Raw genomic sequence first — 144,179 nt, 5'->3', positions numbered from 1 at the left:
ATAAATCGACGTCTTGTTAAGCAATCTGCAATTTTGCTGTCATCGGCCTACCAATTATTAGATTGACGCCACTTCGTATGATTGAAAGGTTCGTTCACTGTATACAATTAAGCAATTTGCACATCCTTATATTTTAAATATCGAACATTGACAAAATATTTATAGAACTTGTCCCTCTCACTCATCTGAACCCGATTTCACCCTCAGCCATAGAATGAGTGAGAGTTCCAGTCCCTCTTTCCTATTTTCGAGGATCCATATTTATTAGACTATTTACCTACTTAGATAATATTATATTTGCCTATGGTATATTTTTACATTTTTGCATACGCTCGACGAAACACAAAAGAAGTTTAAAAGTTACAATTGCTAGAGCAATGCGTCCGGGAAAGTGACACTGGAATCTAAATCCTGAGCAAAACGAACGAAAAGAAATGTAAAATAAAAATAATGAACCTTCTCCTCGCAAAGCAATGAGAATTATCACCACATATTACAATTATACAAGTGAGCGGCGATGAAAAACAAATAAGACACGCGACGTCTTGGTATTTTCTCCACGGGCTGTGGCCGTGACGGTGGCGGGGCGTGAGAAAGCTCAGCGATTATGAAGGTAGCTATAAGTTTCTACGACAAGCGTGCGAACTAGTGAAATTCATTTTATCTAATGCTAGAACCTTTCTGGATCTTCTTTCTTGATTGATCGGTATACATTCTGTCAAAAAAATATATTTTTAAAGAATTTCATTTTTTTGCCATTGCAATATCAATTAGAATGGTCAAGATTGGTTGATAAATACTCAGTGTTGCCAGCCAACAGGAGATAGCGACCACAATTATTTTCTTTACTTTCTTGACAGACTGTATCAAATATTTTCTCCTGCTTTATAGACTACTCTGTAACTACCGAAATTATGATTCTACTATCACTCGAAGAATCTTAAAATTCAGTTATAGTACTAAGTAATATTATTCCATTAATATTATGAACTTCATTAAGATTTACAAAGGTAGACTAGATACACGACAATACTTGCGTTCTGATAAATATGGATTGAAGAAAGGTAAGTGCGATTAAAATTTAGTATAATGGTATACATACAATAGTATACATAATACCACAACAGCCATATAACGATGACATTACGTTTGCATCTTACCTAATGCCCAATAAAGTCCCACCCAAAGGCCTTTAGAAACAAACTATAATGGCAACACCCGCTTAAAGCCTAAATATAAACTTCGAAACAATGATAAATCTGTTTGTCGAAATACGTAATCCTTTCTCATGATTACTTGGAATTATTTCCCGAAAGTAAAATTCCATGTTGAACATAGGATTTAGATAATTTATCACACTCGTTCTTCGAATGACAGATTAATCCACATTCTAAATTTTAAAAAATGTTATAGAATTTAAGTTAAGAGCAGTTCAAAGTTCATAACTATTACATAAAATTAGCTTAGCATAAAAGTACCACTAATGTTACATTAGATTAAAAATATAGACTAAAATAAAATGACTATACTTAAGTATATTATGTGTGTCTGTTTTCCTTCGATCGTCCGAGCAATATTCTCAGTTTTCTTCTCCGCTTAGCAAGATCTTCAATGTATATAAAAATACCCTGTAATTCACACAATAATAAACCATACTTTAAGCTAAAGTATATTTTGTCACTATCGCACTTTACAAAATTTGGCATTGACAGATCGAAACAAAACATACTTCAGTGTGCTTTACTTTTTTATGAAAAACAGGGATAGTTTTAAGACCATTGGCCTGACAGACAACAGACAACAAGAATCATGCGTGGGTTTGCCTGTTATTCCAAAGTGATATATCCAGATTTGTCTATTCTAAACCGCTAAGTTTTTTTAGTATAGTTTTCATACCGTATTCCAAATCATCATCAGTAAAACACTCGTTCATTTTATTAACAGAAGTCAATATCAATTTATTTAAAGTCCAGTCAAAAACTCCCAGCGAAGCGTATTCTGAAGTGGACTCAATTTTTTTGAACCTCACTTTATAGAGTCAGTAGAGTCAATTAAAGCCGCAATAGGTACATGTAAAGTGCAATTTGTTCAGTCTTTAATAAAGCTGTAATTTATCCTAAGTTATCCTATCCTAACTTACCTCGTAAATCAATAAATTCTCCTAAAATCCCATCATTTTCACAATAGTCGTGACGCGCTGTAATTGTCATGTAATACACACTTTCAATTTAACTAATAACTGTTTCAATAAATTTATATTCGAAAGAAGGATGTTGCTCTTCGCAGTTGTTGTTTTAAACAATTAAAACCAATTGCCGTGGGAAGGAAGCCGATTTTAGCTGCGATATCGAAGCCAATACGCCACTAAATAACCCATTCACTTCCAATAAAACATCACGATTTGTTGTAAAAAGAAGCGTTACGCAAACGTGAAATATGATTGGACTATATTTTACATTAACCCTACTACTATCTAATCTAAATGAAGACTAATATACCTATTCATTATTGTTGTTTAATTTTAACAATGCAGTTATTATAGAAAGCTTTTAAGTTTGTGGGTTAGGTCACTATAATAATAATGCACTAAGTACTTACCTATCTACTTATTACGGTTTCTACAAGTTAGCACAGGAAATCGCCGCTGTCTTTACGCTGTGGTGAAATTTTATACCGCCCTTTCGTGTTATTCTATAAGAATAATAAAATTATTGTAAGCAATATCTGTTTGTTATTGGTTTCTGTGAAATTTTAGTAGTTACCTAAATATTCATTAGATTTGTTTTCATTCGTTTACTAAGTACCTATTAAAACAATCTAAGTATCCCCGTGATAACCCATATAATATATCTATATAAATTAGGGTTTACTTTAATTATAACATCCAATCGATTGTCCAGGTACTTTGTTACATAAGTCATAATCAATTATGATCACCGCATTCGCACACCTAACTAAAGCTGACGGACAAATTGCATTCATTGCACATGACAAACATAAAAACAGGGTCACGTTGTTAAAAGTCAGCGCTGATCAAATAATTGGGGTCAAGCCAATCAATTGCTCATCTAGAGGGGCACAAACGAGCGATTTTAAGTCTACACAATATTTCATGGAAGTAAGATATTATGTGACAATACAATAGAAGATGGAAAGAGTCCGCGCTACGAACGGACACACTCAAACGGCGGCACTACTATCGGTAACAACAATAACGTATACGACCTATTATTGACAGTTTAAAGTATTCCCGCGGGATTCCTTTCGGGGCTCCAAAGATTCTATCTACTTTGTAGTTGCACATGAGATTCACGTGCAACCACAAAGTAGACTGCTCCATATTCACACTACCAAAGTGGAAGTCTCAAGTACAGTACAAATGTTTTTGATATTATTATGTTTAGTAGAAAAGATGATTTTTAGGTACAAAAGGCTTGTTTCGTAGCCCTTCGGATCAAAGTAGCATAGCTTATTTCATCATATTGCTCCAGAGTGCCATCTGCACTCAGGAGCGTACGTCAATTTATTACGTAAGTCAATTTAACAATGACTTAGCTGACCCATAAAGAGCATGATTATGGTGTTGTAACAAAATACTGTTCTTTTATGTTAATTATATATATTATATATGAAGTAGAATGTAATGATAATGTATATTTTTAGTTTATAACATTTATTACAAAATTTGGTATGTATGTATATATACATACACATACATTTCGAACGAACGAATCTAAGGAAAAGGGGAAATGCTAGTATTTAATCTAATTTAAATACACATATATATTAGATGGAATTAAAATAGTGAAACAAAAATATTTACCTTTTTAAATTAGAACTCTACCCTGTTGAAATGGCCTTTGGAACGAAGCACATCCGTTCACACGTTTGTTGTGGGGTGTTATTGAGCCAGGCGTATGCGCATCTGTTCCTAGCATGTTTGTACTCACCTGCTACTTTTTTAAGAACTTCGTTATGACGTTACATCTATCTAAAAATAAGCGTCCCTATTTAATTGAACTAAGTAATTCTGTAACGATTGAAAATTGATTCAGTTCTTTCTTTTTTCACCCAAAGGTTAAAAAATCCAATGTTATCCAAAGGTCATTCACAAATCATGAAGATTTTTAAATTTTGTTTTTTAATTAATTTGTGTTCGCTCTTAGGTAGGTTGTTCAAATTGTCATATTTAATTTTGCAATGTATAGGTATTGAGATACTATAACAACCAGTTTGGGAACCAAATAAATAAAAAATCAAATCGCTTTTGCGAAAAATCCTCCTTTGCGATCATTTTATGTTTGAATAGTTATAGCTTAACACTATCTTAAATCTTAAAGTAACAATAAATAGTTAGGTTACGTCAGACACTCGAAGAACCACAAAAGAAGTTTTGTTATAACTTCTATAGCAGTTTAAATGTCCTAGGTATTCTTGCTTAAGCTACTTAAGCACTTTTATCCCGAAATTCCCATGAAGCAGAGCCCTGGTAATCAATACAGTATCTACAGTGACGCGTGCAATATTTCGCTTACTTTTCCAGCACATGCATTATGCAAGAGCAAGAGCCGCATCCGGCCATTAGCCGCGACTTTTTGTTTTAGAAACAACCGATACTTGTCTTCTAAAATAAGAAACCGACCCTTCAGATTTTATAATACTACTTTTATCATTGTTACTTTAAAAAAACTCCGTTTTCTCTTAAACAAGTGTTAGTAAACAATATTAGGTAGGTACTTACCATGTCTTTTTATGATGTTACAGCAATATACATCAAAATAGACTTTATTGAAAATTACTTTCGTTTACGTTTTATGTATAGGTTTAAACCAATATTTGATTTATTTTCATCAAAATTCAACTGCCAAGGTTGTTTACTTGTTAGGGTTCGTAAGAAAAAACGGAGTGTACTTACTTAAATATAGGTATGTAAGTGCCAGGTTTAGGACTACAGGAGCTCTAGGAGAATATTTTACTTCAATTCACAAACCTGAGGCGCCTCTTTTGCATTCAGCGCCCGGGCTGGTCGCTCAATCGTGAATCATCATCAAATTTCCATCTCGACCCGACCGGGGATCGAACCCGGGACCTCTCGGTTCAGAGGCAAGCTCAACTTTACCACTGCGCCACAGAGGTCGTCAAAACAAAAATGCTTTGTGTTTATTATTGTTTGTGGGTTTGCGTCACAGAATAAATTTTTACGTCTTACAAGACCGACACGCAGGAAAACGTTTAATGCCGGCTCGACACTATCCGCGAACATTTCGCCAAACTTTGTCGGATTCGGTATACATTGCTTATTTTTCATTGTGGTAAATAAAACTACTCATAGAAACTATACGCAATGTTCATGCATCGCCAGCTCCACACTGTCGCGATCTCAGACAATGCCGACGCGAATGCGTGAACATGACGTAGTATGTATGAGTGTTTTTATTTACCGCAATGAATTATCAGCAATATCAGTATACAGAATCCGTAAAAGTTTTGCGATCTCTTTGGCGTAGTTTGAAGCCGGCATTATATAATCTGTGACGACATTTAGGACCAGCATAAAATATTTTTTATTGTGCTGCCATCTAGCGTGGAGTAGCCAACTCAAGAAACCTATAAGTGCGTCGTGCAAGGGCCGCACCGCGAACGGGCCTCATTGAGCATGCGGGACATAGCGCGAAAGGGCCTAAACCGTCGTCACTCCTCTTTACTACGCCGGTTACACACTATCGACAAACAATTCGCCAACTTGGATCAGCATGGATCTCATATACGTAGCGGAAAAGTTCGATGAACGAAGTTTAGGAGGATTCAATATTTATTGCTGGTTTAAAAAAAAAACTTAGCATTTGTATCGGCATCTGTCTGATTTAGACTATAGTGTGTAACCTGTATCACACGCTTAACGGGTTTAAACCAATCTGTAGTTTACCTATGCATTGTCCTATAACAGAATGTAATGTAATAAAACACGAAATCCATTGTAAAATGTTTATTTCCATAAATGACAGACTAAACAACATTCTCGGCGACAACACTACTGTTGCATTAGATTAGTGATCCTCGCGTATTTATAAAGCTATATTCATATTCACTATGTTCGATACCTTCTAACAGCTGTAAGCTACGTCACGTACATTGCAGTATGGCGTGAAGTGCGAAAATAACAAGACTAAATCAATAGTGCCCTTTGGTGAACATTTTTACAAGTTTCGTGATTGCAATAGAAAATATATCACCGTAAAGAGCCACGCCTCGTTGCTACGTTGCGCTCAATTGCGACAACTCAGAACATTGCAGCTCCGTCGTGCTCCCTTGTTTTCTATAGGTATTGACATTGACTTGTCCTTCAACGGACGTCAACATGACAGAGGACGACGGAGCGAAACGGAGCAATGGGGCACGGCTCAAATATGTAAACATTAGGTAGGCTCTTCCCACACATTTTTCCACAACATTCTCTTAACCACCTTTATGCAAATTTCGTAAAAAAAAACCGCAATCAATACTTATTAAATATGCGGTATTGAATTTGAAATAAAATCACACAAATCACGTATTAGTCTTTTTTTTAATTTACAATAAAAAGAAAGAACTTTAATTCAAAGTTTAATAGAAGAAAATTTTCGCGTATAATTTGATATTGAAAAAATATTTTCATAAGATAGAGATACTTTTAAAATCTCAATATATTAAGTAAAACAACTACTTTAGGAAAGGAAAATAAGCCTGTAAATATTATACTAGAACTTACTTGTATGTCTTCTAACTGAAGTCGAATAAACGGTAATACAAACAAAATACAAATACAGGTTCAAATTACACATACAATGATGCTGAAACAAAAAATTATGACAACTGCACATGAATTTGAAAATCGCTGTGTCGTTAACTTAACTTGGATACCAAAGAACTTGAAATGCTTTAATTGAAACCCTTGTCGTATTGATATGTAACTCAAGTAAACATTAATATCATTTGATTCACAAATCACAATAAATATACATAGACACAAAATGCAAAACGAAACATTTAGAAAGAATATTAGATATGTAAGACTAGGATAGACTAAAATTATGTTAGACGACAAATAATACATATTCCAATCAGATTAAATTATTCATCAGAGCAAAGATGATTATTGTCAATCAAATTATTTAAGCATCTACATAATATCATAAGACAGGTACTAGAAATACTACAATCAAAAGGGCAAATACATACAAAATAATAACGTTTTGAGTTCATGCCACCACATTCTATTCCAATATCGTGAAGTCTTGAATACTTAAAGCGATTCTCACAGCTCACTATGCTCTATGAAAACCGTCCAACCCGTGCACAAGTCAAGAAAGTGAAGAAAATTGATTTTTGACGAACTACATTTTTTGCCATTGCAATACCAAATAGAATGACAAAGATTGTTTGATAAACACTAAGTGTTGCCAGCCAACAGGAGACAGCGCTGTCATTTAATTTTTTCACTTTCTTGACAGATTGTACGTCAATCGATCGCGCGGCAAAATAGTATGGTGCCGCGGCGACACGCGGCGTCGTGTGTGAATAGACCTTTATACATTTTCATCATTATCTTAGACACACAGTCCACGAATATACGGAATGTATTTTATAGAGATTTTAAGAGTAACACTCAATTTTTGGTATAAAATGAAACGAACGGAAGATTGAGGAAAAAGTTTCTTTCAAACTGTTATGAAAAGGCAGTTTGATGATCTTTCATTTTTTTAAAACTAAGACTTTACAAACAAAAAATTACATATTCTGCTCAGGCTTCTCTGTATATCAACATGCATATGCATTACATGAGTTTACAAACATTATGTATAAATATTGTTCTTCAAACAGGATTAGCGACCAATATACAAATAAGCTCTTGTGCACTTAATTAAGAATCATAATCGTATTTCACAGGGCATCGCATCAATTATTTATTATACTATTTAATCATAATCTTCGCACTAAGTAGTGCATCTGCACAATCAAATGCTTATTTGCAATGTAATAATATCAATTCGAGTACCAAATACGTTGTCGCAGTTAAATTAATCCAATAAAAAAACGAATTCATAAAAAATATAATATAACCTAGTAATTAACCAGACTTAATAATATCTTTATTCAAATTATATCTCTCCATCAATTGAATATAAACTAATATAAATAATTGAAACACATTCACAAAACTAATCAAATAAATACTGTGTTATCATAAGATGTGTGTGAATAAAAATGTCACATTATAACCTATAGATTTATCGTATGACTTATTAATTGAATAAAACAATTCTATCTTTTACTATAAGGTATCTCATCATGTATGTATTTATCTGCATTTTAAATACATACCAGCATTTCATAAGACAGTAGAAAATTTCTTCAAATATACAAACCCCATTTTGTGATAGTGATACCATTTCGGCAAATAGCAATCGAATAATTATATCTTCCACTGAATTAACTTCAATGCAGAAGGCACACGATCTATGGCATACTGCGTCTAAACACAGCTCACTATGACAGACAGGACTTAACTAAGTCGATATAATTTATATACATCGATAAATCTTTTTACTATAAAGTATGTTTTGTCACTATCGTACTTTACAATATTTGACATTGACAGAACAAGACAAACATACTTTAGGTAAAAGTGTGCTTCAACTGTTTTGTGAATAAAAAGTCCTGTTCATACTCGCTCGTTCCATAAATAAATTTAAATAAATAATTGCTTGCATAAATACACGCAAAAGAATTACTACTACACTAAAAATACACTAATTATACAATCAATTTCAGTCCTTCAAAATTTTCACGTTCAAAAAATTAAATTATTAAGAAATAAAATAAAGTTCGCATGGTATATTGAAAAATAATTATTAATGAACCTTGTTTATCGGCAATACGATACAATATTTTTTCCAAATTCTGGCCGAATTTAAGGAGAGATCGAGTTTATTTTCCACCATACTTTTAGACATTACTTATTTATATATTAGTAGTACAATTTAATGTATTGTCTGAAATAATAACGACAAAATAAAATTGCATTTCAACATAAGCTGCGGTATAATATACTTTTGTAATATAAGCATGTAATTACAACATTGACTAGTATTATGGTTATGTGCACATATTGTGGACGCGATTCGAACAGATTACATGTTATAAATATACCGTATTGACCGTATATAGTTCAAAGGGTCCGACATCGCTGGGTGTATTTACCATTACGGTATTTACACATTTAATAGATTTTTCTATACACGATATCAACCAGAATGTCATTAAAAAAGCGTCTCTATCACGTCTACTGAATTGGAGAGGAAAGGGCACACAACTCAAATTAACCAAAATTTGAAAATCGAACGTTGCTGTCAACCCATTGTCAGTTTCTTGACAGCGGTGACGTCATGGCTCCGTCGGTTTTCCTTAGGTTCTTTTGCGAGTTTGGACTCGACGAGCATCGAGTGTCGCTTCGCGTTGAGATCCTTCTTCCTCCGGACCACGTCCGGGCTGTACGGCTCCGACACGCGGCGGTCGAGGCTGGTCTGGCTGTGGCTCTTTGTGTTCGAGAACGAGCCTTGTCTCTGCAGTGTTGGCTGCTCCATGTCTGAGTTTGGGAGGATGATGGAACCTAAAATGTCAAAATATTTAAATGACAACTTCATAAGAAGCCATTGAAGCGGCTCAGTTCTGGCAATAAATTATTTAGTATTACTTTTATAGATTTGCCATCGACACGCAAAGAAAAAAAAAGATTTAATTCAATTTTTGTTTTGTTCACATTGCACCAATTTTTTTTTCCTTTCAGATGGTGATGCCACTTAAATAATTTGCTTAGCGCTCTACAATAAGAAATCAATCGTAAATCTGCTGAAAGATATGGATATAATACAAAATAATAACACCACATTACAGAACACCCAACATTAAAAACAAATGCTAGTGATCACACAAGCCATTTAGCTAACAATAACAGAACAGTATTTCGTGTTGATTCGTAAATTACAACGATGAAATGTTAATCATGACGTTGCTTGAAAACCACTAAAGAACAAGTGCGTACACAAAAAGCGAGATGTTAAAAACAAAATGAAATGTGAGAATATTGTGAGAATGCTTGAGTGAGAGTATAGTGAGATATAAGACTACCCTCTTAAATAGTGGTCGTTCCGAAATGCTAGTAGTTTGTAGCTTTGATAACACATAATCGAACTGTTATTTTTTTCATATGAACTTTTTCTGTTGTTCAACTACAAAGTTCATTGAATATTGTTCACATTTTATGACTCGTATTTTACCCGCGCACACAATGCCATCAAGCTATATAACACACAAAAGCAGACGGTACGTACTGCGACATTGCATGGAGTTTACACGCGCACGCGGAGCGGGTTAGTCCGACTCTGATCAGAAAATAACCTCATGCAATGTGATATCGTAAAAAAGTAAGAAAAGGATCCAGACACAAAAATAATTTAATTCAAATACCTATAAATACAGTTCGCACCACGAAAGAAGGCAATACATATTATATATAAGCTATAGGCTAGGCATAGGCTATAGATAATAAAAAAGGTAGCCGATAGTATTGTTTTTGTCAGCGTATTTATTGGGTTTTGATTGGGTGAAACTTTTTTCGTGGCGCAGACTTTAAGCTTAATTTTAAATGTTGATTATTATTTTCAAATAGCGCTAGTATAGAAAGTGTGTTTAATTATTATTGTAAAATTTAATGCTAAGAAATAATTTCTTTTAACATGACAATTACATTATAGTTAATAACTATGAAAACGATACATTTACAATATCAATCGATAATTTAACATCCGAAGTATCTTATTCAATGACAAGAAAAATAATTATTTACGATAACAAAAATAAGTTTTCCATCCTAAGTGTCAAAACAACACTGCACGAGCAGCGTGACGCATTGCGATATGTTTCGATATTACTGTGCCTTATCGCATTAATAACTCATAAAGGTTCAGCGTCTCATCGCGTCTCGCAGTTTTCAATCGCTCAGCTAGGAAGCTGGGTGAGTACTCATTTTAAGTCCCTGAAATATTATACATACTTAGCGTCCTGACGAACCACGGCGTGACCGATTGCCTTTGGCTCATAGCTTGGTGCATTTCGTGCAGTGCAGAGTTCAACTGGTGACTTAGCTCCTGGAATATACAATACAAGATTATTACTAAAAAATCGTAGATTTTCTTTTTTCTTAAATTTAGAGAAAAAAGAAAAATCTACTAATCTGAGCGATATTTCCTTGTTGTCAATATTCATGTGGCCGCCATCGTGATTGTCCTGGCCGCGTCAGTTGGCGTGTGGCATTAGTGTCAAGAATACGTGCGTCAAGCGTCAAGTTTCCAAGTGCATTTTATTTTCGCGCCATTTCATGTTGGATCGTAATATACCTAAGATAGTTCGTAATTTCCCCAATACGAAAAATTATGATTCGACATTTTAAATGCATGATTTGATGAACCTAATTACATGTTTAAAATTACAAATTAGTAATGCATTTGAGTGCAGTAAAACAATAATGGCAGTAAATACAAAATAACTTCGAATAATTAATCGAAACATAGACCTCTAGTCATTTCTTAGACATTTCTGTGAGAATTAACCCAATGCACTATATCACATAAACTGTTTACGCTACTAATTACAGTACAGAATAAACTAGGAAAATATTGGGTATACATTCACATAAGGTACATAGTGTACCTGGTGTCACTAACCTGGTTGCTGCACTGCGCCTGCACATGCGCCAGCTTGACCTGCGCCAGCTCGAGCTCCAAGTCCCTCACCCGCTGCCGCAGCCTCGCTTCCGTGTCGCTCGACCCTTCCTCCTTATCGGACTCATTTTGTTCACACTCTGTCGTTATAAAACAAATATTGTTTAAAAAAATATTAATAATTATTTGTTATATAAATTAATAAAACCGCGACTGTCAATATAATAATTTCGCTACAATTTTTGAACGGCTGAACCGATTTTCATTAAACATGGCTAAGAACACTCGGAATAAAATTATCTATGACACAAAAAAAAACTAAACGAAAATAGGTTTATCCGTTTGGGAGCTATGATGCCATAGACAGATACACAGACATGTTAATCTTACAAGACCCCTAATTTTGCGTCGGGGGTTAAAAAAGCGAAAGTATTTCAGATAATCGTATATATTTTAGCGTAGCTGCCTAAAAACGCAATTGGCTATTTGTTTGCTTGATATAACTTTATTATATAAGAAACAAAAGACACTAAGAACCAAACTTTTATTGTTGAGTTCTTATTGCATTTAATGCGTGACAAAAGCCCTTCGAGGACACTTCACCCGTCGTGAGCCATTCCTGGGTGCACCTATAGGTCATTACTATAATAATATATCTAGGCTTATCATAATAATGCATTATCATTCAAACTAAAAGTGTGTACAAAACATGTTGTATTTGCCGGCATTTCAGCTACTTGTCCAATTTACTTGCATATTTATGTGCACCCTAAGAATTCCATAAGCTTCATACCTTCTTTGTTATCCTTCTGCGCTAATTTGACACTACAATTGACGCAATCTTTGACGTAATCCTGCAGACAAATGAAACAATTGTATAACACCTAGAGATCAGCGGAATAAAAATCATTAAATTTCTAAAACGTAGAACAAATGGACAGAAATATTCAACCCGGTGGGAGAACCGTCGCATACATTAACAAGAAATTGACACTTCAGAATGACCTTTGAATGTTTCCAACTTTGTGTCGAGTAACCTTTTGATGAAGTGGTCATATTCTAGGGCGGAACCACACATAACTGAAAATGTAATACTACCTGCATCTGATGTAGTTGTTTGTCGAGCCTCGCGCATATCTCGCGGTAGTCCCGCGCGACAGCCGCGTAGTGTGACGAGTTCTTCTGTGCCTCCTCCATCGCACTTCGTGCCTATTATAAAATAAATATTTATATTTATCGCAATATAAAACTAGACTTTTTCATATCTAACTTTCATACAAGCGGTCACACGCGAAGTCAGCAATTTATGATGTTAAAGGGGCGGTTAATTATGATTCCGCCCCGGGCTCAATGACCCATTCTACGTCACTGCCTGCCTTCGTGTCCTTCAGGTTGTTTAGTGCCTCATCAACGATTCACAATGGTAAATGATACTTGTATGTTTTGTCACTTTACAATATTTGACATTGACAGAACGTGACAAAATATGCTTTAAGCTTTCACTTTTTGGGTTGAATTGTCTAATTGTATTATATTTTCTAGAAAATAACACAAACTTACATCTATTTATAAATGTTTTGTTTTAAAAAGTACCTCATTGAGTTGTGATTCGAGCGTTTCCTTGTCTTGTTGCAGCTGCGCGTTGATACCCTTCAGTCTTTCCAGCTCCACATTTATTTTCTCCTTTTCCGCGGATTCTGTGACAAAAAATATTTTATAACAATAATAAAGTTTACAAAGCAATATTCTGCGTCTGAAAGGCTCAGGTAGGCTAAACTACCTGTCTGTCTATAAAGAATAAAACAATAATAAGGGCGCTGTGTTCGCTTGGCTGACACCGCTGGGTGTGTATCAACAAATCTTGATAATTTTATATGTTATCGCAATGGCAAAAATATAGATCATTAAACATCCGTCTTGTACTCTTTCTAATAGACCTTTAATCTCTCTCCCACTTGAGCGTTTTCCTGGTTTCTTCCTCAGCCGTTGAGCGTCGGAGCCCAGGCTCCTCCATACTATATAATGTATAAATTATTAAAATACCTTTAATAAACTTCTCATATTCCGCCTGGTACTTCCCCAATCGCTTGACCTTCATGCTGCAAGCCAGTTTCACTATTTGTCGCGACGCCTCTTCAGCTCTGCACTTCTTTGGTAAAGTTACTCTGAAAGGAGACAAGTATTGATTTTTATTTTTACTTTTGTTTATATGACATGTCAACCGCATCGTACCCCTGTATCCTGTACATAAACAATTTTGTAATATATACCCAAATATAAACGTGAGAAATCAAAAAATATTCACGAGTGATTGGACCACCACAGATGTTAGCTTTATAGTTTAGTAATTTATATTTATGTTGTGACTTTGTATTAATATTTCTCTCTCCCATATTTGGAAAAAGACGATAATTAGCTCTGGTGGAAGCTGTGGTGGACGAGTGATTTATTTCTTCTTCAAAGACCAATAAAACTATATAGACGACGGGAGACCGTAACCAAATGACATATAACATTTCTATACAATTCACGATTCAAGATTGGTTGAATGAAGAGATTCTACAGAACTTAAGAGACTTAACGAGATTAGAGTTATAGATTCCACTGTACTATAACTTGAATAGCTTCGTGCTGGGGTTTCGCTCCCGTGGGAATATCGGGAGGTTATATTGTGTTATTACAGATAATATTCTACTCGTGTACTAAAGTTCACAATAATCCGTTCAGTAGATTTTGGGTGAAGGGTAACAAACATACTATATGCACACATCCTCACAAACTTTCGCATTTATGAGTAGGAAGTGTCAAGATCGACGCACCTAAAATATTTGAGTACGCCTTCGAAATCGTGAGTCAACAAATCCTTTCGCGAGCGCGACAGCAGCGCCAGTGCAACTTGGAATAACGTGTCCACTCCTTGCAACAGAAACACGTCCAGAATGTGATACACCTGAAAATAAATAACAGGTACTCGTACATTGCTCCGCTTGCAGTTAAAAGTATTGTATGCGATTTTCATACAAATATAATTTATGAAAACTACATAGGGTATCAATTAAAATTTAATTTTACATAGATAAAGTTTTTCCCCAATATTTTCTTGATTTTTACATTAAAACAAAATCGTAATAAAAAGCCACTGTTTTTTTTTTCGTGGATAAAACTTCTTATCTCTTTCATCTAAACGTTATCCCGGTTGCTTCTACAGACTTAGAGCTTCAGTGCCCAGAGTCCGCTTTCCTACTTTTTCGTCTTCACTTCGCACGGCCGACGGCATCTCTAGTTTCCAGAACATTGGCACGTCAGCACTTCCTGCATTTGTCCCTTCTGGCAGGAAAGACATCGGTTCCGTACGAAATTTGCCAGTGATGGAGTTTTTATATTTGTATGAATATATCAGTAACACAATGCCGCTAGACTGACCAGGGGCAGCGGGAAGCGGGCGGTGAAGACGGTGAGGAACCACTGCGACGCGAACATGTGCGGCTCCACGCCCAGCGCCTGGAAGTGCGCGCGCAGGTCCGGCAGCTGCTCCTGGGATTATATTATTTATTTAATAAAATATTTTTTTTAATTCGTTCGCTACAATGTCAACGCGAAGTTCGGAGTCGGCGTAAAAATAACCTTAATATTTCAAAAATTTGGCGGCAAATTTTAACAACCTTCCGCATGCCTGACGTCAAGGATTGACCTTGTGTAATGTTACTGTTGCCTCTGTCCCTTAATCGTCTCGTACGACATCCACGTGAGGATATGGAATGATCCTATTCTAAAGCTGAAACACACTCCAAAGTGTAATCTCTTTCGAGTGTGTTTCAGCTTTAGAATAGTTCGAGTTCGAATAAACTCTCATTTCGAGATCACTCACTTCCATAAGTCGGTCCAGTTGATGCAGTCGCATGTACAGAGCTTCAAACCCATCTTTGTACAGCTCGCGGAGCCCGTAGCCGTACATGAGGCGGACTAGTAGACAAAATGCTTGTTCTTCTGGCATCTGCCAAAAAAAAAACTTATTATTTCTGCCTGAAAACAGGTTTGATAATTGTATGTATGTTAGTATTATTATCTGACTTATTTTCATTATGAAACTAGCGGAATATGAAAAACGTGATTTTGAATCTGTGTTAATCTATACTATTATTTTGAAGAGGTAAGCGTTTGTAAGTTTGTACGTTTGAGGCGGGTAATCTCTGAAACTACCGATCCGATTTCAAAAATTCTTTTACCATTAGAAAGGTACATTATCCAAGACTGCTATAATATATAGCCTATTTTATTTCAAAATTCCCACGGGGACGAAGATTCGGGCAATATCTAGTTAATTAAATTTTCCAAAAGTTACGGTCCTTGTTTAGCTCCCCCTCTCCCCACACCTCTTTAGCCCCCTCGTAGAGACGTTCTAAATTCGACTGTTAGAATAATGTATTAACGCAACACTCACATGTAACAGTAACGTAGCGGCCAAGAAGCTCAGTCCTTGGCAATAGCCGACTTCGATATCGTAAACGGCGTACGCTCGTGCCAAGCGCAACAATGAGTCCTGCCCCAGACCTCCCGCCTCGCGGAAGAAATCGTGTGCGGGGAACGTACGCGCGATGTCACGCTGAATCACCGCTTCGAATGGACAGTCCTGGAAATAATCTTGTGATTTTAAATATTCTACCGTTATATAAGCTCTAAACAAGGAGTATATGAGATGGAAAATAAATAAATATATTAGGACAAATCACACAGATCGAGCTAGCCCCAAATTAAGTTCGAGACTTGTGTTATGGGATACAAACTCAACGATACTATATTTTATAACAAATACATATATAGATAAACATCCAAGACCCAGGCCAATCAGAAAAAGATCATTTTCCATCATGACCCGACCGGAGATCGAACCCGGGACCTCTCGGTTCAAAGGCAAGAACTTTACCACTGCGCCATCGAGGTCGTCATAAAAATAAAATAGTGCAAAGTCGAGGATCCACCGACAAGAGCTCTTAAATAAGATGAAGTAGACCGCTATATAACAACTAGGCATAAATTGAAAAAAGAAGAGCGAGCTCTTTTCGCGAGCAGTATTTCATTTGACATTCTAACCCGATTAACATGTTCTTTGTTCTATTCAAATAGCTGTTCTATTTCCATATCAACTTTGCCAAGTATATTTTCTATTGGAAGGCAGGAGAAAGTATACAACATCGGAAGATGTCGTATACATTATAGCAAAGATTTTAAAAAAACTTCGTATTCAACATTTCTCATGGTTAAACGGTAAATGAATCTTCTGAATACGAATAGTCAATGAGGATATCAACAATTTTCTGGTAAAAAGTAACGGCAAACTCTAAGTAAATGTTAAAAAGTTGCTATTACTCACTTTGCTAATAAGAGTCCTGTAAGTCTCCATCAGCTTATCATTCTGGTCGATACCGGCCAATCGCAGCCAGACTTCACCGCGCAACGCTTCGGGGACGCCAACTCTGACCAAATGGTTCAACGCTCGTGGTCTAGGCCCGGTCCAACTGTGACCGATAATAACGACACCATATTATTCAGACAAAAGTTATTCAAAATTCTTTATCCAACTTAGGATGATATATAACTTTTTTAGGTCAAAATGTACTTAATTACGAGTAAGTCTACTAAGCCAACACACATATATACATCGAAAGTTAAATAAAAGCGTGTAAAAAAACATAGGTACCTACATTACTTTTAATAAACTGCCAGATTTTTTGACATTTAAAATGAAATTAAAATTATTGTTAACTGAAAAATGTTGTTGTACAAATGACGATAATAATTTGACATAATGACTATTAATTTAATTTTAATTTGCAAAAATATTATTTTAAGACTTCTATTTTAATAACTATTTGTATTACTTTTTTCTCAGTATTCTCAATAATATATAGGTAGGACTGCATGGTAAAATATTGTGCGTTCCGTTAAGAACAGACAGACACATTGTATATAACATGTGCACCACAATAAAGATGTTTGATTTGATTTGAGATATTTTTTATACCGTACCTTCTCAACACTTGAGCCCAGTTGACTAGAACGTCTTCCCCGCAATCTTTGGAGACCTCACCAGTTCCACTTAAAAGAGGCTCGTCGCCATCTGAAAGAAACCATACATTTCGTTCGTTTGAATGACTGACGGACAACACAAACCAATCCATTAACAAGAAATATTTATTTCGTACTGAAAAATATACATTGTTACAAGCAATAGTGTCAAGCAATAGTGTTCGAATGTGGTAAGACTCAGTGAGGAGTGTAAAGGAACACTAAGAGAATAATATTCTTTTCCACAAAAATGTTAAAAGCTATTTTAAGTTACATGTTTTGTCTCATTCTGTCAATGACAAATTTTACCCAGTGCAATAGGGACAGAATAATTTTAATTTCTTTATGGATGACGTATATCTCCAATTGAAACGGAAAACTCGAGATCTTTATGCGTGTACGAAGTTACAGGAAAAAAATAGTACCTACAGATTTAAAGTAGAGGTTCCATTATTATAAGTCAGTGCCTGTTTAAAAAAACACGGGCCAGGGGACGTGTGATACGAACTTTATTTTTTTACAGGTTGTAGCCAGAGCTCCGACAACTTATTTATCAAAAAATGTGAACACTATTTGTTTATATATATATATATATTCTCGTGTACTTGTGGAGCTAAATAAATATATTATATGTTGTTGTCAGTAATTCAATTACAGTTGATCAGTATTAGCAAGTCTCACCTGAATCAGGCTCGTTAGGGGAAGGGGGCGCGGGGGCGCTGGAGAGCGGGGAGGGCAGCAAGCTGGACAGAGACAGCGGCAGGTTCAATCTGGATCGATCCAGTTCCCCGGACGTCTCCACGTTGGCCACCTCGTACTGCAACTGGCCGAGGTCGTCCACACTCTGGAAACGAACAATGGTAAGTAACAGTTTCTTATTAAGATCATGAGATAACTCAGAAATAAATTTTAATAAAACAAAAATCTTTGAATTTAGGCTGTATGTACCAAAAGCCTTCTTTTGTATTAACCCCCCCTGAAACCGTAAATACGTTCAATTTACTTAGATTAACCTTAGACACGAGTGTGAATTGGAAGGTGTTAACTAATAAAGTGAAGCAATAAAGGAATATTCACTTACTCCACACAACCCATCACATGTGTTCGTCATACTCTCTCTGTTTTATTAATTACGTAATTTCTGGAATCATAATTACAACAAAAAAATATTCCATATTACTCACTTTGACTCCAAAAACATGACGTCACTTCACTGCTTGTCAAACAAGCTTCATATATTTTTTTTTGTTTTTGATATTTTGAAAAGTATCTATTTCGATTGGTTGGAAAATTAAGTTTTGTTATACAATTATTACAGTCAGTTTAAAAAGTGTAATATGAACATTTTTATCAAAACATATATATCAATACTAGGAACATTTTTATCAAAACATATATATCACCACATACCTCTTTCAGATTTATGTAAAACTCCTGGACCAGTGGTCGTTTGGAATAATACCAAAACCTCTCTGTTGGGGGGAATATCTTCACTGGCGTTTCTATCACCAATCTGCAAACAAAAAATAATCATCAACGGCTATTTAAACTTCCCCACTGCTGGGGCACATGCCTTCCTTATGGATAAGGAGTTTGGGCCGTGACCCACCAAGCTGGCCCATTGCAGTTTGGCAGGTTTTAACGACTGCAAATTCAACCGGGACAAACGGCTTAAGGGGAAAAATAAATATATACAAAAAATGTATTAACTCCTTAGAAGTTGATATTCTTTGCAAAACTTGGATTTAATTTTTAAAATCGAATATATATATAGACAGACTATAGACAGACACACAACGACTTACTGGACAATATTAATGGAGTGGAATACTCACCTGAGAGGGTCGGGAATGCCCCTGATGACGAGGTCGAGCGCCAGAGACATGTAAGCGGGGGCGCCGTCCCCGCTGGAGGCGTTGAAGGCCGCTAGGGCCGACTCCCCCGCGTTCCACAGAGCGCACACTGAACAACTAGAGCCCCCCGCCGATCCGCTCACCTGTAGTTACGTCATTACATAATATGTATGTATATAATAATACGTATGTACTTTTTCGAACCTCATTTAAATTCCATCAATTGTTTTAATATTTTTAATTAACAAAAACATTTGTAAGTTTGTATTTTGACAAGGTTTTTTTTAATGGTTATATTTCTTGCATTGCCCGCCGCAACAGGGTTGACGGACTGTTGTCATTAGACACACAATAGTCGTATTTTCAAAACCGTGCTAATATGCCAGTTGAAAGAGGAACTTACCATTTCAAGCAGTCTCATATCGGAGTGTTTGACGCTTCGCCCCGGAGCAAGAAGTATTCCGAAACAACGTTCGATGTATAGCCCACCAGTGTATGTTGCCTATAATATGATTAATAACTTTAAAACATACTTACAAAGCAAAGTAACTTAAGTGCAAAAATATACAAATGTATCACAGTGATAGGATCTCAAACTCTAATTGGATCCAGAGAGCTCAATGTCGGAAGGAATGGAAAAGGTTGAAGGAGGTCAACACCAAGATGGTTGAAAAAGGCTGAAGAAGAAGACGAAGAAGATTGAATATAGTCTGCTATTCAGTTCTCGCGGGAAATAGGTGTGTAAAAAATAATAAATACTTATAAATAATTCGATAAAGTAACAAAAGAAAAAAGATCAGTAAAGTGATAATGTTGACTTAACACATTTAAATATTTGTTACGTGCTTATAAAACGTACACAACAACCATAAAATTGGCCTCTACGGCGTAGATCTAGAAAACAATAATATTTACATGTGGATCGTCTGTGTCGATCTGAGCATTCTTGTTGACTTGCTGCACGTTGATCGTCACTTGTTTGTCTATGCCTCCGCGTAGTTTGAACCCGAGCCGCTCCTTCGGCACGTGGCTGAATGTTCCCTGTCAAAAAGTTACATTTCTAGTCATAGTTCATTATAATATGTTCCTGTTATTTCTAGAGTGGGTAATTATGCTCTTCTTTGTAGTCATTGACATTTACTTACTACTTTAAGCACACGACAAGTCTCTGAAGAGATATCGTAGAGACAGGTCGAGATAGACTGCTGAGGACTTAGTGCGGGTTTGCATTTCACTTCTCACCAATCACATTGCACCATTGTGATCAATCATTTTAACATACCTACCAGTCTCAGTCAGCGACCTGGACATAGAGGGCGCTGCGCTCAGAACTACTAGAGACGACGCCGTCTTACCTTCGCGTCAGTCTCCTTGATGTCCACAGTGCACTCCAGCATGTGCATCAGCTGCATCGGAGGAGCGGCCGGCCCCGCGGCCTCAGTCAGCGACCCGGTCATAGAGGGCGCTGCGCTCAGGTCCCCTACTAGAGACGATGCCATCGACCGTGGTATCCGCTCGAACGCTTTCGAGAAACAACCTGTCAACAATTTTTATAATGTTATATTTCGTATAAAGTCTTATAATTTTACCTGTTAGAACACAGCTCAATCAAAGTAAATTAAAAATAGAAAGAACACAGTTTCGGGTTAAATTATAGCATTCAACCTTTGTTAGGTGGTTTCAATGGTTGTTTACTGGCAGAGAATACTTTATGACATTAAGTCCACGTATCGATAGCAATAAAGTTTAAATAAAGAGTATGTATGTTTATCTTGAAATTGCAACGTAAGCGGACGCCAGAGGTGCAGTTAAATTAAGAAAACAAGCTTGTATCAATTTAAGATATTTTAAATACTTTTTTATTGGATTCAAATATTTAATTATACTGACTTTGTATTTTAGTATGACGCATTGTTTGTTAAATACGTTTAATTTTATGCCTGAGTTCATGTTGATTTATTACAATAATTTACTTTGTATGTAATTAATGTTCAATTTTACTATACATCCAAAATCTCTACTTAAATAAGAGCTATTCCAAATTCATTGGAGAGTAGACTGCGGAAATACTGCCACAATGTTATGGAGAGGTAAGTATAAATACATACTTGTAAATTTTGTACATCATTTTTATATCATTCGCATTTAAGATTTGATATATTATTTTTCCATCCAAGCTGCGCGCGCACACACTGCACGGATTGAAAATGAAAAAACAACATTCGTTTCTGTAAATATTTACGTTGTGGTCTCAATGACGTATTCTTTAACCCTTTACAGTTCTTTTATTGGCGATACAAGTGATCATCACGGCCGGTCAAAAGCGTCGCTGGTATAGCAACGATTTTAATCTAAACAACTTATATAATCATAATTTAAATGTGAACAGCGTACTTAATGAATACCTCAATGTTAACGACGTAGTGAACCGAAACTTAAATCAGCAATACTTGAACAACAACAACTATCTTAGTCAGAACTTATATGGGCTCGACAACAGAATTGGAAACAGACTTTACAACAATGAGCAATCGTTGACCGGTGGAAGGATTTGTGGGCAGAAATGGTGCGGTGGAAGAAATGGCTTGCCAAATAACTTAAACTACAAAAATGCGCAGAATTATAATAATGAACCGCGGTCCAAAACTCAACCTCCAAGAGGTCTTGGCGACTGGGGTCAACTAAAAATGATGTTTGTGTAAACAGTTGGCGTAAGAATAGTAGGTTACATCAAGTACATGAATGGCGTCATTTAACCTGAGTTGAAGTGAAGTTGCACACTCTACTTTTCAATTTGACTTGATTGTAACATTACAAATAAATAACTCATATAATCACATTTGCTTGCTTGCTTGTATTAACTATGTCAAAATATTTTTGTAAAAATTTAACTATAATTTGAATGGTTGTATTGTATATGTGAAGACTCGTTTTTTTTAAATATTTAAATTGTAAGAACTTACGTTCGAATTACATCCCCATAAATCGTACATAAGTAAGTTATGGACAATATTTTACTCAGATTTCATATTCAGCTCGTATCAACTTCAGCTCAAAATCAAGCAAAATGTTGTGGAAAGGTAAGTTTAAAATTTGATTAAAATACTCTTTTAACTCTCGCCTACTTCTGTAGTAAGTACGAGGGGAGTTATAAGTTTAACGCTATGTATCTATATGTCTGTCCGTGGCATCGTAGCAGCCAAATCAATGAACGACTTTAATCTAGTTTTTTTTATTTGAAAGAGAATTTAATCGAGTATTCTTAAAAAGTATGTTCAGTCGTTTGGAAACTGTCAGCTCTTTTCTAACTGAAGAAAGGATACCAGCAACTTTTTTAACAAAATAATACTGTTCTCAAAATATTTCACATTACACTACATATTTTTGATGCACATAATTTTTTTGATAATTCTACACGAGTAAATATTTCGATCCATCCGAAAGTAATTTCTAAGTAAATTAAAAAACTAAAAATAATACTGAAAGCTGGCAAAATTCACGTTGAAATAATTTTACTTGTAAATCGACGTACATACAAAACCATGTAGATTCTATGAATTTATTCTATCCGTTCACAGGTGTCGTTATTCTATTGGTGTTACATGTGATCATCACCAGCGGCCAACACCACGCGAGCGACGATGAGAACCACGGGAAGTGGTGTTGCGGCGAAACAAATAATATACACCTACACAACAATAACGTGAGGAGACCAAACAACCCTAATAACCTTCAGCGCAATCTTGGAAGGTGGTCCCGAATTAGTAATCGAGACGATGATTTCGATAACAACAACGTTGAAGTATTATGATACTATAGAAACAGTAGATTTTACATCAAGTGCGTGAATCTCTGTCTTCGCCTCGACGCGTTTAGTTTTAATGGGATTCATTAACGCGATATATACTCTGCTGTTCACATAAATTGTAACGAAATTAAACTGACACATTGCAAATTCATTGAAGCCGTTTCATTAACTTATTTGGATACGATGGGCTAAGCATTATCAATAATACTATCCTAGTCATGAGGCTCTAGAATAGTAGATATGTCGTATGGGACGACAAGCCTTAGGGATGCTACGGCAGCATTCCTATCCGACCGATCATAATCAGATCTTAATTCTTAAAAAATTAAAAGCTATTTTCAAGTGTAATATGTAATTATGATTCAAATTTAAGACAGAAGATAATGTGTTCTCCTTAAAAATTTCCTTTTAAAGAACGAATTGAATTTTGGTAAGACTTACGACTTGTATATATGTAGAGTTAATGCATTATTATATCGATTAATATATTCGATATATCCAATTTTATGCTTATTTGATTTCGGTCGTTATGTTAAATTAGGTTCAATTTAAGCATAAAAATATAAAACATACATAAGCTGTACATAGTCGATATTCTTACCAGTTTTCAAAGAACCGACTTCAGACAATTATGTTATGGAGAGGTTAGTTACTTCGATTATAATTAAATTCTATTTAGTATGTATAGTATTTTAATATTGACATTAGTGACGTTAGGCTCTGAAAGTTGATAATAAATAATCAAATTATTACAAACATATAACTTATTACTTACTAGTGTAATTACAGTTCGCCCGCGTGAACTTGCCACGGGAATAGTACCGTATCCAGATTAATAGGTAGGTTTATGTCCTTCTGATGATAGTAAGTCTTCGCTCAACTCCTAACTGTATGTATGCAAAATTCTAGTAATCAAAGCGTGACAAACAATGGTCTGACAACTAGAGATGGAGACGGAAAAGTGAGATAGCGGAATTAGGCTCTGACGCTTTACGGCTAAGGAAGAACCCGGGGAAAATGCTCAGATGAGAGAGTGAGAGAAACGGATAAATACTCACTTTCGCGTTTATAACATTGCTGGATTGGTTAAATTTGATGACATAACATTTATTACACTGGGAATAAATGAGATCTTCTTTATCTGGAGAGATTTGTTCAAACTGCGATTCGGCGGGCTAGTCATTCGAGATGTAGCACTATAATTAACCCATTAGGAGCATATCATTAATTTCTGTTAATAAAAACATCGTTATATCAGTGACATGCTTATTATTTACAGGTGTGATTTATTTATTGGCCATACAAGTGATTCGCCGTATACAGCGAGAGGCGTATGTTGCCTGACGGGAAAGTATGCGGAACTGATGGCAGGACTTATCCGAGCGAAGCTGCTTTGAAAGCAGCTTAATGGCTGGTACCAGAACTACAAATAATATACTATTCTTCGTGTTTTATTCCAGGGTTGGTTATGCCTGCTGTTTCACGGGAGTATAGCCGCAGTCTCATATAAATTACGTGGATCCGCGTGTGGGTTATCAAAATTCCATAGCCTAACCTTAATGACAGTTTGTAAAAAGTAACCAATATCAATTAATATATAATAAAACAGTAAAAAATGTTGCTTGTTTGTCTATAATAATAATATAATACATATAATACATACATTGAATATATTTACAAAATAATAACACTAGGAGACAAATTTTAATTTTTGTCTTCTAACAATGCTGAAACTAGCAGCTTTCAGTCAATTTAGACACGCTGAAGAAAAATCTCTAAGCAGAATTAGTGTATTGCGTATCGTATAACAGTTATGACAAATATTCTTTTTTAATAAAAAAGGCAGGATATAATAAATAGTACTAAGATTAATTAATGCGCATTATAAATTTAATTTAGAAATATTGATTTTATATCAATACTATATATAAAAACTTAGAAAATAAGTAAATTTGACTATTAAAAAACTCTGTACACCTTTTAAGCACTAATGCTCTTATATGTTCCTCCATACGTCCACTAATATTGGTGTAAAAGCAGCAAAGTGTCTGTTCCTCTTCCTTTGCGAATATGCCTTAGAGTGAGACGATAACAATGCTATTCTTGCAAACTAAATCCTAAAATTTCAGTTTCTTGACAATCAATTGCAAAACTCATCAAATGTGGTAGGTCATCATCTTTATCACTGTAACGTCAGGTTCCTCAGGTGCAGTATTTAATACAAAGGAACTGGGTATTCTGTGAGGAATTGTCTTGGATGCTGATGCAATATTTGGACGTGGCCGCGCTGTCATTACAGTTTTTCAAATTTTAACAAAGACAAGAATTAATTTTACTGACTTTAAAATTATAATAATCTGTACTGTGGTAATGTCAATTTTATGAATGACTTATCTTGGAAATGAATGATTTCTCAAATTTGACCGATCGTAATTTACAGCGCCGCCGCAGCGCTCAAAACTCTGAGAATCACCCATAAACGATTTTAGTCTTGTTTTTTTTCGTAATTCCTCTGGTACAGTTAGGTCAAGCAAAAATAACAATCACCGTGACGATTTGCTTGGTCTCACCAGATCGTAGGTATTTGTATTCCATTCAACCAATCATTTAAGTCACATAAGACGATAGCAAAATAATTTCAGTTTTCATTCCTGGTCTTGCACTACACAATGCCCAAAATTAGCTACTTTAACCTTATCAGTTATCAGTATAGTTCTTCCTTTCCATAAACATAACAAATCTCATGGTGGTTTAAACATTTACGACTGCCACTTTTCTCCAAAATGTTTAAAAAAAATTCCGTTATCATCAAAACAAATAGCTACTGAATTCGTTTAAAAACACAAAACTACAGTTTAGTGTAGTGTGTTTAATTCAATGTATTGAATTATGGCTATTTCATAATGCTCAGTATAGAAACAAAAGAGTAAATATTAAAATATTTCCAAAAGCGGCTTAATTAAAAATAATTTCTGCTCTATAACTTGGAAACGAGACGTAATGGACAATGGACACACATAATACTTTGCTATTTTAATAACAATAGAATAAGTAATTCATAAACAAGAAACAGTCTTCATATTAGAAAAATCGTTTCACACAGTGTAATTTAAGGCGATGAAGAAACAATAAAAGAGTAGTCATTTTTTAAAAAGCACCCGCTGATTTCCGGAAATACTGGATGGATTTTAATGATATTTTTTTTGTAGTATAGCTATGAAGCCGATACAAAATATAGGGTATAAATTTTATTGAAAACTGGAACAACTTATGCCTTACTCGGATGGACGGACGGACGGACTATCTAAACTATAAGAGATATCGAAATGACGCCTTAGCAAAGGTGGTTCAGACTGATAAGCATTTCCTACTGAGGTTAAAAAAATCGAAGATGTTTTAATCATACTCGTATGATGTGGAATTCAATCAGACCAGCTACACTGTAACGGTAAAAGGTGTGCAGCGTTAAAAGTAATTTTACATATTTCATAGTTTAGGATTATGATTTTATGACTCACAATAACATAAGTTGGGAGTAGATACCTCCACGTGGGGAAGGCGGTAACAGTGACGACCGATCCTAATTAATGCAAAAGTAAGTTTGTTTGTTACCTTTTCACGCTTTATTTGTTTAACCAATCTTGGTAAAATTTTGCATACATGTAGTTTGAAGTACGGAGAAAGACATAGAGTACCTTATATCCTGGCAAATAAGTGGAAAATTTAATTCATCCTGGGTAACTAACGCGGGCGAAGCCGCGGGCAAAAGCTAGTCATATATAATTGAAGCTTGCGAATAAGAATTCAAATTCATTTAACTATTTGGCCGCATTAGGCTCAGCAATATCAATCAACACTACTACGCTTTGAACGTGCTAATCTCTAAACTTATTGGACCAATATGATTTTTGTCTCTGTTATAGCTAAAATGAGGAAAGTTATTAGTTCCCAAAGTTCCTACGAGAGCGAAGCTGCATGTACACTATACAGCCATTACAATAAACCAACCTAGATCTATTTGGAAAGGACAGTTTTGACTGAAGACAGAAGACAACGTGGCCCCTTAATAATTTCCTTTTTCAAACGACCATAATCTCCCGTTTTTAAATTTTAGTAAGACGTGAGACTTGTACAAATATGTAGAGTAAATGCATTATAATTTCCATTAATATACCCGACATGTCCAATTTTATGCTTATTTGGTTTCGGTTGATTAATACAATATTCGCTTTGTTAAATTATGTTCAATTTAAACATACATAAAAATAAAACGTACATAAGCTGCATATAGTCAATATTGTTTCCAGTTTGCATAGAACCGACTTCAGACAACTATGTTATGGAGGGGTAAGTTACTTCCATTACAATTGAATTCTATGTTAGTATGTAATAAATATTGACATAGTGACGGCAATCCTATAAAATTAGGCTGCTCTGAAAGTTGATTATAAATAATCATATTATTAAAAACTTAGTATATACTAGTGTCATTACAGTTCGCCCGCGTGAACTTACCACGGGAATAATACTATTCCCTCATCATCTGGATATGGTACCATATCCAGATGAATAGGTAGGTACTCTATGTCCTTCTAATAATAGTAAGTAGGTAGTTTTTCCTATTTGCGTAAATCTAGTAAACAACAATGGTATGACAACTAGGGATGGAGACGAAAAAGTAAAAAAGCATCGGAGCCTAGGGGCCGATGCTTTACGGCTAAGGAAGAATCCGGGGAAAATGCTCAGATAAGAGAGAGAGAAACGGATAAACACTACGACGCTTTACGGTTGAGGAAGAGGTGCCCTCTTAGAATATTTACCCATTAGTAGGGTAGCATAGCCTTGATTCTGTTAAATAAAAACATTATTATATAAGTGACACACTTATTGCAGGTGTAATTTATCTATTGGCGATACAAGTGATCACCGTTTACAGCGAGAGGCGTATAGCGCCCGACGAGAGTGTATGTGGAACTGATGACAGGACTTATCCGAGCGAAGCTGCTCTGAAAGCAGCTCAACGGCTGATGCCAGGACTACGAATACAATACTATTATGCGTGTTTATCTCCAAAATACCCGGTTATTAAGCCTGATGAACCAAAGGAGTATAGCCATTCTCACATACGTTATGTGGAACCGCGTAATGATTATCAAAGTTCTAAAGCCTTACCTTATGACAGATTGAATGCGGCAGGCCCAAAAAGAAGATGTTTGAGTTGCATATCTAAAGTCATTGGCGGTATCGTAAACGGCGTTGATAATATCTTCGATATAAACAACAACCTAAACAACATAAATAATATTAATAACAATCAAAACAATATTATTAATGAAAATATCAATCAGAATAATATAATCAATGAAAACATCAATAACAATAACTTCCATAATCAAAACAACAATAATCATAATTTCTATTATAATAGAAATAAGGGACAAAGACGTAGCGGCCGAGACGGATCTTCTGGTAATAGACGATGTTTAGGTTGCATAACAAATATCATAGACGATATAATTGGAGGCAATGAACAAAAAGTCACTAAGTACGATCCCGATAGCTACCATTTCATTAACAACAACAATAATATGAATAATTTAGTTAATCACAACCAAAATCAAAACAACATACATAATCACAACGTGAATGAAAACAACATTTTCAATCAAAATACTAATCAAAATAACTTCAATAATCAAAACTTAAATAATCAAAACTTAAATAATCAAAACTTCAATAATCAAAACTTCAATAATCAAAACCTCAATAATCAAAACTACAATAATCATAATTTCTATTATAATAGAGATAGACAGAGACGTAGCGGCCGAGACGGATCTTCTGGTAATAGACGATGTTTAGGTTGCATAACAAATATCATAGACGATATAATTGGAGGGAATGAACAAAAAGTCACTAAGTACGATCCCGATAGCTACCATTTCATTAACAACAATAATATGAATAATTTAGTTAATCACAACCAAAATCAAAACAACATCCATAATCACAACGTGAATGAAAACAATATGTTCAATCAAAATATTAATCAGAATAACTTCAATAATCAAAACTTTAATAATCAAATCTTTAATAATCAAAACTTCAATCATCCAAATTTTAACAACGGCAACTACAATGAGCAGAACATTAATGAGCAAAACTATCACGAGCAAAACTCCAATAGTAAAGATTTCCATAGTAAAACGTCCAATCAGAAAGAATTCAATAATAACAACGGTAATCATTGGGGCGGTTGGAACGGTAATAATTGGGGTGGTTGGAATGGTAATGGCGGTGCAGGCGGTGGCGGAGGTGGTGGAAACAGCAATTGGGGAGGAGGCGGAGGTGATGGAAACACAAACATCATCTGGGGAGGAGGGGGCGGCGGAAGTGGTGGAAACACGAATATCAACTGGGGAGGAGGCGGAGGTGGTGGCGGAAACATGGGCCTATTAGTAAACAGCTGGAACGGTAACATGGGCGAGGGCGGTGGTGGGGGAAGCCTAGGCATATTAGTAAATGATTTGAATAGCAACTTGGGAGGGGGCGGAGGTGTAGTAGTGAATAATTTGAACAGCAACATGGGAGGTGGCGGAAGTGTAGGCCTATTAGTAAACGATTTGAACAGCCAATTGGGAGGAGGCGGAAGTAGTGGTGGAAACGTAGTACTAATCAATGGTTTGAACGGCAAATCGGGAGGGGGCGGAAGTTTACTAGTTAATGATTTGATCACCAACTTGGGAGGTGGCAGAGGCCTTCTAGTCAATAATTTGAACGCAAACTCGATCGATGGCGGAAGCGGAGGCCTACTAATCAATGATCTGAACACCAACGCGGGAGGGGGCGGAGGTGGAAACCTACTAGTAAATAATTTGAATGGCAACTTGGGAGGGGGCGGAAACTCAGCTATATTGATCAATGGTTTGAACGACAATAAGGGTGGTGGCGGAAGCGTAGGCCCAATAGTCAATAATTTGAATGGCAACTTCGGAGGAGGCGGCGGAAGTAACCTGAACTTTTACAAGGAGCAGAACTATAACGAGCAAGACTTCCACGAGCAAAACTCCAGTAGTAAAGATTTCCACAGTAAAAACTCCAATCAGAAGCAATTTAACAACAACAACGGTCAAAACTGGGGTGGTTTTACAGGCAGTAAAGACAGCGATGGAGGTGTTGTAAGTGTTGTTGGTGGCGGTAAGAACAGTCGCAAAACTCGCCGAGGATGCAACAATTACACAGTACTGTACAACGATTGCTATGGCAAGTCAAGTGGTAGCTATGGTGGCGGAGTTCTCAGTTACAACAGCGCTTATGACGGCAACAGCGGCGGTCATGGGAATTACGTCAGTTATGGCAGTTACGGTAGCTATGACACTGGCAGGAGATCTCCCAGCCGACCGAAATCTCATCAACATGTGCATGTTTAAATTAAATACGATATTACATGATGTATTTTGCCAAAAGGGCACAATTTTAATAATACCTTATTTATGATATTTTGATCACGCATATCGTGTTTTAAGTATTCATTTTTGGCAAATTAATAATATGCGCATACAAGTAGGATAGGATTAAAGTTTTCTAAATATTATACTTACATTTGTTTTATTATTATGAACCCATATCATGACTGAAATGTTATTATATTACTAACAAACCAAATTTCATCGAAACCCTCTTATCAGTTATGGTGGCAAAATTTTCATATATTTGTTTAAATCATAAATATTAAAATGCTTTTTGTTACATTTGAATGATAAAAAAAAAGATTCAGTTAAAAATAAAATTGAATACAGCAGTATTCTGTGAAAACTCCTTGCGCACTTCGTAAAGTTACACAATCCTAAATAGCCATTACATTACATATAATTACATATAATAACCATTACATTTTATTAACTGCATAAAAGATATTACATATGGATATTTTGCAATTTTACGTACAAATAGATACCAATCTGAGTGGGCTGAATAGGATCGAATGTCATGGGTGGGCGGATCCTCGACAGTCGACTGTTTTCTAGTGTTTAAACACAGATTCATTATTAAGCTAACGTGACCTACATTTGTCTGAAATGAGAAAAAAATGCGATTTCGATGTTGATGACCTAAAAATTAATTGATCATCGCGCTAATACCTGTAATTCAACGATTAATTTTTAACTTAATTCGATATCGCATTTGCAACAATCCGTGTCAAAATTAACATGGAGGTGCCAAATTAATGGAGTACTAATTTGCAAAACAAGCCAATAAGTATATGAGAACCTTCACATATCGATTGTAGATTTAATTTTGTGGGCTGGGCATATTTTTGTAAACCTCAACATTTGTAAAATTCAACTTTCGTGGAAATCAACATTTGATGAATTAAATTTTTTTGGAAATTATAGGTCCAGAAGGTTTTATTATTAAATCGCTTATTCGTTGCGCAAGTATTTTGTGAAGATGCTGTTTATCTTATCTAGATTACCTAGAATAGATATAAACTACGTAGATGCTACAGTGTAACAAAACAGGCAGAGTTAACGAACTTTCACTACCATTTCACTTATCAAGAACCAAGCCCAAGAATGTTACGCTCGCTGCTTATCATCTCGTCTAGTATTGACAGGAGCCGCTTGGTACATTTTTAATTTGTTTTATTATATTGCAACTTATTTAGGCACTTTATAGAGAATATTTTAAAATTACACCTAAAGACTTATACTTAAGATCCGATACTAATGTGAATAAAAAAGAGAACTATGTAACTAAATAAAACAGTATTTTGTTAATTTAAAACAAAATACCTAATCCTTTTGAAATTTAATTAACAAAAGTATTGTAATTGTGATTAATATGTATATTTGACTTAATCGTTAAATAGTAGTAGATAAATAACAGTAACGATTCCTAAAACGAAATGTAAAACTTACCGAAATAATATTGATAGATATATTCCACAGAATCACAAGTAAACAACAAAAGTAAACAAACTCAATGTGCCAGTAAAAAAATATGATTCACATGCATTTCCTTGTTTGTTATTACAATATATTGACAACAATATCACGATAAACCTAGAATTGTTGAACACAATACAGCACACGTTAAAATACAGATTCATGTAAAAAGTGACAAAAACGTAGCGCGCCTATGCCCGTCGCGCGCGGTGTATAAAAATAAACGAATTTATCATGATAAGGTGTACGGCTTTATTCTGAACATTCACTAACACAGCTAAAATACTACGTTCTATGTAGAGTTTAATTAGGATTTCGATCAGATGAAAATGCATTAATTAAACCATCCTGCACTATAAAGAAGTAAACGATGAGTTAATTACTTTTGAAGTTAATTTGTGCTATGATTAAGTAAAACAGAGGTTATTTTCGAACATTAGACAGATTAGGAAATAAATTTATTTAGAGAATAGTCTATATTACTTGCACTAACTGCATCCTGGGGCTTCGCTGCCGTAGGAATAGGTTATATTCTACCCGTGAACAAAATTTCATAACAATCCGTCCGGTAGATTTTGCTTGAAAAAGTAACAAACATACACACACAGTCACACACAAACTTTTGCATTTATAATATTTTTTATTTATGTCGCAAAAAAAAGTTAAACGTAGGAATTTTATCACATACAATATGAATAAAAAGAGCAAATTTTCTTCATAATTTCATTGGCTCACTGCAAATTCTTCCTTACTACATAGTGTTAGTTTAAGTATGTGAGTATTAGGTATATCATGAATAACATACGATTAGACAATAGGTATAACAAAGGCTACGTTATCTGTAGGTGTTCCATTTAGGTCATTGGGATGCTTATCTGGATGATCTATTCTTATCTGTTTACAAACATTGTAGAAAATTTCGCTGCAAATTAAGATAGTGATGAATTAATTATTTATATTAATTTCTTTTTTAAAGAAAATTACTTACCGTTTATCCGTTTTCATTACACCTAGTGCAACAATATAAATATTTATTTTTCACAAATTCAGACTTACAATCTATGCAACGTGTCACTTCACGCGCAATGATCGACCACAAACTATTTGAAATCATTGCGCATGATTACGACGATTGCTCTAATCATGACAACCAGGCTCTCAAACATAAGTACACGCAGCATTGTTTTATGAATCAATTTAAACGTGCCATGTGTTATTACACTTCGAATTTATTTTATCTCGTAATTTTTTTGCTTTAGCATTCTGTTTTTTATTCGGCATTTTAATGTGGCAGAAACATGTAATGGACATAGAGTGGGGTTTAATGTTTGCAAACAGAGGGGTTAGTGCGGGTTTGCATTTCACTTCTTACCGTCGAATCAATTCGAGCTGAGACGCAGCCAATGATATTGCAGTGTGATTGTCGTTGCGTCACAATGGCGCAATATGATTGGTTCGCTGCGTCTCACTTCGAATCGATTCGATGGTGAGAAGTAATATGCAACCCCGCACTATGCCCACAGATGTTAGTTTTTCGGTTAACTGTGTATCAAATACTTTAAAGCAGTGGTGGTGTCATGGTTACGATGCCCGCCTATGGATCGAAGGGTCCCAGGTTCGAATACTACTCGTGCAACATGAGTTTTTATATCAATCTGACTCACGTATAGTAGTCACTGCTAGTGGTGGTCGATAAAAACGGTGAAGAAATTCACTTAAAATGCGTACACACTGCGCACCTCTTTCTTTTTTTTTTCAATGGTTTATGATGGGATGGGTGACCAATTTCTTGACTAGAGCAGGTCAATCCACATTGACATCGTTGGATCATAGTCCATCATACTTATCTATCAAGAAGGCCAGTCTGAGGTCATTAAAATCGCTAAAGTTGAAAAATATGCACTTACTTGACACTTGGTTGACGGCTTCTCCAATATGGCACCGGAAGACATGGCAGCGGTAGACGGCAGACTCCTTGGTCTCCCCGTGAGACCAGGTGAAAGCGAAGCAGGAGGCCACGGGAGAGCCAGCTGCGCCTCGGGCGTAGAACGAAATTCTGTTCACTGCGTATCGAGTCATCACGCTGTTGGAATCCGCTTGGTATAGTCTAGAAATATTTATTTATATTAAAAATATATTTATATCTATACATATAATAAAACTGAAGCGGTGGTGGTGTAATGGTTAAGACGCCCGCCTGTGGATCGAAAGGTCTCAGGTTTGTATCCTACTCGTGCCATATGAATTTATCTGATTCATATGTAGTAGTTTTCATAGACCACCACTTGCTTCCGGTGAAGGAAAACATCTTGAGGAAACCTGCACACTGGTTACAAAAACATAAATAAAATGTGACACCAGTGTTCGCAATAAGATTATTCTTTTACTTCAATTTGTTTCTTTTCAAATACTTTGTGTGTTTAAATACTTTCTTTGTATGTTTTCTTTGTGCATTATAGACCTTACAAACACACACTATAAGAATTAATAGAAACTTACACCACCAGGCCTTGAGAGCACACCGGTATGGATATAGACACGGCAATCCCGTCTCTGCTCTCGGGCAGCGAACTGAGCTCCTTCATGATGCGCTGTATCTCGCTCTCGGACTTCGGGTCCCCAATGTTCTGAGCGCCCAGGTAACTCACGCCGCTGAATACGGTGCACTCTTGGTCCACGTCTGACACTGAAAATTTAAAAATTTCAAGTGTTAGGTATATCTTTAATTCTTTATGCTACTTCCTTGTACTTATAAACTCTCATTTTATTGACTAAAGTCATTACATAATTTTATTGGCCTTTATTTGTATTTTATCATATTAACTAACTAAACCTACAAATGACTAAGATATCAACTTTAGTAATTTGTTATTTATTTCACAGATCGAGTACTACACATATTCCTTTTTCATTTCGAAGCTGTAGTTTGAAGCGGTGGTGGTGTGATGGTTAAGACCTGTAAATCGAAAGGTCTCAGGTTCATATCCTACACGAGCCATATGACTTTATATACCAATCTGACTCATATATAGCAGTTTTCATAGATATTCACTTGCTTCCGGTGAAGGAAAACATCGTGAGGAAACCTGCACACTGGTTGACAGTTTAAGTTCACTAGTGTGTAATGTGTATACGACTACCTGCCACTAGATGGCGGTAAGTAGTCGAAAAAGTCATATCAGATACCTTTAGGCGATTTGAATAAAATCTGACACCAGTGTTAGCAATAACACACTCGATATGACGATTTCAAAGCTACATTTCAAATAACTTTTTTTTTATATAAATATAAAGACAACTGAATCTATATAACAATAAAATCGTCACATAAACCTTCATCGTCACTTTCGATCGGCTTCATGTGGTCATGTTTCTCAGTCGGTGACGGAGTGGTGGTGTCTGCCGACGACCCTTCCATCACTTTGTAGAACTTGGATCCGCCGACCAGACGGCAAGAGTCCTGTGCAAATAAAATATAATAAATAAATACTAAATAAATACTACTACTTTTTCTTGTCTTTTCATGTTTATGGTATGCTGTGGTCACCTCTAATTAATACTCTCGACTGCCTAAGCTGTGATCAGTGCTCTGTTACATGCGACTAATTCAATTTAGAGCTATAAATCTCATGATAATAGGGTTCAAAATACTTTGTCGATACCCACCGATAAATAAACGAACAAAAGAACGATAAAATTTTCCAATGAATCTAATAGAACCGTTTGAATTGGACACAGACATAGAAATAAATATAAATAAATATATTAGGACAAATCCCACAAATTGAGCTAGCCCCAAAGTAAGTTCGAGACCTGTGTTACGGGATACTAACTCAACTATACTATATTTAATAACAAATACATATACCTATAGACAAACATCCAAGATCCAGGCCAATCAGAAAAAGATCATTTTCTATCATGTTCCTCTCGGATCGGAGGCAAGTACTTTACCTGTGCGCCACCGAGGTCGTCAAAGGTCGAAATGATCATGAGAAGGGAGGAGAGATAACGTTGTAAGAAGGGATAACCCTATAAGGCAGGATATGGCTAAAAAATAAGCAACAGATCGGTTAACATCGGATAAAGAAAAGTGGAGGAGACTGACATGCTGCCTTTATGCGCGATTGGTCCAATTCACCTAATTCGCCATTGGTCCAATTCGCGATTGGTCCAAGTCGAGATTGGTCCATTGACCAATGATTCTAATTAATATTATGAATGCGAAGTAAGTTTATTTGTTAACTCTTCACGCTCTAACTTAACCAATCTTCTTGAAATTTTGCATACACGTAGTATGAAGTACGGAGAAGGACATAGGGTACTTTTTGTCCCGAAATTCCCACGGGAGTGAAGCCCCGGGGCGTGGCTAGTATTTTAATAATTTCCAGTTGGTAGGTGTACATAATAACTATTAAATAAAATAAATATGGTTAGATAAGGTATGTAACTTTGAAATTGCAATTGCTATCTTGTTCCCAGTCGAAGAATACACTGAATAAATATTTGGCAAGATATACCGTGGGTAAAAAGTTTATTCGTTGAGTAACTATAAAAACGGGTGCTTTTAACTTTTCGGAAATTCCCGACTTCGACTTATCACTGCTTTACACAAACGGTATATTTAAACCACAAATTAGGTTCACTTAGAACTTTAGTAATATTATAAATGCGAAAGTATGTCTGTCTCTCTGACCGTCTGTTCCGCTTACACGGCTAAACTGCTGAACCGATTTTGATGAAATTTGGTATACATGTAGTTAAAGCCCGTTCAAACATAGGCTACTTTTCTTTCAAAAATCACCTCTCAAATTATTATAATGGGATGGGGGTGATAGTTGTATGAAAAACATGTCTGTTCCGCTTTCGCAGAGGAATTCACGCGGGCAAAGCCGCGGGTTAAAGGTAGCATACCTATACATTTAAATGGATATTGAATCAAGGCTCAGAGATGGCTTATCCAATTAAGATTTCCATTAAGTTACATATGAAATAAAAAAGACAAACTAGATTAAAATCGGTTCATCCGTTGAAAGTTACAATGCCACAAATATACAGATACACAGACACGTCTAACTTATAACACCATTCTTTTTGTCATGGTAAAAAATCATTATCTTGCGACGCTACAGATAACACATGTCCATTCACATCTACAATTGCGAATAATTTGAACCCAAATAAACAATGATTTACACTTGCACCAGTCCTTGACACCATCTAATTGTACTAGCCTTGTATTATACGCTTCTGGCCAAGACCAATTGTTTCTGACTGGCATAGAAATAAGTGAAACAGCCAATGTAGGACGGGTAGGATATTAATGAAATGCCGAACGATAAAGCAAAAGGGCACGGTAAGGGTGCCAAATGTCAAAAACCGATAATCATTTTGCGATTTTCGATTAAAAACCATCTTCACACTATTGATAATACTTCTTTTTTCAAAATATAATTACGAAACGCATCCAGCTACAAAAATGTATTTAATACAATCAGTTGTTCATAAAACTCAGAATCAAGAGGAGCTCAATGGCGTAGTGGTTAGCGCGCTCGGCCTGTGATAGTGGCGGTTAAGACACTCTCACAATGGTCGGTCATTGGATGGGTGACCAAAATTATCTTGAACTCCTCCGTGCTTCGGAAGGCACGTAAAGCCGTTTGTCCCGATTGTATTTGCAGCCGTTAAAACCCGCCAATCCGAAATGGGCCCGCGTGGTGGATCATGGCCCAAACTCCTTATCTATCCATAAGAAAGGCCAGTGCCCCAGCAGTGGGGACGTTTAAATGGCTGTTGATGATGATTGAATGATGAACACTCTACACTACCTTATACAGATTTCCGCGAGTCATTTTCTTATATCATCACTTCACTTAACAATGTTTAATTTAGATAGGTATAGAAAGATATTAGCAAAAAAATTATAAGCTTTAAACTTTACATTCATGTGGCACGTCCTACGCGAGTCATAAGGACACTGATTACATTATAGCCTCTGACTCAGTGACCGGCGCATAGGCATCAAAACAAACTGAATATTGGCAGAACCATGGCCCACTGTTACCCTACATGCATCTCTACGCCGCGGTAATAGAGACACATTTGCAATAAATTTTTATAGCTTGATGTGCTGTTCACTGTAAAGTTGTCGATAACGAAGAAATATTTAAAAAACGTTAAATTTAACGTTGACGCACCGCTATCGTTATGTAGAAGTGTGAAATTATAAATTGTTAAAGGGAAATTCAAAAAATGTCGCATATGTATAATACATATAACAGGTACCTGCAAAATATTTCCTATATTTGTATTATGGACGGAATGTGCTATAAAATTCCAAAGGAAAATAGCAGATTATATACAATTGGTGTCACCATTTAGATAAATTTATCATTGTAAAAAACGTTTATCACAAGTAAAATAACATATAATTAGTTTAAGTAATAGTCAATTAGTAGAAGTTGAACATATTTAAAAAAAATATGTCTTAGGACATCATTTAAATTTGTTCCTTAGAATATGGATATACATGTATGCTTATCGACGCACATCACAGTAAAAGATCACATAAATTAATTATTATAGTTAAAATAAAAAAAATTTAATTTATTACTATTAAAAGCAATTAATTACCTTTATTATCACGCTGGATTTAGTCATATTTGGCTCTCTAAATATATCTACACAAAGCATAAAATTCAAATGACACTTCACAATTTAAACAGCATATGCTGTTTTTTAAACACTACCCCATTTCACAAAACAATCATGATAATTGACATTTGCACACATGAACACATCTTTTAAATCGTTTTACGTATAAAATGTTAATTTAATATGCGTCTAAAAATATTGAAACATGTCTTTAGACATGTCCCTATATTTATGTGACATAAAAAACTTGTCACAGAATATTACACGACGGTCATCGTAGAACCGGATCGACTAACGACTGACCTGTTGTCGTCAAGTACACAATGGACGTACAATGAGCCAAACCAAAACAACTGCCAATTATCTATACTATATGTACGTCTGTATAGATCGAAGAAATACGACAAAGGCTATTTCACAAGTCAAATCAGATACAGACAGTATCACGTCTTCATCCCTCACGGGGCAGACAGAGTCGTTACGAAACTTGAAGGCCACGTTTAGCTGTTTGCTGGGCTAATTGGAAATTGCCCATTTCAAGTTTATATCCCTTTCCCATGATTGCCTTTTACAATCTACGCCGGAGGAGCGCCATCTTTATATACCTATTTTGTCAGTGGGTCAAACTAATTGAATATTCGTAATGTCCTGAATATATCTGTAGAAGCTATTCCAATAGGTGTTCTGAAAGGAATACTTCGCATTCGTCATCATGAAGGAAGGTCAGTGATATAATTTAGTAATAAAGATTTAAATTGAAGATCGCGAACAAAACTTCCATATGGAATTATAGGAACGTGGAGTAGGATTCCTTAGGAACGTGACGAAATCGCACATTCGTAGCAGCTTTCATGTCCATGACAAATTCCAGGAATGCCGGTACGGCCACGTCTTGCGTAAACCGGAAAATTACGTAAAGAACAAATTTTTGACCATGCCGCTTCCGCTTGGCCCCGACATAAGGGGCAAACCCAAGAAATGTTGGCTCGATATCGTCAATGATGATATGCATGCCAATGCTCTGACAACTAAGGATGCCGAAGACCGTGCGTAGTGGAAAAGAAAAGTAAGAAAGCCGACCTTAATGAAAGAGCAGGACATTCGTCAACATTATAAACTTCTTACGCACTCGCCTAACTAGACAGGCGGTATAACCAAGTTAGATATGAGTGTTGATGTCAACGCAAGACAATCAATCCTGACGTAGAATTTGAATTCGTCACACCTTGCTCCACTAGTTTCAGATAAGATTTTAGCACCAGAGCATCAAGTATCATAGATCTCGGTTATATGGCGTAAAAAATTGCGTCCGAAGGTCTAGCTTTGATTTGGCTTAATTTGAAACGACAACACCAGTTAACATTAGCTCACTTAGCACAAATTATTTCCCGACATCAGATTACATATTGTCAGTTTTCTACTTTCAAGGTAGTTTTGAGGAATCGTAAAATGGGGGTTTCAATGAGTCTATACGTGTACTAATTTATTTTTTCATCACAGTCCGGACCGATGCAGTCAGTCTTTTTTTGTTGATTGAGTAATTAAAATTGGTTCAGTAATTTATTTACGTTTGCATTATTTCGCGGTTTAAAAAAAACGAGATTCGATGTTGTTTTTTCATCGTAAAAAAATCGCCAATATTCTTTATTCAACTTAGGATGATATAATCACCTACTGTCGTCAAAAAATTACTTCAAACTACTACGTCTACTGCAGATTTTCACGGTAAAGAAACTTCTTTACCGTGAAAATCTGAAAAATTAATCAATTAATAAAATAATCAATTAGCTACAATCTTATGAAGGTTACCTTCGTGAAGATTGTAGGTAATTGATTGGGCATCTGGATCAAATAGTTTACTACTGGGTACAGTTTGCATTGGAGTAATCAACGTATGGATAACATTCAACATAATACTTTGTTTTGGTTTTGTATTTTATGAGATATTTAGTATTGGTATTTTATGCGGCAATTGCTGTTAATTGACACCTACACATATTGATTACTAGGGTTACTACACTAGGGTACCTCGAAACTACTCCACTCGTATAATTAATCTCCAATCAACCAATTAAACAAAAAAGACAAATATTACTCAAATCTCGACAGTCGGAACCCTAGTTCCGACGATAGATCCTAGATGATACAATAATAATGGAGTTAACATATAAACAGAGAAAGAGCTAGTGTTAACATATAAACAGAGCAGCAACTATTTATAACAATTATTTTTTTATTTCGACCATAAGCGTATATTAGTAACAATTTTCTTTAAACAATGTTAGTAAATTATTAAGTTTTTTATTACAAGTGAAGTGAAAGAATATAGTTATTATTAATAGAATAAAGTATAGAAAAAATAATATATTATTAATCACAAAGATAGCTTACACGATACCTAATCGCAACCAAGACGAAACCGTTGCACACACAATATTCAAATCACAGAATAAATTTGTATTAGTTTAATATAGGAACCAAGAAAATCTTTATCTTTGTACGTATACAAGAGAAAAAAAATCCGCTGTTTTATTTTACTTGTTATTGTTACAGTTCGAGTTCTCATTTCACACGACGATTGACGGCGTCGTACAAATAACAATTGCCTTTCAGCGCACCCATTTGAATGGCACCGAATCGCAGATCGCAGGTAACGATTCCGTTCAAACAAATCACAATTTTTAAAAGAATTTAACATTATTTCAAATCTTTCAAAGAATTACTTACTTAGTTCGAAATACTTAATTAGTTCGAAAATGTGTACCATTGATTATTCATCGATGGAGGGGTAATCGTTAATTACCCGTCCAATGGGAATGATAAACGGAACCATTACTTACCTTTCGACATAGTACCATTAGAATAGGTGCGCTGAGTGTACCTCTTGCTCAGTATTTTACAGTCAATAAAACATTTATCGCATGTAAGTCGATAATTAGCCTGTAGTAACTATGTATATAATGGTTATAAAAATAGCCCATGTTACACTAAACTAAAAAGCCGAAAACAAAAAATAAACGGTATTTCTTGTCGGACTAAAAAGAGTCCTAATTGAAATGCTGTTGTTAAAATGGTAAATTTATTAGGTACCTCAATAAATTTTATATGTAAGGTAAATAATTAATTAATTACTAATTCGTAATTAAAATTCGGAATTCTTAGGTAATTACATAACACTTGTAGAAAATCAACGACAAGGCATTCAAATATTTAATATTTTTGTATTGTAGGTCTGCCTGTATGTATTAGAACATGGATTTTAATTGATGAATTAAATGCTGTACTAAATAAATTAATACACGGGGTTAAATTCTAGAAGTTTTCTCTATATTGTGGTATTCAATTGTAGTTTTCGTAATTATAAAGGGTATAATACATAATACAACATTTTTGAGTGGTTGTGTCGAAATAACTAACAACAGATGGCTCGTGTTAAGCCAATTTAGGCGGGAATTGGTGCCCCAGTTTCGTGGTTTACGGTCAAATAAATTCAAACGACACAGATGACTGCATAGTGGGTAAAGGTAAAGAGCCTGTTTTACTGCATTGTTATCGAATACTAAACATGAAGGAATCTAGTGATTTGTCGGCATTGCTTAAGGCCAGAGTTCACCTTTAATGACTCTAGAATATTTTTATGATTGACGATTTTATGATGACGGTGACCTAGTTCCATTTTTTTTGTATAATTCTGGGGTAAGGATGTCTTATCTGGCCTAACACTTCAGGCTTCTGGCTAGCATTTTTTTATACTACTAAACATGCACACAGATATGCAATGCGCCTGGTGGGAAGTGGTCACCGTGGCCACCTTTGCCAGCCCTGAATAAACTTATCACACTCTTTTATTTTGATTATCATTATTACGGCAGTGAGTGCTGAGGATTTTTGTTAATCTCGCAAAATGTACTGGACGGATTTTAATTTAATTTGGTGCTTGGGTATAATATAATATGGAATAGTACACAATTTTTATCTTGAAACTCCTATAAAGGCAAAGCAAGTTAGGGTTTATTCTATTATATATTATATAAAAAATATAGCCTTCGTAAATATATATAGAAAATTGTCCAAGTGAATAAACATAATTTGAATGGATGACAAATAGATGTTATCATGTCATAACATGCCACATAGCCAAGAATATTATGTCAATACTACAAAATGCACAGAAACCAGAATAATGTTGCAAATATACTATATAATACATACAGTACTACAGTGTCAGTACAATGCAAGAGAATATCAACTATTTAGCATTGCACGGACAAAGGAATAAAGTAATGAATGGTTATTAAGATTATATCTACCTATATAACAAATATTAATTCTTCTTCATGTCAACCATTGTAATTGCAAATAATAATAGAAATTTAATAGGAGTCATTGATTATAGGAGAACCTTTACTTCATTAACATTTTGATATAACTCAGGTGTCACCTTAGAGTTGCTATTTTAATCACTGTTCAAAGTAGAATTTGTCAATATCAAATGTGTTCCAGTTTCAGTTCCTGTGTCCAAATTGAATTGGACACAGCATGAACTAGCACAGGAAAAATCATTATTAATTTTACTTCTACTTCTTTTATACTAACCTCTTCTTTCACAGTGATGTTCTGTACATTAGGTCCGTCCACATCTCCCATCCTTGTATCAGAGTCACTCTCAACCTCAAAGATTACTTTGTAGAGATCCAATCCTTCAGGGACGTTTGACTCTATGTTAGCCTCAGGTCGTATATTAAGTTCTTGATTGATTAACTGGCTCCGACTGACTCTGAGTGAAGTTTGGAGAGATTCTGATATAGCCTGAAAAGGAAATGCTATCTATGATATCAGGGTGGATAGTAAAACTAAATAGTTCCTGTTTTTATTTGAATAAAATACAGGTACAAGCTTCATATTGTACAAAGTACCATATCATCAATCATAGATTACAAGTAAGAATAGACAAAAGGAAATTAATCAAGAAGATATTATGAATGAATGAGTTAATGCTGCACAGAATGGTAATTATTACCGTGACTGCTGCAAGTCCTATCTAAAGCAAAAATATGAATTTTATGATTTTATTGCAAGTACTTACGTCGCTCAAAATGTCTTCCAAATCACAACACACGTTAGATGTTAAAACCGGAGTTGGGCTTGGATTTTGAGATCGCTCTGCATAAAATTCGAAATCTGCTGGGTCTAATACCTCATTTGATTGAATTTCATTGAACTCCATCACTGTTTGCTGTGGGGAAACACCAAATAAAATATTTACTTCACAAACATCACTGCTATCACTATTCACACGGACAAAAAGAATCTTTGGATCAACGAAACACAACGTCTATCTTACCCATTGAATATTAGGTTCTCTCACGAGAACAAAACATTTTATGTTGTTCGCTATTATAAATAAAATGCAATTATAATAAATCGAAGTTTATTTTACCGAGTATCTAGGTACCTACCGACAGACAGTAGCAACAAACGTCAAATCGAATGAGCACTATGTTCTGTTTCACGTGGTGATATTATTCCATGAAACAAAAAAGTTCATAAATGAAAAAACACAATAAACTTCTTAAAATGCAAAAAATGGATAACGGCAACGATTAGAAGGCATCAACAAAATTTGCCTATCATGATCCCGGTCCCGCGTTGCAAAAAAAAACAGCCAGCTGCATGAAAACAGAAAACAATTATCCCCTCTCTAACTAGACAAAAGTTGGTGAGAGTGAGACAGAAACCACCATATGGTGTATTTTTTCAATTTTGAGTTTATTTAATAAAATTATGAAATAGTATATGTACATAAATTCTAATTGCACATTAAAAGGACCGTCATTTTATTTATGTATGAGTTATTACAATGTTTGAAAAAAGGAGTAGTTTTCTTTATCTCGATTCATCGATAAAAGATCATAATCAATACGTCCCTAGAACTCTCCTGGAAAATGTGTGTATCGCAATATCGCATCTCTATTTCTTGTTTATGGTAAAATTGAATGGCGTCCGTTTATCAGTTTGTTTTGAAGTTACAAACTGAATAATTCTGTTTTTATTGCAATAATATTTTGTCACAAGGCACAATAATGGAAAATTCGGCGAATGAGAATGAAGCACAAGAATCTTTTCGATCTCCTCCTCGGCGACGTCGTTCTACTTTCTTTGAAAGAAGGGACTCCATAGGTGTGATAGTGAATACAAACTCCGATCTATATCCGCCTGTCTCAATAATGATTGAATACCTAATAAAGTATAAATTTATTTTTCAGTGCCACAATGTTTGGCAGAAAATGTTGATACCAATGTTTGCAAGAACAATCAATTTGACGAGAAACAAAATGAAGAACTTTCAAGGTAATTTTCATTATTTTATACCAGTTAGTTCAGAAAACTGTACAGTACATAACAATACAGTAATTAAATAACAAATCTACTTAAACATTCAATGGATATTAAAATGAGTAGTAATAATAAATTAATTTATGACCTCTGCACAAGATACAGCAGCCCTATGTTTACAGCAAAATAGGTTGCAAGTGTACTCTAGGCTCTCGGATTTATATACATTTTTGTAAAAGCAGCCAAGAAAACACTCAGATGAGAGAGAGTTATAGAGGTTCAAATTGAGAATTCAATCTGCAGTATATTGCTGATAATGGCTCTTGTTTATTGCAGATATTATGATAAACTTTTATTGGAAAAAGAACAATGGAAAAAAGAAGTAAAGAGCAGACGCCACAAATATGATGACTTGAAAGAGTAAGTATATATTTTGTAAATATTCCAACCTTCCTATAACATGTCATGTTCATCTTCTAGGTTTGATGTAGACTTTTTCGTGTAGTTATTGTTTCTGTAGATTAATATCTATTGTAATTTGAAAATTACAGTTCAAAATAATAATGTTACTGATCTCTGAAATTCTCTACTTTCAGGCAATATGAGATAGCAGCAAAGTCATCGAACAAATCCATATCCATGTCCTTGGCTGCACTCTCAAAAGAAGACATAGAATTTCTCAATGGAAAACCAAACATATCAAAACTGATTGACAGCCAACAAAAACTACATAAGTCTGTTAAGGAAACTCGTGCATTGTACAGGAGAGCTATTGAACTGGATGATGTAATATTGGATTATTGCGAGGAGAAAGTCAATACTGTGATGGAACATATTTTAGAAAACAGTACAATAGAGCCAGTAGAATCAAAATCATCAGATAAATTAGCATCAGAATCTAAATCACCAGAAAAAATATTAGAAAATGAAGCCTAAAAAATATATCATAAAAATTGTCTACTAATTTATCTATGTATGTACCTGGCTATTGATCGTTAGCAGAGACAGATTATACAAAACAATCTTCAACAATGATTGTTGTTGAAAATTGTTTTGTATAATCTGTCTGTATATGTTATGTTAATTGCACTGGTATACTCTTATTTCGAAACAAATTTTTGGCTTGTTTGGCACTATTTAGGGCTATATACCTATGTTTTATTGTAAGAATTACTTATTATTTATTTCATACCATAGTCAGTTATTGTCAGGCTTCGAATTAGCTGTTTTAACTACAGCAAACTTTGGATAAGCTTTGGACAGGATAAATACTGGATGCATTCTAACTTTAATGTAAATATCTACTAAATACTATATTTAAGTAATGTAGTGGCAAAAGAATACATATTCTTGTTTGTGAATGTTCATAATATATATTTTGTAATGTCTTGTTGTTGCCTTTGTCAACTAAGCATTTTTACTGTTGCTTACTCGTATTGGGTGAAATTGTGGTTTGATAACAATATAGCTATAAATTAACATAACTCAGATAAGACTTGACAAACCTGTAAGAATAGATATTGTAGGCACATGCTGTAAAGCGACCTGTTTGTAAAAATAATTATTAATGAATGAATTTATACTTGTTCATTTTTAAGCTGTAAATATAGTATATTGCCATGTACTTTGTACATAGTTAAACTAGTATAGTGTAAATAATAAAATACTAACACTGCATACTGTCTCTTAATTATTGAAAAAATGTATTAAATCTCACTTGTTGTCTACATTGCAATAATTGAGTTTTTACCTATATTCCTACTAATATTAAAACATGAATTTGTGAAACGAAAGGCAATGGGTATGTTGGAGGATGTTGTTCACGTGATGAGTTTGATGAAAATGTAGGTAAGTTTAGCACATGGGGGTAGAATGAATCTTGAAACTTAGAACAAAGCTGCGTCTATCCCACGAGTCACATTGAGTTGTCTCATAATGGGACAACTAAGACGATATCCTCCCAGTGCCATCTGAGTTTAGGACATACCTAGGATACTTTTCGGTTTTTGCCACTGACCCAAGTTAATTTATTTTTATGCTACCTACCTATTACATTTAGCACTTGTAAGAAATCTAGATATATAATGGACAGAAATCGGATGCCCTGCCATTTGCTAAGTTAAAATTGAAATAATAAATAGTAATAGGGAAAAATCATACAGATTGAATTATTTTCAAAGTACATTTGAGACTTGTGTTATGGGATACTGACTCAATATACAAATACCTACATATTAAGTTTGGATTACGTTATCGCATCCTGGGTGGGCTCTAACGCTTTACAGCTGAGGAAGAAATCGGGAAAATTCTGAGTTATGTGATAGATAATCATGGATTTAATACCTACTAATTCCATGTAGATAATAGATATAACATTATTGTATTTTATTTAAAACTAACAATCTGGTAACACAAAACAATTATTCGATTATTTTACACGGGTAACACAAACGATATAACATCACTCAGGTTGACAGCTTTTATTTAGATAAATAGCTGATCTATATAATTATCTATTCATTCAGCATTGCAAAAAACAATAGGTACCTAACAAATTATTTATTTGGTTTTCATTTCAATTATTTTTTTCTTTCATTGAATGTGAAGAGATTCAATAAAATTGGCCTGTTTATTCTACAACAATGAATAATTTATTTGAGGTCGATTCACATGATCAATTTAAAAATGTGAGTATAATAATATTAAAAAAACTCGTTCCTAACTATAAATGTATTTTATTAATGTTAGTTTATTAAATCTCGATGTAATTTCTGAATAAAATTAGTACTGGATGAATATAATCTTAGCTATATCTCAACCAAACAATTTCTTATTAAAATTAAATTGTACAAGAGTTTTACACTTTTCAGGTTTCAGAAGAAGTTCTAAAGGAGTTACACAGTGGTCAATCAGCTATGAGTTTAGACAACAATATGATTCCACTGGCCAAAGAGGAGTTGAAGCAAATATTGTTAAAAAATGATTATGATTTCAGTAAAGTACGGAACAATTTACAGAATAGGGGATTGAATAATGACAGAATTGATTTATTTATGTCTCTTTTGGAGGAAAAAAGTTCAGAATTATTATATGGTGCCCTCTTACACCACAATAGTATGTTTGGTGATGCTGTTGTAAATTTTGATTGGAGATTGAAACTTGTTTTGGGAACTAGTGAATTAAAAACATTAACATACCCCTTGTTACAACTTATGTTAATGACAAATTCAGCTAATAATCAAAAAAAGAAAATGTATGAAATGAATAAAGAGATATTAAAAAGGTTCATAGACATCCTTGAAGGCATTATAAGTTAAGATTTGTAGTGGATTTATTTTGATAAGTGATAATCTTTAAAAGTATTATGGTAATTGATTGTAATAAGTAATATTAATGATTGTAGCGAGTTGGATACACCCAGAGATTTATGTTTGAGGACACCAGTGCAAGCACCAAATGGGTGATCGGTCAGTTCATTCTGGTATCATTTCAGTCAGACATATTTACTGATTTACATTCTGTACTACATTAAAATAATGAATGAGACCCGTAAATGTAGACATTTTTCACTTATTATGCTGAGCCAATTTTGTTCTGGATAGCTCTGGATAACCAAATTTGTAATGTACATACAATAACTAAATAGATTTTCTTTTTACTTATTCAATGGTATGGCTAGACAGCTTTGAGTATCGGTCTCCCATCATATATTGTATGATGTCGTATATTTGCAAACACAGATAAATCAATCACCATACTATCCATTTAGTGAAGAGTTTTTATTGGCATGAACATTTTGACAGCTGTGGTGAGGAACAAAAAGTTCAATTTAAGTAGTAAAATAATAAAAAAAAGTAATGATATAATAAAAAAAAAAGTAATGATATAATAAAAAAAAAAGTAATGATATAATAAAAAAAAAGTAATGATAACATTTTTATTTCAATAATTCATTTCCAGATTACAAATAAATTACATTTCATTAATATCAAATAAATTTCATTCATACATTTGTAATTAAATAATTTCATTATACTCACACTTATAAATAGAACATAAAAATTGAGCTATTAAAAATGGCAGTTAAAATTACCACTGAGGTAATAATGTTCAAAATTTTATTCTTAATTAGCATTATAGATGTTGGAAAAGTATGTACATTTAAAAGTAATTATAAGTCATGATCAATTTCCTTTCAATGGAATACATGACAACACTTATTGATTATAATTAAATTAAATTAGGCATATAAAATAAAATCAATGAGTACTGAGTAAGTACAGACACACACAAACACAGGTAATGGTGAATAAATATCTAAAATTATTTATCAGAAAAATTGAAAAATATCCTTTGAACATAACCGGTAATTATATACCTTACATTAATTTTCACATATTTACACTTATTAGTTTGATCAGATCTAGGGTACATTTCTGCTAATGTTTAGTCATATTTTATTCATATATGTTTTGCTCAAAAATATTTCTATATATTGATAGGTGGAATATCCCCTTTTCTATTGTAGTTTTTATTCATACACAAAAATAAGTAGTTTTGGAAATTCCGTATTGACATAACATTACTAGAATTTTGTATTAATTATACATGAAAAGAAATAATACTTGAATTGACTGGCTGGTATGGTTATAATACATACATATACCATTTATTGAAAGTTTGATAAAATATTCTGATTTTAAAAGCATTTTAGGTCAATATGTTTCCAATAAATAGGTGGTAACATACATCCTTTTTACGACCATAGAATTCTGATATAAAGGAAATTACATGTTAACATTTTTAAAATAACGCTTATTTATCCATGTAGACACTTCAACTCATATGCCTTGTATGGAAGCTCCTTCGTGTCTGCAATTTCTTCTCTTTGGCAGTCTTATATTCGCGTCGGCAAGGACTGTTCCTACGGTCTAGAATTATATTTATCTTGTCTACGATCTCTTTGGCTATGTCATGGTCGCATTCAAACTCGTGAACTTTATATGCTGTCGTTGGATGAAAGAAACTAGCACCGCCTAAGAATGAAGATTGAACATTTTAAAATGCTATCAGTAAAGTACAATATGCAGTCAATTTGCATGCAGAAAATATCATGACAATTTGAGAACTCCTTTTTTCGAGCTGGTTAAAAGATTCTAAAATATTTGTTTTTCATGAGTACCATACTTGGTGAAGCCTTGCTGCAGTTCTGAAGTCCTACACTAGCATGTGCAGGTTGATAGACCTTACCCTTTAGTTACTTGTTATATTTGATTTGCCCAGCAGTGGGACGAAATACGATATTTAAAAAAATAACTAATATTATTTCTTACCTGAAGTGTTACTGTCATGAAAACTAACATTATGTATGGGTGAGTATACTATTCTGAAGGTCATCTTATTTGCCCTGGCTTCGAGTATTTGGCACCACGCTATTGAATCTATGCTGTGGAGGAAATACTTCGATTTCGACTGTAAAACAAAAAAAAAATATTTAATAAATTAATTGGAAATAATTCATATCAAAATATATAAAACGTACGAGGCGAAGATTACGATTCCCTAGATATATGTATAATATTATAGTTGGTAGGTAGCTGACAGTGTAGATTCATAAAATTGTTCAAAGGCCTTGCTATTTGAGTAACAGACAGTCAGGGTTGCCATAAAAATATGGAAGATGTGACACTATATGTATTGATTAATTTTATTCTCCAAAAGTTGCGGGCCCATTTCTGAACCAGGCTAGCCAAGATCGCAGCTTTGAAGTTGATCTACTGGCGAGCTTTGTCGACTAGCCACAAAACTGAGCCTGTCGACTACGGCCTTTATGATCATCTTACCCAAAACACATGTTTCTGTTGCACTAAGGGTTCAACTTCAATCTTGTCAAGTGATATGACGAGCTGCACGGGTATGTTGGTGCGGACCTTCCGTAGCAGATTCACTCTGTATGTCTTGTACTGCGGCGGCTCTGCAGCCATCAGCTGCGATTGTATTTTGTCTTGTTCACTCTCGGCTGCTGCTTTTTTCTCTGAAACATGTATTTTGGTGAAGTTTATATGGTAAATATATTTCTATATATTTATTTTATTTTAAGTCAAACAGGTAAATTTGTGAATAGGGTGAATATTTATAAACTACAATAGACTATCAGATGTAGGTACATCTTATAGTCTATGAAAAATATTAACAGTGGAATAAAAATATCAAAACAAACCATCTTTTAATGCTCTCAAGGCATTTATGACTGTATCAGAAATTGTGCTTTCCCCTGTATAATGCCTCATTGAGTTTTGATGACTATGACCAGAGTCTGAGGCTTTCGGGAACACATCTAATGCTTTGCTTATAAGTCCATCATCAGGTATAGATATTGGGGCATGCGCTAGTGCATTCTTGTTTTTCAAGTCTACAAGGCCCAGACAGGTGAAGCCGAATTTTGAGCAGGGCTCATTAGCATCTAGACAAGGAAAGGCCCAATCCACTTCGCCATCTTCATCTGCTATACAAAGTCCATAATTCTGCACAGACCCAAGGGCTATATCTGGATGTTCAATGCTGGAAAATATGGTTATGTCAATAAATTAACATCTAAGTACAGTTAACTTGTACAAGTTAAAATTTGTTGCAACATTTACAACCAGCAATACCCATACAAGAATAATGTTGATCAAGATTTTTAATTATTTATACTTTCTGGAGAGGATTGATGATGCAAAGGCAGACATAATATCAAATAAAATGGAATTTCGCTATGAGGCTGGCATAGTCCACCAAGCAACTGAAGCCTCAACAAAAAATAGATTAAAAAAAAACATTTTAAATATAAATATTTAAAATTAACTAATATAAATTTTTGTAGTGATTTTTAAATACCTGTATTTGTAGCATGTGAATCCAATAAGATCCTTTATTTTAGCATTTGATATTATGCACACATACAATGGATAGATCTGATGTTTCTCTGGCAGTATTGTCATGTAGATCTTGAAAGACTTAGTGGGCAGCCCCATCTGTGCCGTGCCATCAAATTTGGCGTACTCCAAATATTGGTGGTGCGGCAGATCTGGGCACTTTTCTATTTGCTCAGTCAGTAAAGATTTTTGTTTTTCAATCTTTCTTACTTCCTCCCTTGTAAATACTTCGGCCATTTGCTCAGTGGTCATTGTGTAATTGTCCTCCCATTTTACAACTTTAATTTTAGCGGCCTTCTTTAAAGCTTGCTCTTTTTTGTCCAACAATGCCGCTGTATTGGATCTTTGTCTGGAATAAACTCTTAAAATTTGTTCCCGATTATGATTTTGCAAGTCAAAAATTTGATATGATTTGTCTGATTCATGGATGATGAGAATATGTTTGATAATTTAAATTGAAAATATTGAAATATGATTAATGAGGAATTCAATGTTATGAACCAGAAGTACAAATGATACCACAAGTGCATTGACTTTAACTGTTAATTGATGCTTTGTTTGAACAAGAAATTGCAATTTTATGTTTCAAGCACATTGTTTATCCATATAGGTTACTAAATTGTAAAGGGCTTTACACACAGTGTAAATTGTCACAGTTGCAATCAATAAGAATGGCCACATGTAATAGTAGGCCTACTGCTTCAGTGACAAGTTGCACCATATGTATGAACTCTTTAAACAGAGAAACTAGACTTTTCATTGACAGACCCTATAGATAGGATTATTTTCAAATTAAATTTAAGATGTACCAATGTGTGTGTGAAGATGCATGATTCTGATGAATGATAGTATTCTTTGCAAAGTTACCTGTGTCCTCCGAACTCTTCATAGCGGATGTAGCTGCCACACATTAGGTCATCATCCTCACTGTCCTCCATATCCGGGTATGGATCAAATTGAGTAACTATTTCTCTCTCATCTTCATCTTCAGATATATCTTCCATTCCTTCTTTACCTTTAATGCAAATAAGAATTTAAAAAATTTGGTTGGTGAACCCCAGGATATCATACATAAACTTAATGCTAAAAAAATTATGATATGAAGCCTTCAAAAAATCTTATGAACTGTATGAAAAGGGACTAGAGACCTCAAAACAACAGTTTCATAAAATGCATGGTTGGTATGGTTTGGAATAATGAAGTAAACTGTCTGCTAATGATTGATTGTTAATTATGAATAACTCAATCTCAAGTATCAAGATGTAATGCAAAACCAATTGTTATCTGGTAGTCAGTTAGTATGTGACGGGTTAAACCTAAATATTATATTTTATTGTCATATCTCTTAGATATTTTTATATGCTTTATTTTTAAATGAAGTTCAAGAATTGTTTAATACTAGCAAATAGAATAAAAGTAAGTATAATTGCTGTTATGTTTATAGTGCCATCAACCACATCATGGCTTCATGAAAACCAGCGCCATGACCTTGTGTCTGTAGTGACACAAGCTGAGGACCTATTGGTTTGCGTTGTATGCATGTTGGTATTTTGTTTTACCATGTTCTATGCTCCAAATAAATTGTGATTATTGTCATTGAGATGGTGTCTCTAAATGATCATTGTATTTAATTAGATACAACTAGTTTACCTTTATTTAATATAGACTGATTAAATCTTCCTTCTTTGATGTTTTTCTTGTCTTCGATTGACTTATTTTGAAATATTTTAGATAAATCTTCGCCTGCCATAACAATCTCACATAAGCCCGTATCATCAGTGGCAATGAATGCATCCCGTATATTTTTCAAAAGCCAGATTTTGTTATCGTATGTAGCCATATTTGTTGGGATTCCAGTTATGCATAGAATATAATTAGATTTTATTTAAAATATTATATTTACTTTGCGCTTTCATTGAACAGGGAAGGGAAGACAAGCAAACGCAAACAAAACATGACATTTCTAATGTCATAACAAAAGACATCAAAATTGACAATGATAATGGGACGTCACTCTGTTTTTTTAAAATAGTTCTTAACAAACATTTTAGTTGACATACACGACTTAGACACAACATTCATCATATAACCAATCCAGTAAATCGTGTTATCGCATTGACAGAAAAAGTTATAGACCTCACCCGTCACATTGCTGACATATTCACGGCCCAACCTGATCTGCCACTTGAATATACTCGCTGCACAGTTTACGGGATAAGATTTGTTAGCCAGATTGGGCCGCGAAGTTCTATGGAAATCACACTTTTATATACCTAGTTCTTCATTTCAATCGGGGTACTTGACATCACTAGTTGACATTTTAGTCAAAGTCAATAGAAAAAAATGTAATGTCAGTGTCAGACTGTTGAAAGTAGAAAGTTTGTTGTCATGGAAATTTTAACAAAACAAAAGTGTTTAAAATTAAAATATAAGAAGCAATTTCTTTTGCCATAAGTTATAAATAAGTGTGTTTTATTTTGCGACAATACTGTGGTAACTTTAATATTTTTTACTTTTTTGTTTTAGGTTATAACAACTACATAAAACTTTTTAAATCCTCGAACGCACTGTTAATTAATACTATAACCGGTAACAGTTTTGTTTTATGAGAATTCAAACTGAGCATAATATAATGTAATAAAACAATAATGTATAAAAAATAAAGCAATTTATTGTGAACTCAAAATCAAAATCAAATCATTTATTCAGAAATTAGGCCTTCACAGGCACTTTTTCACGACATATTTTAAATTGAATGATGTTTACCAAAGCTACAAACTACTAGCATTTCGGAACGACCACCGCTGAGAAGAAATGCCGAAAGAAACACATTCAAACAGTGTTGGTCCCTATTATGCCAGAAGCTTACCATTTTTTAAATATAAATTTATGTATAATTTTTTATCAGTAATACTCTATTCGGATCGAGCTGACCAGTTCCCCCCGGCAGCACCCGTTCACGAGTTGACGTGTGAGTCAACCATCTCAACTCTACAAACACATATATGTAAACAAATTGATTAATACTAATCAAATGATGGTTAAACAATACTGTAATTGCCCGTAGCCAGCATACAGCGCCTTAGATCTTGAACACAATCATAATAAGAACGATATGGTGGTGCTAAGGTAGCATCATAAAGTTTCAGTACTTCTATTAGCTTCTTCATTGCTTCTCCATATTTTCCCTCTTCCATAGACACACGACCAATGCGATACATCAACTCCGTGTCCTGTAAATAAATGCATAAATAATAAAGATAAATATTTTTTTTACAGATCACATAGGAATCTTAAGATTTTTATTTCATCATGGCTGATGAAGAAGGTATGTAATAAAAACAACATCTCAAAAATTAATTGCATTAATTATAACTCATAAGCTGTGAGTTTTGTTCTTTTACAGTGTTATATGTTCTGTTAGGATCCTCTATTTCAATCCCCCAGGTAGTCAAAAACCACTTGCTATTCCACCATGATCGGCCAAGGTTTTCTTGAAAGAACTTTCATATTTTTTCTACTTTTGCTTAAAATATTACATGAAAAAGTGCCTGTCAAGGCCTAATTTGTTATTAAATGCTTTGATTTTGACATATATACATAGGATAATTATTGATTAATTCACAGTTGCGGAAGAAGAGGAAGTGGCTCCCATTATTGACGACACAGAGATCTTGATTGGCACTACCACTGAGAAACCTCTTGCACCTCCGAAATACGAAGTTCGACCTGGCCTTGGTGAAAAGTAGTTATGAATTTTTTTATGCATATATTGATTATCTAAAATATGATAAACAAATAGTAAAAGACATATTTAGAAACATAGGCTAACTTTTTAAAAATTCACTACAAAGTCTACACGCTAAGAAGAAGAACCCAATTGAATCCAATACATTTTCCCAGATTGCTGCAGGCACCAACTAGTACGGGAGTAATGTACAAAAACATTATTCATGTGCGTGTGTTATTTTTTGGTTGGGTATGCCAGTGCAAGCCACAAACATCAGAGCAGATTATGGATTCTCTGCACCATTCTACACATGCACAGATTTTATTTTTATATGTATATAACGCACAAAAACAATAAGTATGTTTAAATACAGATTTCAGTCCCAAAATGTCCGGGAAATCATCCTGGAGGCGATGCAGTCGCAGCTGACGGGGCGGCAGTACCGCGCGGACCAGGCCGCGCACTGGTCCAAGGTCATCGCCAACGCGGTCCGACAGAAAGTGTGCGAGCTTGACATGAAACGGTCAGTGAAGGGAAATTTAGACATAATAACAAAATGTCCGGGAGATTATTTTGGAGGCGATGCAGTCACAGCTGATGAGGACAACTTAGGATACCGAAGACCATGCAAAATGAAGGAGGAAAAGCAGGGCAGCGGAACCTGGGCTCTGATGCTCTAAGGGTGGAAGGTACCGGGAAAGCAATCAGATGAGAGACTAAAGCAAAAAACTTTTCTTTCTTGATAAATTTACCGTAAGCCTCTACACATACTTTAGTCTATATGTGTGTAATGGATTGCTGAACATAGTGTTGAGCAGTCCATTATCACAGGGGCTAAATCCATTTATATCTTGTGGACAACCATTATGAAAGCTAGATAAGTTGACATAGTCACACAAAGTGGCCTTTACACGCCACGCTAAGCTCTATCGATCGCTTGATTAAACTAATTACTGAAATTTATTTTCAGGTACAAAATAATGGCTCAGTCGACGATAATAGAGATGAAAGGTGCCGGTGTGAAGTGCGCACAGCGATGCATATGGGACCCTGAGACTGACACGTATGTCGACGATATATTTAAGAACGAAAGTCTCTTTTGTTATACTATAGTCTATGGGGTGTACATGTATTGATTAACATGGAAAATATGCTTTATTACCCGGCCTTAATATTCACGAGATAGCCGCCAGTGCCTAGGCCAAGGACCAAATATAAAAGGACCAAAGCGTTATTTTTGAAATTGAATGAAAACACGTATTTTTGACTAATTCTATGTTAAATTTGATAGGCGATTGTTAGCTATAAAGTCACAAGCGTCCAGCGGTTTTATATGTGGAATAAGATGATAAATGTGTCCTAATAGTCTATTTGTTTTCTTCTCATGTCACATCATCAAATCAAAAATAACGCTCGTGGTGGAAGATGGTTTGCACGGTAATCACTTTTGCACATACATCGTACATTGGGCTAGTAGATTAGTAGTTAATAGCGGTGAAATTATAACGATTTTGCGTAGGATGATGTGCTGTTGTCTGTACACAACTACAGTTGTACACATTGCCAACTATTTTAATCATGAATGCTGCCATCTAGCGTTGATAGTAAACCTGGTTTTTATTGCTTATTAAATTAATTATAGATTAGTATGTGTGTGTATGAAGTAAAGCCTCGTTTCATTGTTCATTGTTTTATGTTGTAAGTTTTTAGTCTTTAACTAATGTACCTGAATCGAATCAGCGAACTAAGATATTGTCATTGGATCGGACTGAATAAAATTACTTTTAATTTTACATTTGTTTATATCTATCTCTCACCTAGGCCTATTTCCGGATACATTTTTGGTTGTGACGCCTCAAAGCCCGATGCGCGTAAAGTAAACGATTGGATTTTGAAGAGACCAAATTTGGTTGGTAGAAATATGACAGGCAAACAGATTTCGCATTTATAATATTAGTATAGTTTTATGTATTTGTGTTTTCAAAAACGACTCTAACAATCACTTGAGAAATATAAGTGCTTACGGAGCCAAAAGATCAATCTAGCTAGGTCCCATGTCTGTGGAAATGATGGTGCACCTAGAATCGGCTCCAGACGAGGGTCATGATTTTTTTGTTTGAATTCAACAAGATCTCTGACGACAATAAAAGCTTGTGGCAAAAATGACATTTTTGTAAAAACTTTAACATTTGAATAAAGTTGCTATATTTGACACCAAAGTAACTTAGCCATTTTTTTTACCAAGGTACTTAAGGTCGTAAAGTATTTGCGCAAGTCACAAATATAAAAACATTACATGTGGGCAAGTGCGATTATGGCTAAATCACGGAAAATTCGCACCATCAAAGTGATTTATTCAAGGAATTGTCGCCCAATTCGAATATGTGTTCTAATATTACTACATAATTTATTAGCGTGTCGCTACCGTATTCTTTTAAATAATTTACAAGTGTCCGATGATGTTGTACCTACACATATACGGATGCTGCCAGGCGCTAATTTTACTAAGTGTATCAACTCATAGAATTTTTGAGAGATTACGTGATGTTAAATTAAGATAAACTATGAAAATTATCAGAATATTTTACTTTTGACTTTATAGGTGTTTAGAGTGTTGCTTGTACTTTTTTGTATTTGTTATCATCTCCTTTCACTTGGATCCACTTTTGGATACTAAGATATATTTTCTTCTGTTTTTAATCCACTGTTATAGAATAAAAAATTATATGCTTAAAATTTTTACATTTTTAAATAAAGTACCTTTTGGATGACTCAAAGAGCTAAAATATCCCTTATCATTTTATATAGAGAATGTCGTCCTTGATAGCCTACCATATGCCGACACATTCCTCGTGAATTTTCTTTCAATGGCGATATTTATGATAACCAACATATTGTTATGAAAATGGTTCGCTTATTTCGATAGCATTCCGTAAAACATATGATTCAGATTGTGATCCGGCGAACCGACTACCTTCCATGTTACTGTCAATGTTCAAATAACTAAACTGATGGATGGATTCGGTAGTTTCGGTGATTACCTGCCTCAAACACACAAACTCGCAAACGCTTACCTCTTTAGAATAATAGAATAGATTTGATTGCGTTTGATCATCTAGCCTGATATTGATACCTGAAGAGATTTGAGTCCTTTCAGAATGTTGGTGTACTGCTGGCACAGGCCGCACTGCACCATGAACTCCTTGCAGTCATAAGGCACTGGTACCACATTGGGGCATGGGCGATCAGAGTCACACCTTGAAAAAAAAAGTTTAGTTAATAGTTAGGTACCTACCGGTGGAGCTGGCGCTGTGATGGTGAGCAAAGATGGGTTTACTTCCAGTATCTGCTCAAAAGTCGCAAACCCAAACTGATGGGTAAAAATAAATAAATACTGAAGTTAAAGAAGAAAATCATACTTAAATCTCATGTAGTCCTCATTCATGTCGTCATAGAGAGGCCAGTTCTGTTCGCACGGCACGCAATGGCAGTCGAACCAGTACTGCTCCTTCATGTCAGCCTTCCTCTTCTCCTTTGGCACCGTCGTGAAGATGGGCCCGTAGTTCTCCGCTACTTCCTCGCCTTTCTTAATGTTTTTTACTGCGCGAACGACTATTCTCTCGCCACAGAAATATCTGTAAAAGAAAATTATTTAGACACAAGATGAATCGTTTCTTTTTGTAATATTTATTAAGAAACTTAAAATGCTGCTCTTCTTATCGAATATGATTTGTGACCACCAAAAAAATGCCACCGTTCCTGCATTACTTGTGGCGTCGTTACACCTACAAATCCGTCAGAATGCAAGTGGTGGACCCGCTCGCATACAAGTGTCAAATTAAATAGTTACTTCCTAACTAAAATCGAAATGGTTCTATAACATTTTGCAAATTTTATCAGTAGGATGTGAGTAAAAAGATCGTTTGTGAGGAACAAATACACACAAAATGTTTTCATGTACAGGTAGGTATAATAAAAATGTTATTTATACCTCACTACACTTGGATCACAAGAGTGATTAAACAGAGCCAGCGTCGGAAAAACGGCTCCAGCGATGAAGACTGATTTCCCGTCGTGTTTGATTACGTTTTTCCCGACTTTCGGCTTTGGACACTGCAGCTCGAATACTTCGTGGGCATTGAATTGCAAAACTTCCAGATTCTTCAATATCAGTCCACCAAAAAGAGACACGTCTTCTTTATATTCATCATCTACTCCCATAGATTTCAATTTATCCATGGTCACTGGTTTATCCCTTGGTTTTCCATTAAAGTATCCACTAATTTCCAACAGCTTTACTAAGAATGCAGTCATTTGGGCTCTGTGTAAGAAGTCTTGCTTACTTCTCTTATCTTCGTGTGCTACAAGGTTGTAAATGTTTCTGTAATCTTCTGTCTTGTATGGACCAGTAGATTTACTTTCCAATTCATTATTTATATTTATAAAGTAGTCCTTTTTGTTTTGCATGATCATCCTGAGAGCTATGTGGCAGGTGATCGAACATCCAGATTTCCATAAAATTGGGAGGATGGGACATTCGAAGCCATGGTATGTTTTTTGTGCAGTTTCTAAACATTTCTCCCCGCAGAATATTACATTTGGACATTTAGGGCAGGGCAACGGGATTGGACACCTGGAAAAATCACAGTTTGGTTGACACTTCAGAGACAAGTAATAATACTATAAGGTACGTTATGTACCTATGTATTTAGGTATATTCTTTGACAATATTTTTTCTAAGCAATGCAAACAAGCTATGGATTAATTTAGCCTTATATAAAGTGTGAACACTTACTTGACAAAACAGTTTTGGCAATGGGTCTTCGAAAATTCTCCCAACAAAACTGCACTATAAGGCCGCTCTACCAGCAAAATCTCCCCAGCTTGAACATCTCTAGTAGCCGTAGCAAATCGCCCTCGTGCCTCATCTTTGTCTATCTGAATAGCTTCCGAAGCTGCAGGGTATAGCTTATTATGTCTCCCAGGTAGTTTTGCCTTTGGTGGGATAGATTTCAAGGGTTCTGGATCCTTCGGGTTTCCAGCCAGGACGAGACCTTTGTTCAGTATTTCCAACATTAGTTTCGCATCGGTGCGCATTTTTTGACGTTTCTCTTTATCCAATTTTGTTGCTTCATCTAGCGCGCTTATTGTATCTCTGAAATAATGGGTTTTTATATAAGTATTTTACACAACATAGTATTATTTCTGTTCACACCGACCTCAGTTTTACCGAAGTTTTTGTCCAAAATTTCTTGGACGATTTGTTTTCAACAAAAAAATGTACGCTATAATGAGTCTTTGGAATTTAGTGCTCAATAAATACAATAGATCGTAAAATTGTTAAATGTATCGTGCGTTTTCTAGTCTAAAAATAAAATAATATTTGTGATACATTATTGTCGCCAGGCGAAGCACTTAATGCACCCATCAATTGTTTTCCGTACATACAGCTAAGGAGTACCCTCATTGGAAGCTGATTCTGATTAGAATCTAGTGATGCTTTACATCAGATCTGATGTCACGTGTAAAATTTGCACGTTGTAAGACAAGCGGGTATAATTCTAATATTATTGTGAAAATCTCTAATCTTTACTCACTGGAAAGCAATGATGGCTTCCTGGTTTCTCTTCAGCACCAGCAGTGTCCTGGCGCGTCGCTCCAGCACCTTGTACCGGAGATGCCGGGGGTAGCCCAGGGCCAGGCAGCGTTTTATGTCGTCCAGCGCATCTTCATACTGCTCCAAATGGTTCAATGCTGCTGATCGGTTCGCGTATACTATGGATAGCTCTTCAGCTAGAAATGAATTTTTGTGCTCAAACAAGTTATTTCTTATATATTTCTAGAAGAGGTGCTCGCTCGCCTGTGATCCGAAAGTTCCTGTAGTTCGAATCCTACTTGTGCCATGTGGGTTTGTATATCAACCTGACTTATGTATAGTAGGTGTTCATCGACTATCATTTACTTCAGGTGAAGGATAAAATCGTAAGGAAATCTGCACTTTAGTCATCTAGTCCACGAAATGGAGAAGGCAATGGCAAATCACACGAGGACTACACTTGTAAGGAGATATTTATACGTTGCTCTGTACTTCTGTAGTGTGTTGTCAAAAGCGGATATTTTATCGAGTGTTTTGTTAGATATTTAACAACACTCACGGACGCGACCTACCACTACAAAAGTTTTCATTGACGTCAACTTAATGCATTTGACTTGACTTTCACGACTTTTACAACGGGCTATGACTTGAATGCTTGTAGGTACTGAAAGATTTGCCTTGAAACAGTACAGTACCTACCCACAGCGAAAATCGAGTCATTTAAAGTTCACTTCTAATAGTAATTTACAGTTAATATTCAATTAATATATTATTCACAACAAATTCACGGAATAAAGAGAGGCGGCAGGGAAAACGCAGTCATAAGGTACCTATTTGTGTGTAGATAAGTGTAGTACCTAGATTCACAACTCGTTATATAAGATGTATTTATGTACTGAGTACATTTAAGTCTGTAATATTATACGACTATCCAATAATTATGACTAGACTCCAATCCAAGGAGAATGAGATTCAATAACAAATTGTTACTAATGAGAGTCTACCTATCGCGCTACACAGTATATAAACGTAAATTAACGATACCTATATAGAAGTATATATATTGAATAAATAAATATATTAGGACAAATCACACAAATTGAGCTAGACCCAAAGTAAGTTCGAGACTTGTATTTTGGGATACTAACTCAACGATACTATATTTTATAACAAATACATATATAGATAAACATCCAAGACCCGGGCCAATCAGAAAAAGAGCATTGTCCATCATGACCCGACCGTGGCTCGAACCCGGGACCTCTCGGTTCAGAGGCAAGCACTTTATCACTGCGCCACCGAGGTCGTAAAAAAATATATGAATGATATATAGGACTTAATTATATTTCTTAGATATTATTTTGTTATCGGAAATATTTAATCTTAGTAGACATAGGTAAAAAAATAAAGTAAAAGTACTGACTCAATTTGAAGAAAGTAACTTACCTATGTGAAGGGCTTTAATAATCACCTATTGCGGTACACCGAGACCGCTCTACTAATGCAATCTACAAATTGCTCAGAAAACTTACTTTCTTTAGCTGGCATTTGCAGCAAACTTTGGCTGTACATAACCAAAGCCATGGCCCAGTCGCCTTTCTGCACCGCTTTGTTCCCTTCATCCTTCAGTGACTTCGCCTTCTCAAAATCCTTTTCCACTGGAAACCGGCCACCAGTCTGGCATTTCTCGACGTCGGCACTCAAGTCATAACTTTTTATAATCGGCAGACTGCACAAATAGGACGCACGTTTAGAATTGCATTCTAAATTGGTGAAGTTATTTCGCGCGACGTCGTCTATGTTTTGATTTACTTTTTCGTGGAACTTTCTGAAAAATCCGTCGACCTCGGTCATTTTTAACGCTGTTTATGGTCGTTTATTGAAGTTGCTGTGTAGAATTTTAGGTTAAACAAGTACACGTGAAAGCCGGCAGTGTACGTGTGACTCCGGATGTTCTATTTTTGTAATTAGGACGTGGATCTGTGCATCACTTCAGTCTGCTTTCGAACTTTCGTGTATCGTATACATTTCAATATTTTCATAGCCATGCTTACAACTTTAATGAAAATCCGTTTTGACCACATCTTTTCCTGTAAACATCAAGTGTTTACGCTTAGGTATGTTTACAAGAGTCGATTTTAATTATGGTACGAAAGAAAGATCTAGAATAACTAATTTAGGACAAAAAAGACTAACAAGAGGGCAGTGTCTCAGTCGACATAGGTCATTCATTTTTTGTTGCCTAAAAATAAATTTAGCTCAGGGTGATTGTCATGCTTTGTTGGTAAATCCCAGATGTTATAACAGAGTAAAAAAAGGAAGACTTTGAATTTCATGATGTTGATTTTTGATTTTGATCAGTAAACCATAGTGGTTCCGCTTAAATCAAAATAAGAATAAGTATATTTTGAATGATTTATCCTGTTGTACAATTAAAATACCTAAATTATACCACTAAATTAAACCACTATCCTTGACAAATTTAGTTTATAGACTTATATTTGAAATAACTACAGAAAATGTTTTTTTATGATATTTTTTTCAACATTTGCTGAGAAATGTCTTGTTCATTAAAAATATGTTTAAATAATCCAGTTTGTAATAAAAATTATACAGCTTTTGATTCAAATATGGCCAATATTACAGCAGGTCTATGAATAGAACGGATGTGTTTATTCATCATGGTGTCCCTAAGTCTAGAAACTGTGATGTCAAGATTCATGGACGAGTGGTTTCGACCTTGCCATTGCTTAATAAAAACAACAATACCTATTAAATATTTTTAACTACTATTGTATAAGACTTTGTGGTAGGGATGCAAGATATCATCTCGCAAACAAAAAATTCCTTCGTCCAGATAATAAATGGAGTTAAGTACAATCTAATGTAATCCTTGTATGATATAAAAAGAAGTCGCTAGTCGCGTAAGTCTGTCTGTATGAACCCGTTAAAGTCAAAACCACCGAACGAATTTGTCTTACGGTTTTTACTAATAGATAGTGTGATTCCTGATTAAGTTTTAGGTATTAAATAGTCGTCGTGACCTCAACCCTCTTTGGGAATGCTGTTGTTGCTCTCTCAACAACTTTCAAGCAATTTTATTCCTTATTCGCCTTGTACCACATCTAAGGGAATATATGAAATTGTTCTATTCCATCCGCCATAAAGCACAACTGACGATAAGTCAGTTGTGCTCTGACGTCAAACAGCTGTGACGTCAAACAGCTGGAAGACTATATTCTTAGTATAATAGCTTACTAAGAATCAAGATTTATTAGATTACAGGAAAATAATTAAAAATGTGTGAGTTAAAAACTTGTGCACGTTCCGGAGACTTTTTGATGGTCTACATTATTCTACATTATTGCATGCAAAGGGTAGTTTAAACACATCCTAATATTAAAAATGCGAAAGTAAGTTTGTTCGTCACGTCTTCACGCTATATCTGCTCAATCTTGAAATCTTTCGTACTCTTCTTTGCGTACATGTAGTTTGGAATACTGAGAATGACATAGGGTACACATTTCATCCCGGAAAAATAAATGCTCCCGAGGGACATTCACGCGGGCGAATCCGCAGACTAATGTTAGTATATCAATAATAATACTATTAATGGAAAATCTTGTTGGTAATTATTATTAAGTTAGCGTTTAAGTCAGGAGCGGGCTACTAATTACAATTAATTAGCAATATTTTAAAATTCCTTGATGCTTTGTTATGTAGAACAACCTATTTAATAAACCTAAGCATGAATTCGCAATAGCATTCTGCGCAACATTGTTTTGGTGGAGTATACTTAGTTATAGTTTATTAATGTCTTTTTTTTTAATTTGGTTAATCCACAGATATAAAAACATTAGGTTTATCAAAAAATGTTACCTGAAATATTTTAAAAAACAATGACTTCTCACTGATATAATCCACGCATGCACATTACATAAAAACATTTGTTTTTAATTAGTTTTAAAAAAATTAAAATAATTTAACAAGATATCCCTTGTTGAATTCAATACGTGACAAAAAATCATGTCGGTTCAGTGAACCGTTGTGAGGTCCCCTCGCTGGGAGCCGATCTTGGGTGCACCATCAGACCATCCTTATCATAATAATAATGGAATTTTAAGTGAGGTTGAACATTTCTACTCGAATCTACCGCATTCGCCTGAAAAGCCACTTAGGTTTTACACGTATCTCGTTGACTTTTCGTATCACGTCGGTTCGTGTTGTTTTGTCTCAATAATCACGAGTAAATAGGTAAATAATAAAGAACGTTTTTATATAAAACTAGAGACGGAAAAGAATATCGCAACGAACGTATGCGCAAATTTTGTCCAAGAAATCGTGACGTTAATGCTAACGTAGACTTTATAATAAAAAGCCAACATACCTACACATTTAGATAATAAGTCACGTACTTGATACACGTAGTAGAACAAAAAACAGTTAAACTACATCTCCGGATCCGTTTGGCTAGGTAGTACAAGACGATTTTCATTGTTTTATCAAGATTGCAGACAAAAATAACGCCTATGTATTTAACTTTGTTATAGTAAAAATAATAAGCATATAATTCCTAGAAGCGCAGACATACAGACAAATATCCGTAGAAATATCTGTGAGAAAATTGATTTAAAATTATTGTCTTCATTCCTAATCGAACTCGGGACATCCGGAATGGTAGATCATCCATGCTAAACACTCTTGCTTGATAATTTTTAGTGCGTTGCACCAGTCAACTTTGTCGTTAACTATAATCTGCGCAGAAAAACAGAACGCATTTTTTTATCTACGTCAAATTGACTGGTGCAACTCATTTTAGAGCGCTATAACTTACGCGCCGCTTTCGATTACACAAACTGGCGTACGTTACGTTTTTCCGCGCAGGTTCAAGTTAATGTCAAAAATGATTGGTGTAACCCACTCTTTTACCTAAAGGATAAAACAGTTCATGTGAAAAAATATCGCGCTGAATCACCAGTGTCATCCTTATGCAGTCATCCTTATGATTCAATTCGCGTAGCACTAATGATTGTCCCCTGACGTCGCCTGCATACGGCCCTCCGAGCGAGGGAACTGAGGTCAATGGTACTGACCCATATCCTTCCCCGTGCTGTTGCCAAAACATTTAATGAAATATGTTTTATTTCCTGGATTTGGCGTAGTTCGCAATAATTGAAATTTTACAGATCATATTTTACAGCTTATATTTGCTGTTGTTGGTAGTTCTACCGGCTGAGGCAGCTAGTAACACGGTTGTAAATGAATTTCCCAACCTACTACTAGTAGTGCTTAGACTTGGTAGTGATACCCCTAAAATAAAAAAATAGGTAATTTGTAGAATCCCCCCTATTCTATCTCTGAAATGCCTATTTTTACTTTTGAAATAGGAAAGTAGGTACAGAGAAGGTTTTCTTCATTTTAAAGTAAGATACAAAAAATTAAAATACGAATAAAATGCCTGCAAATTATATAAAAATCTTCTGTTTTTTTAACGAGCGATTTAACACGTTAACATTAGATTCATAAATTCACATAAGTATTTTAAATACATAAACCTGTGTAAATAAAATTACTGATAATAGTATAAGTACCTACCTACGCTTATTTTGAAGCAGATAAGGCTTATCCTCGAAAAGAAATCGGAAGTCATATGTACAACCAATAGGTGCATGGTGTCTAATAAGACATAGGTCACATACTGATTAGAATGATGTGTGTGCCAAATATCCATTGCAAGTACAGTGGTTCCTAAACTATTTATAACAATATATATTATATATATAACTATTTTAAACATTTCACGGAGCCTTAAATGAAAACTTGTTAAATAAAAACTTATTTTATGTGTACTGTTATTTACTTTCAATAAAGTTTATCCTTAGTTTTATGATGCCTATGAATTAAATGAAATCATATTTAAAAAAATTACAAACACGTTTTTCAATCTAACAAGCCTACTAGCAGTAGTAGGTATTTTATTTTTCAATATTACCAATATTTTCTTAGAGCCCCACAGATCCGGAGGGCTCCGAAATGCATCTGTGATTTACGGAGCCCTTGGGATCCGCGAGTATATCTATAGTATACCTAGTACCTAACCTGTTATAGTTAGTATAGGCTAGTATATCGGTAGTCATCATTCATTCTTCCCGCTGTAGTTAACACTAATTATACTTTTCCTTATAGCGTGATCGGCTTATCAATGATGTACTTAACGCATATGCATTTGACTATATTGTGCCAGTACCTAGTCGATAAAATACAAAACTATGTTATCAAAGCCGTTAAACTCACTCGCCGAGATTGAATTCTATTCGGAATCCGTGCAGATAAAGAATGAGGTTTTTAGGTAGGCAACTAGGATATTTATATTAAATAAACTCGGCAATATATTTATTTCATTTAAAATTAACTGAATAATCAATATCTATACATATTAAAACGTAATGTGTCAAATCATTTATTGTGCATGACATGTGTAGGAACACTATTAAAATTTTAAATTCGATTTAATTTGTTTTCAATTGCGATCCAGCCGAAGACATTGTAGTGTTTTGTAGTTTTCCTGGCAGCACCCGTTCACGAGTTGACTTATGGGTCAGCCATCGCGAAGCTCTCTCAAACCAAAGCGCAGGGCAGGTGAATGAGCTATGTTTATCTCTAATGAATTTTCAGAATCACCATGGGATTTATGTATTATTTGTAATTAAATTATACTTATGACGTAAAGGGTATGAAGTAAAATGCGTATCATGTTGGATCCCAATGGAACGGTGACGTAATTGTATGTAGGTATGACTGCTATTTTTCATCGTGATAACAATACACGTCGGTAGTTATAGTCTAACTAAATGACTGGTTCAACGGGAGACACGTGGCATCCACATAATGGATTAGTTCGTTATGTTCCATACTTTATACGCAGTTATATCTGCGCCTTTTCCCCCCCGATATTTTTGATTCGATGAATCGACGAGTTATTTTTTGTATGAAAGTAACACGAATTATTTTTGTATTAAAATATTTTTTTTCAATTCATTTCAGATCAGATTATAATATAAAAAAAAATCACTTTAATTATTTTACTTTCATACAATAATAAATATTAATTGTATTTTCCGTTTCAAAATTTGTGTAGTACAAAACACACGGGGCTAATTTGCGATCGTCTATTGCTAGACCTACTCGCAGATAATTAAAATCACCACTTGAACGAAAAAAACCGTACGTAGTCGCGGGCTAAAGTTAGTCTCATTATGAGGAATTTATTAGTAGGCTACTATTCTATTCCATGCAGCAACCTTCAACCAGCAGCGTGGTTATCATCATGTTGACCAAGCTAACAGCACCAATGGCGCCGCTCTGTTATCTCAGCATACATCGTCAATTATTAAACAAACGTCACTGCCAGCCTCCCTTATCACTTTCACTATGATATGGTTGTCACTAATCGCTACTCGCCCGTTCCACGATTCTATCTCAAATATTTGATTTAGAATCGCGCTTATATTTCCTTGCATATTATAAAGCCAAGCCCTCTCTCTTTCGCGTCGGTCTGTTTGTTCGCGATACACTCAAAAACTACTGCACGGATTTTCATGCGGTTTTCACCAATACACATTATGATTCCTGAGTGAAGCCGGGACGAGCCGCAAGTATACATATAAATAATATGAGAAACAGTGAACAATAAAAACGAGTTTACGGGTACTACATTTCTCCGATCTCCACAAATTTCCTGTTGAGTTCGGGTCTGTGACGTCGTGAAGCCCAGGATCAGCGTAAAAATACATGGTTCCCGGCGTAAACCTACTTCAACAAATTAATTATGTCAAGGATCCAATTTTTTTCTGTGAATTTTCCGTCGACACAACCCTAACTGTTATATAGCTATAAACTATCTAAACGCTGTTTATTTTAGACGATGATCTGTTCCAAGATCTCAATTATCTGTGCTGTGATTATATTTTCTTAGTGATAAAACTGCATCCACGCAGTAAATCTATATGTTCAAAGGAATCCGACTATAGCGTAGTCGGATTCCTTTGAACATATAATTAGTTATATATAATTAGTACTGAAAAATAATTAGTTTGTCGTACTAGTTCTAGTACCATGGTTTGTCTAGCGCTTTCCACGCTTTCGGCAATGCACTGGTGACCCCACGGTGACCCATATCTAGTTACCGGTGGCCATAGGGAGCGGCGTTTGTTTACCATCAGGCAATCTGCATGCCCGCGTTTGCCCACTATACCAGAAATAAATAAATAACCTACTTATAGTTATTATACAATTTCTTTGAACTCCGTATTTCCTTTATTTCCATAGGTATAATAATATAAAATACTAGATTTTGCCCGGGGCGGCTTCGTTCCCGTGGGAATTTTGAGATAAATATATCATATAGCAATCTTCAATAATGTACCTTTCTAATGGTGAAAGAATTTTACAAATCGGTTCGGTAGTTTCGGAGTTTACCCGCCTCAAACATACAAACTCACAAACGCTTACCTCTTTATAATAATAGTATAGATAGGTAGGATTTGTCATAACAATTCCAAGTAAGCAGCTTCTTAACATCACGGTTGATGCAAAGGGTCGTATCTATTACAATTATAATGCATTTCCGCCGTATGAATTGTTTTATAATTGCGATGACTACTGTGTAGCTTCCATAAAATGATTTACATGTTATTACCTAGGTACTATAAAATAATGGAAACATTTATGTTTAGAAGAGTGACATATAAATATATTATTTTTTATTACATAAATATTATCTACTTAATCTAAATATATAAAAGAACAAACTGAATGAGTGACTTACTGACATATCAACGTACAGCCTAAACCGCTGGGTCTAGAAACTTCAAATTTGGCACGTACGTTCCTTATGTGGCCTAGGGGTGCACTAAGAAAGCATTTTTCAAAATTCACCCTCTAAGGGAGTGAAAGGGGTTAAGGGGGCAAAGTTCGTATGGGGAAACCAGATTAGTTAATTTGTTTTGTTTGAAACTTTACAGGATTACTTCTATCAATAAATGAGTAAATACGGGTCTCCGGACTAAATGGGGGAAAAGGGGCTAATAAAGTCAAATATCAACATGGGTATTGTTTGTACGGTTTTTCGGGTCGCTGATTACGAATAACACAAGGTATTTGAAATCTAACATGGTGGAAGAGAAATACCATCATCCCTATTAGGGTGGAATGGGGTTGTTATGATTATATCAAAGTCTGGGTGTTCGTCAGTGCAAACGTTGGACAAGTTTGCGGGACGAGACACACAGCGGGAAACGGGAAATTGAACTAAAGATAAGAAAAAATGCGAATTTGAATCATATATGTTTACCAGTCTTACAGAGTACGCGATAAAATTACTGAGATTTTGCTATGAAATACACGCGAGCGAAGCCGCGGGTAAATGCTAGTAAAATATAAACGTTAATAAAGGTAGGTATCTGTATCTTTTTGCTTAGTGCATCGGGTACTAGAATCAGCAGGCCTACCATCCACTTTTACAGAACTATTCCAATTTAACTCAGTTCAATTTAGAAACCTAAAATGAATCGCATTCATACTAAAAATTAAGTCGATGGTACGAATTTGCGATGTAGATAAGTTTAGGTCCTGAACTGGATCGCAATAAGAGATGATGGTAAGCCCGCAGGTCATCATGCCAAATAGGTAAAAATAAAAAGAAGAATAGATTAATACATGGCTGAAAAATGAAATCAAATCATTTATTGCGGTCCTTAATAGGTAATAAAAATTCCGAGGAATGCTTAGTAATTTTAGAAAAAAAGTTCAAAGTAAGTAGTAGTCGTGAGTGAACGACGAACGTGGTACATATTAATTCCTAAGTTATGAATATCAAGATTGCTCGGCGGCTCAAAAACATCAGAGAGTGGACGGGAGTCAAAACAGTCGAACAACGATAAGACAAAATTGAAGAAGGATCTTACGGCCAACATTCATTAATTAATAGGCACATGAAGAAGGTGAATATCAAGTTTTCCCGAACTCAGGTTTTCAGTGAAGGTTTTATCTAGACGATCTTTTATGACTAAAATTATATTACCATGCTGTCAGTGAACTTGTTAGGTCGTTTGTCCGCGAGTGTCCGTCTCAGCAAATCCATTATCAGAGAAAAAATCGGACCTAAGACGCAGGGTATACTACGAAACACAAACAAACGAGAACGCCTCATTTTCTAACTTCCGTAACAAAAGTTCAGTACGATACGCGGGGCTGAGTCAGACAAGTGGGGAAGAGATTCTTGCTCTTGGAGGTTGCGACAATCGTTCATAGTAAATGTATAGGCGAGTCTTCTGTCCGATTTTTTATCGGATCCGGCAAGAAGGATGCTGCTGCCGTGGATAGCTTTATTGCCATAAATTTAGCTAGGTTAGGTACTGGATATAAACAGATGTTCCAAGAACAGTATTCATGACATAAAAATTTGAATATATTTTTTGTACACACTGACGTTAGTAATTAATTTAGTAATGCTTCTGCCTATTTTTTTCAAGGCGGGTCGCTTGTTAATTATATGTGCTGTTTAATTGGAAACGTCGCGCCTTGCCTCCAGCTGACTAATAGGAACATAGGTACGTAACCAACTACAAGTGCCATAAGTATACAATTTACATTCACAGTTGCGTTTTATTATTGTAATGGGGTGAAAAATATAATTGAAAATTAACTTCATATGCATATCGAGTTGAAATTTGCCACGCCGCTTCAGTTTCTATGATAATGCATTATTATGTTAAGCATAACCTGGTGGTGCAGCCCGGATCGGCTCCAAACGAGGGAACTCCCCACCCTAACCGTTTACAGCACGGACATAGGTTTTTTGTCAGTCGAGGTAGTAGGAAATTGTTAACTATAGACTATTAAGTAAGTAAAGTTGCATGCACGCGTGACGAAAAGAACACGTCCTTGAGGAGTAACTCGTTGAGGGGTGTCTCGTTAGGAGCCGATCCAGACTGCACCAGGTCATGCTTAACATAATAAATCATTGTCATGGAAACTGAAGCGACGTGTGAAATTTCAACTTTGTATTTATATGAAGTTAATTTTCAACTATATTTATCATCATTACAACAATAAAACGCAAAGAACTTGTAAATTGTATACTTCGCAATATAATAATGAATTATTTATTAAGAACTGGAGCGATAAGGAAAATTTCATTCCTGTAGAACCAGTGAAAGTAGATGAAATTTTACTAAGTACAGACAGACGGGACAGGCCGCAGGTGAATTTAAATAAAAGCTTGTAATAAAAAACTAATCTTATGTAATATTAGCATAGCCAAATATAAATTTCGGATCTGAATTACTCAATCATACCACAACCGCTGAGCGGATATTGATGAAATTCGGTACACACATAGGATATGACCTGGATTATCTATATTAATATATTTCATTTTCAAATTCCTCCGGGAGCGCATTAGTTTAACAAGTAAATAAATCAAGATACCTACATATCTGGTTATAACTACAATCGAATCGAAATAAATATGATGGTGTATAATTTGCGTATAATTTAATAATACTGCCATTGCCTAGATTTATAGCAAAAGAACAAAAAAACCGGCAAAAAAAAAACATCGTTTTGAACATCATCGTGATGCGAACTGGCTTGTTAATGAAAAATTTAATACTTTTATGGATAATAAAGACACAATTATGTGGTTCGGCGCCTGCTATAACCGATACGAACGTTTTTTTTTTTTTCAACATTATTTGTGTAGTAGGATAGGGATTAAGATTTTTACTAGTGTTTAAATGCCAGTGATGTTTTAAATATTCATATATGTTTATATGCTTCTTGGGAGCAAATATTTATGAAATGAACGAACGTAGGAGTACCTAAATGCCGCATGATGAGGATATGGGATGTTAGCACCCACATCTTTTCTTCATAATTTAGTGTCTTCTGTCGTACATCTCATAACTATAGCTCAGCGTATGAAGTGTAGGTACATTCTTATCAAAAGAAGAAGTGAAATTGAAACCATCAAATATATATTTTTTTATATTAGTGGTTGTTCACCGGAAGCAAATGGTAATATATGAAAATAACTATACATATAAGCGTCATTTTTATAGTTACACAAAAACATGTAGAACGAATTGGACTTGAACCTGGTCTTTTGATCACAGGCGAACCACCTCAGCTTCCTTTATTCTGTAAGTACAGTCGACAGCAACAAACCCATTGGAACTTTACGCGGCGGTAATAAAAGCGAATTTGCAATAAAATATCGATATGTTGCTGACCGTACACATTTATTTACTCAGTAGAATATTTTCCTGTACTTTGGTTTTTTGCAAATAAACAAAGACTTTTCCAAGAAAGCATTTATTAAATAAGTACCTATTACTAACGGAAACTGCGTTATTCTATACAACTTGCTCCAGTTATTCTAAGAATTAACCACATATAGGATATGAAGCTATTTATTGGTGTGAATAATTTAAATTTATTATACTTATCTTTACCTCATAATTTTCAGTATTGTATTTGAGTTCCCTCCTGAGTTCTTGAGGTTCCTTATTTTATGGTTGAGCTTCGCGATTGCTGACTCATGCGTCAACTTGTGAACGATCTACCTACCCGGGGAACTGGTCAGCTCAATTCTCATATAAATTTATCTAACAGTAAAAGTGTTTAATGTTAAAATGCGTTGTCTGTTTTAAGAACATGTTTCTTAAATACCGATCGAATGCACATAATTCAACAATTGCAAATTATTGTGCGATTTTGAACTTTGTGGCGTTGAGTTTAAAGACGAAAACGTGTTTCAGCTATAGCTATAACACAGGATAATTACTGCTTCCGTTCCTATTGTTGTTGAGATCTCACCTTCAGTGGACAAGTAGTTTTTGCCACAGAAATAAGCAAAAAAAATGCAACGTAATTACAATTTTGGGGGAGTCACTACCACGGGTGCCAACTCACTTCCTTTTCGTTTGCAACTCATAAAAACGTAGTTATCCAGAATATTTTCTTATCTGTGGCTGTCTTAAAATCATTTGCTAAGGTCACTGATTATATAATGAGCTTATATCTAACCTAAGTACATTGTATAACAACAACATGATATAATAATTTAAGTCACACTTTTTGGTCATTTACTTAGCTTAAACAAATGCAACAACAAAACAAATGTTTATTACTTCAATTTCAATTTTTATGCAGTTTTATTTTTTGGTACGAAGTTTTTTTTCACTCATCCATCAATAGGTATTGTATACGTCAGACTATACTATTGTCAATTTTCACAATGTTATTACAGATAACTCCTCGACTGAAAAAATGTAGGTTTGCGTACTTTTATTTATTAAGTGAAGTAAGTAACATTTTATTTATATTCTCTATATGCATTAAATGAGTATAGGTAGTTATTACAAAGAACTTTGTTGAGGATTTCCAAATTGAATGGGAAATCCAAAAACAAAGTCCATTTTTTCTGGTAGGAGCAATTTTGAATCCAAGTTTTTGTCAGCATATTAGACATACTTAGCATTAAACTTCTTTGTTTTGACATTGTCGCTTCTAGAACTTTCTGGTATCGTATAAGTAGGTATGTTACTTTAATGACAACGGAGCTATGACAGCATCCCAGCGGCATCGTCAGACCAGCTCCAAGTGATAATCTTACAAGATTTGACACGAACCATAAATACATACATCGATTGCAAGTTAAATAAAAAGTTAGGGATAATAGTGGTGTGTGCAATCTCTGTAAGTTCGCGAGGTCTACATTTCATTTGTGTTTAAAACTTTTTTTTCAAACATTTTTGTTTGAAAGAAAAAGTCTATGTCTAAAATTATCTAATTAAGACTAAGAGACAACAAGTTGTGTGGACACGGGTGTGGATATAAGCGCCGTCGCCGCAGTCTGCACGTTCGGTAGCGATAAGCAATCTCCGCAGAGGTCGGTTACGGAATGGGTGACCAAAAATAGAAAAATATCACCTCAAACTTCTTCGTAACAGTGCATGTTGAGAACCTTAGAATAAACGATCTTAGAATCAAAGAATTCTCATTAAAATTCGATTCGAAATCTGCAAACGCAGATGTTTATAAAATATATAACGTATTTTGCAATTTTTTTATTAGATTTTTTATTATACCTGTGTACAGACAGTGTATTTTACATATTTCTCAATTTTTTGTCCGATTTTTGATATCAGACGTAAATACAACAACGCTATAACATTGTTAACAATTAGATTAAAATGAATTGATTTCCTTAATTGCCATGAAGTTTTTAATTAATTAAACTAGCGATTAGTTACGATATGTAAGTTACCACGAAGGAATGTTGGCATAACTACTAATTGATCTACGGACATAATGATGTTATTATTTATTTAAGATTAGTTCTTATATTGTTTATTATTCTTTAACGTATATAGCTCAATATTCTGAAATACAAGACAAGTAACTGTCTCATAAAAACCCAATTGAACATGTTCTATAAGGAATGATATACTGCTAGAATTCACTGAGAATCTCGTGGACAATGGTTGTTCATATGGATTTTATCTATGATATATTATTATAGGTGCTAGCATCGCTTCCTGCTGTACTTACAAGGGCAACAATAACACCGAAACTGCATGACTGCCATTTAATGTCTAATTGCTCATCTATTGTTTACATACTCATATAGGCATATAACATCTATGTGTATATATTTATGTGTGTGTGACAGTCCACTTCGTATAGGTGTGACATACTCCACAATTTACCTTCTTCCTACCTTCTTTAATATGGACAAAGCAATGTAAGAAATTAACAACTCTTTTTAGAACACTCAACAGAGAAGTAATTTATGACTGTTTTTTGGTTTCAATGATTTTTTTAATAAATCCATATAGGGTTTGTTAAAAAAAATCATTGAAACCAAAAAACAGCTATAAATTACTAACTAAACAAACAAAAATTACTGGTAAATAGGATTATTTTCATCTAATGCGTAATTGTCTTCTACTCAATCAATAAGTTTTTTTTATAAATGCGTGTTAAAAGAAATCATTTCCGTGTAGTAAATCGTTGAGCAGTACACCCATCGGGAGCCGTTCCTGGGTACACCATCAGCTTGCTTATTATAATAATGCTTTATCATCCAAAACAAACGTGTGTACAAAATTTGAACTCAATCTGCTTCAAAATTGTCTCACAAGATACCACCAAAACATACATACATTGCAAGTTAAATAAAAGCATAATTAAGTAACTTATCGCGGCTAGAATTAGAAGAATTGTTGGTCGCGATATTTATTTTATCTTACAGTTATCATCTTTACAGTCATTCCAAATCGACAGTGATATTGTCGAGATAATAAAGAAAATAATGCCATATATAAGTTCTTATCCACACATCGCGGCCGATAAAAAAATAAAAGAATTAAGATCTCAATTCAACAATAAACGATGAAATCAACGTCTCGTTCGTTATAATTTTAAATTACGAAACACTGCGTCTCCACGCATAACACAACCCTATAGGCTAACCTAACCTCAGCTAATCAGTCCGCGAACTTGATTAAAATGACGAAGGCGTCGGCGCCTGTCGTCACTAACATTGCTTCTCGTCCATCCATCATTGTTATATGCAAGCTAGCAGTTGATAACACACCCTGCGAAAACCAACGGGAAACACACAGCATTCTCAAATTGCTCTCGGAACGCGTCGGTCGCGCGGTTCCCGACTGTATTTCAGTGCTTGTAATTCTAAAATATAGGTTATAAATAAGTAAATAAAACCCGGCTCTCGCAGCACTCATCGTATAGAGCCTACGAGAGGTCCAGTGTGTTTTGTTTGCAACAGTTGTTATATATTTTAGTTGAAAATGGCAACGAAAAATACCGGTAAGTTTGAGTTTTATAATTTTAATGTTTAGTTTTATGATAAGTATTCATATCGAGTTGCTGGTGTCCAGGGCCAGTATGCTAAAAAAAGGTATTTTGATTCTAGGGTTGATAAGTCTGAAAAATTGCTCATCCGTTCGATTCATATACCGATGAAACCGGTACAGAGTACTGCTATTAGGAGGCTATGATTGTAAAAGAAAAATGTTTTACACATTGTATTTTTCAAATAAACCATAGGTAGGTATTTTTCAAAACAGCAGTAAAAAATGTGCGACATTTTTGTGTGAAAAATATTCAATGAAATTATGATGCGCTGATACAGTTTCAATATCATTCTATAATTTCTTTGGATAAAATATCAATGGTAAAGTGAATTATAAGTATAATTCAAACTGTATAGTGCATATCAGTGCATTTTATACAGTTTTGTAGTTGATATGTTATTTTATATAGCAGGTATATAGATATTTAATTATCTGTACGGATTATCTATCGTTATAGTACGGATAAAACGCGAATAAGTTATCTAAAGCGGATTCTCAAAAGTTATACTCGTAAATGAGTAAAAAATGTCATTGATTTTAAAAATAAAGAACCTAATTGGATCCAATCTATTGACAAGGTGCCCAAAACGGCGACATGCGACACGTTATGTATTAATGAAATATATGTACTTACATATATTATACCTTCTTGCATGCCATTCAATAGGCTGATATTTTTACCCAAAATAAGTATGTTAAAGCAATTAACTGATTCGAAACTATGTAATTATTTGATTAGAACGGAAAAGATTAAGTAATTTGTCTTTACAATTTATCAGTAATGATGCAGTTTCAAACACAGTTATCTTTATTTAGTGTGCATCTTTCAGTAATTTAAAAATACCAATAAGATATTTATAGAACCTCGGGGTTTACTTTACGAGGTCCCGATGTTAGGAGCGACGCAGTCGAAAATGTAACAACATTTTAAGAGATAATTCGAAAATATCATTGTCAACGTTATCTGCACATCTACGATATGGTGGCTGGAGGGAGGTACGCCTAAAAAATCACGATTTTGATTATTTTTAAATTTGCCTTATCTATCCTCATTAACCGATTGATGTGACAGATCCTGGTGAACACTGATCAATCAAGTTGCTAATCTCACGTTTCTAATCCCTGTTTATGGATAATAATGATATTTGTAGAATTACACCATGTAATCTAACTAATTGCCCCCTGAACCTCTCTTCCCGCGCATATTGTTAAAATCAATCAAGGGACATCATTTTAAAATTGAGTTTCATTTCATATTCGATATTCTAGCCACTTGTAATTACTAATAAGCCCTACATACAGTCATACTACGAGTTTCGCAATTTTTGGCTCTGTCCACCCCGCAAGAGATAACAATGTAATATTGTATCTCTATTTGTCTTCCAGTCATGTGATTCAGTCTAACCCAAGATATTGTATACCTAACAAGATATACACAATAGTTCTTACGGGACACAGTTCATGTTGTTATCATATATATTTACTTACTATCTGTGCCCACGGTTTCGCCCGCATATATTATCCACGGGAATAGTATTTTTTCAGGGATTAAAAGTACCCCATGTCCTTCTCCATACTTCCAACTACATGTAGGAATGCAAAATTTCAAGAAGATTAGTTGAATAGATAGAGCGTGAAGAGGTAACAAACTATTACTTTCGCGTTTATAATATTAGTTAGGATGTTGGAACATGATAAACTGTACAATTATTTTATTTTAATTGTTGCTTTGTGATGTTAAATATCTCAAAACTCTTCGTTGTATATATTCGATTAGGTACTTGTTATTATATTAAACTATTATTGCCTAATAATCGCCGGCCCGATCTGACATGATCCACATGTTGTTCAATTGTTTTATCATCTCTTGGATCGAAGGGTAATAGTAATGAGTCCTTATTTATAACCGTTTTTAAAAATATACATTGAATTACTAACACTTACTACTACTCACATTAAAATAAGGAATATCTTTAGGTAACCTAATTTATTATGTCGCAAAACAGGCATTCAAATTAATTTTTAATGTATGCTAATTAATGTTTGTAGCTGTATCAAGTAATTAATTTTGATTTAAATCAAAATCATAATTAAAGCTCACGCTATCAAATTAATCACCAGTTATTTTTTACTAAAAATTGCTAAAATCGTGCATGCGTGTGTGGCTTTACGTTGTTAGATTGTAAAAAAATAAATTAGATCTAATATGGCTGTGTAAAATCTACATAAATAGCTACTATGGCTCGACATTCGATAAGAACATCATTTCGTAGAATAAAGACAAATTTCCATTTCTCTAACAGAATTTCTGATTATTACCATTATTCTAATTGAACATAGTCGAGACCATGGCAAATTCTTGTGCGCTTGCGCCTTCATATTGCGGTAATCCGACACATTTTGTTTTTTTTCGATGGGCATAATAGTGCAAAAAGATTCATTAATAGATCTTTATAATTAATTATAGTAGGGATAGGGAAACTAGAAAAAATAAATGTTTTCTATACATTTCTTATGCTTAAACTTGTGATTGTATAAATGAAGACATGCAAATAAAAGGGTATTCACCAGTAGCAAGTAATCACTTTAATCTAGTTTAATTGAATACTAATCCCACATTTATCGGATAATTATCGGATTTAATGCAATTTATCGGTTTAAATTATAAACGTAGGTAGGTAATAATAAAGAAGATACGCAGCGGACATTAGTATCGAAATATCTTTTTGAATATCGGCTAATCGGTTTTGCTGTCAAATTGAACATTATTTTAAGTTTTTTTGAGGTAAACGTCAGTCATAATGAAAGAAATCAGAATATTACCTTGGAAATCTAATATTATAATTACAATTAGCAAATAATAGGTAAGTACATGTTTTTTTCTTACGGTAATAAATTTAGGTAGCTTGAATGTGTAACTTTAGGTTAATTCATTTTGTAACCGAGTCAGGGGGTAAAAGACGTCACGACGTCTCTAGCATAGTGATCATCATGCAAACTTACTTTGGGGTTTACATACCTGGGTGATTTGCGACCATATATATAGTTTATATATTTTTACTCTTTCTTACACCCTTTTTTACATTTGATCCTTAATAACTGAAAATATGTGTTCTTTAAATATGGGGAAATTTTCGAGGGATTCAATAAAAATATAATGTTGGTTTCGACTTTCCCGCCCATATAATCCCAATGTAATTGACAGTTTTTTCTATTTGACAAATAAAAAGGCGGCATTTTGTTGACATTGACAGCTCTGTCGTTAGACAATAACCTTTTAAAACCCAAAGGAAATATTACAGAATATACTGATCGGATATTGCCATTTTTTTTACATAACTGTAAATCATCCACAGTTCCTTCGTCGTCACGTCTCGTACGGGACATTCCTCTAGGAACGAGCGCAAGGGTTATGGCTGAAGTGCACATTGAGGAATACCTTCAGAATTCTCTGCCTTTTGTCCCCGGTAAGACATGCTAATACGGGTTATATAAACTGCATATAACACCATTGAACATGTAAAAAGCATGCCTTGTGGGATAATTATTCTAATGATATGATACCTATCGGTTAAAGCTGTAGGTACTGCATACAAATTGATATTGATCGATAACAAAATTAGAGTTGGTTTAATCAGTCAACTTTAACCAGCGCTCTGCCTTCGTTTAGATAATATTGCGTACTTTGTGTTTTTCTGTGCAGGTTTAAGTGCGTAGTTTATGTCATAGCAACCTTTGACATGATTAAACGTCGTTAGACTTTAATTTTTTTTAAATTTATTTTGATACGAGTCAAAAATAACGTTTGCGCACTAAATATAAAAACAGGATTTTTATTGATTCAATTAATCTGATTGGATTTTGCATTGTCCTCAGTAAGGTGAGGGAGAATAAGTAGGTATATCGATGACGAATCGACATCTGTATGCGATTTTATTGTTGTTTATCAGATAACTATTGGAAATAAATGCATCTGGTTTATGAACAAGAACAATTAGTATCAATACACGTGTAAAGTGGAAATGATATTATATAACAACTAGCTTTTGCCCGCGGCTTCGGCCGCGCATATTTCCCACGGAAACAGTTATTTTTCCTATGGACCTAATAAAAAGTAACTGTTGAGTAGTAAAATTCTAATCGGTTGCTATAATTTTTAAAGGACACTAGCAAATTTAAAATACAAATTCAGTGACATAAGATAGATATTTCAATTGACCTAAATCACTATTAGCAAACAGTTTTGCCAATCGAAGACGTCAGCCGTAGCCAACTGCAGCGGCAGTGTGTTCCGATGCAATGAATTTTCATTTGAGATGACCGACTATGTATATGATCAATGAATCAATATGTATATGATCTAGTGAAAAAAATTGAGTTGGTAATTATTGTTTAAAATCAACTCAAAAAACTCAAAAACTACTGGGCCGATTTTGATGAAACTTGATACAGATACGAAACCTTTTTTTAAAATAACTAAAGTTATACGCGAACGAAGCCGAGACGGGCCTCTAGTGTTGGATAAAATAAGATAATATTTTTTCTCAGCCCTACGAAATTGTATTTAAAAATATAAAAAAAAAACAAAATAGTAAATCCTCGCTAAAGTCTTATTTATGTTAGTAAATTTGAATACATTGTATTAAGATTGTGAGATAATAGCCTGCTATTTCGGTTCGGAATGTGATAATGTTAACACAAGAAATATTCTAAAATAAACATTTTAGAAATCTTCAAGGGACTCGGTAGAAAAATTAACAAACATACATGCTTTCTTTTTAATAACAATACAAGCGGCCCGCGTCTTCATCCACATTATTGAGGCACTTATTTGGTCGATAAAAGGTGTTTAGTTTTTGAGTTTATCGGGAACAGACAGACAGACCCTGCAGAGGACGGTGTTTTATAATATGATACGGTTGAGTTGCACCGTCAACTTTGACGTTGACTTTGTCCTGCACGCCGATGCCATTACATGCCATGCCATTGCAAAACAGCGTACTTAAAGGTTAAGGTTAAAGTTAACGTCAAAGTTGACGGTGCAACCCACTCTATGGATGTAAGGATGGATGTTTACTTTTACATGATAAGTTTTTTCCATATCGATCGTTGTATTTTTCATTATAGTTTAGAGAGGTCCATGTTTTTTTACCTTTTACTATAATAGTGATTTATTAGCTACGCTATAAAAACTAAAGTTTTTTTACAAACTTATGTAGTTAATCGGTGATGTTTTAAGATTATTACTAATATTGCGGGTATAGTACAATGTATGCTAATCACTACATAGTATAAAACAAAGTCGCTTCACGCTGTCTGTCCCTATTTATGCTTAGATCTTTAAAACTACGCAACGGATTTCATTCGGGTTTTTTCAATAGATAGTGTGATGAAGGTATAAATATAGAAGATATAAATTATGGTTTTACCCGAGCTAAGCCAGGACGGGTAACTAGTTACAATAGTATAGCCGTAGCATATAGCTGTGTTATATTAGCTATATATTTTAGGAATGTTTCTCCAATAGATTTTCAGCAATCCATGCCCTTTAGCTAACACAAACTTTTGTTGTTTTTGTTCCCAGAAATAGTTTATTTTCATTTATTTATTTTTGTTTACTGCTGGCTCCAACCGCAGAGAAAGAAACCGAAAAGGCGTTCGGAATAGACAACGATACATACAAAGAAAGCTCAATCAAGCGGTCCTAGGAGGGACGACGACGATTGTAAAATGACAGTTGATTCATACAAATTTTAAGGTTCTTCAAAGTTCTTGACCTCGGGCTACGCGGCGTCACCGCCCCGAATGCAGCTGGCAATTTGCGGAGATGAGAGGGACAATCAGGCACTATGAACGAGACAGTCTTAGGTATATCGAAAACAAATAATCGTAACACAATTATAATTACATCATAAAAACGTCGGAATATAATGACCGATAATGATGGCCAATGCCGAAATAGAACTCTTTGAACTTTTTGCCAAGCAATTTGTTATAAATATAGAAAATAATTACATTTTAACCAATGTTCTTACGTTATTTGTGGTTTGTACGATAATATATGATGTTTTTTTTAATATATAAAAAAATGTTATGAGGAGAAACAGAACTGAACATAAATATTTGTTTGAAAACAATATTCATAATGATTAATATCAATCGATTATTGTAACTTGTAAGTATCTACGTTTTTAATACTAAGTACTAAGCAAGCAAACAGCGGCCCACCTGATGGAAAGTGGTCGCCGCAGCCTATGGACGCCAACACCAGGGGTGTCACGTGCGCGTCGCCGGCCTTGAATGAATTAAAAACATAGCCTATATTTTTTTACAAAAATCAAGCCCCATGGATGAAAGTCGCGGGTAAACAGCAAATTCTTTATAATTTACCCTCAGAGGGTAACCTTTACAGAGGGTAACCTTTACAGAGGGTAACCCTCTGTTGCGTAAGGAACAAATGATAGATAAAACCATAAATCCCTTTAAATATTTTCCGTGTCCCAAAACTATATTAACTATTTTAGAATTATCATTTAAGTATTTCATTGGATTGTCTGTGTTTCACTTTGGATGTATTGAAAAATATACTCAATATTTTTTTACTCAACATTTAATTTTAAAGAAGGATAATTAAAATTTAATCAAAAAAGATGTTTGTCCAAAAGACAAGGCCACCTTTGCCCTTCTATAATGAGCTAGTGTAAGGTGCGTAATTATAGTATAAGGAAGTATTGAACTGCAATCTTAATTGTAGTTAAATAGTTCCATTTTGCATAACACAATAACATTGAGAAATTATGTAATTTTACTGTTTAGTATTATCGTATTCCGCCCCGAAAATAGGAGCACTCGATGTCTTCCTGGATAAAACAATCAAAATCAATGTTAAAATGAACGTAGCATGACAAATGTCAGTAGCTGTCACAACAAATGACAGCCGTCCACGGCAACTAGCTATTTTATAAATACAGACAGAAATGTAAATATTGTTCGTATTCGTGACTACGATACTTTGTTCTGGTCCTTCGATTAGCGAGACTAACTCGGTTATTGTGTAATAAACCTTCAGAGTATCCACCTTTTCATGTGGAACTCGTCTTATCACTAACCTCGGTATTTAAGAACTTATAGTATGTTTTATCATTATGTCTCTTTATAATATTTGACATGGACAGAAATAGACAAAACATACGTAACTTAGGGTGGGTCGCACTCGCATCGGCAACTTTGACGTTAACTTTAACGTGTGCAGAAAAACGCAAAGTACGCCATTTTGTCGAAACGTCAGCGGCGCGCCGGTTAAAATTCACGTCAAATTTGACGGTGCAACTACAAAAATTTATGCTTTAACTTTTTTATGAATAATAGTGTAAATGTGGAGCTGCTTCGTGTATAATAAACTAGTTGATTACAGTGTCGTTTTGATTTATATATTTATTTGAAGGAATGAAGAATAAAAAGCGATTTACCTAATACATTCTTACATATTTTCGTTTTTAGTTCAACACGCTAAAATACTTACCTAGTTGATTTTGTTTTCTATAAAAAAACAATACAATTAATAATAAAATATAAATAAATAAATATATTATCATATCAATATCAATCACACAGATTGAGTTAGCCCCAAAGTAAGTTCGAGACTTGTGTTATGGGATACTAACTCAACGATACTATATTTTATAACAAATACATATACTTATAGATAAACATCCAAGACCCGGGCCAATCAGAAAAAAATCATTTTCCATCATGACCCGACCGGGGATTGAACCCGGGACCTCTCGGTTCAGAGGCAAGTACTTTACCACTGAGCCTGCCCTCTGCGCCACTGAGATCGTCAATGCCTTAGTTATATGATAAAATATTCATTGAATGTAGATTTGATTCATCGATGTTGTTAAACACGTTTAGGTATCATTTTCTCATTACTTCAACAGGTTACCGTAACCACTCTAATTAAAATTTGCTTATGATAAAAATAAGTTTGTTATATGTTTTTTTGTTCTTTTCTTTTTATATTATAAAATCCAATCACACACTTCACTTATTCGTTAAATTGGCGAAGAATTGTATAAGAAATATACCTGAAACATATTTTTTATATCGTGTTACTATTGAGCCCAATATGAGTTGCCTTTTTTATGAATAAATAACGCTTAAAAACAATGTTTAATTAAAAATTGTATATATCTAAACTTCGCATCACGTCTATATTATTTACGTGGTAGACAGAGTCAAGACATGTCAGTGACAGGTTGTTAACTTATTGTCAATGAAAAAGCCCCAACTTACCTTTTTCAGAAGTGATGCAGTTGGTACAATTTAGGATCTAGATTCTAGGTTTTTCTTTTACACTCTAGCTAGATTTGCACGGAAGCAATTCCATTTTGTTTTATTAAAATCCGTTATTTGCGACTTTATGAAACGATAGTTCAGTGGTTCAAAGCAATGTTCCATATAGGCGTTCAATTCCCGCTCGATTACAAAATTCTTATTATTATTTTCAAAATTCATGAAACGAATCTATGACTTTTCGGAAGGCTGGCACCGCTCCTGTGTTGCCCCTTGTACTGCATTTGTTTTTAATCACTTACCATTAGGAGATCCGCTCGTTCGTTTGCCGTAAAAATGTATATAGGTAGTTATTTATTTCAAAATACGAAAGTAAAACTAACAAAGTCTGAATTCCAACGTGTCTTCGTAATGACAGACTGCGGCGAAGGAATATTTGCACACAATCAGGTGGATACCTTACGAACAGTAATTTGCGTGGGTTAAATTACTTTTACTCCGGCCTAGGTATTATTATAATAAGAATGCTTTATTTATGGTATGGCAGTTCGTGGCTATGTTCATTCTGTATTTGTTTTTATAACTTCTCTACGAGATTCAGAATGTTCATGGAAAGTCTTTTTAACGAAACCCAAACTGCCGTATTGTTTACCGTTTGACTGATGGTTTTTTTTTACCTATGGGACACTTTGCCGAAAAGCCAAATGTACGCAATTCCATATCGGTGACATTACATTTCCTTGAACCCGTGCTTTGAACGCCTTATATTCTAAAGGCAAATAAAATCACATCTCGCAGTCTCGCGATCGATTTCATTTCGATGAGTTTGAAGTAACATTTGAATTGAACGACAATTATTTTTAAAATAGGTCACTTGGAATTTGTTTGTTTATTTTCTAGATTTCATGAATTCTCATAATTTTTCACAGTAAAACGTCTCTCTTGAAACTAAATCGTAAACTTAATAATATTACTTCGGTTTTGTAGTGATAAAAATAGCTCTAAATCATATAAATAGACTTCTAAGAATCATGAGACCACCAGACAGTTATATGATGTCAAAATTAATGTTGCCAACATAGAGGCGATTGCATTTTGTTTTTCTGTTGGCTCGACTCTGCGACAATGATGTTTATTGTTGGAATCATTTAGAAACAGTGTTTTGGCACAATTTGTGGAGTTATTTCAGCTGAATATGTGTAAATTTGTGGAGTTATTTCAGCTGAATATGAGTAAAGAAAGATCTTCGTATCACTTATTATTATGTTTCTGTCTCGAACGAAGCCATGCATGATACTAGTTGAGGAATTTGAAGACTGACATAAGTGTGGTCAATTTCTTTGTGCACGTCGTTTTACGTGAAAAATTGTGTACATGCATAGATAAAATATTTCTTTTATCTATGGGTGCATGTATACCTACGATTTAAACCGAGTGGTACACTGTAAACATTTTCCTGTTTTATACGCCACAAGCCACAATGTAAAAATTTTCTTATAGTATGACTTGGTAGATATGATCTAGGGTGTGAAACATGTATTTGACAGCTAAACGAGGAGGTCCTATGATTACAGATGCGAATGTGGAAGAGGGACAAGCTCCGGAGCCCCGCGCGAGCAAGCGAGGGTTCCTGGCGGGTAAGACGCACCTGCATGGGTCGGCACAGATTGTTAAACTAAACTAATCAAGATAAGATACTGCTTTACGCCCCGTGTACCCTCAATTTCTTCCCAAAAAGTCCGACGTAGTACAACTGGTTACTCGGCTATACATTGCTTTTGCGGTTTCGACATACATTGTTCTTTTTTCCTGGCGGTAAATAAAAGCTCTCATACAAACTGCGCAATGTGTGTTCATTTTCATCGGCATTCGGTGATAGTGTGTAGCCATCATGAGTATCACTCCATTGGATCTCCGTCGGACGTTTTGGGAAGAAATTGGGATATTACTGGGCGTGTCTACCTACATCTGTGATGATACATGTCTTACACGATTGCCTGCACATATTTTTATTATATATTACATCACAATACATATGCTACTTACCATGCGCACGATATAGTCATTTTTTATTTAAGTAGCTCAATTTGTATCTATTGGAGATTTGTTTTTGGCAATAAATATGTTTTTTTAACTTCCATTTTTAAAATGTCTAAGTTCCTTGCTTCCATTTAAATACTTGTCTAATAATAATTTTGATACTAGTACGATTAATATTTTATGCTTAGCGGTCTGTTTTTTTTATATAAGGCAGAATTTATTTTATAGCTTCTTATAATTTCCAGCTTTTTAAAATCACCTACATTCTGAAAAATTTTTTTGGGTGTAATTTGAATCAAATTTTAATCTCTGGTTTGTGCTTACACTTTATTATCTTTATTTTAAAATTCGAAACAAATAACTTATATAGTGTGGTACTAATAGAGTGGTATATATATATAAATTTTCTTTGTGTAAGGTTTATTTTACCGTTCCGTTTCAACTATTGGTTATTTCATAAAATTAGTTTTATAGTATATAGAAGTACTTGCTCGTGCCAGCATCCACAAATAACTTTTGCGATAACAATGTAAATGCAATAGAACCAGATGCATTGCAATTCATGTAACGCTATTGTAACTTTGTGAGCGATCTGATAAAGGCTAGTTACAACAAGACTTATTTTTTGGCATTACGGTAATAAAATGATCTATCGTTATTACTAACAAATTATGAGTCTATGTTACTATTGTTATAAATATATTCATTCATTCGTTCATTCATTCATTAATAAATGGTAAGCGTGTGTATTTCTTTTTTTTAAAATTTTCAATGCTTTAAAAGATATTGTATGAAAACTAAGTTATTACGGAACTTTAATCATATTAGATGGCTACCTGTTCTTGAAATAATATAAGAGTATTATTGTAATAGTAAATAATTACAATAATTAATACTGATTCTTACTTCATATTTCTTAGATAAATACATTACATAGGTACCTATATATGTGTAGAAAAAAAACATGCGATAGATAGCATCAGTATTTAAATTTATGTCTCTTCGCAGCTACAAATGTAATTTAATACGGATAGATTTAAAGTACACTCGCGAACAAAATATTTTCACAATTTTTCACATAGGTTTTGAATACACTTTTAGGTGACTTGAATAAAATCTGACACCAATAACACACTTGATAAGATGTTCTAAAATAACAAAACTCAATCTGTCGTCTTCTTTACAATCTTGGAATTAATATTCTTCTAAATCCACGGAATAATAAACTTTTCACGTTTATTTCTCCATGTCTAAAGCGATATTAATTAACAGTCACGAACAAACTAAAATTATCTACTTATTATATCGCTAACTTCCAAAGGAAAAGTTTATTTTACAAAGCAAGAGCTGGTACTTGTAGGAAAACAAAATGTAGGATAAGAAAATGTTAATGTAACTTTTAGATTGCACCAGTCAACTTTGAATTGCGCGGAAGAACGCAATGGGGGGGATTTTGTCAAAACGACAACGGCACGCAATTTAATGTCAATGTCAAAGTTGACTGCTGGTGCAACTAGCTCTTAGTATGCATTAAAATCGGAGAATGTAAGGTATAACATGGTAGCTAAACTTGTTGCCATAAATAGTAATTTTTTAAACTGCGACTGTACCTAAAATGCATAAATATAAAGATTTTTATTGTTATTGCTTTTATGAATGAATTTGAATTTTCCTAAGTTACGCTTTGACGTGCATTGCATTTAAAACTGATGTACAATGATCAAATGATGCAATTTTTTCATAAATTATACTGCAAAATATTACCGTGAAGACATTATTTTCTATAGGAAAAATTATGTAACTATTTTTATATTGAGTTTAGTAAGTAAATAAGCTATACAAAAATCTTCAGCTATTTGCACAGCATGTTAACAAGTTAAAGATAGTGGAGTATTTGTACTGTAGATTAAAAACACACGATTTTACATATATAGTGAAATAATATAGTATTTAAATAAACATCGATTGATAATGAGATTGTAATTGATATTCTTTCTACCTAGTCACATTCTTATAAATATCAGTAAGAATTTTCTTTATAAATTTTTAGACATAAAAATTCTGAAGATAGACATTTTAAAATATAATCCAACAAATTGTATGAACTTTATTTTTAACGCTAGAAGTGCCAATTTTGTGTAGAAAATTATAATGAGCGAAAGGATTCTGAGAGCATTGATTCCCTATAAGTTTTTGAGTTTATCGCGAATAGACAGACAAATGCGGCAGAAGACTTAGGTTTTAAAACAATAGTATAGATAATGACATTATAAACTAAATATATGAGCATTCTATAACATTTAAAATTGCGTTGAAATTGGTTGTTGATTAAAAATTCATCATATATTTTGAGAACACACTCGGTTGGAATAGGACAATGTCGTGTTGAGTTGTTTTATTTTAAACATTTTTTTATAGTCATGCAGTGGTTGTCATGACTGAGATAATGATATTTAAACACTAACCTTTCCGCAGCAGGTTTGATGATAAACTAGAGCAGACAGAGATATCTATAAGAATCTTAACAAAATAAATTCATTATTTTTTACTCAAAAATAAAATTATCGATCGTCTGATTAGATAATTTTATTTTAGATGAAAAGTCGAAAAGGTTTGTTCTTAATTCACATATTTTTCTCAAAATTTGAAAATAATCATTACATTGGAAAATACTTAAGAAGAACAACAAAGTTTATAGATTTTATTAAGTTGTTTGTTTGAGAGGTTTATAAAAAAAGCCATGTCCTTAAGAAACCCTAAATCGCTTTCAGTTTGTCAATTACGAGGTCTCAATACTTTTACTTATTGGTAATTGTATAATGGTGTTATGTCATTGTTACGATAGTAATATTGACCATAATGTTATACGAAACTAGCTGATGCCCGCAGGTCATAAACTTTTTTTATAGATATACTATTAAAAAAAAAAACAAAATATGCACCGTTAAAGCAAGACATACAGATAGACTTTTGCATTTATAATATTAGTACAGATGTATATAGGTTCATTTCGATTATTATGCACATGTTTTTTTGTCTGTGACCTAATGAAGAGGAAGTTACTAACAGGTAGCCTATCGGTTTAGAATCTATAAAAATGCGATACACGATAATAGATAATGTACCTACACGTAAATGTATTTATATCACTTAGTATGGCGTGGAAATATCCAACGAAAGAGTCACAATTATGAAAACCATAGTTTACATGCATGAAGTTGCAAAATAGAAACAGACAGAGTAAATATAATTGCTTTCATTTGTTGTTCTACGTATAGAGAACACATACTTCCATAATAGGTATTACCTATTATAAATGTGAAACTCTGTCAAACTTTTTGAAAGTTTCATCTTCAGTCTTATCATATTTTTAGGGTTCTGAACTCTATTACTGAGACGCTGTCCGTCTGTCTGTCTATCGGTCACCAAACTGTATCTCATGAACCGCGATAGTGAGACAGTTGAAATTTCACAGATGATGTATTTCTGTTGCCGCTATAATAACAAATATTAAAAACAGAATAGAATAAATATTTCATGGCATTCCACACAACAATCGTGATTTTGTTGCCTTTCATGTGCGATTCCTACTTGTACTTTATCTGTTTTATTTAGTTTTCTTAATTTGTTAGAACGTCACTTCTTTTGATTCTCTCAGTAACAGTAAAACGTATCGAATAAACTGTGTCGTGCCGGCATAGTCTATAAATAAGTAGTCGCAGGAAACAGTGGGATCACGAAATTTGTTCTTGTCTCCCACGCTCCAGACAATTCTGCCAATTGGTGGTCACTTACGGGTACGATTTATATAGCACTGACAACACAATGTTAAAAGTTAAATCAACTAATTCTTAGGTTTTATTTGACCTTCCTTGAAAAATAAAACATCAAAGATTATATCAAATTGCAAAGCTGAAGGGGATCGAAATATTTCATGAAAAATACCCGACTTTCCCTTTAGGTACCTACCTAGCTATAATTATAATTATTCAAATAAATAAATAATATAAATTACAGCCCATAGCACATAATATATAAATTAAATTGGAGGTCAAGGTAACTTGACATGCTGGTGACTCTTTCTCTCATCTTCGCTTGTTCCCGGTTGTGTGTCTGTGACGCCACGAAGCGAGGGGCAGGCGTAAAAAACTAACCTTAAAATTAAGGGTTAAGATTCAGCTATGAAAGCAAAGGTGTAAGATTCGACAGTGAGTTTAAAACCGGTATAACCCTCCTTGGGAATATATATAATTGACTGTACATCTATAACATGAATTTACATTTAGAATTGGTTACAACGTACAACACGATTCCTCAAATCATTCAGTTGAACGGAATGTGCTGCAAAAACTAGATTTTACACAAAAGTGATGCGTGACTGAGTTCATACAAGTATCATACAGGTGGCGTGGCGTGTCACAGAGTTTGTTGGCTGTTGTTAGACATGTATTTGTCTTACATACCCTTATATAATATTATAAGTACATTATTAGTAAATAATAATGAAACACATATCGACCAAACCACGTTTTATCAATGCAGATAATACTTTATTTGACACAAATTAAATCGTAAAACGAAATTTTTTCTAGTTGTCTTTTATGTCAAGAAAGATTTACTGACTATAAAATAAAATTTTTATAAGGATTATTAATTATTAAAGTACCTAATATTTAAAAGATTACATGAAAATGACTGGTTGATAACAATCAATAAACTAATATTCTACGAATAATAATACTATTGTTCGTAGCTAATATTATATAGAGGAAATACATATTTGTAACAAATAACAACAAAACTAGTGGGTCGACATTGATGAAATTTTGCATAGAAACCTCTTGTCGCGATAAAACGAAGGATGAAGCCGCGGGTTGCCATTTATAAGCTAACTTTATATGGTTTATGTACTGGTATAATGACTCTGATCGAAAAACTAGGCCGAAGCCTATATATATATGTTTGTTTATGCCTATGTTACTGCTGCGTTGGAGTATATTTTAGAGACACTTAGCCCAATTCACTTTATAGCTGGGTGGTTCGCAGAGCGTTTCGATCGCTGCGGCTGCGCGGTCTTTACAATCCGTCAATTTTCTTGAGGAAGGAATCTTTTCCAAAATCAATCATTCATAAAATCGACATTAATACAGTACATAGTAATTAATGTAAAGTCATATAGTAACACTCATTCTTGTCTTTGTTATCATTTGAAAAATTGTAATGACAGCGCGACCGCAGCGGTCGAAACGCTCTGCGAACCACCCAGCTGTCGGAATTACCGCCAATTGGTAATGCACTTGACGATGATCAGATTAAAAGCTAGGTACTGATGGGAACCATCTGGCAGGACTCCAAATTGCGTGGTAATGTCTATACTGTAACGTGAATCATAATTATCTTATGAAGATAGAAGCACTGTAAAAAGGTTAATGCACGTCGACTATTATATTTCTTGTGTTAATTACTCAAAAAGTCACAAACTACTTAATGAAATTTCGGAACGACCATTGCTGAGAAGATATGCCGAACAAAACAGTGTTGGTTATAAATAAAATTATATTGTGAGCCAGAAATAATATTAATTAATGCATCGCATATCTACAAAAAATGAGTTGGCTATAGTTTTAATTAACTTTGAAAGCGATATATGTTAATGAATAGCCGGAAAAGAAAGTCAGTATTAATCAGTTTGTTTATTTAGAGCGAAGGTCAGGCGTTTCGATGTATTAATTTGGTTTAAAAAATCAATAAAATACTTATGCAGGTAAAAATTCAGATACTATAAATGACAGCTTTCTACTTCATTCCGAAAAAAAAACGGTCGTGAATTTGATTTCTAGTCAAATTAGAGGACAAAGATTTAAAAAAAGGTTCTATTATGTAAAATAGGTTGGGAACCCTAAAATATTAAATCAATAAAAAAAAAATATGAAATATTATTCTTCTATTTTCCTGCTGCAAGCCCGCGGCCTTGGTGACACACGCGGTCAAATAGAATTCTCGCAACTCAGAAATGGCGTTGTAGTCGTGCCAAATTTAATCTGTTGTAAGATCAACTTGTACGGTCAACAGCACATTAGACTACCACAAATGTATTGTAAATTCGCCTCTATTATAGCGGTATAATGATCCACTTACAAAATTTCAAAGGTAACTTGTCACGCTGTTGACTGTACACGTAAAAGTAAGTAATATAAAAATGTTTTAGTGATTCCAATTTTGGCTTTGTTTATTTTTTAATACATGGAAGGGGTTTACTTTTTTATACATGCCTGAATTTCTAGTTATGCTATGCAAATATGATCTTTACGAAAACTAAATACAATCCCAACGTCATTTGACATATTAGAACTTGTTTCTTTTGAAATAATAAGCTAATAATTGCTATAGTGTCTTTAATATTGACAATTTGAAGGACACTAAAGAGAAATTCGAATTTGAATATATATTGCGGAATTATAATTTAAAATTAGCTTAGAAACAAGTGACAAGACCTGCCAGCCAAACGTGTATTGACAACTTTGCTCATAATTTTAAAAATAAATGTGTAACGGAAGTGTTAAGAGTTCGGGTTATCAGATCACACAGCTCAGTTTATTACATTACCACTAATAAAAACAGTAAAGGTGAAACTTTGGCGAAAAACAGTGCGAGACTACAGCGTATAAAATATAGTAAAGTTTAAAAACAGTTTAGATAGTTTAAGTTTTTCAGAAATATATAATACGACAGACCCTAATGTTGTAGACCCTTTTAGTAATTTCTCTGAACAATTTCAATTAGTTTGACTTATGTTTTCCAAAACAGCAAATTGTTATTCATACAAATCGTAAACCAAAATGGATCTCTAAAGGGTTAAAAAAGAAAATTGTTATGGAAATTTAGGTTTGAACCAGGGAACGGACCGCTATCCCTTTCACGGGTTTTGAAGGGGTTTTTGGAATGGGTTTGCTTTCGAAAGCCGTTCGTGTAACCCGTTCATATGTAACGCGCTATATCAACGACTACAAAACCCGTTCTATGAGGTAAGTCATACGAAGGGGTTACCCCTTCAGATAGCAGGCTAATTTATGCTTTAAGCTCAGGCCATACGGTCTTAATTTGAATAAATTACAATGCACAACAAATACCTACTAAGCGCGTGCCGTAAAGCGGTGCGTTATTAGTTACACAATTAATTGTGTCGTTTCGTGTCTTTTAGGCTCTTCACACACGGAGCTACGCAAAATTGCACAGGAGCAAGGTGTGATGAAAACTACACCCCTTTCCCTCCGCAGGCATTTAAGGGGAAAGCCAAACAGGATAAGCGCTAACCCGTAAACAATAACCCGTATTAAAGTAGACGATGATTTTATAACGGATCCGAAGGAAACAGCTAATGCGTTTAATAATTGTTTTATTGATAAAATACAACCGGAAAACAGCAGTCGCTCTAATAAAAACGCATCTAATATTGCTTGTAGGCAGCATTCTATTTTCATGGCATCTTGTTTACCAGAAGATGTCTATAAAATTATAAAAGGTCTTAAAAATACTGAAAGTGTTGTTTATGACGGAATTTCAACTAAAATCCTCAAAGCTGTAAATGAACAATTTTGTCATCATCTTAGTCATTTAATTGATCTTAGTATTCAATATGGAGTATTTCCACACGATCTTAAAATTACCATAATTAAACCTTTATTTAAGAAAATAAACAAGGAACTTATGCAATATTAGAGACCGATAGCTTTAAATTATTTTTTTTCTAAAGTTTGTGAGAAGCATTTTTCAAATGAATTGAATTCTTATTTTGAAGCTAAAAATATTTTATGTAGCGAACAAAAGGGATTTCGTCGTAATAAGAATATAAATATGGCTTATATATTTGACTTTTGAAAAAATGTGCCCTACTGAAGTTGATAACGATGGAGGGAGATAAACAAATAGGTACAGTCAACAGCACATCAACCTACACAAATTCATTGCAAACTGGCCTCTATTATCGTCCCATAGAGATGATTTATTAAGTGATCTTTTAATAACCTATGAAAGATTTTATTATTTAATTCAGATTTATGGATATGCCACGTGTATTTTCACACCCCCATTATAGCAACTTGGGGTTGATTTTTGAAAAAAAAATAGCCTATGTTTGAACGAGGGTCTTTAACTACATGCATACAAAATTTTATCAAAATCGGACCAACGGTTTAGCCGTGAAAGAGGACACAGATAGACTTTCGCTTTTATAATATTAGAATAGTGTAGAAGTGTGTGAAAATATTGATTTATTAATAAATGTAGTTAGAAATTTAAATCTACGAATGATATTCAATCAAATATCAAAACATTACATTTCTTGTGGATGTCCGAATCAAAAACGTTGACAGTTCATGGAACTCATGGAGGCTGCGTGTTAGCTACGGTCAATGACCGTGTGACAGTATTTTTTTTTCACCCAAATATTTATATTTTAGTATTAGCTGCTGTCCACAGCTGCGCTTATGCGACTTCGAGTCATCAACTATATTTATTTCAAACATCAAAATTGGTCTAGCAGTTAGCTGTGAAAGCGCGACAGAGATTAGACATTCGCATTTTTAAATATATTTAGTAGTATGGTTTCATCAACATTATTGGATCTCTGTATTTTGTCTGCAGGTCGATGGTCAAGCTTTCTTTTGTAAGAGAAATTCGCAGAGTAAAATGTTATAGCCATCTGTTATCAAGTCTCATTTCTGATCATGAGTCGAGATTACGATTGGAGTGTAGTTTTGAAGCCATATTTGGAGGCTGTTTTTTGTTGGAATTCAAATCTAGGCTCTAAAAATAGCCATGGGATTAAAATTTACTGGAACTTATTTTTATTTACACAAACTTTGTAAACGAAGCTTGACATTCTCTTAACCTGACTCTACTATAATAGTGAACTCCTACTAATATTATAAATGCTAACTTTTGTGAAGACGAATGTGTGTATGTTTGTTACTCTTTCACGCAAAATCTACTGGACGGAACGTTATGAAATTTAGTACAGACAACAGCACATCAAGTTACCCAGCATGAACCTCTATGGCGAGATAGTAGCGGCGAGTTTGCAATAAATTTGGGTAGGTTCATGTGCTATTGACTGTACACAGGTAGAATATAACCTGGAATATATAGTGGCGATTTACATTTCGTTACATGTCAAATATAGCTATAGAAAATTTCAAATAAGTAATCAAAAGCACTATTAAACAAATAGGATCGCCAAAGTTTGTCGGATTCGACATACATTGCCACTTGCGGTACATAAAAACTTTCATAGAAACTACGTAACGATCGTTCATTCGCGTCCGCACCTGTCTGAGTTAGTAAGTGTATAGCCAGCATTAGAATAGACAAGAGCTGGAGACCTATAAAAGCAAACCCAATATACAACAACAGCGATGCTTCTCAAAACAATAAGATATTAATATTATGATAATAAATCAGTATTACGTCGGTAGAGCGGTGGGAAGTCTGTGGACAATGGTACAATTTTCTATGCATTCTAGAATAGAACAAACGTAAAGAAACATCGCGCCAGTAACGCGATTCTGCACGCATATCGCGCGTCCACGCTACACATGGCCGGCTACGAACTTTGTGAATATTATGTGTGGTCTAAAATACAAATGTGTGGCGGTTACAGTCTAATACCAGGTCCCCACTGAGCTAACAATGGTATTTAGCATTGAGCTAACATTGGTTATGTCTGTTTCTTTCTATTGTAGTTTATAGCAGCCTTTCTGAAACTGCACTTGCTAATAAAACGTGATGAGTAAATAAAGGAAATATAAGTACATAAATCATCAATAATATTCTGTCAATTTAGCACAGTTCTACGGCTTTGTTAAAGTATAATAGTACCTACGAAGTAGTGCTTTTCTCCATATTAATGAAGCAAGTAATGAGAACATTGCATATCCTTAGGTACATATTATAAAACAAAGTCCAATAACTGTCTGTTTGCGATAAACTCAAAAACTACTGCACGGATTTTTCACCAATAGATAGTGTGGTTCCTGAGGAAGGTTTAGGTGTATAATTAATTATGTTCTTACCTAAGCGAAGCAACTACGGACCGGTAGTTAAAAATAAACTTTAAGAAATCTTTCATGATATGGGACACGCGTTATAATGTCCAAGCATCATCGGCGCCAATTTTTGTCCCGTAGCAGTGCAGACCGAATGCATGCGTGTATTTATCGCATGGAATTGTGGTTGGCTGGTTATGTTACCATACAATATTATAATACAATATAAATATTATGTTACAATACAATACGTGTACGAATACATACTTAATTACGCAGTCGGTCTGTACTGATGGACTCCAGAAATGCAGGCCTGTCCAGATTATGTTCTTAACAACTGCACTTAATACTCGTACTTATACAAGATGCGAATCGGGCTTATCTTAATAGTTCTCCATCAAACTCTTACAACTTGCACCAATCAGCTCCCGCGCAAGGTCGCTCAATGTCATATTTGATTGATACGCATCGCGCAGTCCACTGTCAACCGTGAAGGTTTGGACTGGGTGTTTGTATACGTATTTATAATCATAATGCGCTTTTACATAATTACATAATAATTTCATATCGTTTTCTTCCTAATTCGTTCTAGTTTTCTTTCAACATTAAACTTTACCTAATGCTATTCACCTATTTCATCACTGATCTGTCTTATCAAACCTTTGATTTATTTTATTTGCATACCACTTTTCCAAATATTATTTTAGGCAATAATTCATGGCCATCTCTATGATAATACGCTAAAAAAATCAGGAATAAAACTGATATATTCAATACATTAATATTCAACAATTATACATTATATTCAAATGCTATTATTATTCCTGTTGATTTTTTTTATTTGCCTTCTTTGACTATTGACGCTTCGTCCTATAACTTGCGTCCATAGTTCAAGGTTGAACATTGTCATCATGATAGATCGATTTATAAATCATGCTAAAACTCTTTTGTATAATTCTTTTTACTACAACGTTATCAATGACTGTTAAATGGTTTGTATAGGACATCATTTACGTCACTCCCAAGGCCGTAATATCTTCTATACCAACGAGCATGATTGATAGGCATCGTCGTGTGGATCTTATTATTATAATTTAAATATCAAATATCTGAGTCGTGGTCGATCGGTTGTCGATCTATTTTTTACTTCATCGTCCATGACAGTAAAAAATTGAATACCCATTAATTCAGCAGTTACTAAGATGAGCATGGTTTTAACCTTTATGCATGGTTTACGTTCGCATATGTACAAGTAACCTATAATATTTATAAATATTGATAAGTAGCTTACAATTTGAGTGAAATAGAATTGAATTTAATTACTTTGCCTCCGTGGGAAATTTGGAATCAAGACTTTCGTGCATTCGCCCATGTGTCATTAAAAAATTGAAGCATAAAAGTAAGAGAGAATAGTTAGATAGATAGATGAATCATTATTGCACCATTAACAGAATAAATATAAGTTGTAACTAGGTATTCAAACACATGTGAGCGCTAATTTCAAAAGCATTTTTTCCAAGCAAACTCTTGGAATATCATGCAGGAAAAAATATAGGTACTTATCAATTGTAATTCTCGATGCCAAGGTGACTATTTATCAAAATACTCCCACCCGCATGTATAATTAAGGTAAAGGGAATATCCCTATCTTTCATTCGTACTTCCGCAAGCAAAACATATTTTTATTCTGGCAAGGAAACAATGCTCACGTTTTACGTACAGGAAATTCGTTTTCAACTCTCAATAAATTTATCAAAAACATTGGCGAATTTATGAGCTGTCAGCATTTTTATAAGTTTTCATAAAAACGACGAACGTTTTAAGTTGTCCGGTAGATTTATTGCACAGCGAATTTCTATTGTAAATCAGCGCGGGATTGCTGCCTGCAAGATGGCCAACTTGCCTAGGACCTTAGAGAAATTTTTAATTTATAAGTAGATTAAATATTTATCTACTCGTAAGGCCCGTTGTCGCGGAGAATCGAGATACAATAGATAAACAATTTTTTGATCGGCGCATTTGCACCGGTTAGTAAGGTAGACGTTAACATTAAATAATACTTAATTAAAATTGTGAATTAATGCGCTATTACCATAGATAATAAAATATAAAAGTACAGAAACTTTTTCGGTTTCTTTCCGAAACATAGTGCTCAAAGCCCAGGGCCCCTTCCCACTCAACGTATCATATTCAACTGACAACTAGACATTGGATATTACATAACATAACAAGAGTAGACAATCATCTAAATATATATTAATTGTGTACATTTCATATCTCGTGCGTTGCGTGTCTGTGCTAAGTGAATTTAGATGATTAGAGCCGTCAACGACGACCAGGTGATCACTGTCATGGCCGAGACGGACAAATTATATGGAATTAAGGATGAGAATATCTATACTATACACACTAAATATTATAAATTAGAAAGTGTGTTTGTTTGTCCTTCTTTCACGTAATGGAATGGAGCGTTGGATTGAAACGTTTGTTTCTGCGGAGTCCGGAGACCTAGAAAGTTAAGAATAAAATAAAACAGATAAGTAGTTATGGGAATAAAGTTGTAAACTACTTAGGATTTCAAGAATTCATAAAGGCATAGTATCCATGGTTGACAATAATATTTTTTGTTATAACAACCATTCTTGCGATTTGTACCTATAAAGAAAATTCCGTGATTTATATTTTTTTCAATCTCAATGATCGTAAACGTACGGTAAATATATATAACCATTTACTAAAATTAGCGGCGACTCGCGAAGCCAGTTGTTACCATTGTCACGGACGGACATTTTTCCATTTCTTATTTATATTTCATGTTATGACCCTTGTGATGTCACTAATTTATTTTAGGTACCAACAAACAGCACGTAATGTTACCATGCATGCAACTTTCTGCATCGGTAATATAAGGGTGAATTTGCAATGATTTTTGTACCTTGATGTGCTGTTGACTATTTGAATTTTATTTATATTTTATTCATTGCTAGTGCGGGGCCTAAGCACACCTCTCTCTGCTCACTACATTTATATAATCTTGACTTTTTACGATCCAATCTGTATTGTATATTCAGTATTTCTTAGTTGTCTTACCATCTTCGCCGGAGCCTTCTAGGATGTCGCTTTCGAATAGAATAAAAATATATAAATATATAAAAATAAAACACGGAATCTAAAGGGATGAAACTTGAAAGAAAAATAGAAACTGGTGTCAGATTTTTTCAAGTCGTAAGGCATCTGCCATGACTTATAACTAATTATAATAGAATGACTTATTGATAATAAATAGAAAATGAATCAAATGAATGGGTCGAACTCAAACCTCATACCTATTGAAAATGTTTAGTTGCATGAAAATAAAACAAGGAAACAATAGAAAATAGATGCAAATAAACAATATAAAACTTGTAAAAAGATATACAATACCCACTTAAAGTTATTCGTATTCAAGACGTGACATATGGTTATAATAATATCTCACATTTTATTTCTCGAAGTCATTGTCAGGGCCACGCACGCATCTCTTGCACTTTATTGCTGGTCTTCCATGTCATTCTGGGTGGATTATTATCTTCACGCGAAATTCGCGAATATCTGTAAAGTATTGCATTATGAGGATTCATAATGCAATACTTTACAAATATTGGATGGAAGGAAACAACGCATGTGAGAAGTAACGCATGTGTATGTGTGTATGTTTGTTACGCTTACACGCAAAATATAACTTGGTAAAAGCACATAGGGTACTTTTTAACCGGAAATTCCCACGTGAGCGAAGCCCCAGGGCGCAGCTAGTCTATGATAATTAGCGTTTTCCACAATTCTTTGCATTATAATGATTAGGAATAGGCAATCTTGCATTGTCCTACAAATAATTCGTTTCATGTGTTTCGTTATATGTATTTATGTAAATACCATTGTATATTATTAAATCTAATTTACATGTACGCAATGTTATATTGTTTTTCATAATTCTCTTGTGTCTGCTGAATAAAATGCACGTTTTTTTATATGTATACCTAAGTTAATTGCCGTCATAAAAAACATATTTAAAAAAAAAATGTAAATCAAACGTTTTATAATATGTAAGGATAATTATTTACAAGAGAAGGATAGGATTAGATAGGATGTAGAAGCCTAAAAATTCTTTCCTCTGGGTTTGTACTATCCACAAATCTGTTCAGCTTATCAGCAGAGCGTAAAAGGCTGATAACTGATAAGGCGAGCCCAATTTGCATCTATAACCATTAGCTGGCCACTTTTGATGGATGGGTGACAGAGTGCCAAGAAGGTCATTTACTACTCTGGTAGCTAATAAAAGTAATGAAGCATTATTATTTTTTAATTTTAATTTTTAGACATATTATTTTTAACTAATTAGCAGAGCTGTGCCCGCAAATTCGTTTGGTTTAATGTTTAGATGATAATATTACAAAAGTACTTATGTCATTGTTATTAATATTGAAGAAACGTAGATATCGTCAAACTAATTAAAGCAGTGTGTCTCAGCAGTGGTCATTCCGAAATGCTAGTAGTTTGTAGCTTTGGTAAATATAATTTAATTTAGAATATGACGAAAATGAAAAAGTGCCTGTGTAGGCCTAATTTCTGAATAAATGATTTGATTTTGATTTTAAAGATGGAAGTAAAGGGTTCCAGGAATAGAGGAAGACCTAAGAAGAAAAGGATAGAGTGTGTCAAGGATAGTATGGACAGGAAAGGAGTATCAATGGATATGGCAAATGACAGGACGAAATGGAAGGACCTTACATACTGTGCCGTGAGTGGGATTAGGTCAAGAAGTAGATATCATCAAACTCTTAGACAATATCGAAATGAGAAAAGTATGTGAATATCGTGAGTATCGTAAGTATGTGAGTATGTGAGTCCCGCTATGTGAATATCGTGGGTCTCCCACGATATTCACATAGCGGGACTCTACGAAATTTATTTATTTATTCTTTGACTACTACTTGATATACTAGCACTAAATTCTATCCGAGTCTATCATTAAAGAAATCATTTAAAGTATAATAACATTTATCAGTTAATAAAGACTTGAGGTGCTTTTTAAATAGATTTAAATTTAAGCTTTTATATTGATTTGGAATTTTGTTGTAAATTTTCGGTGCCATATGCTATTACCGAGTAAAGCAGTTTTTGATGGGTGCATGCATAATCGATAGATATCTCGATGATTCCTCAATACAACATCAGCTAGATGAGGGAATAAATGAGCATTGGTTTTCACAAATGTTGCTACCTCAAGTATGTAAAGTGACGGTAGTGTAAGAATTTTGTGTTCTTTAAAAAACGGCTGACAACTATCAGTGCTTTGGAGTCTAAACATTGCGCGAATACAGCATTTTTGCATTTTAAAAGCTATATCCTTATCCGTCGAATTGCCCCAAAAAATTATTCCATATCTAAGTATTGATTCCACTAAACCATGATAAGCTGTAAGAAGCGCTTTTATGTTTAATTCATTTGAGAGTTTAAATAGTACAAACGCCGAACTACTAAGTCTTTTACTAATACCATCTATATGGGTTTTCCAGTTTAATTTATAATCTATAGTTAGCCCTAGAAATTTTGTTGAGTCAACTTCTTTCAACACATGGCCTTGATATTGTATTTTATAATTTTCCGTATCAAGCGTTCTTTGACTAAAATGCATTATATTGGTTTTGTCAAGATTTATTTTTAAGTTATTACTATCAAGCTATTCAATTGTGGATGTTAAAGTTCAAATAAGGTTTAGACAAAACTTTACAGTTTTATATGACAAAAGCATCCGAAAAATTTTGCTGCGAGCGGAGCTATGCGATACGACTAGTATTTTACAAATTAACATAGAAAGTAAACGAATAGAAAAATCTTATGAAAATCCATATGAATTTTGTAGTTATTTGCTCTTAGACTATAAAGACACAGGACACAATAAGGATCGATTACAGCAGTCAATTTACAATAACGTACACAATAACGCAAAGTACGCCATTAGTCCGGCGCCCAGGTTAAAGTTAACGTCAAATTAACTGGTGCAAACCACCCTTATTATACTTCTTTGTTCTCAGCCTGTTATGGACACAGAACAATTAAGACTTTGAGATTATAGCCGGCATTTACGTCAAAATAAACTATTGTTTCCCACAGTCCTGCGCTATGTCCACGGGTGGGCGTGGACGTGGACAAACAAGCTGTAATGCCGTATCTTCAGAAGTGAGCCGAGCAAACACTTCTCTTAACACAATGACAACAGCCACTTATCTATCGCACACATTGCAGCCACTGAATTTTTATTACCTTTGATAAAACGTACATTTGTCCGCGCGAGTGTTGCAGTCAAACTATGAAAAAATAATGAATCAAATCTTGAGACTTTTGGACAATCGTTTTGTTTAATTTCATAATTGATGGACAGCTCTTTGTAAGATATTACTATAGTCAGGTTTTTTGAAATGTTCCTTTTATAGTTAAAGATTAAATGAAGATTTTTATTTTATTTATATTACGTTCAACAATATACTTGTTTACCAAAACGATCATATTCAAAAAAACATACCGGAAAAGATTTCTGTAAATATACCATTATCTATATATTTTTTTTCATCTGAGAACCAAGATTTCCACACATCATTATGGTTATGAACAAATACACAGAAGTAGGAAGTTGTGTTTCCGTCTTCAAACACATTTAGCCACAATAACGAATATGTCGAATCTGAAAATTTAATTGAAATAAAAAAGTTAATTACCAGGGTTTTATAAGATTTTTGTTAAAACTAAAATTATCTAGATTATAACTTTTGTTTGTGATAGTATGTTATTAATAAAATACGCAATTTATATGACCTTTTCGACAAGTTAGCCAATAGACAGTTAGAAGCTCGACGTGTCTGTATATGTCTGAATCTGATATATAGTTCTGATATATAGAATCTGGTAGATATATAGTTTTCGTTTAACTATCGAGGCCCCTTATCAAAAGCGAGGGATTTTTAATTTTCAATGTATAAAATTAAATCAACATTATTTATTTAACTTAGGAGGATATACATCAATTAATGACGTCAACAAGTTACTTAAAACTAATTCTACTGCAGACTTTCAAAGCGCAGGTGAAGAAGAAGCGTCACAAGAAACCTCACTGCAGCCTTTTCTTCAAAGACGTCAATTAACAAATGTGAATCTTATATTCATAACATAACATTAACATTATTAATAATGTCATAATTAAATATCAAAAATCTGCTTATTAAATTGATATTGGAATTGAAAATTGTCAAAAAAAATATATAATAAACAGGATTATTTAAGTTACATCACATCGAATTCACAAGATGTTATTTCCAGGTTGTCACTTTCATTCTCAACAAAGGTGTGAACTCGCACAGAAGTAGATTATCTTATTATTATGATTGTTACTGATCTAAGAAATAATAATCTATAGAATTATAAATGATCCAATTTCATGTTTAAAAAAAAATAACAATAAAAATATTAAAGTACCTAGTAAAATTATATCGAAATAAATATTTACTCATATAATATGGCATACAGAGCGAAAAATAAACAACTTTTCAACCATCGCAAATTATATTACTTATTCATACCAGAATCGAATCCGTGTCAAATAGCGCCAATGTCGCCAATGTCGCCGACGTCGGCTTTTCATTAATAATTTCACGCATCTCAATACTCCTACACAGCTACCGGCGATCGAAGCGATCTTCAAACCAGCCGAAAATTAAAAAGCAAGTTACCTGTCATCCCTAGTTGCGCTCGCGCACATTCAAGTGTATGTAGCGACACAGCGAGGTGGTCCCACGCGAAACAGCTCTCGAATTTCATCTCACGCATTCGGAATTTTAAATCAGAAAATTGTAACAATTCCTCATCTCGTCTGCTGACGTTGCGCCCGCGCCGGTTTCATCTCTTATATTTTATTGATTTCGAGTGATTTTCAGTGAATTTCAAAATGAAAACGGATTACGCTATGGATGAAATGCAAAAACGTAAGTTTTATAGTGCATTTAATTTAAGTTATCAAGTAGGAAGTAACTAATTTACCTTCATTTTTGACATATGAAACAATGCAGAAGAAATCTGACTATTATATGAGAATAGAAAATTTACAAATTATTTTCATTTTTTTTTCTTTTCATCAAATCTGTCATTATATTTTCCCTATGATAAATATTTTTCAAATTTCTACTACTCTTATATTCTATTATTCTTCATTTATTTTATTTATTTGGAATTTAGAAAGGAAACTTGGCTACAATACAAATATCTTCTTTATAAATTCCAATTACAGAACTGATGCAAAAAAGACGCATTCTTCACATTAATTAATTAACTATCGAGATATTCATGATACACAAGATTAAATTCATCTCAATATCGTAACACGTAAGTTTGCGACCATTTTCACTAATCGAGAAATTTCTATTTCCACTGTGTCTATTTCCACCAATTACTGGTCCAGTTTTGATACATATTTGGACATTAATATCTTCCCTATAAACTATCGTATTCCTTATATAAGACATTTCATCTAACGTTTTAAACGCATTAGTTATATCCCAAGCTTACTAAATAACTATATCCCACTTGTTACTAAATAATTATAGTAAACATTATATATCGCTTAGAAATCATGACTGAATTGCAAACGTTTTCAGAGGTCCGTACCCAACTGGAAAAATGGGAAAATTTGTTATTTTTTACTCTTCCATTTTACATCTTGGTTAAGGTTATCTTCAAAAATTTCTAAGAATCGATCAACAGTTGATAGCAGAAAAAATATGATTTTAGGATATTCCGTTAGTTAATTATCTTGACGACGAATTTTTCTACAAAGACAACTACAAAGTTAAAAATCCTCAAAATCGATCACAAGTAACTACGTAATTCTTATTATCTTTATTTCACATAAGTTTGATCTTGAAACCTTACCTACGTATTTTTAAATATTTATTCAGTTTTGTTTACACTCTTATCGTTGGAATGGGAGCAGACATACATACATACCTAGTTGTCATTGAAAACATCCTAGAATTGAAAACATAAGTTGTTATTGACCACCTTTCTTGTACACATCATAATTGTCGTTCTGTTTGTAATTATTGTTTACGTACATGTTTCTACATAGAGTATTTTCGTTTATTCTATCCTCCTAAAACTTGAAATGCGATTATATTTATTATTTTTCATAATTATTCATTTATATATAATAAAGATTTTGATTAAATTTGATTTAGTACAGGGTACTTTTGTTCACGAAATTAAACGAAGGGGAACCCGGCTGAGATGTATCTAGTAAATTTATATAATTTTTCTTTTCTAAAAGTCTAAATTTAAATTTAGATTAAACTTATCTGATGATCATATCTGATGGTTAGATGAATTGGCTTATATTTAATTTATTTTATTTATTACAATAAAAAAAGTCGCTGGGCAGAGCGCTGCAGGATATAATCATAAATAATCTGCAATTTAACTGTGTATGATAAATCCCTAGATTAGATAAATTTTCTATATTCTGAGGATAAATCGAACTAATCTACGATGCTGCTTATGGTGGTATATTAGATTTAAAGCAAGAAAAAACGTTTCGTTAATCTATAACCTTTATCAATAATACGCCCAAAATACATCTATACCTACAGCACTGTACAATATAGATAAATGATGTAACAAAACGGTATCACCTCAGAGAAATACTACGTACATAAGAAAATACAAAAAAAACAAATCTATATTTTTTAAGAACTATATACTCAAAAATGTCGATGCATGTATATAACACTAAAGCTGAACAATACTTTAATTGGCAGGATGTTTATAATTTGAGAAAATGTTATCCGAAGATATTGTAAATCTAGACATGAATACCGTCACAGGGGGCCGATGTTTTTGTTCTTATTGTAATAATATTTTCATTAACTAGAGATGTTTGATCAACGACATGTTTCTGCGACATCTCTTGTTTATACAAAAGATTCATGATTCAGCGCAATGTAATGTTAAACTATGAATGTTTTATTTATATTTAATGTCTTGTCTGTCGATACAAGGAAATCTTTTAATTCTCTAAATTACATACTTTTATATTTCCACTTCCATTTCACACTCACACTACACTTATTTAATTACGAAGATTTTCAAGCGAAAATTTTCCACTAAAATTATTTTGAAGCAAACTTCAAGCGTGCTACAAGATGCGTGTAAAATTAAAAAATATAAAAGATCGCTAATTTATTTAAACATCAAACAGCAAAAACGTGGCTTATGAATAGCGACTATAATAATCATAAGGAAGTGGTGATTACTTAGCAAAAATAGCTAACGTTTGGGCAGGTCAGAATAACGATTAGAACTCACTATAAACCATCTATAAATCTGTTAATTTGCAGATATTTGTGAATAAATTAAACATGGTTATTTGGCTAACACATTAATGATACCTACATGAGTACGCTATTAATGAATTAATAAAATACCTACGGAGAAGTTGTGTTGATTGAATAGAACAATTTATTAAGAAAATAACGACCTCCGTGGCTAATTTGAAGCACCTATATATTCAACCTAGTTTGGATGACAACGCATTATATTGTGATAAGCATAATCTAATGATGCATTACACCCAGACCTCAACCGGCACGATTTTTTGTCACACATTGAATACAAAAAGATCTCTGACAACAATAAAACTTTGTGTTAAAAATGAAATTTTTGTGAAAATCTTATTTCAGAATGTCGACATAGAAAGACAGTTTTTTTTTTTCGAGTTAACGAGACCATGTTGTGTGGTTTTGATGTAAGAATCGTTTAGTTCCGCCGAGTGTAATGCAATAGTTACAGTATTCCTATCTTTAGTGACTCAACTGAATTTATTACTTGTAATATCACTTGTGCCGTCATCGTTTCCGATTTGCATAATTTTGTTATAATGTCTTATAATATTTATGCGGACAGATTTACATTAAATTTAAGGTATTGCGTAAGATATATTATTGATATATGATAGAGAGATATATGATATACTCATTAATCCTTTTTATTTGAATTCGACCGCGCAGAATCGAGGCACCATAAATAAACAATTGTTTGACTGGCGCATTTGCAAAGGTTCGTTAGGCAGACGTTTAAAGAGTATTAGGAAAATCCGAATTTTCCCCAACTTTCTAGTAAGTAATCAACAAATAGTCTCTAATTTGACATAAATGTGATCATACTCAGTAAATTATTTAATTGTATTATTTGCATACTTCTTTGCTTATTTCTTATTTAATCAATAATTACAGGGAAATCTGTAGTGTAATCTAGTCTAAGAGAATAACATGTATTATTTGCATACTTCGTAGTTATCACAAAGAATTGTGAATACATTTTTTTATGTAAGGCATAAATTAAGCATACGCAAGTCAAGATTACCGTAATTTTCACGTCAGTACATATATCGGCAAATCTCTGCGGAAAAATTCTAATCATGTGATTGATGCTCGATACATGTAAGAACAAAATGATAAGACTTGTTCTGATGTTTAAGATTTTTTAAATACTATTTTTATTTCTTTTTCACACACTCACACTCACACTGATAATTGTGTTCAATTGAGCGCTTCTACATTTTTGATTTTGAAAAGGATCGGCATAACAATCGAATCGAATATTTTTTTCGTATTCGTAAAAAATAATGCTATACTTACTTATGTTCTTAACTATAAATTCATTCATTCATATTAAATGAATTTGGTAGTCCGCAGTAAACTTAGTTTTGAGTTGAATAAAGAACATGAAACAATTTAGATTTTTTTTTGTATTGTCCAGGAACCAGTTCGATTGTGGGCCTGTCAGACGTAACAGACAACAAGCTGATCTGGCGGCAGCTGGTGGCAGAGCTCCTGGGCACATTCCTGCTGACGTCCATCGGAGTGGCCGCCTGCATCACCATCTCCGCCTCGTCTGCGCCGCACACAACCAGCATAGCGCTCTGTTTCGGTCTCCTAGTCGGCACCATTGTTCAGGTTAGTACCATTTTTTTAATAGTACCAAGCGGAAGCGAAAGGTCTCGGGTTCATATAGACCACCACTTGCTTCCGGTGGTTCACTATCGGAAAAATCTATAAATAAAAGATTTTTTGAACATTGATGGTTCTTCTTACTGAAATCAGTGACGCCATTCTTCTCTAAATAGAAAACCATTAGTTTCCGTACAAAAACGGAAATATAGAAACTAAACGATTATTTTTATTACCTACTCGTAAAAATAACGATGCGAGAAAATGGTAGGCTTCGCTTTTATATAATAGTTCAAAATCTGTAAAGATTCCGTTTTCGGCGTGATGCAACACTGCTATTAAATGATTTTGTCTCAAACGCGTAATGTGCACCAATCTTATTGTTTTGGAGATATCGTTCGTCTCTTTCATGACAACAATAGCATCGTCCTCATTTCGCACGGTGGCAAAATATTGACCGGTCTTTACACAGAATGTTACTTTCATAAAATGCATCGGAAAGTAAGTAAACCCTTACGACCCGTTCATAGCGTAAATGTATTCATGAAAAATTTTGGTCCGTTTCAATATCGTGATTCCTCAAAATTTAATTTTAGAAGAACGTCACTTCCGCATAGCATAATTTTCGCATAAGCAGAATGACACGTTGAAAAATACCAATTTTTTTAAAGATGACATTTCGCCAAATTCTGCGTAAAGACTGATTTAATTTTGAATAAATGGTATTTCTGATATTTTCCAATTTACTTTTATTATTATTACCCTGTTGGTGTGTCCCATTGCTGGGCAAAGGCCTCCCCTTCCCACAAATTGTTTGAATTGTTAAACTATTTAAATTTTCTAATTCACTTAGCTAAATATTGTTTTATATAATTATAAAGCAAATAGACAAAATGTGGACAATATTTATCCTTAACTAATTCTTAAGTAAGTATCTAAATTTTTCATAACTTTTCTCTGAAAACCGATAACCGAGGCATATTAAATGACTCCTTTTGTCACAATTATCTTACTTCAAGATCTACATAGAGATATATATCTAGAGATATCTATTGAATCTCTGAAGCGCAAACTATCTTTATTATCGTAGTAAAGCTGATACCGTAGCTAATCTGCTTATGCACACATTTAAGAACAACCAAAGATAAGGAAATACTCCTTTTACGTACGTAATACCACCTGCACCATGTAGGTCAAACAGGGTACAGATAAGGCTAATTTAAAAGCGGCATTTTTATTAATAAACTTTATTTACCAATTGACACGCAATTACGTATTTTCTTTTTGTGGTACAGAAGGGAGAAATAAGTAAAATTATTTATTGCTTTTAATTGAAATCAAAATTTTCCAATTATCAGGCAGGCAACGATTTCGAAGTAGACTATGATACTAAGGGGAATCCTCCCATAGTTCCGCAGACTGCCAAGTCTAATAAATATTACGCATTTTCTAGTAATTTCCACTAATAATAAACTATAAGAATTAATAAGTAATTTCGACATGAGAAGTGTAGAAGAAAAAGTAGGAAAGCAGACCCTTATCGAATGATATTATTAATAACAATTTACATCTGAGGAAGTAACCGGGAAAATTTTCATATGAGTAAGGGAGGTATCTAATTCCGACATTAAGAGGTAACATTTCAGATTTTTTCGACGGGATTAGACGAACGAAGACATCATTGGAGTATCCATAAAGATGTTGGTATAATTTATTGAAAGTAATTTTGTATACTTACGACTAGATAAAATTGTCACACACCTGTCGTTATAAAACACGATAGGCGAGATGTTAATTATAACTAATTTAGTTTATTTGCTTCTTAATGAGTACACAGATGTTGATTAAGCTGATTATCTCCCTAATTTGAATAAACCGGTATAATTTTACCTATATTTTATAATGTCAACGGTAACTAGATGAAATATCGTCATTTTCGTCTTTAGACCTTATTTATATATGTAATTATTGTCTTAATTAATTCTACTGTTATTAATAAATGCCATTCTGTCCTAAGACTTTCTCTAGCTCTCTAATTAATAGTTCCTTTAAGATGCTCTCACTTGATACGATAGTATATTTGCAACGACAATAAGAACAGGTATGCAAACATGCAAACACAAGACTGTATTAAAAACCGATTAAAGTAGTAAATGTAAAGAAAACTTTTATTACACTACACGTGAATACATACAAGGTACTGATATATATATAGCCTATTCGTTTCTACCTGGGATAAAGTACGGACTAGAATCGTTTAATCGGCAAAACATGTAGGACATAATAGGGTAGTTCGCAGAGCGTTTCGACCACTGCGGCCGCGTTATCATTACGATCCGTCAGTTTTCTTGAGCAAGAGCATTTCCAAAATCAATAATTTCTTAAATGGTTCTACAGTACGAATGGCTCAATCTGTGTGATTTGACCTGATATATTTATTTATTTATTATAATGACAGAACGATCGCAGCGGTTGAAACGCTCTGAGAAACATCAATAAGGCAATGAATAATTTTTGACCTAATTGACAGTGCACTCCTTTTTAGGTAGTATTTTATGTAGCTTTCTAGATTTTTAGCTAACGGCTATACGCGGCTATAATGATCAGGTCAAGCCGGAGAGTATATCAAAGTAGCAGACAGTAGTAGAAATCTGACATCCGTCCATTTGTCCGTTCCCACGCGGTCGCGACCCGTGGCCACTCACGTGTTACATGTAACACATGTCGCGGGCAATATCGTCAAAATGCCAATATGCTAATGTACGAATTCATTAAGTTTGACTTACGATCAAGCGTATTAAGCATCGAATATATTAATATTCGATGCTTAATACGCTTTCGTATCTAGAATAAGGTGCATGTAATACTTAGATACACGAATTGTAGTTGTAAAAAAGGAAATACTTAATTCAAAAATGTTAATGCTATAAGAAGTTGTATGAGCAATGCACCGTAAATTTATGTTAAGTCAGCTAATTTTAGTAAATGCGGTGGATAAATGCAATTTATGACTAGGCGTAACTAAAGGTGCATTGCTAGCACAGAAGTTACTAGTGCATTATTGAAATATCTCCAAATGTTTTATTTATTAAAATTTGATGCTAAAAAAAGGAATTGTACAAGTTGAAGACTTTTATGAAGTTCTATGCTTATGTGGGAGTCAGTGCTAGTGTATTAATACTTGAGAATGGCGTATAGAAAATAAAAGATTAATTTTCACATGTGCTATAAACCGATTAGCGTGGATCAATGACTTTACGGAGGAGGTTCAATTGTGCAAATGCCCACTTAAACACAAGAGCTTGCACTGTGGTGGGTGTACGAACGTTATAATAACACGTCAAATTCTACAAAGAGACTTCGTGACCTATTTTGTGGATATCTTATATTGACATAGTAATAAAGTCACTCGAAGAGTCACGATTTTCGGCTATATGCGTATATCACGCATGCACAAGTGTAGATGTGGTCGTTGCGCAAATTGATCGGTTTTGTGATATAACTGTAACATGCGCACAATGCGTTGTAAAAGCGATTTTCAAGAGGATTGGTTTTATGCTTCATTAACAGCATATTTTACGTCTCATATTTTCACTTTTTTTTATTTCAGATTTATTGTTAAATGGTCCAAGTTTCTGAATCAGTATTATCATTATAAATTTATTTCCATTTATCTACTTATATAAATGAAATGCCAAACAGCAATGTTAGTAATGCACTTAAATTGTTTTTGAATTGTGCTTAAAGCCGACCAGATTTCAACTTACAGACCTTCGGCCCTGAACACGTGCGAACTAACGCACATGCATATGCAAAATAAATATTTATCGGCGTTCGTTTGTGTTAATATTATATTGGCAACCATACGGAACGCTTTTTATTTTGCTATTACACAAAGGTCAGGGTCCTAGGAGTTTTGATAAGTGATAGATCTTTTAATGTTGACGTGTTTGTTGCGATGCATGTCAATGTCAAACTTGATGTTCATTGCGTTTGACATTTTCACAATGGCTTAGGATTCTCGCGTGGCCTCATGCTTCGCTTTAGAAAAATATTTTGGAAAATATATAATAAGAATATTTAAATATAACTACTACGCCTGAAAAATCGTGATATGGCGGACAAAACAATACTGTCGGTTTGCTTTGGAAATCTGGCATTCGCTAATAGTGTACGATACCTCCTGGATCTGGCTATTTATAAATGAAATTGTAGAATACAAATGTGTTGATATTTTACATCTTTCTAAATTCTTTAACATTACATTGTTTTACGTTAAAATCCTATTAGAATTAACATACAATACCTTTATCAATCACGCGATTAAGATTGAATGAACTAGTTCAGTAATGGCGGGCTGTCACTCAGTCACTGCGCATTAGATATCTTTCTGAATCAATCGTCGATACGCGTAATTATTGATATTTCATCAATACACAACTGAGGTAACTCGAACTATTTATCATTATTCTGTATAGTCCATTTACCGACAAGTAATGACTCCTTAGTCATGCTTAGGATTATATGTTTAACTCGTTTCAGATGAATTATTTATATAATTGCAATGATTTATGATATACGAGAGACATGCCCTATCACAGTCATTTACGGTATAAAATAAGTACCAAAAACTTTATTTACAAAAAGCCAAGTTGCCAATGTTCTGCGAATGATATCATTGAGAGATGCATGACGAGGAATTCGCCCTGTACTTCTCACACAAGATAGGCCATGATGGCCGAAACTGTTAACGGCCACACCACATTGACAAATGTGGGGTTGATTTATTTTCGCACTCAAGCGAAGTCCCATAGCCAAGATAAAAGTGGTTTTGTCTAAAAGAGTGCCTACATGTTAAAATAAGTTGACAAGTCGTATTTTTGGAATATCTGCGCTGGATTGTGATACTAGAAGTTTAAAAATATGTTGAAGTACCTATACTTATTGTTATGTTGTGGAGTACGGTTTTAGAAGCTATTATCGAAACGATGATTACTAACTAGATCTTTGCTCTCAATGGAACAGGGGGGGGAGGGCTGTTCCACAGGGAAGAACATATAAATCTCCATTGAATTCGGTATCAATCTTGCTGGTGACCTTTACAGCTTGTTGTCAGTATTCAGCTCGAACTGGTTCTTCGTGGTCTCGTGGACCCAATCAAATTGCGTTGTATCTTGCGCAACTACACATCTGTCAATCGAGGATTACCATCACAATGGGACAATACTCTGCTCCAATAGTGCCGGGACGCTTAGATCGATGCATATCGATGTTAGTGCCGCTTATTGTCGATAGCCATTGTCATTGCCAATGCTATTGTCTACAAATACAGATCTCAATCAGTTTATGTTTTCCTTTTTTAAAATATAGGTACGTAGAGTGGAAAGTTGGTACTAAAAATCCCTTCTAACAAAATAATAAGGGACCAATCGTTTATTTTTACTGTTAAAGAAAAGTTTATTAATACTAGTACACTAATTTAGTAAATTAATTACACACGAGACGGGATTTCCCATTTACGACGTTACAGATTAAGTAGTAAAAAAATAATTGATTTTCTAAAATTATGGAGGGACATGGAATAAATATAGTAGAATTATAAAGATAGGGAGAAAATTGCGCGTCAATTATAGAAATACCAAGACTGTTAACTGTAAATAGGTCAGAGAAAGCTAATACGAGCTTGCACTTAATGGCCAAGGTCTTGAAAAGTATTCATTTTAGAACTTGCTCAGTGTCGATTTTGTACTGAATGCTAGTACTTGTTTGTTGGAATCCTACTACTTAATATTACAAATGCGAAAATTTGTTAGGATGTATGTACGTTACTCTTTCACGCAAAATCTACTGAACCGATTGATATGCAATTTGGTACACGGGTAGTATATAACCTAGAATACTTTAGAATAGGGTACTTTTTATTCTGAAATTCCCACGGGAGCGAAGCCCCGGGGCACAGCAATACTTCATATCAATCTGAATTTGCAAAGTTGTCAGGAAAGCATTTTTTATTGTGTACAATCAAAACATGTTTCCCACTAACGGAGTGTAATAGGGGCGTAGTATTTGCAATGATTTTAGACAACGCATGAACAACACATTTATCATCAAACTTTTTGTAAAACAAAGATTAAATAGTGAGCCTTGCCACTACTTCTTAATCGATTAAGATTACGCAAAACAACTTTGTTAAAGTTAAAACTAGCAAACAGTCGGATGCCAGTAAAAAGATGTTTATTCGACAACAACATTTTAAGATGTTAACCAATAGACATAAAACAGTTTACATTGCAAATGTTACAAAATATCCCACACCATAGGTCGTTATATTGTCGACTGTGTGACAAGTAAATCTAAAATTCTACATTGACCTCTATGTCGCGATAACAACGCCGGTTTTGCAATGATTATGCAAAGGTTGATGTGCTGTTGACTGTACATTTTCCTCGGATCCTCACCCATTGTATCGACATGCCATAGGCTTTTACGATTTACTACAATATAATGCTTTACCACCCACTAATACAGAGTAGATTTGTGTATTTCCAAATTCTAATGTAATTTGCTAATTTGGACTAGATTAATATTTGCAATTGTTACTTTATTTTGTAAACCTAAGGGTCTAAAAGCGTGTTTAATGTTTAAAATAATTGTTATTTTATTGCATATAAGTATTCACCATCGCTTTGTAGATAAAAATACTGCACCATTGTGTCTGGGCGAAATTACAAAGGAAAATAATTTTGTCGAATCTTTTCTTTCTACAAACGAAAATTTCTATGATATGGTTGCTCTTTTCTGTCACTTTTTTGTTATAGCTGTACTCGTAGAATATTCAAGATTTCCAATTAGTTTCAAAGGCGATAACTATTATAAGTATTTTAAACTGTTTCGGAAAGGGATAACATTAGATTCTAATCTGTACAATGTAAATAATTAATACTTATCTCATAGGACGTAGAATATGCACACTTTATTATAAATTCACTAAGATACTGTCGACACCTATCGTGTTAATATTCATTCATTATAGTTAAATACCAAAATACGAATGCGATTCATTCGGCATAGATATGCTAATGGATGCGTGTAATTAATTGCTAAAACAACCATTACGAAGTCTTAATTTGACACTCAGATACATCAGTATGTATCGCGGAGTGTCAAATTAAGACTAACCTACAACTAATTAAGCAGAGTGCATCAGTATGCACTCTACTTAATTAGTTGTAGGAGAGACCAGTGGCGTAACTATTAGGTAGCAAATTGCCAGGGGCAATTAGGCTCAATCAATAGCTGGTTGCATGACTTTTTTTATTGGCATCGGTGTTCTGGTGAAATGAAAAATACGATTTGACTTGTTTTCGTTGTCAAACGTCATTGACACGCAAAGAAGAAGAAACAAACAAAAAAATATAAATGACAGCTACTAATTCTTACGCACAGATTATAAAACTCAACTGTGAGAAATATTCCATCAATAAAGTGTTCTAAGTAAAATGTTGGTATCTGGCACTAGAACTGGGAGAAAGACTGTATTTAGATGGCTATGGCTCGATCAGAGAGCGAACCGCAAGTAGTATTATAATTTGAATATTTTCCCTCATCAGGAATTTGTCAAGGGCCTAAGGGTATATTTACAATACTGGCTAAGATTATAGCCATAGACCACCAAAAAATAATATCTCCATTCCATATAAAAACTTAACAAAATTCGAATGAATTAATAAAAAGCTCTCTGCTACCAGTATCAAACGAAATCCATGTAATATCAAGTGAGTAGTTTTTATAAACACTTCTAAATCAAAAATATCACTTACTGGTCAACCGATATACTAAACAATCAACGCGAATGACATTAGCGATATCACTAACCACCGTTACACCATTTGATGTGTGTTTAAACGAGTGTGTTTAACCGTATATCTATTTACTTTTGCTCGCCCACGCGAAGTCTCTTCTAAAATAGTGTAAAATAGGTAAAATACAGAGGAAGTCTACTGACAGAATATCCTAACTCTATTACTTCTACACGGTCGTTTGAATAGATACTCAAACAATCTTCTTGAAATGAAAATTTTGCATAAATGTAGTTTGAAGTATGGAGAAGGACAAAGGCTACCTTTCATCTTGGAAAAATAATTGTTCCCGTGGATAATTTACGCGGGGGAAGCCGCGGACAACAGCTTGTAGTAATACCTATATGTATGTATATGAAGAAATATTTATTAGAAACGAAATGAATGAAGGTTTTTACCTTCATTCATTTCGTTTGGTTAAACTTATCGTGAAATTGCATATTTAATTTTGAGCAATATTTATATAACATTTATTTTTTATAATTTAGTAATCATATGAGTATCACAAGAAGAACCATATATTCATTGAAATAATACTTGGCGAACGAAAAGGATAATCGACGAAAAAAATTACGGCCACAATTGGATTCGAAAGTCATATTATTTTTGTCAAGTTTATTCAACAGCATAGCGACACCCTCACTTTTCTATATTAGGACGTAGAATATTCTTTCCGCAAGGAGCACCTATATCTCTGTTACATGTGTTTTCTTCGAATTGTTTTTTATTTTGTCTTAACGGTGGCTGTCAAATGTGCTTGATATGGCGCAAAAAATGATTAACTTTAGTACTGTTGTAAAAACTTTTATTGTGAAGAGTTAACGGTTATAAGACGTACATTGTACAATGCAATACATATTAGAAGTAATTGAATTGGACATACATGTATACGTCCTGAATTCTGCCTCGTTAAAGTCCGGAAGTTCATACTAACAGTTTATTCTAATTTATCCCATAGCTACTTAACTACTAATATTATAAAGAGAAAAGATTTGTATTTTTGTTTTTAATGAATAAACTCAAAAACTACTAGGCCGATTTTGATGAAATTTGGCTGGCAGATAGGCGAAACAGAAGTGACATAGGCTACTTTTTATTACGGTTTTACCCAAACGAAGCCGAACTTTTTCTTTTTCAAAACAACTTTTCGAAACATACATTTTCCACAAGTTTTTAATTTTGGATGATTTTTTTTTTCGCGATATCGTAGTTACCCCCGTACTAAAAGTTGTTCAGAATCATGGACTGAGCATGTAGACAAAATATTGCCAATGTATTAAAAGCCACCCTCTATATAGGCGAATTTTTACCATCAAATTTATATATAGGTACATCTATAGAACAGAGGTCACGCCAGTTCCCATATCAGCTTTGATCGATGGGTTGTCGCCTTGAACGGGGTCTACTATTACATAGCTATTATTTTTTAAGCGAACATCACAGTTCAGGTCACGGTCTGAATCAACACATTTAAAAAATTTCATGTTTTGTCGTATTAGAGACCTTACATAACAATATTTAAAAAAATCCATACTACCCATTAATATTATATAGAGAAAAGATTTGTATTTTTATTTGTAACGAATAGAACTTAAAACTACTGGACCGATTTAGGCACTGAGACAGACCAAACAAACCTTCAGGAGTAGCCTAGACTACTTTTGTATTATGGTTTTACCCGAACGACTGACCGCCAGTTTTTAGTAAATGACTAATGGAATGACAAATCAATTTCAATTAACATAAAAATTAACACTGATAACGACTAAAAATGGCGTAATTAATAAATTTGTCTCACATAATAGGAATAACAATTAATAAAATATTAAGATTCTGAGGTGAACGTTCGTTACATTTTTTTTGGTAACCTGTAAATGTTTTGTCTCACTGTTGGTCACAAAAGCCTTTTTTATCCACTCGTCTCAATCACGGCAAAGTGTGGTAAATTTTTTGCAAAATTCGTTTCAAATTCTAATATACATACTAAAAGATATTCATAAAATACCTAATATCATAAATCCAATACGATACAGCATTAAGTCCCGTTATGTCACCACAGAACATTATAATTACTTAATTACGGTAATTAGGCGTAGAATAGGGTATACGACTTTCTAATTATTATTAAAAATCATAAATGTGAGAAGTAAGTCTCTGAATATAAATTTACGTAATGCAGACGCATCGTAATCTCATATTATTTTATCCTTTGCGTGCCATTCACATACAACTTTTATTGCGATAGGTGATCGGACTAGACTTTCTGGAATGGACTTTCTAAAACGTGTTCTTTATGTATATTCGAAAATTGTATACTCAATTTTTATAATCCCACGTGCAACATTGATTTATATTTACAGTGTATACAACAGATATATATGCACATGTTTGTTCGCGTTGTCATCTTAGAAAAAATCTCCACAAACTTCAAACTTACTTTCCGTTAATAAACACTGTGTTTACAGCAGTTGATGCCGGGTCCGGTTAAAGAGAAAACTTAAAAATTTCAAATATAGAAGAAATCAAGTTTGAGCAGTCATTTTACGCTGCCTATACCTGATGCCAACCTTCTTTGGGAATGCTGTTGAAGTCAACTATCCTTAGTCGCTTAGATGTCATCTATCAATGGCCCTAGAAATACACGCCAGCTGGCTGTGGGCACGGGGGGACGGAACACTTCACCCGCCTTACACCCCAACTTTTAGCTACTTTCACTGCTTTTTCCTCGAGGTTCTCGAGCGAGCCTTGATAGATCATTGATCGATCTCGAGCACGGCGACCTTGACTCGCTGCGGCCGACCGGTCTGCCCGCGATTCGTGACCCGTCGCGTCGTGACCGTTTTGCTTACAATTTTAACAAATTATGCACCAAATATTCGCTTTTGTAAGGTTCTCCAATTTTTTTTACAATTTGTGTTTTTATTTTTTATGTTTGCACGATTTTTGATGTTTTGTTTTATTGTTATTATATGTGGATTTTTATAATAACTAACTGCGTAGTAGCTGCACGCAAACTTTTTTATTTCTTTTAGTCATTTCATTTCAAGTTTCATCAATTCATTTAAAGTTTCAGTTAAAATTATATTAAAATCAACTCTGATTTTTTAACTTCCATAGATGTACTTACAAAACATAGATTAATAGATCAACAGAATGTAGACAATAACAATCAAATCACAAATAGGTGCCGTTCCAGAATAAATAAATTAAAAATAAAATAAAAATAATATCCAGCACTGATTTTTTAGATGTCACCTTCTATACTACATAATTACACTCGTTACACACAATTAAAAGCCGGCAGATTAACGGAGGCAGTTTCATAACGAATATTATGCATTTGCCACATAATTTTACATAATATAATCCCCTAGACTTGAGCAAGAGCTTAGACGCGACAGACCGAGTGGTGCCTCGTCAGCTTGGGCAATACTCTGCATTTGTCATGTAAATTATGATGAATAGTCACGCGATGCTATGCACGCCAATTTCAATTTATCTTCCTTGACATATGTCAAAAATATTATTTTTTTTTACATGTTTTTGACATTACGTACCTATGTCAAAAATATTACATTTTTGACATACGTACCGTTCTTGAAAGGAAATATTAGATAATACCGATTTACTTACCTATGGAAAATTTTCTAATAATTTATAACAAGTGAAGAATTAAAACTAAGTATGTAGATACTTATGTGTGACTAGATGTCTCTCATCTGAGCGTATTTTCATTCTTAAGCAAGTGACTGCCTTCAAGGCCAGGTCCGCTAAAAATTTATAAGTAAGTAGATAGGTTTGGTTGCAGTTTTCGACCGACAAACTGGCTAGTAGCCCCTGTATTTGGAAATATTCTTGTTGCTTCTCAGTTTAAGCGGCTTTTTATTCCTTAGGTAGTTATCGTAGTCTATAGCGGGAACCTCACGCCATTATTGTGTGACAAGGTAATCTCTGCCGTAGTTTTTACATCTCTAATCTTTAAACAAAATATCACACAACATATTTAAATATAAATTACTAGAGCTATTAAATATTGTATATTAAAAAAGAAAGACAGACTGAATTACTTTGATTTATTGTCCGTGACATTACCCTCACATTTCGCAAGTTCGCTCAAAAAGCCTGTGAATATTGTTATTTTGGAACTCTGATTTCACCACCTCTCAAAAAAAAATTACCTTAAGTGCCCTCTTTTGTACCAACATGTCCTTTTATCAATGCGTAAATTAAATAATGATTACTTAACGACTAAGTTATTTATTATGAAAATGATAACGTAACATTTAAAACCAATTTTGTAGTGATTTAGTTACCGTTTAGTAACACTTGTATCAAAATCAAATAATTTATAATAATCTAAATCTATAATAGATTATAATACATACCTAAACTTTCCTCTGGAATAACTTTATCTATTGGTTAAAACCGTACAAAATTCCGTCCGGTAGTTTTTGACTTCATAGCACTCATTAATGGAGAGGGACTTCTTTTTACGATATGTAAAAAAAATAGAGATTGTGATGGTTGGAATATTTTGAACAGCTTTGTACAGATTCTATTCGTGCTTTAATTTTTACTATGTGTGAATTTAATTATAGTTTTCTTGCTAGAATTATTTTAGCATTTCCAATGAGATTACAAAATAATCGCAAACAGATACCTATACTTTAGTGTAAAACATAATTTCTTCTAAAGTTCCTAATGTAATACAGCGCAAAGCGTTCAAATACCTGACACCTGTCATTGTCTAGCTTCTCGTCGTTTCGCCACCGCTTGCAGAGATTCATTCGCCATTATATTGTAATGGTTTCCGTGTAATTTATTTCTCATATTTTTGTAGAAATTTTATTTTAAACGTTTGCGTGTCTATAATTATTATATCGTCCGTTGAAATTCATGTACAAGAAAATAAACGGTAATAGTAACGATTCTTTCTTTTCGAGTGTTCTAGTGTTATACTGGTGTTAGATTTTATTATAAAAGGTACCTAATTGAACATGATGCACTACTTTTCCCTTACCTATACCCAGTACCTACTACAGATATTAATGCGATATAATAATGATATCGAAAATTGAATGGCTAACGATAGAATAAGAAGAAGTCAGAAGCATAAAACATGTATTAAATATACACATATAAATCGCTTGAATAGTAAAAGTATTTCATGTACACATTTATATCCACAAATATCTCAATCAGACTACGTGTATTTTCTTATTTATGTGGGAAGTATTAACACATAGAAACGTTTAACAATAGGTACTTAAAGAAGGAAGGTATTGTGCAAAAACGCACCTGCGATAAAATCACATACAACCCTATTCAATTAGGTATTTATTCCAATAAATATAATATTATCTACTCTCTCGATGTCTCTCTCGTTTGCGCATTTTCCTGATTCCTTCCGCCCTTTGATCGTCGTGCCCAGGGTCCGGGTCCTACTTTTTTTCTCGCACGGTCGTGAGCTCATAAAATATAATTTTACTTTATTCTCAACAATCTTTTATACCCAGTTAATGACGACACCCAGTTGAGTTAGTATCTCATAACACAAGTCACGAACTTGGTCATTCATTACCACAATATAATCAAGAATACTACACTTTAAAACAATCAGTAAAACTTTTTTTAACCAATGCTAAATTCAATCAAACAAACAGAGTTTTTTGTACAATAACAGCGTTATTAATGTAGATATTACAACAACCCTATGCCCATCCTTATGTCCTAAGTACGTCGAAACCGCCAAAGTTTGGCGAACTGTTTACCGATAATGTATTAACATTTTCCTTATAAATAGAGAATTTAAAAAACTGCATGTAAGTAAAGTAAATTCTTGATAAAAGAGCAAATATTGGTATTTATAGCTAACGTGGTAAATGTATTAGAAAAACAGCACTCCAATAAAAATCATGTCACGAATATTATATAAACATATGTATTTATTATAAAACATACGTGTATTAGCAGCAGAGCCCGAGGGGCCAATTGACAATGGATTTGCTAAATCATGACTCGCGAAATAGCTCTCAAACGTTTCACTATTTAATTTACCCACGGTTGCACCATAATATAATATTAATTGGCCATAAACTATCGAATAAGATATTTAATTTAATGTTTTTATATTTTTAATTAAATTGAAGTATTTTTATAAGAGGACATTTTAATATAGATTTAAATATAAATTGAATATACTCATTATATTGAACGACGTTTAAGAAAAGGCCTACTTACTTATTTGTGACACGTGACCTCCAGAATGGAGGCTTCAGATTATCTCTAATGAGGTTTATGAAAGGCTAATTCATAGAACGGTACTAATCTATCACTCAATGCTAAATAAATATCAGTAGCACACATTTAATTTAACTTTTAATTAGTTGATGTTATGCATAAGTCGTGTATTAAGAATTGGAGTCGAAAAAGTTACTAATTAGAGCTCCGTCGCCCAACGCCTGGGAAGTAACCGAGATGATAGCTAGATGTACTTAAGCATTGGTTTGCCATTTAGGTACTTGTTAATTAGTAAATTCGTGACATAGGGAATACCAACATTGATAAACGATCTAGCTTGCCTATAGTTTATTGCAAACGTTAATTCTGGATTGATGATCCAGAATTACCGTTTGCAAATACAGAGAAGAAGATGCCCTATTACCATATTTCGAACATGTGTACGCGGGACATGGGGTCCCCTGCGTCTATTCGATCTTACAATAATTGATGTATAACATTCATATTCATCCAACTAATCATGGACAACCCAGCCCAACAATTAAGCTGAGCTGCTGCCTTTAGCATGTGTCCGTTTCCTGTGGCACGCATGCTTAGATTTGAGATTCGTTTTAAGTTTTCAGTCTTTTATTATCATTTTTGTATATTTTGTAAAAGTATATCTATCCTACCTTTCCTTTCTTGAGAGCTTCATCGTTGCGTGATCGAGTCGTCGTTGCTTTCCAAACCAGGTCTTCTCTATATTTGTTATAGTGTGATATTTATTGCAAATCACTCAGGCTATGAAAAATATTACCAAGCAATAGTACCTATCTATCTTTTAAGGTAAAGTCCAATATCTTTAAATAGGAAATTATTAAATAATAAATATATGTTTTTTTCATTAGGATAATAAATTCTTAATTATTTTATCACTTCCTCTCAAAAACACTACCTTTTCGCCGTGTGAAAAGTATTTCGTAGTAAATAAACGAATTTACACTATTATCGATATAATTATTATGTCAACTTCATACTCTTCCCTATATTTAAAATTGGGTCCGCTTCGAAGAACGAAATTTGAATATTTTTTCTATTCCTCGAAGCGCACTTTTTTGGCCCAATTCGAAGAATAATTTTGGTGCGCTTCGACGGGTGCGTTCAAAACAAGTGCGCTTCGAGGAATACCTCTTTTTGAGACGATGATATGAAAACTTTACTTCATAAATATATTTTATAAATATCACCTACCTACTTGTTTATTAAGTCTATTTATAAACAGTAGATAAGGTGAGAGCTAGTGAGAGTGACGTAACGAGTGCGCGGACCACCGCGTGCGTGCACTTGACCCACATGCGACCGGTCCGGCCCGGTCCCACCGGACGGAACTGTTCCGGCAGTCCGACCAGGAAATTGCCGTATCGTCCTTTAAATAGATTTGTCGAATTGCGATGATATAATGCCGATTTAGTAGGTCATTGAAGTTATTAATTACGAAAAAATATCCTTTTGATATTTTGTAAAGAGCATCTACGTCGTAATAATTCATTCAGTGATACACGCTTTATATTAGATATAATCTTCATATACTAAATTAGGAGATGTTTATGTCAAGTGTTTGTATAAAGAATTATGAATAATGAACTTGTTGATAGCTACATTTTTGAGGTTCATTCAAAGTACAGCTATAATGTACATGTAAATAGTTAATATTGAAAGTATTAATAACGTCGTCAAGTCGTAACAGACAGACAAATCAACGACCAGCGCCTCGAGCTACAAGATGAAAGTTAATTTGTTACAAAAAAACTGCACAAATCGTTTTTAAATGCAGTGAAAGTAATAGTAATAAGAATTGTGACACTTTCTCCATGTCCAAACTTCTAGTTAGTCTGGCAAACCTGTCGGTTGATACATTTCGCGCCATCAGCGCTATATATATATATATATATATATATATATATATATATATATATATATATATATATAGCGCTGCTATATATATATATATATATATATTTCTAAGTAATAAATAACTAACTAACAAACGTATTATGAGTATATTGAGATCGTGACAATGGTTTAACTTCAGCTTTTTGTGAAACAATCTTCAATCAAACTGGAAGTTAAAAGAATTATCCAAGATTTCTGTCAGTATTATGTGGACAATCAGAAAACACAGTAAAAAATAATTCCTAATTTATTTAAATTAAAGTATTTAGGTTTCATCCAAAAACTATAGTTGCATATTTTCTGTAAAATTCGATTCAAAAGTGAACGTACATTTCGTTCCTTTTTCAAAATACAAGGGCATATAAATCCGTATCAATCGATTGCCCTAATGCAGTTGTCTGATCAGTTTAATCGAACATCGAATGACTACCAGCCAGTATTGTTTGAAATACAGTATACGACCCCATGCGAAAACAATCCAAGGTTAATAACTGTCCACATTAATAAGCAATCTATACTTTACACAGATTGATTGTGAAGATCAGGTATCGATAAATTATTGCATAAATCGATACTGAACTTGCCAGCTGTTGCACTTGATTAACATATAAATTATTTATATTGATCTCTATTCCCTATTGTTCTTTTCATTTGGTATCTATTGTTTGTTTACATTCTGATGTGCTGAATGGATTGGTGTGAAGGATTGATATCTCCGTTTATTATAGAGCTATTTTTCGATTAATGTAGGCTCCACACAGTCGCCGAACTCAGATAGATATCGAGCATTGCGTAGTTTGTATGAGTGCTTTTATTTACCGCAATGAAATATCAGCAATGTATACCGAATCGACCACAGTTTGGCGAACTGTTCGCGGATAGTGTGGATTAAAGAAATCTCAACACGCAAACTCAAATATCATTTCCGAAAATTAATCTGTTCCCCAAAAGTCCAAATAACAAAGCCACGATGCAACCGTGATTTTTATAAAATACATTTTAAAAAGTTATTGAAATTATTAATGCTAGTTATTGTTTTGGTTCCAAAAAAATGTTTACAAAATATTTGGCCTACAAAACCAGAAATAGCATGTTTCAAAAGCATCCTCTTTAATTGAAGTGGGTTAAAAATAATAAAACCAAACCTTCTTGGTCACAAACTAGATTTTTAACTGACCATGACTGCCCTATCTTTGCCCTCAAGACCATGGGAACTAAAGTACACTAAGTACTTACATAACTACATATCATTAATTCACTTGACAGAGAGTACCGACAATTGGTTGTGAAGTGTTTGGATTGAGGCCGTTAGGAATATTGATTATGTTTGATGAAATTCTGACCTGCAATTGTGCATTGAGAATGTACTGTAATTTATGATCACTAAATGTAGGCATGAGCGGTAATTTATACATTATTTATTTGTATATTTCTTTGTGTTTATTTGTATATTTAATTACTTCTAATATGTTTTTAGTAATATGTCAACTGCACCTCAAGTTACCTTACATGGATCCTCTATGCAACGGTATTAAGGTCGAAATTGCCATGCATATATAGATTTATGTTTACAGTACTTGATTACTCGATTTAAATGCTAAAGCGGTCACAGGTGATTGATATATGGCGGTCTCAGGTGCAAGTGTTCAGTGGAAGAATTTAACAGATTAGGTCAAATCCGTGAGTTATAATTAAATATAATTACAGCGATAAGGCTTAATATTATGATTATGTTATCATGTTCATAATATTCTAGAAAGAAATTTTACATGTGCATTAATTTTAAAATGCACTAGCTTTTGCCCGCGACTTTGCCCGAGTGAACTTTCCATTTACTTACATATATTATTCTTCGAACTATGTAAGTATGCAAAATTTTCAGCTTAATGTCTATATAAAGCGTAAAATTACTTTCGCATTGATTATTTGTTTGCAAATACTTGTAGTAAATTAATATTCTTCATAGAAGTCACAATTTCAAAAGATAATTTTTTATAACGATTTTCAAACATTTACGAGCCAACAAACTAATATTTTGATGCATTAAAATGTTTGTTAAAGTAATGTCAAATCGATTGAATTAATTTCCGATTAGATAGATAGTTATATCAATTATTATGAAAGTGTGTGTGTATGTGTGTGTGTTTACGACATCAGTCGGCGTCATGCAGACTAGCTTCATATGGTTATGAATAGTTTTGCATAGTAATAACTTTTGAAATTGATATGACACAAAGGTTGCAAGCGTACGATAAGCTTGTACCGTAGGGCATGTTGCATCAGATACAGCCTCTCGTCCATGTCCCCTACGGGATAGACAGAGCCCAGAGTCGCGGAAATCGAAGACCTTTTTATAACTGGACTTGGCCGCGCTCGGGTAATATCATAATAAATTATATGGCTAAATCTTCCTTAGGATTCACACTATCTATTAAAATAAAACCGCATCAAAATTCGTTGCGTAATTTTAAAGATCTAAGCATACATAGAGACAGACAGAAGGAAGTTATTTTGTTTAAATGTAATAAAAACTTTGGTTGAGTCAATTTTTGAGCATTTCACCGACATTACCCTCTTTCAAATTTTAACAAAGACAAGAATATATTTACTATTTTAATTTATGAATAATATTATAATTTGTGTAGTGTAGAGTTTTAGCGATATATATTTTTTAAGATTTTAGAAAGGTTCTTAATTTTGTAGAACGGTATTGACGAAAATTCAACGTGGTACTTAATTCTGAAATAGCGATGTCTCGCTCATGACATATACGTAGAATTCAAGTGTAATAAAAGTTGTTTCCAACCACGTAGAATATGTATGATGTAATAAATTAAACCTTCCGTTATTCCTATCCAATTTCCATATAAGTGAGGAAATAATTCAGTCAAAGCGTCAGTCGCCGAGACTACTCCCTGTCACTGATTTACATCAGTTATTTAATGTCACTAAAATTAGAAGTGAGCGCAGTGTAATCGGAAATTTATGGTAAGTACCTAAGCATAGGGCCTACGCGTTTTAGTGTGTTTTAAGAATAAGAATATTTATTTGTGAGACATAGGTAGGTGCATTAAAAATACAGTTGAAATAAATTAGTAGGTAGCATCACTATGCTCTGTCTTTAAAGACTTACAAATATTGTTAATTATCATTTAACGTGCATCAGTAAAATTTACACATTTAACCGATACTATTTAATTTCTTTTTAACTAGATAACATATGCATTGTGATAATATATTGAGAGACATAAAATCGTGGGGTATTGGGAAGTGTCACCATGCGATATGAAACAAACGGGTTTCTTAGATGGTATATCTATAGCATTTATTAGATGTATTTTTAGATGTGAAAGTGTGTATGTGATTTCTTTCACGTCGAAATAAATTTCAAGTTACAGGAAAATTAACTACTTTGTGTATTTTTTCAATAATAAAACAGTATGCAAAAATACCCGGAAAATTCTTATTTCGAAAGTAATAAATAATTAAATTAATAATTAATTTTGAAACCCGAGGCTGTAAAAAGATAGCATACATTTTTAATGTATACTACTATTATAAAGAGGTAAGCGTTTGTGTATGTTTGTATGTTTGAGGCTGGTAATATCCGAAACTACCGAACCGATTTTAAAAATTCTTTCACCATTAAAAAGATTTATTATCCTAGATTACTATAGGCTATATTTAATTTCAAAAATCCTACTGGAGCGAAACCCCGGGCAACGTATAGTATAGGATAAATTTGACACATTTTTTTTATAATCCAAATGGCAATCCCCTGCGTCATGCGGCGACCTGCGCGTGCGCTTCCATAGATCATGTTAAGAAATGACCATTCAATGAAAACGCAGTCAAAAGTCAAGGTCTCCGGCACACATAGTGCACGTTAGTGACTGACAGGACATGTACTTGTTTATCTGTCTGTAATTGTTATTAATTACCCGTGTAATGTGTATTGACGTTTGAGATAGGTCACCGATCTAAAATATTACGCTTTGCATTCAAATAGACAAAAAGCAACGTTGTTAAATTTGATTTATGTATAACCTATAGCTTTTTTGTATTAATATTTATAGTAATTATTGCGAAGAAGTTTACGAGCAACTCTTTGGCAAATAAAAGACATCAACGCGCTACTCGCTCGCTCATGATCACATTACATAAGCTGGCTCGCCATCATAATAGACAAATATATATAGATTATTATAATCAGTATAGAACTCCCTTGTCTCCTTTCTTAATACACAGACTAATTACAGATAGATTACAGCAATAATAACAACATTATTTTATTCTTTATTAATACAAAATGTTTCTTTTTTTAAACATTGAATTACTTGTTTGTGATTGTGGATTGAATTCTTAACTCTGCATCGTAATATATAGTACAGTATGTTCTGAATTCTGTGAGTACAGTTAAACAGTAACATTACGAGTGGTCGATATAACGGTGCTATCTGGTGTGGGTGACCCCTGCTCGCGTTGGATCCGACGGCTCGGGGCTCTCAGATCTCAGTTTCCAAATCTAGATTTGATGAGTTACATGGGTGTGGGTAAGATGCTGAAAAGTAAGTACCTACTTTGACAATGTCGTTTGCGTCTGTCGATAACGTCATTTGTGTATATAAAATGTTAGGCATGTGTATACTTTTTCACGGGCTTTCTATGTTAAACTCTGTTTAATAATAATTAAGACTAAGAATTTAGTGCATAGCTACTTACATGAGGAAACTCGCACGTTACCAACATCGTAGATACTTAAGCTTTATTTTTTATGTTTATTTTTCTTATAAGATACATAACTATTGTTAGTGCTATTATTAAAATGCCTACTTATTGTTAAGGTGTAATAGTTTTTATATGTCAATATTACAGTTTCTATTTATGTCACTTCTTTACAACAAATATCTTCCTTCCTTCAACAAATATCTTTCTTTGTTATAAACAGGGAAGGGGAAATGTGTATGTTATGTTATTGGGGGAGATGTTATGTGGGTGTACTTTTATAATAAGTAATTATTTAGATAGATTATGTTAATTGAATGAAGCAGTCGTCATCTATACATTGTTTTGTTAAGACGCTCTGCTATAATGAGATAAAATTTCTTGTGTCTTTCAATTTTAATTTTCATAATTATCTACATTTTACTAAAGCTACTTTCATAAAGCGTGTAATTCATTTTTGTAATTAATTCTAACAAGAGAGAAATGTATTTTCCAGTGCTGATAATCAACGTGGATAATGCGGCATTCATAGCGACGAATTGTAACGAATGTTGTTAGTATATGATTAGTAAATAATAACAGAAAATACCAAAATTATTTTGCTTTACTTTTTTAATATCGTACGTCACTAATACTTATTTAGTAAACACGTGAGTTGCAAACCAGTATTCATGTTTATGTGCGTAGTGTTCGTTTTCAAAACATAATTTTGGAAATGTACTAAGACCTTTTAAAAACAAAAATGTGAACGTTATTTATTTGGAATCAAACGATTTTATTGTGCGCATTTTTAATTTTGTTTTGTTAAAAAAACTAACGTGTTGTTTACTAGATCCACATGAGTGGATCTAATAGCGATTAACTACGTAAGTACGTTGAAACAGTGTGGGGCCCACCCCAAACTGAGTACATCCTTTCCTATTTTGTATTATCTGGGTAAAATTTCCCGTGCGGAATATTAATATTAATTGATATGTACTTAATTATGTATTCCATGTTATAAAATCTTTATACAAATTGTTCCCAAACACCACAGAATAATTTATATGAAGTAAACGACTAGAACGTGAGTTATAGAAAAAAAGGTTAATATTATTAAAGGTTAGCAATATTTCAATAATATTAAACTTTTTTTTGTTTTATTTATTTATTTCAAAAAAAAATATTAATCTCTCTAATTGTGTTACAATAATACAATTAAATTTCCGCAGTGCAAAAACCACGAAGGTTTGTCCGGAGAGACTATGAATCTATGTTAAATCTTATGTTGCTTACTTAAACTACGTTACTGCTTACTGTTGGAATAAACAAAAATAAATGTGTCTCTCCCTCTAACTGCCGGAGTCTATCCCTTTCATACAGTTTGTTTATGTATAAAACTATAAGTCTTTATTATCGAAGTCCGAGTTATATAAGCACTTACATCTACTAGGCTCTCTCAGAATTTAGTGTATTCCCGGCCCTTGGCTTAACGAAGCGTCATACACACACCTTTCAACGTGAAATAAATAATTAATACTTTTAATTTCGTCTTTCATTGGCTTCCATAATCCAATATGTACTTATACTTCATCTTCTATAGGAGTGTTAGCAGCATTAAAATAACATAATACAATGTTTTGTCTCAATAAAACTAGCGCTGGCGGGTGTTTACGTACCGCAACTTAACGATGTAGTGTACCTAAATATATAAAATCTTGCTATGACTATTTCAATGTTTCACGTTTTCATTATTTTATATACTAAGTATAATACATATATAAATATAATAATGTACAGCAGGCCTACCATCGACTTTTACAGAACGATTCCAATGCAACTCAGTTCAATTTAGGCACCTAAAATGAATGATCAGTTTAGGTCGTAAAGTGGATCGCGTTAAGAGATGATGGTAAGCCCCCAGGTATCAAACGCGCATGCACCTTTTTTGTACATCACTATAATAAATAATAAGGGCGCGCCGCTGACGTTTCGACAAAATGGCGTAGTTTACGTTTTTCTGCGCATGTAAAGTTAACATCAAAATTGACAGTGCAACCCACCCTAAGTATAATATATTATATCTTACCGTTAAGAGTTTGCCACATAGCTTTGTTTATTATTGAAGTCGACCAATTACTGACGGGAGTGGCGCGGCCTGGTTCGATAAATTTAGCGCTAATCTCACACGACACATGAATATAAATGTCTGTTGGTGTGTCTGTTGGTGTTTCCAATGATACACGATAGTGTTCAAAATATATTTACTTTTAGAACTCGGTACTACTTGCAAATTATCATAAACCTTTTCAAATTCGATCTTTATTACGATCTGACTAACAAAGAAGACCAAATATCTTTTTATTTATTTATTAAATATATTCGTTTTTAACATAGAGTATATTGATATTTATTATATGCTCAATTACTTATTTACAATTCATATCATATGAGTAGTTATTCGCCGCGAAGCTAGCGAACACAATATTTTTTTACAAAATTGTGAATATTTCAATATCGGCTTAACCGATTTTGTTGTCCCACGAAATTAAAAATTCCATAGATAAATTCTTTATACCTTTTAAATTTCATTAAAATTAGACCAACGGTTCGAAAGTTATCGCGTTACAAACATACATGCAAAATATGTATTTTTGCGCCAAATTGATTGAAGTATATTTTTGCCACTTTTTGCGTATTAAAGGGTAAACTCATTAAACTATCGATACATTAAACCATAATGTCATAACAAAATATTATCACAAGTAATTAATGAGTTTGTCAGCCATTTTGTAAGTTTATTGATGTGCACATCCGGTGCGTGCGCGCCGTGGAATAGGGTTAGACGCGTGTGTTACCGTTAGCTATTGGTGCAAGTCACAGGCGATTAGGTACAATTATACTGTAAAAGTTATTTTATTGGAAGCTAATTACAGTAATAATTGGAAAACTATATACAGTAATGTCGAGCGCGTGGGAATATTGATGATTTAGATTTGATACTGTAGGTATTGCAAGTTATATCGACAGATATGTGATAATTATTGTTGAAAACTGTCATTAATATTCAAACTACAAATACATAATTGTTTTTTGATTAATGATGTATTTTACTTTAAACTTTTACACAGTCTGACCTTACCTAAAATTAATTAGAAAATTAGTTATTTTCTTGTTTGTACATATTTTTACGCTTCATCTACACAACAATTCTCATATACATATTTTTCGTCCCGAAAAGAGTACTGTTCCTGTAGGATATGATCAAACGGCGAAACCGTTGACAGCTTATAATGAATAAAGCTTGGAGTGATATGTGAAAATAATTTCGTAATAATTAAAAGGCTTGTCCATTCTTTCTGTTTTCTTGTTAGAATACGTCCAGTAACTTGAGAACTACAAACTAGTTAAATATATTTTTATTTGCCAAAACGATTAGCAATTCGCATGGTTTTGATAACGAATATCGATAAGTTTCCCACATGCTCGCATGCGTTAGGGATTGTAGACGCCCTTGGTTGTGACCGCACATGCATGGCTGTGATCTACGAGTGTACGGTCAACTGCAAGACAACCCTGCTTTGCCCTTTACGCCGCGGTAATAGAGTTGAATTTGCGAATTTTGAATTGAGTAGGTTGGTGTGCATACTGCCCGTGCCGGCCCACTAATGTCTGTTATAGTTTGTGTCTCAATCACATACGACTTATGACCGAGTTAGCGCGTTTGATTTGTTCTTTGTAGATATTAGGCTTTAAGAAATTGAGGGAACCGGATGTGCATATATTATTTTATTTCAATATTTATTTATTTATCAAAATTAAACTTTTGTCTTTACCTTTTAATCATCTTTCACGAAAAAATATTTTGCCACGATAACTCTCGATTCAATCCAGTTCCCGAAGACAACAATTAAAAAAAAAAAACAAATGCATATTTACAACAGGTATACTAGTCCGCTGATTCATATAATATTATGAGGGCATCATTAACTTTTCTCCTTTAAGTAATATAATAAGTGACAATAGAAGAAGTAAAGAAGGATCATGTGTTTTTGGAGAGAACACCAGCGTACCGACAACGTCAAGAATATGGAAAATGGCTGAACGCGGCCTCTTTCGTTTCTATGTAAATTTTGACGTTTTCTATGTACATGATATTAATTTCTCGTTGAATCTCATACAAACCACACCGTAACATACTATCATATTAGTATATACAAAGTCATTATCTTACAGTTTTGACGATAATTTGAAATGGGTGCAGTTTCCTTTTACTTTCGTATTATATCAATTTCGATTCAAACACGCCTCAGAACTAGGTTGAACAAGTTTTTGTTTCATTCCGAAACAGTTCATAAAACTCCAATTGCTGATATAGAAACAAGTGCTGTAAGTTGCGCTACTTATTTCAAATTATATTTATTGAGTTATTTATCACAAACATATTTTAATACTGACATGTCTCCGTTTAATTATAGACATCTAATTAACATATAAATAAGTTTATAACAATTTAAAAAGGAAATTGTACATTTAAATCTAAATAACCAAGGTTTACATGAGTCAGCATGTCATCAATTCATACAAAACATAATCATGAGATTCTTGTATTCATTGCCACGGCCACCATCGTTACCTTACAAATTATGTCATAAGCTATCAATTTAATTCCCGTGTTAGGTCATGTTTTAATGAAGCAATAAATTGTTACTTTGCCATTTAAAATTATAAGTTTACACATAAATCTTACTCATCTATTATAATATGCTCATGAGTGAGAAGTGATACATTAAATACATACCTACTTAATTATTTATGTGCAATTTTAATTTGGCTAATATTATTACATCCGATAGCCATTTCACTGACAGATTTATTGGTAGGTATATGCGAAATTAATAATTTAATTAATGCAATTTTCAATGCAACGATTTGAAATAAAAATAACAACAATTTAGTGTATCCGTATCGGAATGCCGGGGTCCATGGGCTGGGTGTTTGCTTATCATTAGACAACCCGCATGCTTATGCATACCGTAAAATAGTTATAGAGTATCCTATAACCGCCATTGATTAATTATTTGTGACTGAAAAACAATCACACAATGTTTCCTTAGATACCTAATTTCCTTTTAAATCCTAAGAAAATTATGTGGTTTCTAATGTAGATTTTTTATGTTGATAGATAGATAAGCCTTACTTATCTATCTATCAATATGTGAATGGAAATGACTTGCACATACTAAGCAGAAAATACTAACCTTAACACTGGAGTACTTATTGGAGTTAAGGTTAAGACATTTAGAGCAGTTTTTAAATCGGGAGACTTGACCTATGCCATCGCGGATGAGTCAGGTCGCCACACCCACCTCACGCGGAGTAGTCACGATGGCAGTATAATTATCGGTTAAATTCGCTTCTTGATCGCCAGATATTCGCAATCAATTACAGAATAACCCTGCTGGCGTGGTCTGATTGAGATTTATAAGCGGCGGCGATATCGAGGATCGCAAGCGATTAATTGATTAGTACATGAGTTTCAATGTTACCGATTTGTATCTGAACCCAATTATCAGTACCTACCTATACTTATTAAAAATATAAAAAAGATTACGAAATTACACTATACTGTGGCAAAAGACTCTAGGCCACAAAGTCACCACATGTGATACCATGGTGTTGCAGGCGTCCATAGGATGTGGTGACCACTTACCATTAGGTGGGCCGCATTCCTGTTTGCCTTGTTAGTATAAAAAACAATAGATATCAGTCAATGTCTCCGTGCATAATGTAAGTCTCTCACACAGAATATGTGAGCACTGGTAAAAACATAAGATGTTTTGATTGATACGTTGTAATTACAAAAATGAATTCTGTAAATAATTAAATGTACTTAAAGATACTTGAAAATGATAATAATTGTAATAATGATTTATAGAATATTATACGCTTAGGTATTTAACCAACTGAATAAATAAGATACGAAGAATTCAAAGGGTAAAACATTTTCGAACAAGTGATGTTTTACATTTGACGACGTCGCCGTACCGTCCAATGCCAAAAAGCGATAAAAAATATTCGCGATAAAGAACGTCCAAGCGAACGTGGGCTTTAAAAATCTCCTATTGTGAATTTAACTATGATCGAAAAAAGAACATATAGAATCGTTGCTCCTCTCCTATATTACCGAGATTAATATATATTTATAATTGTTTGCAGGCGATCGGGCATGTGTCGGGTGGACACATCAACCCAGCCGTCACGTGCGGGCTGTTTGTGGCCGGAGACGTCAAGCTGCTCAAGGCGTTGTTCTACATCGTGGTGCAGGCACTGGGGGCCGTCGCAGGCGCCGCTTTCATCAGGGTAAGATGATTACCAGATTAGTTTCAGACGCTGTTGACGGGGCATTTATAGGCGACGACTCTGTTATGTCAAAATACTGCCCTAAAGGTACCTATATCAATAGCAATGGTAATTGTAGAAGAAAATCTATGATAGCGGACCTTGGGCTCCGATGTTCAACGGCTGAGGAATAAACTAGGAAAACGCTCAGATGGGAGTCTTCGTTGTATATTAATAACATTGTGGTCTTCTTACGGCCGCATTTACCTACTATAAATACAGTAATTTCCCACTATGAATGTTATTTATTTGTTCATAAAGTGAGGCAGTAGAATTTTCTAGTTCACATTCAGCACCTTATCGAGAACATGTATGTACGCCTCGCTCGCCGTGACACTGATGGTGTGGAGACCGAATAGGAGCACACGGCCTTCGCTGCGGTCTTATGAGATTAATTAATTCCACTTAAAGGATGTGTGTTCTGTTTATTTAGACTTGCATCGGATTTTTTTACGGTACAAAGTTGAGAAGAAAAAGTAAATGCAGTGACATTTTGTAGACGTGGATACAACCGGGAACGAAACAAATTCTAATAAATATTGCTAAAATATTTTGTTCGTGTATAAGTAGGTACTTCACAATCGATCACTTTATTCAATTCCTTCCATATTGTATAACAGTTTCTAGGTTAATTAAGGTAAACAGAAAAATGGTTTATACGAGTATATGAGAACATTGATAGTTTATTACATTTATAGTCAATCAAATAGAAAAACAGAATCTGAAAATTACGTTATTTTGCTGATGATACTACTTACATTAAAAAGTTCTGCTAATAGAGGTTATTCCATCACAACTACGTATATTCAGATAACGGGCAAGGCATGAACCGAGTAAAAGCGATGATTTACGAAAGTAAAACCGCGAGAATAAAGCTTGTATACAATATAAATCTCAAGATTTTGCAATACTGCTTCCAGTTAGACGTCCACTTTCTAACATTTGCATTGAAAATATTTCGCAGTGTGAATGAACAATCAGCTAGGACGCGCCGTTTCCCACGATCGCGGTCCATTGCAACGAAATCATGTGTAGATCAGATGTGAAGGGAGATCGGCAGGTTATTAGATAAACTATCAGGGGAAAACATCTGATTGTCGAGGGCGAGTGAGGGCTTTCGTGTGACTGGGGCTCGATTCTCACGCAATCGAAGTTCACTTCATCAGTTTTCTCCATTGTTTCCTGAAGGTCTCTACATTTACAAAAATTCGAGCGAACGCATCGATCGATCGAAGATTTTCATTTGTAAATATATGCTTAAAACCATAAAAAAAGATGGAGAAAATTGATGAAGTGAACTTCTGAATCAGGCCTCTAGTATTCTTTGCATTAAAAGGTTTAATTCAGCTATAGTAGGTACACGAAAATTTATATGACATTATAAATTTTCGTGTATCTACTATAGCTGAATATATGGAAGGAATTGAATAAAGTCTACATTGTAGACTTGGCCGAGGTCCTAGCATTTGGACAACTAGATTGAGGCGAAAAGTAGACTGATCATTCTGGACTGGCTGATTAGTAGGGTTGCTAGGCAAGTTTTACCTTTAGCAATACCTTTTTACTTTGAGCCCGGTATGTCATTTTTTCTGCCTGGAATTAGTTATCAAATTACTCATTGCTTTCATATTTTCCAGCTGGCCGTCCCTGAGGACAGTTTAAATTACGGTTTTGGACTGACCCAGCCCGCAAAAGGAGTTTCCGATGCTCAGGTGAGTGGATTTAAGTACTTAGATTACTTATTTGTATATTCCATAAATGATTGATTCTACATCCTCATAAATAATTCATAATAAGATTTGATCTTGAAGTGATTAATACAGATACAATATCATGTATTTATACCTTATGAGGTAGATTAGATATAATGCTAAGTATTATACTTAGGTGTAATTTGAAATTGGTGTAATTTTGAAATAGCTTATTTGATTCCCATCGCCTATGTCAAGAACGTCCTGTAATCAAGAACCTCCAGTTAATATTGTGTTCTCTTAATTGACTTTTACAATACGCGCGAGAGAGCCTATAGGCCATATTTTTCCAGGCCCTGCTAGTGGAAGCTCTAATCACATTCGTGTTGGTGCTAGTCGTGCAAGGCGTGTGTGACGCGCGCCGCAACGACGTCAAGGGCTCAGCGCCGTTGGCCATCGGGCTCGCCATCACTGCCTGCCACGCCGCTTGCGTGAGTACCTACTTTTTTCTCTTTCTGTATATTACTGAACCGCTGCAGTAGTAAGTGTAGTATATACCTATACACTTCGTAAATTAGTTTTTGAATTTGCATCTTGTCTTGCATTTTATAAAAAGTTGCGCGTTTTAAATTATTAAAGATTAATTTTATAATCTATCTAGGACAAGGTGGTTGAATCAGATATATCTAATTCATAAATCATCTCAGCGTTCGTGGAAAAATATTTTTTTAGTTTGATGCGGATGCGGCAGACTTACTATTGCTAATATCCTAGTAATTATTTTTACCATATAAACTAAAATATATATAAATAGGTGCGTTAATGATGAATTGGAGAAACGGACTCATTTAAATTAATTAATTAATGAATTAATGATGAGTAAAGCCAACTTATTATTTCAACAGATTCCCTTCTCTGGATCGAGTATGAACCCAGCACGGTCCTTCGGACCAGCTCTCGTTATTGGCGACTGGACTTCTCACTGGGTAAGTATAAACAATACAGGATTACAATATTATCTCATCAGGACTGGTCTCGAAGATACTCTACAAGATACAACTACAACTCCGTCTCATCTCTATCTCATGTGAACTTTTTCTGGTTTCTTCCTCTAGTCACTCAAGGTAGGTACTCAAGTTTTTCCCCTCCACTTCGGATGGTCTTTGATATCGTTAGTTATCAGACTACTGGCACGCATATCCTTTTTGACAACATCACACAATGTCCAGTCATTAGTTCCCTAGGTAATTTACCAGTTTCCATCTTTTTTGTATTAAGATGTACTTTTTGGCACGAACAAAATACCTTGTTATTTATTTTCACCAAAATATTGACTTGTACCTAGGTGCTTTGACTTCAATAGCGACGCAATACGAGAAATAATGGTGTGTTCTCCTGAAATATATGTAATTTAGTCTGTGATAGCTTACAATTAGGATCGTGTGTTATTGATGGGAGGAAGTTTCGAAAACAAATCGCTGCTGTCGACCTTCTGACATTTGCCTATCGTAGGAACACGTAAGCACGGATAGGCGATCTATGTAATCTTCTATTTCACACTTTCACTTCTAGAATCCTTCCATAGTATATGTTGAAGAGATCTCGTGAGTTTTAATAAAATCGTTAATACTTTTATAGACGCTTTCACCGACCACAAGTTTAAAGTCATGCAGTTTTTATCACCAGTCATAAAACTGTGAAATGCGGCATTATGCGTGCTTCAGTAGGTAACTATTTCATTTATTGTCATTAAAAATTAACAAACTCATCAAATGTTTCCTATAGCATCATTTGTGTTTATGAATATCAAATTTTCGAACATAAGTTGCCTAATAAAGGAACAATATTATAAGATAATAGAGTATCCCTAAGTTTACAAAAGCAATGAGTCGATACCCACTGCAAATGCCAGAAATCCTTTAGCCTTCTTATGCATTTCAGCGGTGCTTTAACGTTACACGGTAGATTGGCACAAGCATGACATTAAGCGCTATTACCATTGTATTCTGACGTTCTGAGCTCCCAATTACAAAGATAATGCTATTGTCCCGTTTTCTGCAACTGCAGAAAGCGTAGCAGATGTTTATGTCAAGTGTTACGGAGATACGAGATTTATGTAATGAATTTGTTATGTTACATGCAGCGATTAAGATTCAGGTCGCGATGTTCTCTGTACATTAATAACGATCGAGTTACTATTAGGCCCACGACACGACAGACTGTAAAACACAACTGCAACTTACATTTTTAGTTTCTGGGTGCAGACTCTTTGTCACGTCATACTATTTTGTCACATCACCGTCACACAGAAGAATTTGTTTCACACTATCTGGTATGATGGATAATTAACTAATTCTAATTAACTAATTTCATCATCTTAGGACTAAGCGTCACACTATATCTCAATTTGTGACACAGTCCATCGGCCAAAGTTTTTTAGTTTCTGCCAAAGACACCCTTGAGAGACCTTGAGAGATGTCGCGACCATTTCGAAATGTTCCGGTTAGTTCTTTGCAGTTTCATTTCACTGTTTGTGCTGGGCCTTACCTACTCTCAATTGAATGTACACGACCGGGTTTGAAGATAATTTCATATCATCTAAATATTTAGATATAGCCTTTCGCTTTCACTTGCGTCGATTGCTTAAGAGGTGACCCTAGTATTACGAATTAGTATAGTTATATGCAGTGGCAAACAAAAATTGCTGGTTTGATGTTGTTAAAAAGTATATGCCTACCAATGTTTTTATAACTAAAGATTATGACAAATAGCGTAGATGCGAAGTGGAGAAGAAGTGGCAAACCTAGGCTTTTGAAGAAATTGGGATATTGCTCAGATGAGAAAGAGAGGCAGTGACAAACTTTCAAATATTGAATATTCAATTCTTCAAATTAAAATCATTTAAAGTATTATATCATAACGTTCTTGAATTCAAAAGGACTTTCTCTAGAACAGTAAAAGTACTGCACGCATTGTTCTTGCACGTCTGTGTCATTTGAATCTACTTAGTGAAAATTATAATAATGATTATAAAAATAAATCAACAACTCGATATAGGCATCTATAAATTGTGATAAGTTATGTAATATACTGTCATCAAGAATAGAAAGATATTATGTAATACTTATATGTATGTTTAACCCACTGAAGTGGAAAGAATCGATTCACTAACATCTCGATACATCAATCAACATTCGGATCTGGAGATTTGTAGAAAGTAAACTTTGATGAGTGTTTAATGGGGTTACCTAAGATCTATATCTCAGATTTACTAGCTGTGTATCTTGGGGTTAGGATTAGGTACATCGAAATATTCTTAGAGAGCAAATAGATTATTAGAGACAAAATCTATTTATTTCTATTTAGTTTTAGGACTAAAACAAAAATGGTTACAATTTTATGACAGGACAACAATATGCTTGATAGATCTTCTCGCATGTCACCTCTACTAGGTATGTTATATTTTGCTAATATGTAATTATCCTTGGTTCCAGGTGTATTGGGTAGGTCCCATCGTAGGCGGGGCTGTTGCAGGCCTCTTCTACCGATTTATCTTCAAAATAGGCAAAGCGGGAGATAGCGGTTCCTACGACTTCTAAGACTGCACCTGACGCAGCATCACATTGTGCCTTTTACTTTATCTTATAACCAGAAATCAAAGCGCTATGAGACCTATTTTTACTAAATTCCCTGAGGGGTTAGGCGGTACTGTCCGCACGGATAGAAAATCTTTCGAAAGGAAAGTGAAATCGATTCGATTAATTTATTGATAAGTATATTTTACTAAATTGGCAACCATTATTGGTTCTAATGGGTTTATAGAATTCAAGATTTTTTTTTGTTATACTTATGTAATGTGCACTTTGTCTTTCTGTACAAAGCGATATCCAAAGCCAATGACTCGAACGGAAAATTGTTATATCCTTGAATATTATCTGTATTGTGTTGCAACGTGTTTCATGAAGTGCCTACCGAAAAATTTCCAGTATTCATTCAATAAACTAAGTTCATGAACTTTTTCCTGAAACACATTCAACTACAAGTTTTTCAGATAGACTTCGAAAATTATATTAGGTTAGGTTATTTAGATTTAAAATGTTAAGAATTATTTATATTATAATGTGAATAAATTATTTTAAGCTTACTGTACCTACTTCGGAAACTTACACGTTTATACTCAATGTACCTATGTGTGAAGATAAATGTCTACGAAGAGACATTATTTTAACATATCTCAAAAAGTGTTTATTTTTCAAATAAATATTTTAATTGCCTACTTCAATTATTTATTTTTCAATATTTTGAACTTACAACACCCCTCTATTTGCGCTGGGGGCATTACAAAATCAGAATGCAACAAAAGTCTGCTCAGAGCCCGCCTACATGCCTCCCGAAAAACGCTCGATAACTTGTTTAAGATCAATGTCCTTTAAACAAAAAGTGCGCACGCGCAACAAAAAGCCTCCAGGGTAATGAACTTCACATGAGAACGCCTTGGGATGGAATGGGATGATGAGATAGATTAACGTCAGGTTGTCATTAAGGATGCGCTAACGTCCTTGAACAAAAACTGGTAATAGCCAAGCAATTTAGATTAAAATGTGACAAGAAACAAAATTACTTAACATAATTTACAACTTGTGGTGTAGGACAGTCAAAAGCACATCAATTTACTTGAAGTCGTTGCATGCACTTAGCGGTGTAAGTATGAAAGGTTTCGGACGAAGAACGTCAGTAGGTAGGTACGTCGTTCGATCCATTTTGTTTACCCCTGTTTGTGTGTCGTGATTTAAAATCGTACTAGTATCACGGCTTGGCTTCGCTCGGGTAAAAACATAAATTGTACACCTAAACCATCCTTAACAAAAGTTTATCTATTGGTGAAAACCGCATAAAAATCCGTGCAGAATTTTCAGTTTATCGCGAACAGACAGACGCGGTTGTGGACTTTGGTTTCTAATATGTAAGGATAAGCTCATGTAGAAGTGGGAGCAAACAGTATTTGCCGCAGTAACTATTCTGACCTAGATAAGTATATATTCTGACCTAGATAAGTATAACCTTTCATCAAAAATCTGAGAAGCGTGACGCCGGCATAAAAGATAGGTTATCTGGCATTGCTAGCGATCCTTATGTCGCAACCGCATCGTGACGGCGCAATCTGGCGCATCACCTGCACAGTTAAAAAGAGAAAAAAATGAAACAGTACTTAATTATCATCTGCTACTAGCCCGTCAATACAATGTATTCGCATTAAATAAGATTTACAATGATGGTCTAAATAAGATACGTCTGCCACCAGTGTCGCTGTTATGGAAGATTAGTGTACCTAC

The 144,179-nt window shown here is 34.1% G+C and overlaps 7 protein-coding genes and 2 long non-coding RNA genes across 18 annotated transcripts; 6 read left to right on the top strand and 3 right to left on the bottom strand.

Moving 5' to 3' along the window:
• Positions 1-5,971: 5,971 nt before the first annotated feature.
• GAPcenA (GTPase activating protein and centrosome-associated) lies at positions 5,972-44,662 on the bottom strand. Of its 6 annotated transcripts, XM_064435964.1 has the most exons (26): positions 44,433-44,564; positions 44,175-44,324; positions 43,685-43,897; positions 35,768-35,894; positions 34,934-35,120; positions 34,342-34,541; positions 21,034-21,215; positions 20,594-20,719; positions 20,082-20,180; positions 19,661-19,821; positions 19,236-19,338; positions 18,507-18,669; positions 17,787-17,877; positions 17,131-17,275; positions 16,201-16,389; positions 15,628-15,753; positions 15,183-15,293; positions 14,579-14,709; positions 13,803-13,924; positions 13,353-13,456; positions 12,858-12,968; positions 12,553-12,613; positions 11,763-11,899; positions 11,093-11,186; positions 10,371-10,421; positions 9,510-9,649 (listed from the first exon to the last, which is right to left on the bottom strand). In XM_064435964.1, exons 2-25 carry the CDS (start codon positions 44,313-44,315, stop codon positions 10,411-10,413), a joined length of 3,135 nt encoding a protein of 1,044 aa, XP_064292034.1. In that variant the 5' UTR covers positions 44,316-44,324; positions 44,433-44,564; the 3' UTR covers positions 9,510-9,649; positions 10,371-10,410. The 6 variants fall into 6 exon arrangements, with proteins under 6 accessions (XP_053600916.1, XP_053600917.1, XP_053600921.1 ...); XM_053744941.1 differs by lacking the exon at positions 10,371-10,421 and having other exon boundaries at positions 5,972-9,649; positions 44,548-44,662; XM_053744942.1 differs by lacking the exon at positions 10,371-10,421 and having other exon boundaries at positions 5,972-9,649.
• On the top strand, positions 21,663-23,637 carry LOC128669821 (uncharacterized). The gene is made up of 3 exons (XR_010369893.1): positions 21,663-21,768; positions 21,959-22,758; positions 23,257-23,637. It is a non-coding gene; the product is annotated as an uncharacterized LOC128669821 (long non-coding RNA).
• On the top strand, positions 23,783-25,104 carry LOC135309715 (uncharacterized). The gene is made up of 2 exons (XR_010369894.1): positions 23,783-24,130; positions 24,766-25,104. It is a non-coding gene; the product is annotated as an uncharacterized LOC135309715 (long non-coding RNA).
• Positions 27,709-31,082, top strand: LOC128669820 (probable cyclin-dependent serine/threonine-protein kinase DDB_G0292550). The gene is made up of 2 exons (XM_053744948.2): positions 27,709-27,833; positions 28,380-31,082. Exons 1-2 carry the CDS (start codon positions 27,821-27,823, stop codon positions 30,914-30,916), a joined length of 2,550 nt encoding a protein of 849 aa, XP_053600923.1. The 5' UTR covers positions 27,709-27,820; the 3' UTR covers positions 30,917-31,082.
• Positions 44,663-45,059: 397 nt separating the features above from the next.
• On the top strand, positions 45,060-47,101 carry LOC128670238 (uncharacterized). Its single transcript, XM_053745750.2, has 4 exons — positions 45,060-45,268; positions 45,355-45,439; positions 45,761-45,844; positions 46,021-47,101. Exons 1-4 carry the CDS (start codon positions 45,172-45,174, stop codon positions 46,358-46,360), a joined length of 606 nt encoding a protein of 201 aa, XP_053601725.1. The 5' UTR covers positions 45,060-45,171; the 3' UTR covers positions 46,361-47,101.
• A 2,246-nt stretch (positions 47,102-49,347) lies between these two features.
• Sin1 (SAPK-interacting protein 1) lies at positions 49,348-54,316 on the bottom strand. Of its 2 annotated transcripts, none has more exons than XM_053745100.1 (7): positions 53,992-54,316; positions 53,209-53,356; positions 52,304-52,702; positions 51,645-51,985; positions 51,268-51,458; positions 50,758-50,896; positions 49,348-50,460 (listed from the first exon to the last, which is right to left on the bottom strand). In XM_053745100.1, the coding sequence occupies exons 1-7, from the start codon at positions 54,179-54,181 to the stop codon at positions 50,261-50,263; spliced, it is 1,608 nt and encodes a 535-aa protein (XP_053601075.1). In that variant the 5' UTR covers positions 54,182-54,316; the 3' UTR covers positions 49,348-50,260. The 2 variants fall into 2 exon arrangements, with proteins under 2 accessions (XP_053601075.1, XP_053601076.1); XM_053745101.2 differs by having other exon boundaries at positions 52,304-52,690.
• Positions 54,317-54,670: 354 nt separating this feature from the next.
• On the top strand, positions 54,671-57,864 carry LOC128669884 (dynein light chain Tctex-type protein 2B-like). Its single transcript, XM_053745103.2, has 5 exons — positions 54,671-54,834; positions 55,621-55,669; positions 55,969-56,086; positions 56,445-56,594; positions 57,042-57,864. The coding sequence occupies exons 2-5, from the start codon at positions 55,654-55,656 to the stop codon at positions 57,205-57,207; spliced, it is 450 nt and encodes a 149-aa protein (XP_053601078.1). The 5' UTR covers positions 54,671-54,834; positions 55,621-55,653; the 3' UTR covers positions 57,208-57,864.
• On the bottom strand, positions 54,995-63,629 carry Smyd4-3 (SET and MYND domain containing, class 4, member 3). Its single transcript, XM_053745099.2, has 7 exons — positions 63,200-63,629; positions 61,669-61,864; positions 60,867-61,226; positions 60,063-60,704; positions 59,491-59,706; positions 59,205-59,328; positions 54,995-55,574 (listed from the first exon to the last, which is right to left on the bottom strand). The coding sequence occupies exons 1-7, from the start codon at positions 63,519-63,521 to the stop codon at positions 55,383-55,385; spliced, it is 2,052 nt and encodes a 683-aa protein (XP_053601074.1). The 5' UTR covers positions 63,522-63,629; the 3' UTR covers positions 54,995-55,382.
• Positions 63,630-77,228: 13,599 nt separating this feature from the next.
• Positions 77,229-143,122, top strand: LOC128670154 (aquaporin AQPAe.a-like). 4 transcript variants are annotated; one of them, XM_053745594.2, is made up of 8 exons: positions 77,229-77,564; positions 87,481-87,543; positions 109,828-110,024; positions 136,973-137,116; positions 138,793-138,867; positions 139,200-139,337; positions 139,752-139,832; positions 142,341-143,122. In XM_053745594.2, exons 1-8 carry the CDS (start codon positions 77,546-77,548, stop codon positions 142,443-142,445), a joined length of 822 nt encoding a protein of 273 aa, XP_053601569.1. In that variant the 5' UTR covers positions 77,229-77,545; the 3' UTR covers positions 142,446-143,122. The 4 variants fall into 4 exon arrangements, with proteins under 4 accessions (XP_053601569.1, XP_053601572.1, XP_053601570.1 ...); XM_053745595.2 differs by lacking the exon at positions 77,229-77,564 and adding an exon at positions 83,418-83,479; XM_053745597.2 differs by lacking the exon at positions 87,481-87,543 and having other exon boundaries at positions 77,299-77,564.
• Positions 143,123-144,179: the final 1,057 nt, after the last annotated feature.

Source organism: Plodia interpunctella, chromosome 5 (assembly GCF_027563975.2).
Source record: "Plodia interpunctella isolate USDA-ARS_2022_Savannah chromosome 5, ilPloInte3.2, whole genome shotgun sequence".
NCBI lineage: Eukaryota > Metazoa > Arthropoda > Insecta > Lepidoptera > Pyralidae > Plodia > Plodia interpunctella.
Note: the sequence above shows the minus strand (reverse complement) of the source record. Positions and strands in the feature narration are given on the sequence as shown.

What these genes read in the sequence shown, in the direction of transcription:
- GAPcenA (XM_053744941.1), bottom strand. Translation starts at nt 44,315, where the DNA reads ATGGAGTTCAATGAAATTCAATCAAATGAGGTATTAGACCCAGCAGAT. An exon ending in GATCGAAAGTGACGATGAAG is followed by an intron (nt 35,121 to 35,767) that starts GTTTATGTGACG and finishes TTAAATTTTCAG; the next exon opens with TGTCAGACGTGGACCAAGAG. An exon ending in CCCGCTTCCCGCTGCCCCTG is followed by an intron (nt 14,710 to 15,182) that starts GTCAGTCTAGCG and finishes ATTTATTTTCAG; the next exon opens with GTGTATCACATTCTGGACGT.
- LOC128670238 (XM_053745750.2), top strand. Translation starts at nt 45,172, where the DNA reads ATGGAAAATTCGGCGAATGAGAATGAAGCACAAGAATCTTTTCGATCT. An exon ending in TGAAAGAAGGGACTCCATAG is followed by an intron (nt 45,269 to 45,354) that starts GTGTGATAGTGA and finishes TTTATTTTTCAG; the next exon opens with TGCCACAATGTTTGGCAGAA. An exon ending in AAATATGATGACTTGAAAGA is followed by an intron (nt 45,845 to 46,020) that starts GTAAGTATATAT and finishes CTCTACTTTCAG; the next exon opens with GCAATATGAGATAGCAGCAA.
- Sin1 (XM_053745100.1), bottom strand. Translation starts at nt 54,181, where the DNA reads ATGGCTACATACGATAACAAAATCTGGCTTTTGAAAAATATACGGGAT. An exon ending in TTCACATGCTACAAATACAG is followed by an intron (nt 51,986 to 52,303) that starts GTATTTAAAAAT and finishes CATATTTTCCAG; the next exon opens with CATTGAACATCCAGATATAG. An exon ending in CTTGAGAGCATTAAAAGATG is followed by an intron (nt 51,459 to 51,644) that starts GTTTGTTTTGAT and finishes TACATGTTTCAG; the next exon opens with AGAAAAAAGCAGCAGCCGAG.
- LOC128669884 (XM_053745103.2), top strand. An exon ending in CGACCTGGCCTTGGTGAAAA is followed by an intron (nt 56,087 to 56,444) that starts GTAGTTATGAAT and finishes GTTTAAATACAG; the next exon opens with ATTTCAGTCCCAAAATGTCC. An exon ending in TGCGAGCTTGACATGAAACG is followed by an intron (nt 56,595 to 57,041) that starts GTCAGTGAAGGG and finishes ATTTATTTTCAG; the next exon opens with GTACAAAATAATGGCTCAGT.
- Smyd4-3 (XM_053745099.2), bottom strand. Translation starts at nt 63,521, where the DNA reads ATGACCGAGGTCGACGGATTTTTCAGAAAGTTCCACGAAAAAGTAAAT. An exon ending in GAAGCCATCATTGCTTTCCA is followed by an intron (nt 61,227 to 61,668) that starts GTGAGTAAAGAT and finishes CCATTATTTCAG; the next exon opens with AGATACAATAAGCGCGCTAG. An exon ending in TGTGATCCAAGTGTAGTGAG is followed by an intron (nt 59,707 to 60,062) that starts GTATAAATAACA and finishes TTTCTTTTACAG; the next exon opens with ATATTTCTGTGGCGAGAGAA.
- LOC128670154 (XM_053745594.2), top strand. An exon ending in CAAGCGAGGGTTCCTGGCGG is followed by an intron (nt 87,544 to 109,827) that starts GTAAGACGCACC and finishes TGTATTGTCCAG; the next exon opens with GAACCAGTTCGATTGTGGGC. An exon ending in CTGCCTGCCACGCCGCTTGC is followed by an intron (nt 139,338 to 139,751) that starts GTGAGTACCTAC and finishes TTATTTCAACAG; the next exon opens with ATTCCCTTCTCTGGATCGAG.